The 122,690-nt window shown below is 45.1% G+C and overlaps 3 protein-coding genes and 2 pseudogenes across 10 annotated transcripts; 3 read left to right on the top strand and 2 right to left on the bottom strand.

The window, feature by feature from the left end:
- Positions 1 to 8,527: 8,527 nt before the first annotated feature.
- DOK2 (docking protein 2) lies at positions 8,528 to 13,525 on the bottom strand. 2 transcript variants are annotated; one of them, XM_016141645.2, is made up of 5 exons: positions 12,959 to 13,525; positions 11,693 to 11,974; positions 11,363 to 11,450; positions 10,288 to 10,472; positions 8,528 to 9,691 (listed from the first exon to the last, which is right to left on the bottom strand). In XM_016141645.2, exons 1-5 carry the CDS (start codon positions 13,019 to 13,021, stop codon positions 9,071 to 9,073), a joined length of 1,239 nt encoding a protein of 412 aa, XP_015997131.2. In that variant the 5' UTR covers positions 13,022 to 13,525; the 3' UTR covers positions 8,528 to 9,070. The 2 variants fall into 2 exon arrangements, with proteins under 2 accessions (XP_015997131.2, XP_036089835.1); XM_036233942.1 differs by lacking the exons at positions 11,363 to 11,450; positions 11,693 to 11,974; positions 12,959 to 13,525 and adding an exon at positions 11,021 to 11,294.
- A 4,612-nt stretch (positions 13,526 to 18,137) lies between these two features.
- XPO7 (exportin 7) lies at positions 18,138 to 96,223 on the top strand. 4 transcript variants are annotated; one of them, XM_036233943.1, is made up of 28 exons: positions 18,138 to 18,248; positions 62,075 to 62,221; positions 64,044 to 64,137; positions 64,688 to 64,854; positions 65,857 to 65,949; positions 68,281 to 68,385; positions 69,979 to 70,144; positions 70,706 to 70,779; positions 72,394 to 72,513; positions 73,721 to 73,867; positions 74,665 to 74,837; positions 77,051 to 77,244; positions 77,684 to 77,789; positions 79,844 to 79,979; positions 80,451 to 80,524; positions 81,669 to 81,749; positions 82,688 to 82,751; positions 83,141 to 83,249; positions 84,158 to 84,264; positions 86,199 to 86,287; positions 87,024 to 87,131; positions 89,327 to 89,409; positions 89,599 to 89,813; positions 89,969 to 90,107; positions 91,798 to 91,958; positions 92,835 to 92,933; positions 93,510 to 93,637; positions 94,626 to 96,223. In XM_036233943.1, the coding sequence occupies exons 1-28, from the start codon at positions 18,231 to 18,233 to the stop codon at positions 94,717 to 94,719; spliced, it is 3,291 nt and encodes a 1,096-aa protein (XP_036089836.1). In that variant the 5' UTR covers positions 18,138 to 18,230; the 3' UTR covers positions 94,720 to 96,223. The 4 variants fall into 4 exon arrangements, with proteins under 4 accessions (XP_036089836.1, XP_015997130.1, XP_015997129.1 ...); XM_016141644.2 differs by having other exon boundaries at positions 65,857 to 65,922; XM_016141643.2 differs by lacking the exon at positions 18,138 to 18,248 and adding an exon at positions 61,076 to 61,543.
- On the bottom strand, positions 50,712 to 51,080 carry LOC107509194 (annotated as a pseudogene).
- On the top strand, positions 88,462 to 88,577 carry LOC118612729 (annotated as a pseudogene).
- Positions 96,224 to 104,457: 8,234 nt separating the features above from the next.
- On the top strand, positions 104,458 to 118,354 carry NPM2 (nucleophosmin/nucleoplasmin 2). 4 transcript variants are annotated; one of them, XM_016141636.2, is made up of 8 exons: positions 104,462 to 104,742; positions 104,828 to 104,913; positions 105,027 to 105,152; positions 115,867 to 115,957; positions 116,752 to 116,954; positions 117,085 to 117,119; positions 117,939 to 117,969; positions 118,065 to 118,354. In XM_016141636.2, exons 1-8 carry the CDS (start codon positions 104,688 to 104,690, stop codon positions 118,107 to 118,109), a joined length of 672 nt encoding a protein of 223 aa, XP_015997122.1. In that variant the 5' UTR covers positions 104,462 to 104,687; the 3' UTR covers positions 118,110 to 118,354. The 4 variants fall into 4 exon arrangements, with proteins under 4 accessions (XP_015997125.1, XP_015997124.1, XP_015997123.2 ...); XM_016141639.2 differs by lacking the exon at positions 117,085 to 117,119 and having other exon boundaries at positions 104,458 to 104,742; XM_016141637.2 differs by lacking the exon at positions 117,939 to 117,969 and having other exon boundaries at positions 104,459 to 104,742.
- Positions 118,355 to 122,690: the final 4,336 nt, after the last annotated feature.

Genomic DNA, 122,690 nt, shown 5'->3' on the forward strand with positions numbered 1-122,690 from the left:
ACCGTGCACCTGCCTCGAGGGGGTTCTGCGAAGACAGGCGAGTTAGTTCATAGACGGCCCTCCGGGCCTGGCGCCAGGAAAGGCTCGGCGAGGGTGGCTGGCATCCTCCTTCACTACGGTACGAGGCAAGCGTGCAGGAGCAACGTCCGGGGAGGAACACGTCCCCCGGTGGAGCTGTGGGCCCCCGAACAGCTCTCGTGGCCCCCTGGAGCCTCTTTCCACTTCTGTAAGGAGAAGCTTGAACCCACAATCACTAGGACCCCTCAGCCCCACCCCACGCCAGTGCCTCTTGACCCCGCTGGGGTCTGCAGAGCCCTCGGGACTGCCCGCTCCCGGCCTCCTGCTTGCCCTGCCCGCTGCAGCCACCATGTCCTCCCCAGGGGCCCTCTTGACGGGGTAGTCCATCTGGTTCTGACCAGCCCTCCCTTCCTTCCCTCACTGCACTCACAGGGCATTCCATCCAAAGCAGGGGTCCCCAACCCCCCGACTGCAGACCAGCTGTCTGTGGGCTGTTAGAAACCAGGCCCCACAGCAGGAGGTGAGCCCTGGGCTAGGGAGAGAAGCTTCATCTGTATCTGCAGCTGCTCCCCGGCTAGCATCACTGCCTCAGCTCCACCTCAGATCATCAGGCATGAGATTCTCATAAGCGCACTGGACTCCGGCACCAAAAATGTTGGGGACCACTGATCTAGAGCGACCAAGCCCTCCATCCCTCAGTTTTGGGTGCTGCACTGTGTCACCTCTGAGAAGCCTTCCCCGAGGCCTGGGTGGAGTGGAGCCTCCTTCCTAGAGCTGGGCACCCACACTCTACACTGTGTCTGCAGACCCCCAGCACGGAGCACACCACGCCTGGAGCATCTCCTGCCTCCCCAATAGACCCCTTGAGGTGGGAATTTGTCATTTTCTTCTCTACTTCCTTGCCTCGCCAGAGAAGATCCCACGGCGAAATGATGGAATGAGGAAGGGAGGGATGCAGAGAGGGAGAAATGGATGGAGAAATGAACAGAGAGAGGGAAGGAAGGAGGGGAAGAAACCAGACACCTCCTGCAACAAGCCCTTGTTCACCTGCCCTATGCCTTCTCCACCCCCATGCCCGCCCCCCCCCACACCCTCCACTCTCTCCACAACACCATCCCAAGCCTTGACTTTTTGCTGCAGAGTGACCCCTGACACTCCACATGGCTGCACAGCTGCCTGCAAATCTTGGTGTGAAAAAAGAGAGAAATGGCCCAGATTAGGGCTGGGTAATGAGCCATGCGAGGTGAGCAAGCACCATGCTCCTCACTAATCTCGGCTGGTCCGGAGCTTGCCAGCTCCACACACTCCCTCCTCCTGGCGCCCAAGGAACATTTCCGGATCGCCGTCTCCGGGGGGGGGGGGGGGGGCTGGCCCCCCACGTTTCCTCCACGAGGACACAAGGGCTCCTAGCTCAGGGGTGTCGGGTGCAGGAAGAGGCGAGGAAGGACAGGGGGCGGGTCCCAGGGCACTTACTCGCCCCCCCTAAGAGCGAGTGCCTTTTTCTAGTCCTGGTACTTGCAAGAGGTCAAAGGTTATTCCTTACCTCCGAACCAAGGCCCCACCAAGAGGTCTGCCCCCCCTCCAGCCACGATCCCGTCCCAGGCCCTGTTTTATTCTTTCCCATAGCAGGGGCTGCTCTCTGACGTCCCAGAAATTGTATTTGTTTTTTTGTTTATTGCTTTATTTCTCCTCTCTCTCTCTCTCTCCGCCGCAAAAGTGTAAACTGCACAAGGGCAGAGATTTTTGTGTCTTTTGTTCACTCTGCATCCCCAGAACCAAAAACTCTGTCTGGCACTCCACGGACGCTTGGTCAAGGTTTGTCAAATAAGTGGAAAAATGTTCCCTCCCTCAACCCGAACACACGAACATCACACGCGTGTGCACACCTCTTTCCAGACAGCATCTCTGGCTCTTCTATGTCCTGCTAAAATGATACTACATGAACGGTTAGCTGGTGACGGCCTCAAGGCAGGACCACTTTATGGAGGTATCCGCATGTTACAAGGGAAGCCTTTAGACATGATAAAATCTTTCGTGAGCAGGTAGAGTGAAGTTATAATGGGTGAGTTATATGAGGGAGATATTTGGGCGCTCCTCCCTGCCCCCATTTCAAAGTGCCTCAAGGCAGACAAGCAAATAGAGGAGAGTCGGGACCCCAAGTCACACGGCCACCAGCTGTGGCCTCCTCCGAAGCCGTCTCCCCGATTTCTGAGGAGGGTGTATCACCCTCTGACCTCTCCTCTTCCCCCATCAGCCCCTCCACGTGAGGCCTCATGTTGTCTGCGTCCAGCCCACCGGGGCCTGGAGTTGGAGTAGAGGGGAACGGGCTCTCTAGGTCAGCGTCTTCCAGCCAGGGCCATGGGGTGGTCCAGTCCACAGCTCCTGGAGGCTTCCTAGGATTTCAGGAGCCTCAGGTGCCAAGAGCCGGCATGCAGGCAGATCCCACAGCAAAGGCCAGAGTGAGACGAAGGAGGGGGGGACCCCAGGAGTGGAAAGGTCAGTGAGTCGATCATTGAGCCGCTCACGTTGCATCTCGTGTGTGCAAAGCATGTGCCTGGGGCCCAGGGAGAGGACCGTCCCACGTCCCAGGTCACTGTCTCCACCCCAGGGCCCCCGTCAGCCCTGAGCTGGCCTGGCCTCAGGCTGCCTTAGAGGAGCCGACCCAGCTCCTTGGAGGACCCCTGATCTTCCACTTAGAGAGATCACCTGTGTGCGACAGGGGACCCCAGCCTACTGAGCCAATTTGATTGCCCCTCCTGGGGCCACTCTGAATGGGGGCCCATCTTGGGTGCAGATCTCCTGGAAGATGAGCCGATAGCATAATAGGACTACCCCACCTTCTGGAGGCAAGAGGAGGCCCCAAAGGTCCAAGTCAGCAGTGACCTAAGGGTTTTCACGGACATCAACAATGACAAGCCTGAGATGTTAAGAATGTGACTACGTCCAGAGGCTGCAATAGAAGTACACCCCTCACCCCACTTGCTCAGCGTTCTCAGGGCACCCCTTGAACTGCCAGCACACTCACTCATGGAGACCACACCTACACCCTCCCCCCAAGACTTGGACAGAGGGGCAGGGTCAGCAGGGAGGGCTTCTGGGCTGTCCCAGAGTGGGGGCGGGCGGGAAAGGGCCCTGGGACTCCAGCCAGGACTGTGCCCTTCTCGGGGGGTGGAGCAGCATGTAACAGGCGCTCACTGCCAGGCCCCTGAGTGCAGCTTCCCCCCAGATGGTCTCCCATGAGCTGCTCAAGATTTTGTCAGTTCTCCAACCCGGTTCTTCTTGAAGCTCCAGTCCCACCCTCCTCAGGCCGTCCATCATCCGGCTACCTGCCTGGATCAGCAGAAAGGGGCGGCCTCTATGAGGAACCGGGCCCGACCCCCACGTGCCCTGTCAGCTGCCCACAGGCACCAAAGCCTCCCTCTGCCCCTTTACGCTGGTCTGACCCTTTGCGCAGCCTCTGGGGAACTAACTTCAAGGGAGCCAGCCAAGCCAGATCTATGAGCTCTCTATCCCCACCCCTTCCCTGTGCCCTCTTCCCATTGCTCTCAGCCCCAATGCCCTCTGGGAGCTCAGCTGACCCCTGAGACATGAGCCAATAAGAGTTTTTAGGCATTCGTTTGCCACGGGGGGCTCTGGAAGGTGACTATGACTTATGATTGTAAAGAGGCGCACGGCTTCCACTCGCCTTCCCGTGATCTCATTTGAGCCACACGACAAGCCCGTGAGGGTGATGGGTGTTACTCACCCTACCTTACAGATGACAAGACCGAGGCCCAGGGAAGGACAGTGACCTGCCCAGGCAGCGCAGCTGTCAGGGGCGAGTCCTGGAGCCAGTTCTTCTTCTGCTCTGTCACGCCACCTCCTGGGCATCTTCAAGCCACAAACGGATGACCCTCCCGTAGGGACCGTACTGGGCAGCACTGGCAGGCAGCTGCCTGGTGCTCTGGAGTGCTGGCGAGGGCTTGGCTGAGCCCAACATGGCCATGTAGGAGAACGGCCACTTTGGGCAAGCCGCCCAGTCTCTCTGAACTTCAGTTTCCTCGTCAGGAAAATACGAATAACACCCACTGTTCCGAAAGGAACAAGAAGAACATTCAGGATGCTCTGGATTCTAGAAACCCCACGCCCAGCAGAGGGGCCATGGTCGGCACACCCAAGTGTTCACGACAGTGCGATACACCGTGACAAATCAGCCTCCGCCGCCGACCGTGACTTCCATAAACAAAAGCCGTTGTCTCCCTTGCATGACCTCGTTTTTGAAGGGAACGAGGGGACCAAGACTGTGGCCGGGGAGAAGCCAGGAAGGAGGCTACATGGAGCAGGGAGGGGGTCAGATCGAGGAAGATCCAGATCTGGAGACGGGCATTCCTCGGAGCCGAAAGAGGGGGTGCGCCCAGCCGGGACCACGGCAGGGAGGGGCGGCAGCTGGGCTGAGCGAGGCACGGCTCTGAGGCCAGTTTCCAGGAAGGCGAGGCGGGGTTTCACACCCCCGAGCAGGCGCCTGCTAATGAAGGACCTCGGTCCATGAAAGCGCCTTTCCCAGTCGGGGCCTTCTCCCTCCACAAAGCCTAAGTTCGCCCAAAGCCGAGGGCCTCCGCTTTTCCGTGCCTCCATTCCCTTGCGGTTGAAACAGGGACACCTTGCACTACTGACCCCGAGATGACACCGCAGCTCTGCGTGTGCCAGGCACGGTCCTAGCGGCTGCGTGTTGATTCACTCGGTCTTCGCAACGGGCCCCTGAGAAACATATTACCTCCGTCTCGCAGATGTGGAAACTTGCAGAGAGCAGATGCCCAAAGACACCCAGCCCACAGGCGGCAGAGCCAGGATGTGAATGCGGGTCGTCAGGCTGCAGTCTGTGCCTAACCAACGGACGGACGGACGCACTAACCTGCCCCGGAGCGGCCCACAGGTGAGAAAACGCTGTAGGAACTCAAGAACATTGTTGTTATCCCAAACACTATTCCCCCCAGGCACACGTTCACTCCAGCCTCCACCTCACCCTCTGATCAGACTCCTGAAAGCACAAGGCTGACCCTGCCCTGGGGTGCAGGTCCCAGAATTACTTAACCAGCTCTGGGACTCCAGCATCCCCACAAATCCCTCAGAACTCTGTGCTTCCCCCCGTACTCCTGCTCCCAAATACACCGGCCACCTCTGGCCCAGGAATCGAGGAGCCGAGGTCAAAAGGGCTCCAGAGTCGGGAGGAGACAAGGAGGAGGGAGGCAGGCCGGCCAGGGCCTGGAGAGGGATGGGCCCCGCTCCGCGCTGGCTAGCATCAGCTGGCCTGAGAGCTGAGGCTGGGAGCCGGGCAGTGATGTGCAGCCGCCTGCCAGGGGAAGCCAGGCTGATGGCTAATCAGATCAGATGTCCCTCCCAGGCCGCCCCATTCCTCTGCCTCCCCCACCTAGCTCACCAACCTCCCCCCCTCCCAACACACACACACCCTGCTTTCCAGCCCCACCCTCCCTGAGGGCTCCAGCGGCCCCGTTGATTTTATATAAATGGCCCTGGCAGGAGGTGGGCGCCTTGGCTAATTGAATCAGCGCCCATGAGGCAGGAGGCGGAGGCTGGTCAGCATCACAGCTGAGAGGTGGTGGTGGCAATGGTGTGAGTGCGGCCGTGGGGGGTGGGGGGAGCCGGCCCGGGCGATCGGTGCCTTGGTTATTCTGAAGCCCCGAGGAGGGAACTCACAAGGGGGCCCCGGCCGCCCCGCCCCCCCCCAAGCCTGGGAGCAGTATTGTGGGATGGACCACAGTCTGACACACACTCGTCCGCTCTGGAAAAATGAAATGCAAGGGGGAGGCAACGGAGAAGAAAGGAAGGAGGAAGGACGGCATCGCACGTTAACGAGTGCACGCACGCGGTTCCGTGACTCAGTGTCCATAGCTCTATGCCGGGCGCCAGTCACGAAGACATTCCTACCTGCCCTGATAGCACCTCTCCAAAATAATTAGCAAGTGAAAGCAGTTTCTCAGTGGCCTGGGCACAGCGAAGCCCCTTGCGGTATCAGCAGCTGCTTGCTGGGCGGCAGAGCCTGGAGCCGATGACCCTGTCCGGGCAGGACTGCCCCTTGGCCTCACGTTGCCCATCCCCCGAGAGACCGGCGGCCTCCTGATGAATTTGCCCCTTGACAGCCAGGGGAACACAGAAACACTCCAAGGAGGGCTTTGCCTCTGGGTTTCTGTTTGAGGACGAGGCCTCCCCCACCCCCCGAAGGCTCACGCCTTCATGAATCCATCCCGCCAACGCTTCTGCAGGCCTCCGCTGCCTGTGGGCTCCACGCGGGTGGGGACAGGTCTGCGCCCTTTCCCTCGGGCCGCCGCAGCCCCGCGTGGAGCTCACGCGAGGCAGGTGCGTGTGTCACAGGCGGCGGTGCAGCGAGGGGTGGCCGCTCTGGCGCTGACACATGCCGCAGTTCCCTGCAGATGACCCACCCGCCGGGTGACGCCTCCTGAGGAGGACCCTGACAGTATGGTCAGCATCCCCAGCGACCGTTTCAAGGACTTTCATTACCCCTCCCAAGTTCCCCAAATGCTCCACTTCCCCTGCCCCAGCAGCCCTCACCCGCCTTTCCCTAGGGCCCCAATCACCACTTCCTCCTTTTGAGCAAAGCCGGCATCAGAACGAAGAACTTAGAAGTTCCAGGATCTTGAGGTAAAAAAGGAGAGAAGGAAGGAGGGAGCAACTTTCAGCTCCGAGTCCCACACCTCTGGGAGCCAGGGTCCACACATCTCCAAGTAGGAGTCTGAGGACCCGAAGGAACAAGCTCTGAAATGCAGATTCCTCGAATTATCTTCCATTCTTTTGGGTCCTAAATATTAAGGTCGCCTCCTGGGCCACGCTGGAGTGCCCGGCAGCAGGTTAGCCCCCAGTGGCCTTTTCCACAGGCTAACACTGCCCCCTGCTGGGCTTAGCTGGGATGTCCGCCTTAAGTGCAATTAACTGAAATTAGAAATTGGGCATCCTTGCCTAAGAGCCCTCCGAGTCCCACCTCTGGCCTGGAGAGGGGAACAACTGAAACCCTTAGGGGCATTAGGAACTTCCTGCCTCCAAAGTATTAGCAGCAAGGCTCCCGGAAGGCCTCCCCTGTCTCCAGCCAGCTCATCCACTGACTCGACTTCCTTTAATAAGGGTGAAAGTGCTGAGGGATACGACTTAGGTCACAACACACCTGGGAGGCTGCGGGCAACCAGAAGCGAAGGTGGCATTTAGGTTGCACGCTCAAGGGTGTGGAGGGATCTGATGAAGACGGAGGCGGGGGAGTGTGAAGAGAGACCCCCGGGTAGAAAAGCCAGCATGAAGTGGAGGCGGAGGATACATTTGGATACATCCGTGTATCCAAATGGTACCCGAAGGTCTCCATCTCTTTTCCCCTCCAGTGAGAACCCCTTTCCAGCTGCTTTTAGAACTCTCCTGGCTGGATAGGGTAAAGCCAGCTTAACCGGAACACATCAGAAACTAAGTTCTCCTTCCTGAACCTCTCTAGAAACCCTATTTCTCTGCGTTCCACATCCAGTACCACTCCGAGATCTGCAGGCCCTGTCTCTGCTCGAGACTGAATCCACGGTCTTTCCTGAATTTTTCTCGCAAGTCGTTCAGCCCCAGCCAATCCTATTTCCACAGGGCTATCAGGGTTATTGTCCTAACATGTAGCTCTTAGGGTTTCTGCCCAGAAGCTTTGTCATTCTTCTCTCTTATCTAAACAGGTACAAATTCCTCCGGCTCCACTTCGTGCTGGCTTTTCCACCCAGGGTTCTCTCTCCGCCCTCCCCCTTGCCTCCATCTCCTTCAAATCCCTTCACGCCCTTGAGGGTCCAACGTAAATGCCACTTTCGCCATGAAGCCTTTCACGACCCTCCAATGAACAGGTATACCCTCTGACCTCAGGGCCCTGAGTCGCCTCCTGTGATAGGCATCCGCGCCCTTTGCCTTAGCCCCGTCTGGACTGTGAGCGTCTCGAGCCCAGGGAAGTCGAGCGCCTACAAATGGTGCTGCTTAATACTGGCTGGTCGGCTGGCAGCAGCAATGTACTGACCCGCCTTTCTAGGAAAGCAGGTTTGGATGAGGAGAGAGCAGGGGGAAATGGTACGCAAGGGCCTACGCAGAATCGAAGGGCAGGAAGGGCTCTCGGGGCCCACGTGGCAGAACCCCCTCATTTTACAAAGAGAGGGCGAGTCTCAAGAAAGGCGAGGGATGGAATGGGATCTGTCCTGTTTCTACTGTTTCTAGTGCTTAAAAGGCTCAAAACTGCCAACCCTTTCCTGTTTTCCAATCCAGTTCCTCACACACACTCCCTGTGTCCTGGCTGTTTTTCTGGTGCTGGCCGCACACTAGCAAAGGATTAGAGATGCTCGAACATCTCTCCCCAGGTACCCTGACTTCCACAGATCTCGGGACCCAGCCTAGGCCCAGAAAGGACGTGCCCGTGGTGGCCAATTGGAACATTCGTCCCCCACGGGGCCGTAGCTATCACATCCCCGCCCACAACACTCACGCCAAACAAAACCACTTCAGAAATGTTTAATGCCACAGAGCAGTCCAAAGCCTGCAGAAGCCTGCGGCCACCCTCCGGAGTGCCTGGAGCCAGGGCTGTCCCCCCCCCCCAAGGGGACAGCAGGAGGCAGGAGGCCCACACGCCTCGAAGAAGTGGGGCGAGGTGCTGACATCGTTTTGTCCTTTGCCCTAAATGCCCGAGGTTCTGCTAGGCCCCCGGGAAGGAAAGAAGAGGAAGTGCGATGGAGTAGGCGGAGGGTGGGTCTCTTTGGGGCACTTTTCCTGCTTTGGGATGGTGACTCACGCAGCAGGCCCCACCCAGGAGGGGCAGTTGCTCGGACCAGACTAGGGCAGGCCAAGACGAGGGTTCTGGAAGGAGCAGAAGGAAGCTCCTAGGATGCAGTGGGCAGGAGGAGTCACCAGCAGAAAGGGGGCGGGAGGCGCGCCTTCCCCCACCCTCTCCGAGACCAGCCTCTCAGCCCTTCCACGGCACAGACCCCCCCCCCGCCCCCCCAGGGCTGGCATTCGCCGGGGTCTACATCTCCTCCGCCCCTCATCACTTTGGGCCTTTTTTAAGTACAACATTGTCATATTCAGTTCCCTGTGGCCAGCCAGAGGCAGGGAAGTCCTGCCCCAATGGGCAGAGGTGCTGGAGGCCGCTGAGGTCCCTGTCAGCCGCGGCCTGCCTCCTCCAGGCCTCGCCCCGGGGCTCCTGGGGGCTGTCATACAAGGACAAGGCAGCCACTCCCTCAGGCTCATCATATATGTGGTCAGGCCTCGGGGTCGGCTTATCCTCAATGCTGTCATACAGCGGGTCTACCGGAGGCTGCGGAGGGCCGGCCAGGATGCTCCTCAAGCTCTTCCCCAGGGAACGGGCCACCGCGTCGAATGGCACCGCATACTCCCCCTCCAGGCCCCTTGGCCGGGGCGTGGGCACCGAGGTAGTGGGTGAAGGTGGTGGCAGCGAGTCATGGGGCTGGGAGTAGGGGCTGTCTGGCCGGGGCAGCACCGTGGGGACTGTGGCTGGCTGGGTTTGGGGCCCAGGAGGCATCGAATTCTTCTGGGCAGAGATGGCCTCTTCCAGGGCCAAAAAGATCTCGTTGCCTTGACGGGTTTCAAACTCGAAGTTGCCCTCTCCAGAGACACAGCGCCGGCCGGCCTCGAAGGAAAAGGTGACCTGGGTCGAGGGGGGAGAGGGCGGTGAGTGGCCAGGCTGAGGCATGGGGCTGCTGCTCCAGGCCCCCGCTCCCGAATGCAAACCCGCCCGCCAGCTCCTGAAGAATGCCCGCCAGCTTCCCTCCACGAGGACGAGGACGAGGACGAGGACAGGACGTGTCTGAGCATCCTCCCCAAGGTGTTCCTTTCTCCCTCCCTCCGCGTTGTTCCTCACAAGCAGAGGACCACCTCTCACCTCCCACTCCTCTCCCTTCATCTTTCCTCCCGTCCATCCCCGTGTGGAGCTGGGCGCATACTTCATCCTCCACAACGCCTGCCACTACTTGCCCTCTGATCCCTCCACCTCTTCCTGGTCCCCTTTTCCTCTCCCCCCTCCACTACCTTCTCTCTCACCCTTCTCAGGCCCGAGCCTCCTTTTTGCTTTCCCTCCCCCTCCCCCGGTTCCCTCCCCATCCCCCCTTTCAGGCCTTTATCTTCTCTTTCCTTCCTCCTCCCACTCTCTCTTCTTTTCAAAGCTCCTCGCCCTCTCTCGGAAAAGTCTCTCTTCTCCCATCACTCATCCTTTCCTTCCACCCACCTGCGGCGGCCCCTGCTCACCTTGTCCCGCCCAAAGCGGCGCAGGAACCTGTAGGGCCAGCTGTACAGCTGGGCGCGTGGCTCGGGGCCACCCCACAGCTCCAAAGAGCTCTTGCCAGTCCGGAGGGTATAGGATCCCCGCAGCCGGCACCTCTCGCTGGCTTCTGTGGGTCTCATGGTCACAGCAAACTCCTTGCAGGGGGCCACTGGGGAGGAGAGGGGAGGGAAGGCGGTTCGTGGGAAATGGCCGGCCTGCCTCGACTCCGCCCCACCCTAAATGAGTGGGCCAGAAAAAGTCTCGAGAAGAAGGTGTCCTCCATGTATCCACGACCCCACGGCCGGTGTCTTGCCGGCTGAGCTGCTCCGTGCCGGGTCATGCTCCCCCACAGGCCAGGTACCTCCCCCTCACCCCGAATAGGCATCGTGCCCTAGCCACACGCACCCCGACCTTGTGCCCACATCCTTCCTGCCCTGTCGCCAGAGCCACAGCCCCATCTTTTCCATCTCATCTCTCCGCCCCGACCCGGCCGCCTCCCCAATCCCTGCTGTCTCGGGTGCAGGTGCGGCCAACTCAGCCCTCTCAGCTGACAGCTTCCCCACCCGCTGCTGATGCAGCCGTGGCGCGCCCTCCGTGGGGTGGAGCTCGGACGCCCCATATCCTCCTCCTCCCCGCTACGCACACCCACCCAGAGGGCCAGACAGACTGCAAGAGGGTGACTGCCTCGTCAGCAAAACCTCCCTTGCCACAAGACACCTTCGATCCACGGAAACCGTTCTTTTTTCAGAAGCTGCTCAGATCCCGACGACAAGAGGGTTCAAGAGCAGCACCTCCCCTGGAGCCCTCAGCCCTGCCCTCTCCCGCCAGCACGCAGGGCCTGGGCCAAGGGCCACGGACTGACAATCTGAGGCAGGCCAGGCTCCTTTGCCTCGGGCCACACCGGAAGCGATGCAGAGAGGCTGATAAGGGGCCTCTCTGGCCAGGGCTGGGGTCAACCACAAGGCAGGAAGAGTCAGCAGCCGGCTGGCCCACGCCTCCTCCCCACCACGCCCTGGGGAAGGCAGCCGGGAGAGAGGCAGCCCCCCTGAACCCCCTCACCTGCGGTCGCGCTGCTGTACAGCTCATTCTCTTCCATGCAGGGCCGGCTGCCCTTCCCCTCTGACCCCGGCAGCTCCTTCCTCTGGTCCTAGGGAGGAAGCCAGGTTCTCACCGCCGTCACCAAGCCCAAGCCCCACCTCTGAACCCGGCTTTCCTTCAGGGCACACTCAGCCTGCTGCCCCTGTCTGCATCTGGTTTGGGGTTATCCCCGACCAAGGAATCGCCCCCAGCATCCTGGCCTTGGCCCTTGTAACACCTGCCCACAGCCAGTATCGGCTGCCCCCACTCCTGCACGCCTCCGTGCCCTTTCCGCGTCCCTGGACAACTCACGGGGAAGGCCAGGAGGCAGATGGCCTGCAGCCAGTCCCCACGCTCGGCAGTGGGGGCCGCCAGCAGGTACAGGCGATCCTTGGTCTCCACGAAGAAGGCGCCGGTGTCCCGGGGGCTGCTGGCCTCCCCGCTGGCGTCGGCCACCCGCACACAGTCGCTGAGGCGGATCACCTTCCGGGCCGCCTCTCCCCGGCGCGACTTCTCCAGGCCCTCATGGAGCTCCAGCCGGGCCAAGGCACAGCCCGACTGCTTATACAGCACAGCCCCAAACCGGCGCCATTTCTGAACTCGGATGGGGGCGGGGGCCGAGATGGAGAGACGGTGACCAAAAGGGAGTGGGGGGATCACGGGCGAGGGACTGAGGCGGGGACGCGGGGATGGGGACAGAAATAAAGCTCCCGGGAGGCCCGAGGAAGCAGAGAAAACACGTGGGGCCTGAGGAATTAGAGGACGTTGGCGATCCACCACGAGCAGCGAAGGAAGAGGCCGACAGTGACAGCAGAGGCGATGCCAAGGGCAGAGCAGGCCCAGCCCACGAGCTCTCTCTAGAGGTGGACAGCCCGTGAGTCCCTGGAGCCCGGGGAAGGAATGAGGTGGGCGGCCTGAGGGCCCGGCCTGGGGACCATCATTCTCGTTCCACAGAAGACCCGATCTCCGGGAACTTCAGTCTACCCTCCTGAACCTTCCCACCTCATACCTCGACAAGATAGCGAGAGAGACAGACAGACAGACAGACAGAGACAGAGACGCCCTGGTGTGGGTCAGCGGAGGGAAAGAGGACTTCCTCATTCGAGGAGTCCGAGGAGGGAGAAGGGGGTCGGACACGCCTGGCTCCCAGAGACCCCAGCTCACGCTCAATACCAGCCGAATGCACCCCGCTAGAGCCAGAAAGGGGGAAGAAACCTCCCCCGGAACCCTGCAGTATCCCCTCTGCTGCTCCTTCCACCCCGTTCCGTCGTGTCCCCATGAGAACAAGTCACCACCACAGATCGAGAGAGGCAAGAGAGGTGTCAGGACTCTCCACTGCCCCTGCCCCCGCAGGGAGCAGCACCAGGAACGGGCACAGCCTGGGGCCCCGCTCGGGCCGCAGGCAGCTGCTGAGGAACGAGCCCTCCCAAGCCTGAGCTCTGGGTCTAACGTGGTGCGTGGCCCGGCTCCCGCCAACCCGTAAGTGTTTGGGGACTTTTAGGGGACCCCTCTCCTCCCCGGGAATTCCTAGCGGCCCGAGCCCCTCTGCTCAGCCCCGGGCAGCCTGGTCCCTCCTACCTTCCCGAAAGTCTGCTGCTGCTGAAGGTACAGGAAGCCCTGCTTCACGGCCACGTCTTCCATCCTCCCACCATCGCGGTGCCCGGCGCGGCCTCTCGCTGCTCCGACTCCCGCCTCCTCCTCTCCTCTCGGCCCTGTGTGTTCCCCCTTCTCTCAAGTTCATTTCCTCTCTGCCTAGAGTTTTCTGCACTATTCTAGTCGGCTCGATGACGACAGGCTGATAGGCTCTGCGGTTTCTTGCTCTGCGTGTGTGAGTTTTTTTTTGTTTTTTTTTTTCCTCTTTGATGAGTGAGTTTCACACCCCAGCTTCCTGCATTTTCAAGTCGCTGAGGGACGATTTCCAAAAAGCCCAATCCCAGCTCTTCGGTGAGCAACGACTCAGGTACAGAAGCTGGTGTGGGGAGTCGGCCAACGAAGAGCGGCCGACTCGCGCCAACAGAGACCCAGACACCAAATTCGACGGTCAAGGCAACAGCAAAAGGCCCCGACGCTCAAGCTGGTGCTTGGCATGACAGAGCTGGAAAAGAACTTAGAAATCAAGAGCCCGACTCCCTCGTTTAAAAATGAGGAGTCAGGCTCAGGGAGGTCTGTGGGTTGTGTTCGAGGCCACCAAACCGGAACTCAGGCCTCTCCACTCAGTAAGAGCTGAGCCACACACACCACCAGCCCACCGAGCACATGAGAGTTCACCACTTTCACACACAGCTCTGTTTCGCTCCACGGGGAGTGCGCCCTGCCCCCCGACATCGGCACACACTTCCACCGCCTCCTTACAGGAACGTCCCCACACTGAAACATGTCACCTATCCTCCCAATGCACATTCAAGCCGGTGGAGTTCACCATCTTTCCAGACTTTGTAAGCATCGTAGTAGATACTTGAGTTTCATCTAGAGATGATCTTTTTAACTCACAGTAGCAAGCTTATGTATTTTTTAAAAATTGCTTCATAATCACTGAAACGAAAGTGCTTCATAGTTACCAAAAGCTCCCGGCCACACTACCTGTCCCTGGAAGAAGGAAGGGCAGGTCTGAACGCACCTGTTTGCGACTCTCTCGAGGTCACAGGGCTGCTGGGGCAGAGGAGGAAGTACCAGGGCTCCTGATCTTTAACTCAAATATCCTTTGATTACTGGCCCCTAGGTGGCACTAGACTCAATGCAAGAATACACACCATTTGGGGGGATCTAAGCTCCCCTGAGAATATATAACGTAGAGCCAGATGGTTTATTTAGAGAAGCAATCTGATGGAGGCATGGTGCAGAAATGTTGGGGGAACTGGAGCATTAGGCCAGCACTCTTGGGGTAACCCCATAATGGGGGCTTATGTAACTGCCATTTCCTCTACCTGGGGCTCAGCCCTGCCGCCTTCACCTGAACAGGTTGATCCAGAGACCAAGGAAGGACCAAGGATGCTGATGTGGGGAAAGCTCCTTGGGAAGTGGTTAGGAGTAGGGAAATGGGGTGTGGCCTATTCCATCTCTCCAGCCCCTAAGGAGAGACATTATCTGGGAGCTAGGTGGTCTTCCGCTCACATCAGCATCTCCTCGTAACGTGAGAAGGGCTTTTAGGGCCAGCCCAGGGGCTGATGGAGCAGTGCCTTTCAGAGGCGAAGGCGCAGACCTTGTTAAGGTGCCGATTCTGAAACAGTGGGTCTGGAGTGAGCCCTGAGTTGCTGATGCTGCTCGTGGGTGGGCCAGACCTCACTTGGAGTAGCAAGACAATAGAGGGTGTTTCCCTTCCACCACCACTCTGATCTCCTGCCCCTCAGGTAAGTGGGGCACTTTCCACTCAGAACCACAGGGGGGCACCCGAGCTTACCAGATGACTGGAAAGCTGTTTAAACGTGGAGGCCTAAGCCCCAGGCATTGTAGCCACCTCCACACCCTTCCTTGACTGTGGTAACTGGAGAAGTTCTCCCGTGGCCGTCTCCTGCAGAAGGTAGGGCAGCAGGAGTGTACTAAGAGTTTTACCCCCTCAAGGCCCCTCCCACTTTCCCTGGAAGGACTCGTCTTGTGGGCACTCTGCAGTGGAAGTACTAACCCCAGTACCTTCTTTCTGGCCACAGGCAAGTTCTGTGATCAGGGACCCAGAAGACATATAGCTCCAGAGGGCAGAGAATTGGAGGCCCTTAGGTTACCCAGGCACCAGTGATGGGAAGAGAAAGTGTCACAAAGGAGAGGGTCTCAGTGGTTTATACGGAGGCACAGGTGGGGTTCTTGGCTTCTTTACTTTTATTGGAGAGGAAGGGACACCCCACATCTCACCTGTGCCTCCATATAAGCCACCAGGATCCTTTCCTTCACAATGGCTTCTCTCAGCAGGCATTAGGAACCATACTAACAAGAGACCTCAGCTCAGAGAACTTTGCAACTTTTTGTTATTAATCTCACCAATAATTAGCAAATGGAATCCTTAACACAAAAGGGCTGGTGAGTTTGTCTTTGGGGACAACAAGGAGCAGAAGAGACAGTGTCTGATTCCTCGGGCTGGCTTGGAGATTAGGTAACCCCCAAATGATGAACAGGTGGGGGCAGCTACTGAAGGGGTAGCTCTGGGAAACAGGAAACATGGTCTAGAATGGGCAGGGAGCTGGCATGGACCTGAGAAGGATGGAGGGCTGAGCAAAGAAATAAGTGAGCGAGGGCCATGAAAGAGCCATCCCTGCCTTCCCCCACTCCCAGCGTTTTCTGACTGTGGGAAAAGAAGGATAATACCAGTCTCTTGCGTTTCATTCCTAGTCCTCACCCTTTCTCCACTGAGTATATCCTTTCTCTCACAACTAAGAGAACTCAGTTCTGGAAACTCTGAAAGGAAGGGCTGATAATGTAACATAATAATTATGCTATTTAATACAGACATAACATTTTAAATGCTTTATGTTTTTCTCTGAGCCCCACATGCCCCTAGAATGAGACTGGGCTATAAAGAAGTTAATTAACTCAAAAATTATTTATTGAGCATGTGTTCTGTACAGAGGTACTAGGGACATAGCATAAACAAGACAGACAGAATCTCTGCTTTCACCATTGTTACTTTCTAATTGAAGACTCTAGCGTAAATATGTAAGTAAATAGTTTTGGATGGACAGTGATCAATGCCATAAGTATGATAGTGATGGGATCAGGAGGACAAGTTTCAAAGAGTGGTGAGAAAAGCCTCTCTGAGGAGATATCAGTTGAACTAAGAAGTCCATGACAAGTGCAAAAATATTCCAGGCAGAAGTTACTTCAAGTTCCCTGAGGCAGGAACACCTGGATGTGAGGAACCACAAGAAGACCAGACTGGCCGGAGCCAGAGGGGGCACAGTAGACATGAGGTCAGATCACGTGGTCTCTTGAAGGGCTACAACGAAGATTTGGAATGTATTCTAAATGTACTGTGGGCCGCTTAAGGATTTTAAAGGAGGGGCGTACATAATCTTATTCATGATTTTAGAAGAATGTTCTGCAGCTCTATGGAAAATGGCTTATCGAAGGACAAGACAGGAGCAGGGAAACTAGTTTGTAATCTAATACCACAGCCCAGGAGAAATCTGATGGTCTGGACCACAACGGTACTAGCAGTGGAGAGGAAGAGAAGTAGCCAAATTTGAATATGTACTGGATATCAACTCAACAAGGCTTGCAAGTGGATTGGATTTAGGGGACTATTAAGACCCTGGGGATCAAGATGACACCTGGGTTTTTAGTTTGAGCAACTAGGTGAATGATGGTACCATTTACTGAGAAAGGTGAGGGATGGATTTGGGTCTGACCCACAGAGAGCAGTAACTCCTACCTAATCAGGCAGGTAGGGTATTGGAAGGTTGCCATTGCAATTATGACACCAAGAATATACCATTATAGCTGTGATGCCAAGGTCAGGTAGAACCTGACCCACCACTCCTGCTCTCTGTACTCGGGGAGCTTCCAACACTGTAAGGTCGTTGGAAAACAAAACAAAACAAAAAATCCACTACATCTCAGGGGCTGTGCTTGCCAGAAGCAGCAGTCCAAAGCTCTGCCTCTGAAAAATCTTCACTGAGTGAATCTAATTGGCAGAGCCAATCTTACATACAAGGAAGTCTGGGTAATGTAGTTTTTAGGTGACCTACCTCCGCAAACCAGGAAGACACCACCAAGAGGAAGGCTGAAATGAACGCTGAGCACCAGTCTGCTCTGTCCACACAGAGCATGTTATTCATTACCAGCATCGTTTCCATCGCACGTGGTAGCCCCCGGTCAACACAAACTTCAAACAATCAGTACTCTCAGAATGCAGCTAAAATCTAATCTGGAGGCCTTGATTGGAAGCCTGAGTGGAATCCAAAGGAAAACAGGGATCCGCATTATCTAACACAGATAATTCCTAGTGGGAAAGCCTGGAATTGGTCTCAGCAGGAAGGGACTGACCTGATCTGACCCGGGATAGCTTTCCCACTCAGAGTCCAGGTTTATCTCCCCTCCCGCCCCGCACTTCCCACCATCTGATCCCTCTCAGGAGAAAGCCTAGCGTTACTGGTTAAGATAACGATCTATTTGGGAAGATTTGCGCTGTGCCTTCTGCATGTTTCTATCGTCACCATTATTTTGGCGGTTATGTCCAAGAATGTTTAGGCAGAGGACAGAAACGAAAACGAGGAGATCATTATTTGGGTTGCTGGTAAAATCCGGGATCGGAGAGCAATGGCCCTTGCCCACTGGTGCAGAAGGACCAGAGAGCAATGGCCCTTGCCCACTGGTGCAGAAGGCTAGGAAGACGCGAACATGAACTCGGCCGCCGGACTGGAAAGTCGAGGATAACGCAGGCATCCTCGGCGGTGTCACGGGCGGCGCGGGGCGTCCGGGGCCGAGTGGAGAGGAGTCCGCCAGGTGCGGGGCTGCGGGCGCGCACAGGTCCCGGCCTCGCGCGGGGCCCTCGCTGCGCCGAGCAGCTCGCGCAGCGCCGGCGGCCGGCGGCCCGAGCGCGCGGCCCCTTTAAGCCCATGTAAACAAAGCTTTGTTCCCGGCCCCCGCCCTCCGCGCCGCCCGGCCCGCGCCGCCGCCGCCGCCCCCACCCGCGGCGGCTCCGGCCGCTGACGTTGCCCGCGCCTTTACGGCGTCCCGGCGGCGCTGCGCATTCTCCAAGCGCGGCCCGGCCGCCGGGGCCTGCGCAGCCGGGCGCGCTACGCCGCCAGCGCAGCGCCGGGCCCCAACGCGCAGGCGCGGCGGCGACGGCGGCGGCGGCGGCGGCGGCCGGGCCGAGGTGCGCGCTGGGGGGGAGGGGGCCGGCGAGGAGCATGAATGGAGCAAAATGGCGGATCATGTGCAGGTGAGAGGAGCGGCGGGGGAGGGGGCGGCCGCGCAGAGTGGGGAGCGGGGCGGCCGTGGGGAGCGGGGCGGCCGCGGCCCCCGCGGCGCGGCCGGCTCGGGGCTCGCCGGGCCCGCGCCGCCGCCGCCCGGAGCCCGAGCCGCCGCCCGCCCCGGGGCGCCGGGGCCTTTCCCGCCTCCCGGGCCGGGGGCCTCCTCCATCCCCTCCCACCCGGTCCCGTGCCTCCGGCGCGGGGCCGGGGCTGCGGGAAGCAGCGCCCCGGCGCGCACAACCGACAGCGCCCGGCGGCCACTGCCTTCCCGCCCGAGGGAGGCCTCCGCGAGTCCTCAGTGCCCCCCGCGGCGGGAGGCGGAGGGAGACCCCCACGCCGATCCCGAGGGGACTTCCCCATCACACCCGCCGGCCGCGAACGAATAACAAAAAGAGACCCGCGCACTGTTAAACCTCGCTCTCCCGAGTCTTTCCCGCCGCCTCCCTCCTCACGCCCCCGAATACAAGAGGACCCCCCCTCCCCCCCCCCCACGACCTCCCCTCTCGTGGACGTGCCCTTCACTCCCACACTCCTAATTGCACAACCTATAAGGCCGAGCTCCTCGGTCCTCCAAAATGGGTGCTCAGGCCTGGGCCCGCCCTCCCTCCAGTACCCCTATCAACAGTGAAGGAGTTGAGTGCCCACACCTCCTATGAAACGCGGGGTGGAGGGGGGTGTGTCTGACATGAGAGATGCGATGTTGGGTGCAGACGTTGCTCTGGAGGGGTTCGATCGGGCTCAAGAGCTGCCAGGGGCGAGCTCGGGGCCCAGGCCACTTGTCTTCAAAGACGGCACAGGCCCTAAGAAGGGACAGCCCGTATCAAAGCTAATGGTACCCGGAGGAGTGCAAGGTTATTTCTCGCAATCTAGATAAAGTTCTTCTCTGTGCCTTAGATTTTATATTTTTATGACAGTTACGGACACAGATCTGTTATCAGAAACCTTCGGATTTTCTAGGTAACCGTAAAGGTGTTGAGCAAAGAGTAAAGAGCGCAACAAAATGTTGCTGTATTTTGCATATTAATTAGCATCATTCCTCAAGTGAAAGGAATGATTTTATTCCTGATGCGACGTCCACAAGAAGCGGGAGTGGTGTGACTTCTACCAGTTTCTTTGATTGGGAGAGAGGGACTAAATAAGAATTCAGGCCAGGGATCGGTGGAGTAAATCCTTAGAGTGTGAGGGACAAGTTATTAGGACAGAGTTATATCAAAAATTGTACAGATGGAAGACCACAAGATTTGTGTTTTAAAGCCAGTATTATGGCTTATTCAGAAGTAGCAGTAAAACAAAGTGATAATAATAATAGTGTAGCACCTTGAATTTTATAGCAGCCATTTCTGAGAAGCGTGAAAGATTTTATGTGATTAAAAAATATATATATCTTCCATCCTAAAAGAGTAGGTAGGCAAGAATTACTTCTGTCATTTTAAAGGAACAAACCAAAGCACTGAACTGATAGGAGATTTACTTAAGGGGGCTTTCGACTTTGGGGCCAGCGCTCTTATCTACTGGGGGGGGGAAATAGTGTCCATGAGCATTCCAGAACATGATTTGAATAGATAGCCTTTCTGAATGATGCTTTGGAAAGCAGAAGTCCATATACTTTGATGTATATATATCTCTTCTGTCTCTTGTAAAGAAGTTATCTACTAATGTGATCTCTCCCACATTTTGAACTAAAAAGGTCATTCCTCACCAAGGAAAGTCAAGATGCAATCAAAACAATCTTCATAGCGTTTTGATCTCAAAGGAGGGCCTACCTTATTTTTAGTAAGGTGATGTTTTTTCTCCCACCCACCCCCAAATAAAAATCTACCAAGTAAGTAAGAATTTATTAACTTTCAAAACGGAGAACAGTTTGCTTGTAAGAGCTGTAGTATGTTACTCTCTAAATGAGTGATCTTTATATCAACAGGATAAGTTTGAGAGTTTTTTTTCTCTTTAAATAAAATAAGGGTGTGTTGCTTTTTTTAGACCACTAAATTACTGTTATTGGATACTCAGACTTTAACATGGCATGTTAACATTGTAGCAGAAAACCTTCCCAAGAAAACGATACACTTTTCCTGTATGGAATGAGTAAATAAATAAAAGGATTAAAGACAAATCCGAAGTGCATTGAGGGGGCATACTTTTCTCAAAACACTGTTCAAACACAAAGTTTAAAAAGGAATCTGTTCCAAATTCAAGACAGTGTTGATTTGTAAGTTTCATATGTAGTATTAAATAGTTGAGTCATTATGTATCTAGTACTTTCTTGAACCACCAGGGTGAGCAATTTTTTTTTAATTGACACCAAGCAAGTGTCATATGATTCTCAGGCTCAAGTCCTGAGCATCTCTTGCTATATGTTTTATGGAAGATTTAAGTATCACAAAATACTAGTAATGGATTGTAATCTTTGATTTGTCTTTTGGCTGTGTTGTCATAGTCAAGCATCTTACAGGAGTGGCTGTAAGCAACTCCTTATTGTGATGGGTTTCCTATTCTTGATTTTAGGTCTTATCTAACACCCACTAAGGAGGTAGTGGTTACAGAGCATTGACTATTTTTTTAAAAAATTGTATTTATCTTCATAAAATAAATGTCTCCTTTTAAAAAATACTTTATATCTAACATTAGATGAAGATAGTGGGGATTCAGTATCTTTGCTTGCTGGCTAGTTGCAAAAAGGTAAAAGCAACTCTTAGAATACAGTGGTAATGAAAAAGATGAAGGATTGGATGTTAGCTTTAATAGTGCTAGCTGGTGATCAGGATCTTAAAAGGAAAAAGAAGACTATATAGTATTATATATTTAATATATTATTTAATATATAAGTGTCTATGAAGATATTAAATATATACTAGTTATATTATAAATGAAGGATAATTCTGAGGTTTTGTTTGTTTAGTATGTTGTAATGCTGGGCCTTACACAGAATCTTAAAGTATTTACTGGGCTCTGCATTATGACTATGTAATGGAAAATGCTATTTTCAAATGGTCACATTTTGTTTTAAATTTAAAGTACAGTAATTAAATATTGACCACCAATGTAACTCTAGGGAGCTGTGAAGAATCGTTAAAACTAGCAGGTTAAAATTTAACAGAGTGCAAAAGTTTAGCCTGATTATAGCAAAATTGATAGCTGTCTTTTCAGCTTTTTCAGCTTTTAAAAATATACAAAGAAATGATAGCTGTGGTTAGTCCATTTTGAGAAGAGGGTTCTGTACAACTTTTGAGAACTTTAAATGGGAAAAAACTAACTTTTCTGATTTTTTTTTGACTCTTTTTTTTCCAGTTAAACTAATAATGTTTAATGTGTGCAAGGCCCTTTGCTGTGCTGGGCACAGCAGCACCAACTGACAGCTCGACTGCACATGTAAGGATTCAGAGCTCAGACAGACACTGGAGCCAGACTGCCGAAGTGTCAGATTCTGGTGCTCTCCCTGCGCAGGCTTCAGAAGTCCAAACAGATACCAGAACTCATACATTGATTTTGAAACATGCAGTATTTGTATTGGATGACAGGGGAATACCTCCTCTGTGGATTTATACAAGTGATATGTCTGGAGCATATTTATATTTGTTTGTTAACTCTGTCTTTAGTATATTTCCTCTTGTGAGCAAAGCCTTCAGAAAAGTTAAGCAATGCGTACTGCATATGGTATCATTCAAACATTTACGCAGTGAAACACAAAGCATATTACTCTAATGGAATCTCTAAGTGGAAGTGGAATGAAGCATCGAGAAGCTCCCTGTCTGTATCTTACAGAGAAATTAACTTCCATTTGATCCAGAAATTAATATTCATAATCACCAGCTGTATTTTCTTTTTTCTCTGTTGGGTTTTGAAAGCAACATTGCACCGCAGCCTTTCAGGAAGGGAAAGTTGCCAATTTAAACCAATAAGCCAATGTTACTGCAGGTACAGCTACTGAGATTACTGTGCTCACTTCAATACATGTTAAGGAAGATAGTGTTTAGAAATTGCAACTTTTTTTTTTTTTTCTAGCACCAGACATGTATTATCTCACAGATTTCTCAGTCAGGAATCTGGGAGTGGCTTATCTAGAGAGTTCTAGCTCGGGATCTTTCATTTACAGTCAAGCTGTTGGCTGGGGCTGCAGTCAATCTCAAGGCTTAGCCCAAGAAGGAGAATCTTCCCAGTTTACGGGGTCATTGGCAGGCCTCCTTTAGTTACCTGCAGGCTGTTGGCCTGAGGGCCTCAGCATCTCACTGGCTGCTCCCCAGCTGTTTCAGGTCTTCACCATGTGGACCTCTCCTAGTACGTATTTTTTAAGGATTTCTTTTTTACATCTCAAATGATGTCTCCTTTGTATGTGACCCATCATTGTTAACTGTTTAATCTCTTATTGAAATATACCTTCAAATGTAAAAATCTTAAATGTTCCGCTTAATGAATTTGCACGAAGTGAACACGCTTTTGTAACCACATCCAAAACCACAATGTTATCAGTGCCTCACAAGTACCTCTGATGCCCCTCTCAAGAACTAACAATACACTCTTCCTCCTGAGGGTGACTGCTGTCCTGTATTTGATTTTCAGTATGCTAGAAGTCAAGCTGAGTAAGACTTGAACATAAGAGCTTGAACTTCAGAGCCTGGGGAAGAAGCAGTACAGGGCAGTGGTTCTTCAGCTTTTGGGGGATTTGGTTTGGTGTTTGTTTATTTGTTTAGAATGCAATGGAAGCCATATGCTCTCCCAGAAGGAAAAGTGTACCTACACAAAGATTTGCCAAGAATTTCAGGCCATTCAGAGACTTTAGAACTAGAGTTTAAAGATTTATTCCTTTTTAGATGGAAATGCTCACTACGTTTTATTCAGAAACTGATTTACAAGTGTTTGTCTTTTGACCCATGTGAAAGGCTAGTTTAGGGTCACCCTGGAGAGTTATATGCAGACTGAATTTTTGAATATTTAATTCTTAAGGATGAATAATAGTGACTATTGAGCATCTACTAATCCTGTTCATGGAAGTACAAGATGTGATGTGTTATTTTCAGGGGCTTTGCCATTTAATTGGGAAGATAATGACAAGCCTGGGTTATTGAGTCGTAAATTCGTAATGAGACTACAGTTTTGTCAGCATGTTCCTCCCCTTGCCCTTTCCCCCTATTCCAGTACATCTGAGTTCATGCCTCACATTTACAGTGACTCGTGTCAGCAGGGTATTCTCGGTGGAGTGAGATTGGTACCCAGGGGGCATGTCAAAATCTTGGAGGAAAGAGGGGAATTGTCAAAAACTAGGTCTTGAGCATGTCCGATATTTGCATCCTTGGCTTTTTACTTCTTCATACACATTCGTGTGTACACACGCACGTGCGCATATACATTCTTGCTACCGTAAATGGGAAGGATGTGTTTGAGAGAAGGCAGAATTAGAAACTTCATGCTCACATTTATGGAACTTTCGGCTGCTTGCCATGTTACATAATCTCATTTAATGCTCACAGCAACTCTAGAAGGTTGGTATTATTGAGATAATAGTAATGAAATTTTCTTTGAAATAGGCTGATGAAAGGCCTTCATGTTTCTAGAAGACTGGAAGATTTAAGTGACAATCGTGGTGGTGGTTATTGTAAAACTTACTGGCATGGGGCATAGTCAGGACGTAGCTGGGAGTAGGGGAAAGAAAGATACCAACATAAATTGAGCAACTGTTAGCCAGATGCTGGGCGAAGCCATTTAATTAGGCAATTTACTTGGTCCCTGAACCTGAATTAGGTGATCTGTTGAGTCCCTTACACTTCCAGCGTTCTGGTTGGCATTTCCAGTCATCATCCTTACCACTTCCCAATAAGCCTCTGTGTTCTCAATTCACATATATGGTATCATAAAATTTCCTAAAATATTTATGCTCATGCTAATATTTCTATTTTATCTCTCCTAAATACACCTGCCTCTACCCCACCTCCCAATTTCTTAAGCTCCCAGAGTTTTGAGATTTTGTTTGTTTGGTTGGTTGGTTTTTTGTTTTTTGGTTTTTTTTTAGGATCTAGTAATCTGTAGCACTTCTCACAAACTGAGTTCCGTATACCCCCCAAAATAAGTAGAGGTCTCTTATTTGGACAATATGCAGTGAAAGACATTTCTTGTAGGACAAGAAATCAATGTTATATTAGTCAGATGTTGATGTTAGTAGACTGAAAAAATGATTCTCACTTAAAAGTCCCTGGAAACCAAAAAAAAATCTTTTCTTTAGATACCCCCCTGAAGACAATCAAATTAATAAAATAACCCTTGTGCTTCTCAGAAAGTTGTGATCCTATAGCTATGGCGGCATTTAATTTGTAAGTACTTAAACTTATGTTAGACACAAATGCTGATTTTGTCTGTATTTTGAATGATAAATTATATTTAAAGTGTGTATAGTCTCAGAAGTTATGCTAGACATTTGCCGTAAAGTTTTAGTCAATTGCATGGTTAAAAGGGATATATTTAAGGTTAGAAAAGGAAAAGCAAGGTTTTTTTAAAAAAAGGAAAAAGAAAAAAGAAACCTCCCACTACCACCCAATTCTATTAAAAATTGCTTGCAGAGTTTTGAAAGCATGTGTCATAAGTTTGGCAAAAATCATTTCAGAGCTCAGTATTTTAACTCCATTTACCTCCACTGATTCCTGAATGTTAGTGTTTTATTTCTCTCTTCCAAAAGGACATTGTCTAAAGTCAAGCGTGATATTTAATTGGACTCCAGGAACTTGTAATATATAGTTTCCTCTGAAAAGAATCTGGGAAGCCAGATGCGTATTTCACATAACTGTACCTGGTGGGAAAAAATTCATCACCTTTTTGCCCAATGTATAGCCATAAATTATTTATACTACTACTTGTTTCATGTTAGTAGGTGATTTTTATCATCAGCTTGTCCTTTACCCATCTGAGAAATTTCTGTAAGGTTTTTGTCAAAAATTCTTGCACAGGATTTAGAAGAATAATTAAAACTGTCTGGAAAATGGGACCTTGTTTTCCTTACTCCTAATATTTTGAACTGATGATGTTATTCCAGAACTGAGCAACTTTCTCCAAGAGTTCATGAGACCTATAATCAAACGTTTTAAACAAATTGAACCTGAGCAACAGGGTGTGTTTAAAATAATGACATTATCCCAGAGGTGTTAACAAATGAAAACTCACTGTAATGTGAAGGATTATTTACTAATTCTTGGAATTCTGCATTGCAGTCTAACTTAAAATCTGCGTTCCAAACAGGGGGATCACAATGCTGTGAACAGGAAGGGTTTCAGTTCACAGAATTCCTACAACCTGTCTATTCCAAGCTCTGTGATCTGGTCCTAGAGGTCCCAGAAGCTCGCTTCCTTCCCATCAGCAATGCTAGTGTGAGACTTCAAACCAACTTCTTTTCTATCCCTCCTTACCCAGCTCCTCAAATTTAAACACTTGTAAAAGTAAATTCATAGGAATAGCTGTGGGTAAATCTGATGCCCAGCGGAATCATCTTTGAGTGTACAGTAAACTGCATCCATTTAAAGTGTACAGTTGGACAAGTATATACACCTGTGACTCCTTCACAATTGTCAGAATACATTTCCTCCTGACTCTGCAGTCTGTCCCTCCCTCTGCCCCAGGCAACCCCAGCGTGCTTTATGTTACCCTGCATTTGCTTTTCCTGGCATTTTACATAATGGACTTACTGTATACTTTTTTGTTTTTGACTTCTTTCCCACAACACAGTGATTTTGAGATTTGTTCAGTATTCATAGAGATTCATTCTCTATAACTTGGGGACTCGAGGAAGGTATTAAAACCATGAAATCAGTTAAGGTGCTAAGTCTCTAATTCATATGAGGTTCATTCATTGTATCCATAGTGGGTTGTTCTTTACTGATGAGTAGTATTCCATTGTATGAATGTACCACATTTTTTATGTCTCCATTCACCCCTTGGGGGTATCTGGGTCATTTCTAGTTTTTAGTCATTTTAAATAAAGGGGCTGTAGATATTCATATGCAACTGTGTGTGTGGACATAATTTTAATTTTTCTTGAGTTAAGGGCCTAGAAATAGAATGGTTGGGTCCTGTGGTATGTTTAAATTGTTAAAGAAACCGTCAATTTTCCAAAGTGATTTTGCCATTTTGCTTTCTCACTAGCAGTGTGTACGAGTTCCAGGTGTCCAGTCTTCACCAGCCTTTGGTGTTGCCATTGTTGTGGGATCTTATTACGCTTTTAGATTGCATTTCCTTTATGACTAGCGGTGTTAAGTATCTGCGTGTGTTCACTGACCTTTTATGTATTCCAGAGGTTTGCAAACCAGGCTGACAGTTTGGCTCCACAGTCTGTCTTTTTGTGTGGCCTGGGAACTAAAAACAATTTTCACATTTTTAAATGGTGGAGAAAAATTAAGGGAGTAATATTCCATGACACATGATGCTTATACGAAATTCTGATTTCATTGTTTGTAAATAAAAGTTTTATTGGAATACAGCCACACGAGTTCCCTTTACAGATCATCTTCGACTACTTTTATGCTACAGCGTTAGTGTCGAATAGTTAACAACAGAGACCTTTTGGCCTACTGCCCCACAAAGCGTAAAATGCTTACTATCTGACCCTTTACAGAAGAAGAGTTTGCAGGACCTTGTGGGTGTGCCCCTTCAGATCTCGCCTGGCTTTTGGGTAGGGAAAGGGCTGGCCCAGTATGTCTCTAACTCAAGCCCAGTTGAACAGGAACCAGGTCAGACTTGATATATTTTGTCAGTAGTGGCTTTCTGGGATCTCCACTGCCCTGTCCACAATGGTAACCACTAGCCACATGCCACTATTTAAGTTTAATATAAGTTAAATTAAAAATTAAGTTCTTCAATCACAACGACACCATTTAAAGTGTTCAGTAGTGACATGTGGCTAGTGACCACCATATTGCACAGTGCAAATATAAAATATTTCCATTAACATGGAAATTTCTATTGGACAGTGCTACTCTAGAACAAGAAAAACTTGCCATTAAACTGAAGGGATTGGAAGTAGAAGTGGAACTTAGGTTATAGAATTGCTTTCCTGTGTGCCTAGAAAAATAAGCTGATCCTCACTCTCCCAGGTGTGTGAATGCAAATTAACATATTAAAATATTTAAGATGACTTACTGTTCACTCTGTGAACCTCTGATATGTTCTGTCCTCTTAGCCAAGCAGGTGAGAAGAAGCAGTTAACTCCTAAAGGAAATTCAGAGTTTAAATGTTTTAAAGACTTTCTTAAAATACCCTAAATGTGTTTTTCCCCAAAGCATTTTGCAAAAACATTCTAAAATCCCCAAGTATTGGTCACCATTTCGCAGATAAGATGGGGACTTGACGAAGGTATTAAAACCATGCAGTCAGTTAAGGTGCTAAGTCGTGATATATGAGCAACCTGGTTCCCTTCAGCTCCTAACTTAAAAATATTGCTCTCAAAGTTTTTCATAATGATAGCATTAGCTTTGAAAATAACCCAGAAATGTTCTAAGGTAACGTGGTTAAACTGGCTTAGTTTAAGATTGAATTTAAAGACTCCCCTTCACATCACTGACCATCGTCCTGTGTGCGCTTCTACTTTGTGGGGACGGGCGTAGCTGTTCTAAATACCGTCGTGTACCACGTAGTGACGCTTCAGTCAGTGACCACATACACGACAGCGGTCCCGCGAGATAACAGCGGAGCTGAAACACCCCTGCTGCCGCGTGGCCCCACAGCCGCCATGCCCTCACGGCACCGCGCGCCGCACACTCGTGGCGCGTGGACGGGCCTGCCGAGCTGCCGGTCGTAGGAGAGCGCGGCACGCGCAGTTCCGTGCAGTGCGGGATGCGCAGCAGTGCACGACTGTCGTTAGTTTACGTGTGTTCCACTTCCCTTCATTTTAGGGCGCGCTTTGTCTACTTGTCTTTTTAAGGTGCTGTAAAACCATGTGCCGGGTTGCACTGGCAGCTTTAGACATCTCGTGCTTACCGCACCTCTTACCTACATCGTTTTCTCTTGCACTTGGTTTACTCTCATGTTGGTTTGTTCATCGTGGCCCCTCAGTGTATAAAATCCATTGCTAATGTTGCCAGTAAAAGGCCACCTCGAGTGATAGACCCGGAAACAAAATCGGAAGTGACCAAGGACTACAGGAGTGGAAAGTCAGTGGTGGTGGCTGCTCGGCAGCCTGGCACGGCCCGTTCCACCGCAGGTGCGGCCTTGAAGAACAAGAACAAAACGACGGAAGCCGCTAAAGGATCTGTCCCACCGAAGGCAGCAAGACTTAACAAAAACAGGGAGAAACACCTGACGACCTGGACCGAAACCCAGACGCAGAAGCGTGTCCCTCTCAGCGCCATGATGATCATAGCCGAGACAGAAAGTTTGTTTGCAATTTTAAAAGTAAAAGGCTGGACCTGACTATGGTGTTGGATTTACTGCTAGCTCTGGAAGGTGTAAATGATTCGAGATTGTTAATCATTATATAATGTGAAAGTGAGTGGTGAGTTTAAGAGTACTGATGTGTAGGCAGATGAAGAATTTTTGGAAGCTCTAGATAAGCTGATCGTGGAGGAAAACTACTTGCCAGAGCGAAGATCCAATATGGATGAAACCTCTTTATTTGGAAATGGATGCCTCGAAGGACTCTTATCCGTAGGGAGGCCAAGTCAGTGCTGGCCTTCCAGACTTTTAAGGACAAGATAGCAGTCTTGGTTGAGGGCTGCAAACTGAAATCCTTTGTGATCTAGCACAGTGAGAGCGCAAGAGCATTCAGGCACGTCAGTAAGTGCATGCAGCCAGGGTCCTACAGCAGCTATAAGAAGCCATGATGACACAGGTCTTCTCCCAAGGTCCTCCCAATTGCTCTGTCAGTGAAACAGAGAAATGTTATTCTTCAAACTGCACACCTTTCAAGGTTTTGCTTGTCGGTAATGCTCCTGGACATCTTTCTTTCATTGGTCATCTTCATCACAGCATCAAAGTGGTGTTTCTCCCTCCAAACACCAACTCTTTATTCCAGCCGTTGGGTCAGAGAGTTACAGCAGCTCTTAAGGCCTACTCCCCGAAGAGGACTTTCGTCCAGGCTGTCGCTGCAACTGAAGAAGACACCGAGGAGACACTGGTGCAGCTCCGGGAGGCTTAGGGTGGATTGCAACATCTGTGGCTGCATCAAGGACCTTGTCTGGGTTTAGGGTGATGTCATCAAGGAGTGAGTGTGTGAACAGCATCTGAAAAGAGGCATCCACGAGGTTCATCCGTGACTTCAAAGGATTCTCCAAGGATGAGGAGGCTGCGGTAGTTAACGAGGCTGTGGTTGAGATGGCAAACAACTTCAAACAGGGTGTGGGTGAGGATGACAGAGAGGAGAGGTGGTTCCTGAGGAGTTGAATAAAGAGGAGGCGTTGAAGCTAGAGCAGGAACACAGCTGAAGAAGAGGCAAGAGAAGAGGACACTGCAGGAGAAGACCGAGGACCCCCAAGGAAATTCAGCGAAAGGTTTAGCGGAGACTCGGAGACCTCGGCAAGGCCCCTGACGCTGAAAGGTTTTCATTAATAGGACTCCTCATGGTGCATCGTCTGCTACCAGCAAGTCTAGGATGGGAAAAACCAAGCAAACCACCGTGGGCATGTTTCTAAAACACGTGGCCCCTCTTCAGAAGAGCCTCGGGCCAGCCCTTCAGGAGGCGTTCCAGAGGAAGCCCTTGTTACCCCAGGAGGTGGCAGCTCTGTGTGTGTCGTTGGCCCGAGCACCTTCCAATGGGGCGAGACGCGGAGGCGGAAGACGGTGGCACCGATGGCCCTGACCCTGTTTGTGCGTAGGCTGATGCGCGTGTTTGTGTTTTAAGCTAAGTGTTAATACAGAAAAGTCGAGAAGTTTTTTAAAAATTAGAAAGTTGATAAGGTCACAGTAGGCTGAGGCTGGTATGTTATTGCAGAGAGAAATATTTTCATAAATCTAGTGTAGCCGGAGTGTACAGGACGCGCAAAGCCTGCAGCAGAGTCCAGTAACGTCCTCGGCCTTCGCACTCACTCTCCGCTCACGCGCCAACTCACGCAGAGCAGCGTCCAGTCCGGCAAGCTCCGTTCATGGTGAATGTCGTATGCAGGTGAACGGCTTTCTATCTTTCATTACAGTATTCTTACTGTAGCTTGTTTATATTTTAGATCCACAGATACCATTGTGCTACAGGCGTCAAGTATTCAGTACAGTGCCGTGTCGTCCGGGTTTGTCACCCAGGAGCGACAGGCTGCCACGTAACCAAGATGTGTAATAAGCTGCACCGCTAGGTTTGTGTAAGTCTGCTCGGAAGCTTGCACAACAATAAACATCATCCTACGACCCATTTCTTAGACCGTAGTGAAGGGGGGGGGTCAATAAATATGATGTAAAATAGTTGTCCTCTTTGGCCAAAAAAATAAAGGCGATTATTATACATCATAAATTAGCTCGTTCTCATGTAGAGCTGTTTATAAGTTTTTCATAATTGATTAGCCATGTCAGTATAATCCATGCCAGAAAGAAATGTTTTGCTGAAATAGGAATCTAAATGCACCAGCTAACACTGAGAAAGTGGAATATGAGTGTGCTATTGATGTTCTTGTACGTGGATATAAAGAAATGTACAATAAATGAGTATTTTAGAGGCGTCCAGAAAAGTACATCTTTAAACAACTTCCGTCTTTCTGGTTTCAAACATAGTCTTGTCACATTCTTGATTTGACCTGATATACCTCAAATGCACCCTGAATATATCACCTCTTTGCTTATTTGACAGGATAGTATTGTTTAGTATCATTCTCTTGATGATTTGGTAAGGTAGGAGAATGACAACTAAATGCACATCTTAGTACGTGTCCTTTCATGCAGCTGATAGTTGTTCATTGTGTGCGGTATGCCAGATTGCTATGCAATGGAAATATAAAGGTGAATAGGTACAGCACCTGTGCTCAAGGACTTCAGTAGCTAGAAATGTACACTAATAAGGGATACAGAAATATACCTGATAATGACACATGTATGCATAAACACAATAAGACATGAATGCCTGTTTTCCCTTGGGGAGCAGCAAAGGCATAAAGTGGTAAATGCATAAGCCAGACCTTAAGAGATGTGGTGGTGGCCTCTCTTTACCTGGTAAAGAGAGCCCCGTAAGCAAAACTGTTTGTGTTTATGGAACATTCCAGGAAAGTAAAAGCAATTAAACATCACTGTATACGAGCAAGAGGAGAAAAGAGATCGTAGTAGCAGGAAGGGACCAGAACATGAAGAGCCTGTTATATCTTAATAAAGAATTTGTACTGTAGATGTGTTGTTGAAGGTTTTTAAGTAGAAGTGACAGAATAATCACATCACTGTGGCGATGGTACAGAAAATTGATTAGACGTGGACAAATGTAGGAGATGAAGCAGCAGTCTGGACAAGAACTGATTGGTACTTGAACCAAAGCGATAGCTGTGAGGATAGAGAACAGCAGAGTGCTGTTGAGGTTACACGTGGTGGGCTTTGGTTGACAGTCGAATGTGTGAAGTGAGAAGGTGGGCTCCCATGTTTCTGGGCAGCTAAGTGGAGAGTGAGTGAATGACGAGGATGTTAAAAAAAGATAATAAGATTTTGAAGTGCTTGTATACATTTGAGTGGAGGTGTCCAGTAGGCAATTGTTTACCTGTTATTGGCCTGGGTTAGAACTCACATTTTCCTAGTGAAAGCCTAATTCAGTAGGCTTCAGATGATGTAAATATGTACAATGTAAGCTGCTCACATTATGTACCTATCCTATCTCTTAAGTCTTACAACAGCTGCAAAGCTTGAGAGAAAATCTGATATTGTAACTTCTTTTACCAGCAGCAGTAGTAAAATGCTCTTGACAATCAGTAATGAAATAGTCATGCATTTGATGCAAAAAAAGAAGATTCTATTCTCAGGAGTCTGAGTAAACCTTACAGTGTTGACTGCTGTAGCCGCCAATACCTCTTAATGGTTGTTTTTTATTTTTAAGGCATTTAAAACTAAATCTGTACTCGACGTGCCTTTGGTCTGTTTTGTCTCCCCATTCTTCTTTTAACTTTTGGAAAACCGGGTTAGTTTTTCTCTATCCCCATCATAACTTGTGTTTGAGGGGGTATCCAGGAAATTTTTTTTCGAACTTCCCATTTCCTCTATTAGAATGTTCTTCTCGGTCTTGTATCTCGCCGCTTGCCTGGTCCTCCTTATTTGCTGACTTGACGAGTTCCTGGAAAGCATTTTCATAGATTGTATAGTAGTATAAATTTGAAAGGCAAATTGATATTTTCCAAAATTGTTAAGGCAAAAATTATTTAGAATTCCAGAAAATCAGAAAACCAGCATGAACGGGGCATGTATGCCAAAACTTCTTAAACATGTACTAAATACTCTTTTTTTACTTGTTTTGTCAGAGGGTAAATATGGAACTCTCAATTCTTTGCGTCTCTGAATCAAAGTTCAAGGTTCAAAGATTTAGTATTTGTGATTGCTTTTCTCTTTTTTGTTTTCATGTTCTCTTTTGAGTTTCGTGTGCTTTTTGTTGAATCTAAAGGAATACATACAGTGTTTGGGGTTTTCTTGTGGGAAAGGAGATAAGGAGAGCTGAGAAGCTTTCTTCCAAATTTTCAGGCCAGTTAAAAACTCACTGTCCTCCTTATTCCTTTATTTCTTAAATTTTCTTTCATTCTTACTAACTTTTAAACGTTTGTTATCAATAGACTGTAAGTCAGTAGGCCAGAGGATATGCTAGCTTTATATCTCAGAATATTAAATCTAAGCTAGACTCATTCTTTGATACCTGTGATATACAGGTGTATACAAGCATAAAGAACATACAAAATGGGAATATTCAGAAAGTTGGCTATAATGTGTATTTAATAAGCACATTAGCTTCTTTTAGAGAATCAGAAATGCATTTCAGTAGGGCGAGAGACTATCGATTGGCCTGAGGTGTACTCTGCTGCTTGACTGTCATGTAGGCGCACATCGCACTCGGAGGTTTTAGAAAACAACCGCAGTACCTTCCGCCCTTCGCTGGATTTTATGATGTTACCATTGTCACTGTTATTTAATAGATGATGTTCCACCTTTTGAAAACTCTAATTCAAGGCTCTGGGGTATATTCTAGTTCTCAGTCACATATACATGTTTGTTTAAAATTGAGATGCTGCCCTGAGCCCTCTCTGTAAGCAGACGACTATTCCAGAGATCTGTAATGGTAGCTTCTTCCTGTCCAGTATTGCACTTTATTTATGTGGCTATATTAAGAAAACGTTTAAAGCCGGTTAACATCTCTCCACCAAATGCACTGTTTTTGTTTACCCACAACTGAATATGCAGAATATTTCATTTATGAATGCAATAATTGTATTACATGTCCATGGTAATCAAAATAATACTGTTTTCAGGTTAATGAAATAGGATTAGAGTCACATAATTTTCAAACTAGAAAGAATTTTAGAGTGTGATGATGCAATTTAAAAAATTAATATGCCCTCTTTTTGGAGGATAGCTGGCTGTATATTTGTTTTTCAGAGATAACGTAAGGATTTTAACTTCTCCAGCCATTAAAGTCTTAATTTTATTACACAGTCAGCACAATCAAAGAAAAAATACAAGTAAACATGCTTACGGAAAGTTAGACAAGAATAGGTTTAGACAAGAAAATGGTTTTTTTAATTGTATATTTCACTTCTATGGGGCAGACACTGCTAAATACTAGAGATAAGGCAGAGAACAAAATATACATGATCCTCGCTTACAGGTATACAGGAAATTGTACCAATAAATATATATATACAAGTTGTGATAAGCGATATGAATGAAAGGGGTGTATTAAAATGTTTTGAGAGTGCCAGGCTTTCCTTTTTCTTATTGAGTGGGCATATGGAGGGAAGGAAGGGGACGGTGTACCAGACAGAAAGAAATGGCATGTTGAAAGGCCCAGGAGTGAGGAAGACCTCGCCTCACAGGGCTGGAAGAGACTGTCTTGGCTGAAGCCTAGTGAGCCACAGGAGATGAGACTGGAGATTAGCAAGTACTGGAATATGATGAGTGGCTCTGCAGGCAGGCATTCAGACTAGATTTTCAGAGATTTGCATGATTTATTAAAATTCTCATTCCTCACATTAAACAGGAAAAAAACAAGGAGCGAAACTGTGGTATCAGTTGTGGGGGCAGAGGTCGTGATACCGAAGAGATAGAAGTGCGCCACAAAGCAGATCGCGATCATCTGTGTGGTTTTTTGTTTTTTGTTTTTTGTTTTTTAATTTCCTCTGCTTTCATTGTGGCTGTTTGGTAGAATTATGTCATGAGAAATGATATGACCAAAGTAAGGGCATTTGTATTAATAAGTAGAGACCGTCTTTTGAATAAAATAACCTTTTCCCCAAGGTAATTTATTATCGGTAAGGACAGAATACTTCTGTATGCATTTAATTTGTGTTTGGTCTATCATGCACGTGTGTATAGATGGATATGCTTTATCGTATTATATATAACCTTGTAATTTTAGTTCCACCTAGCCGGAACATTAATCTCGTATTTATAGAAAATCTATTTTCTGAAAGAATATTTACTCCATTGGTTAAATCATTCTATTCTAAATATGTTGCTATTTATGTGGAAAAGTAAACGCTTAGATTGCATCTTACTTTCATCTACTGAAATTCATTTCGGGGTACAGATCTCACATCACTTTCCCACGTGGATTCTCCTAACCCTGTTTACTGTGTAGTCCACTCAGCCTTTCTCCACTCGTCTGTACCGCCGTATCTGTGGTGTAAAAGTTGTGGGTGCTCTCTCCGTTCTGTTGGTCTGTTTCTGTATCCCTGTGCCTGTATCATACTGTCTAAATTGATGGAGCTTTAGAAGCTTTAGTCTCTTGTAAGGCACATGCTCCCAAACTTGTTCTTCAAAATGGTCTCCGTTATTCTTGGCCCTTTTCCTCTTCCATATGAATTTTAGGATCAGCTCATCAAATTTATTGTAATGGATTTGAGTTGCTAATATTGTATTTAGGATTTTTTTAAACGGTTCATAAATAAATATTGGCCTGTAATTTTCCTTTGCCATCATGTGCTTTCTCCTTGTCTCGTTTTGGTATGAGATTATACTAGCCTCAGACTGGGGTAAGGAGCTTTCCTAAGTTTTCTTCTTTCCTTCCTTCCTTTCTTTTCTGGAATCATTAGATGTTTGTGTTAGGGAGGTTTAAAGCTAACTAGTTTGCCATATTGCTGGAACTAGAAGTCTAAATTTGGTTTACATATAGGTTCAAACATCTTATTTTCAAGTACAGTATTTCTTTTGGTTTTTATTTAAAGGTTCAAGCTTCTTCCAGGTGAACAGACTAATTGGAAATTAAGCTTTTTGCCCAAAGTCACACTGTCAGTGAGAGGCAGGATTAAAATTCTAGTGTTAAGCTCTTAAACAGGTCTCTTGCCAATATTCCCTGTTTTCCACTTAACTAGACTTAACTAGTATATTTGTTGGTATATATTTTTATTTTCACTAAATAGCTTGGCCTTTTCCTAATAGATAGGACTTTAAGAAAATTTTATTTTTTCAGACAGTTTGGTTTAGTGGAAGGTGCATTGAATTTGAAGCAAAATCTAAATTTAAATCCATTTAGTAGCGGTGTGACCTTGGGCAAATAACTTTAACTGCCAAAGCTTTAGTTTTCTTATTAGTAACATGTTGTCTAGGGTATTGGGACTTCCTCCTAATTAAATCATGGCTTCTGTCATGCCCATGCAGAGTTCCTGTGAGGACTATGTGTGGGCAGGATCTTTCTTTCTCTCCAATTTCTGAAGATCCCAAGAGCTCGGCCTGCTTTCCTTATTTTCGTTAGTTGTCCCATCTCTCCTGTCCCTTGAGATTTTCTTTTCCAAAACATTTTTATGGATTGTTTCCCCCTGAAACAAGGTCATAAGTCCTTTTTTTCCTCCTTGACAGTTTTACTTCTAACCCCTCATAGAAGACTGACCAGGAATAACAAGAGTGTATATTGAGCTCTAATCACATACCAGACACTTTGCTAAGTACTTTATATGTATTATCTAATTTAAATCTCACAACAGCATAGTCAGGTATATGTTATTATTTTCATGTCATAGGTGAGGAAACTGAGGCACAGAGAGGTCAAAAATTTGCCCAATTTCACACAGATAGTAAGTTATGGAGTAGGAATTTAAACCCAAATCTGACCTATTCCAATCATACTATCCTGCATTATACACCAAAAATCCACAGGTTACCAAATTCTTATGGTCATGATCCATGACTTACTGTTTCTTGACTTCCTTCTGAGATGGCATCTGGAGGCATCTGCCCTGCCGTTTAGCCTCTTGAAAGCCAAATTCCTAGGCTCTTCCCTCTGTCTTCTAACCGCTGCCTCTCTTAGAATCACCTGGGACCACACCTCCACCTACTGAATCAGAATCTTGTTTGCGGCAATTCGATTATTTTTAGAGAGCACTGTCAAGTGATTCAGACGAGCTGTCATTTAGGGATCACTGGTAATTATTTCTTTAACCTGACCTTTGTCTATGTCCAGAAGGTGTAATCAACAGAATAATTTTGTCCTTTGTTTCACAGAGACCATTTGAATCTCAGACCCTACAGTCCTTCATAAGATCCAGGTCTCGAGAGTTTTGCCCTATAGAGAATGATTATGTGCGACGCCTGCCCTAACCAGTGGCCTGTTGTGATTAAATCACATTTATTCAAAGATTAATCCCCAAACATCCGTGAATCTTCACGTTTTGTGAGGCTGCAGTGGCAGCATTTCCTAAGCATTTCATGGCTCGTTGGTCTGTCAGCCGTTCCATACACGCAAAAGAATTATTTGTTGTTAGAAATTGGGAAACTGCTTATTGTATCTCTCTCTCAGAAATTAATGGTGTGTGTTAGCATATTGAAGGACTCTGACAAGTTCTTCAGTATAAAAATGACTTTTGCTTTGTTTAAATTGGCAGTTCCCAATCTGGAATGTCTTTTATTCATGTAATTCTATTAGCCAATGTGAAACACTCACTGCTCTATAGATAGAATTTTTGTTTTGTTTTGTTTTGTTTTGTTTTTCATTTGAAAAAAAAGGAATAATATCTACTTTATATTGGGTGTTTTTGAGGTTGAAATGAGAGCCGAGAGGTCAATATTGAGTATATAACTAGGCTAATCACTGCCTGTATAAACGTCTTGCCAACCTCAGCAAAATAATAACTTATTTTTTCATTAACCTTTGAGACGCTGTTGACAGACTCAGATTTTGACTAACCAAATCTCTGAGTTCCAAAATTGTACTACATTTTCAAATGTCTAATATAATAATAGTTGAAAAAATTTCAAATCAGCATTTCTTCTGGAATTTTCAACATGGCTAGAAAAATTTTAGAGTAACATCTATAATTTACATAATCATTGATAAATTATAAAATACCACCATAAATATACACAGACTGAGTGAATGATGAATGAATGAATGAATGAATCTTATTTGGGCTTATTAAATGTATTTTCAAAACATGCTTGAGTTCAATCATTAAACTACTCATTTGCTTTTTTTACTTTATAGATATATTTGCTCTTTAAAACATCTTGATATTTGGTGTTTCTGACAGAAGCACTTTTGATCTCTCCACACTCAAGAGTAAACCTCTTAGTACTGAAACGTAAGCAAAGACTGCCCCGTAGCTTTGCCGGTAGACTCGGTGCTTTGCCGGTAGACTCCACGGGAGCTGAGCTTGGTATTCTTTCCAAACCATGCTTGTCTAGTTTCTTAAAGTTCAGAAGTGGCTCTTAGCTGTTTCCTGCCTGTTCCCATCACTGTTCCGTCAATAACCAATTGTCAGATCAGGAAGGTATTCCTTTTTTGAGGTTATTGATTGCTAAAAGGCTCACTAAAATCACTGCAAGTTATTGACTGGTAACTGTTTAATTGTAGAGGATCTAGCAGAAACTGAAGTATCCTGGAGCAATGTGGAAACCTTCATTTCTGTTTCTTAGTGCCTGATTCTTGGTGTCTTTGTTCATCTCTTGTAAAGCAACGTATATTTGTTGAGCAGCTGTGTTCAAATTGGTATACAATTTTAGCAGGTAGAAATGTTTATGGGTAAATGAGAATCTTGAGAGGTTTTGGAGTAATTTATAAAGAAGATACAAAATTTCTATTAAGTTCTCATTTTTTATTAAACTCTTATTATTATAGCTTCAGAAAAATAAGATGTGGGCAGCGTTTATGAGTCTTTCGTATCAGTTTTTCTCAAGTTTAATGTATAGCCCTTTTTAAAGGGGCAAACGTTGTCTCAGAGATCCCCAGTATTGATTTAAATTATTTTGATTTTAATGGAACAGATATTAACAAACAGAAAACTTGGCATAAATTCCACAGGGCTGTCTCTCTCATGCAACTATCAACAAATTCACAAATTTAAAACAAACCACAAAGCTAATTACATTCACACTGGCACCACCCACTTACTATCCTAGGTGGTGGTATCTGTAATGCTGACTGCGGTGCTCCAAGTGCTTTTCTTTTTTATTGAGGTGAAATTCACATAACATAAAATTCACTATTTTAAAGTATATAATTCAGTGGCTTTCAGTATATTTACAGTGTTGTGCAGCCATTAGCAGTATCTACTTCCGGAATACTTTCATCACCCAAAAAGAACCCCTGTACCCATTAAGAAGTTTGTGTCCATTCTTTTTTGAGTTCAGCATGCCAGTACGACTGCGTGCCATGTGATGACCCAATTCTCCATTTTGCATTTAAAGGACTGGGAAACAGTCATTCACACTGTAACTTGGCCTTCACTTGATAGAATGCATCATTTACATATTAACTCCACCTCTGCTTCCTTTTTTATTAGCCCTCAATTATTAAAGTATGCTTGGCACTAGTATATCCCTAAACCGGCATGTGAGCACCAAAATCATGAGGCAGTACTCGATATTAGATGACCAACCAAAGTATGATGTATGATTGGTTTGAAGTCATTAAATGAAAATGTATCATTATAGAATTCTCATAGAGAACTCATGGAACACCGAGACTGTATCTGAGGATCCCAGATTGAGAAACACCGTTATTTATAATTGTTGGGATCTTATGTGTACTTAATGAGGACGAGGAGCATGAGCATTTGAATCTTATTATACTATAAAAATTTTAGGATAATTGCCCTGCAATGTAGACAATTATCTTTTTGAGAAAATCTTATTCCTCTCTCAATTTGGTAGAAACAAGATTTTTATCTAAATAATTTTTTTCAGTGGGGACACAAAAAATACTTCTCTGTTTTAGAAACTTGAAATTGATAATAAAATGAAATTTCATTTTTAGCCTTTTTATTTTCATTTTTATTTTCTTTGTATATTCTTTGTAACTTAAAAATAGGTATATATAGGCTTTGCCTATAGAACATGCCCATGATTTTCAAACAGTAACTTATTTGGGGATTTTTTTAAGTTACTTTAGCATAATTATTTCCAACAAGTATGTCATTTTTATTTATGCCAAAGTTGAGTCAAACTCTTATATTGGCACTTACCTTAACATAGATATTAAGAAAATCACATTTTTTAAATCTACCCTGAATTTTGTTGTATGTTTTAGAACTAATTAGTTATCCACCTTTTCCAAAACTAAAATATCTTTGCTTATGGAGATATAGCTTTTCAGGTATATAGGTGATCTTTACACACCTAAATCTAAAGTAGTTAAATCTAGCCCTTGGTGGCCAAAATGTGCTGTTTGAAAATTTGGCAGTTAATCAAATGTTTAAATCAATTAACTTTTAATAATATTTAAAAAATAAGAAGAATGATTGGTCACCTTCAGAGGATGGTAGGAAGCCGGTTAATTATCTTGAAAACTAGTAAAGGAAAGTAATCAATTATTTCCCTTCCCCTTCTTTGTGAATTGAACCAATAGATAACCAGATAGCACATGAGAGGTGGAATCGCTTTATTTATTCCAACAAATAAATGAAAAAGAAATTATAGAATTAAAGTATCACCATTTTACAATCTCCACTGGCTTAATAGATTCTAGCAATGAGCATTAGTGGCTCCTAAGATCACAGAAAGAGGCAACTGGGTATTTTGTGCCTTCTGTAGTCTTGCCAAAGCTGGGGAGACAGAACCTGAGTCTAACCCAGTCTGGGTCCATCTGTCAGGGGAATACCAAAAGCAGGAACATGCCAAGCCGGTAACAAGAATATGCAGTCCATAAACCCTCAACCTGGGGAACTCTATCGGTCAAACACCCTGGGTTCCTCAGTGGATAAACCATAGGGAAATGAAAAGGATTCTGGAGAATCCCATTAAAAGAGACCTAAAAGACACCAGATTTTTTACGTAGGCAAAACTAAACCGTAATGTCTAAGGAGGCACACCGTAAAGAAAATGGCGCAGAAGTGATGAACGTAAAAGTCAGGATAAAGGTTGCAGCACGAGCGGGAAGGTGTGATGATTAGGATGTTATGATTAGGGCACCTGGAACGGGCTTCTGGGGGAGCCGGCAGAGGCGTTTCTGGACTTGACTGCTGTTCGCCGTATAATTTGTTAGTGTTACATTGCAATACTGGAGAAGATGTAGAGGTAGCAAATTCTGTTCTTGAGTGTTTTTTGCTAAATAAGATGAATTACGTACTTTGTAAGTCCTGTTGTGTGTAGAGTGGAGCAGGGCTCCCTGAAGTGATGTTTTTAATCAACTACAGCAGCAGTTGTCAAACTTTTTGGTTTCAGGACCCTTTACACTCTTTAATATTATTGAGGATACCAAAGAACTTTTATTTATGTGACTTATATCTACAGTATTTACTATTACCAATTAAAGCAAAAATTTTTAGAATACGTTTAATGCATTCAAAATAACAGTTGTAACCCATTTTAAACATTTTTACAAAAAAGTGTTCCAAAACAAAACACAAAATTTAGTAAATTAGCATTGTTTTATGTTTTTCTGTAATCTCTTTAATGTTTATGTTCGGCTTAGATAGAGTACAGCTGGATTCTTTAGTATTTGTGAGGGATTGGTTCCAGGACACACCCCCACCCCCCACGAATACCAAAATCTGTGAATGTTCAAGTTTCTTTTATAAAATGGCATAGTATTGGCATGTAACCTATGCACGTCCTGTGGAATGTTTTAAATTATGTCTAGATTACTTAATACAATGTAAATGCTAAATAATAATTGTTATATTATTTAGGGAATAATGACAAGAAAAAATGTCCGTATGTGTTCATTACAGTCACAACTATCATAGGCTTAACTACATAGTACGTGTGAGCAACACCGAAACGTTTGTTGTCTGAATGTTTTTGATCCTCCGTAGTAGTTTCCTGAAGGTTAGTTGCAATGTGGAATCCGAAACCACATCTGAACCCCCCTGCCTCTGTTCCCTGAAAACCCGTCGGCGTGCAGCAGAAGTGTCCCGCGCGTACGTCCCACTCGTCACCTAGAATATTAAAAAGATGCGTCCTCGGGGTTGACATTTAACAATAATGATTTTTCATTTCCTGTAGCAAAGACGTTCTCAAGTGAAGCTAGTTCTGTTTCTTATATTTGAAAGTCTTTAAAATTTTTATTTTAGTTTATATTAGTTTCAGGTGGACCACACAATGGTTAGACATTTTTTTAACTAAGTATGCGGCAGCGAAGACCGTAATGACTGCCAGTACGTTTCAGATGCCACTGCCTTGGGTTGTGTTAAGGCACCAGCAGTTCTCTTCACCATGGCCTTTGTGCCATTGACGCACCATTCGTGCTAACATCAATACACTGGAAAAGGTAAATAATGTCCTAGTATTATCATGAAAATAGCTTGGATTTTATAGACCTTGAAAGAGTCTCAATAACCCCCTAGGGGTCCGTTGGCCATACTTTGAGAACCATTGAACTAGAGAACTTTTTGGAGTCTCACCGACTGTTGCATTCAGCACTCATCTTGATTACTGTTAACTTATGGAAGTTCCACGTGGATGTCACTGATTAAAATATTTAGGACTGGTTCGTTAGTATGCTCACAGTGATTGACAGTAAAATACTTTTTCACATCTGAGAAGTGAATAGGCTTCTTCACTCCTTGGATTGCTGTAACTGAATACATTTCTCTCACAAGTATTTGTTGCTCTATTTTGTTTGAAGAAATAATATTTAAGGATATGAAAGCAGATTTTGGTAATATTAAAGGATGAATAATTTTATTAAACACAACATTCTTTTATTTCCTTCCTTTAAGTTTAACTAAATACAGAAGCCTGTTTTCCCCATTTTCCCTCCAGTGAAGATGGGATTAGAGATGAGAGTTCTCATTTTTTTTCCAGTTATGTTTGAAAGGTATTCTGCTATAATAAAGCAGGCATTTATTGATGATTTACTATATCTTTCAACACTATGTTAAATGTCATGGGAAGATAAGTTATAAACTCATTCAGAAAGGCAGTGTGTAGTTAAAGTGTAAAAATGTGTATTCCTGAGTTCAAAGTTGTGCTAAAGAAATCACTATGATTTGAATGTTCAGAAAGGTTTCTTGAAGGGTTTAAGATGAGCCAACAAGGCCAGTAGAAAAGAAAAGTGCTGTAGATAGATTTCAGCAAAGCATCTGATGACATCTCTCAGAATATCCTCATATACTTTAGGTAGTGGGCTGAAATGTAAAATTGATTATGGTCTCAAATATATGTTGAATCACTGAATAGTTGAATGACCCAAGAGTGCTAATCAATGGATCATTGATGGCTAGGAACAAGTTCTCTGTTATGGCTCAGGCCCCTGACTGTGGACTTACCCTATTCAATATTTTTATCGGCAGCTTAGATAAGGACATTTATTCAATATTATTCCTACATGCCCTCAAAAATCAAAAAGTAAGATATATCGTGGCCTCTAATTTCACAGGGTAACAAGAAACACGATCATATAAACAAGTAACTGCTAGAATGTAAGTTTAAAATGCTGCTCATATGCAGGGTAGGGGTGGATTGTTTGACAATAGGAGCTAAAAAGATCCTAATAGACTAGGAAAGTTCTCTAAATCTGACAGGTAAAAGTTTATACAGACAAATGCAAGATCCTACCTGTAGGTGTAGAAAAACTACATAGATGTAAAATGGGAGAGATCTAATTTAACAACATGTTAATAAGAGAACTTCTCAAATTTCAAGCAGTATAGCAGAGTAGAAAACTTGAAAATCCTTCTATACAGCACTCAGAAATGCTTAGTAAAGCGTTAAAATAATTCCCTATAAATACATCATCAACCTTATCCAGGAAAAGTAAGGAAAATCTCTTGAGAGAAAAATGAGTAGGAAGATAGTTGTTTCCTACTGTGTGGCAAACTACTTTTCTGAAGTACCTTGTCACTAGAATAAGTAGATCCTGTTAAAATTTGAATAAGCATTGACAAGCTTGCAAGAAATAAGGGAAATCTCCAAGCCTTCCACCCCCATTAATTAATACAAACGAACCCACTCCAACTGGGGTATGGGGAGTGAGTACTGAAGCAAAAGTCGCCCTAGGGCCAAATGTCAAGACTGAACTTGTGCCTGCTGCAAAATGAGGAAACTAAAGCTGGAATTTCGACATTAATCCAGGATCCTAGAAAGCATTGGAGTTCTGAACGCTTTCTGGCCACTAGCAGAAACAGGAAAGATACAGGTATTGTGGATTTCCACAGATTTATATCAACCAATTATGAGTTTATATTACCCCACACAGAAAAAGGTCCCCATAAACGATATTGAGCAGAAACTATGAGCAGCAGATGTAGATTACCTCATTCTCCGTGCCGCTGCCCCCCCCCCCACACACACACACACATACACAGCCCAGATAATTCAGATCCAGGAACATCATTAAGTACAGAATGAAAAATTAAAGTATGTATGAAAGGCTCAACAAAGGAATACATTTTTGAAAGAAAAAATGAGCAAGCAAAAAGCAATTGTCAAAAATGACAAGTCACATTTGAAAAAAATGAAATAGAACATATTTCAAATATCAAAATTTTAAACCCAATAGATAGGTTCGCATATTAGACACAGAGGAAGAGGGAGACATTTAGAAGTTCTGAAGATATTGTTCAGAATACCACACAGGGAGACAAGAACTGGAAAAGTGCGCAAGGTTAAGAGACATGGAGGACAGAATGTGTAACACCTAGAAAGAAAGGAGGAGAGACAAATGTTTGAAGAATATCGGCTGAGAATTTTCTAGGACTGAAGAAATGTGAATATAAATTAAAGGTACAAAATTAGATAACTTTTTAAAAATCACATCTAGACACATTGTAGTAAAGCAAAATATAAAGAAAAGGTCTTAAAATCAGAAAGAAGCGCGTTACCTACAAATAAAACACAGGCTAGTACAGACAAGAGAAATTTGGAAGCCAAAAGATAGTGCAGAAAAAATGTCAGCTTAGAGTAGTGTACCCAACAAAAATAATCTTTCAAGAAGGAAGGCACCGTTAGTCGCATTATTAGATATTTTTAGATAAAAACTGATTTTACCTTCTGCAAATCTTAAGTATAAAGGATATACTACTTAAAGAAGAAAGTACTGTAGAAGAAGGATTTGGTTATGTGAGAAGTAAAGGTGAGCAAAGAAATTGATACACATAAGTAAACCTAAATAAACATTATATTAAATAATAGTAATGCATGACTTTTAGAGCTAAAAAGATAAAACCAAAATAATGGACAATGACATTGTAACAGGAGAGAACTGATCATTTATGTTCTAAGGCCATTGTGTTATTCAGGAGGGGAGATAAAATATTACCTCATTTTAGACTTATTAAGACTGGTAAATAGTATTGGAGAGAAAAATGGAATTCAAAACCTAGCAAACAAAAGTTTTAAAAATAAGGAGAGAAAAAGAAGAATGAAAAGTAGAACACATATAGCACAAAGGAGTATGGGCGAATAAGTCCAGGGTATAGTAGTAATTACAGATGCTAAGCAACCTCAAAGTTAGAAAACCAATTTGAGTAGATTAAAAATAATAATATAGAGGAAGTGAAGCTGGACCGCTCCCACCCCCACATACACACACACACCATACAAACTTGTCTCTTTTAAGTGGCTTTTAGATCTGAAGGTGAAAGTAAAAGAAACAAAACTTTTAAAAGATAATACAGAAGAAATATGACCTTAGGAAGAGATTTTTTAAACAGGACAAGCAAAATACTAATCATAAAGGAAAATAATGACCTATTGCGCTGTATTAAAATCAGGAACTCCATCAGAAGACACCATTAACAGAAAGGCTATCTACAAAGTGAGAGGAGAAATTTATAACACATAATTGGCGGAAGCTTTTAGAGACCAAGAGTCACTAAAAAACAGAAGACTCCAATCTTGGGTGTATTTCATGAAGTAGCTTGAGAATATATAAAGTAAAGGCTGATAAAAGTATAGGACAAAACCGCAACTCCACTGTCATAGTCAAAACTCGGTCATGGACAGGGCAAGGAGCCCAAAGGATGAAACTACAGGAGATGTGAACACAGCGGGTTGAATTGGATAGACATACACATTTTCTCAAGCACACATGGACCATCTACAGAAATGAACAAGAAACCAAAAACTGGAGTGGGAAGCAGAGCTTGTCACAAGCCCAGAAGAACGAGTCCAATGGATCTGAAAACCAGAGACCAGAGGTTTTGTACTGAGGAGGAAGGAAAAGCACATTTAGAATAGGTAGATTTGAATTCAGATTGTTTACCTAACTTGTAATGGGTCTCACTGTAATATATGGATCTAAAAATGAAATCTTAATTAGAAGCAGGACACAAATTTCCAAGTACTTTTGGAGGAATTTTAAAATGTCATTTTTATATACTGAGTTGAACCACATCAAATTTCCATTTTTATAGGACAAGAATGATTGGATATTTGGCACTTTCATATGGCTCAACCTAATACAGAGTGAGGTATTGAGCTTTTCTGGTTTCTTTGAAGGTGTTTTGGTTTTTGTTTTTTATTCACCTCCTCCAGAAAAACAAGTATTAGTAGGCCAGACTTTAACATCCTACCAAAAGCATCTGTGCCAGAATCTTCCTGAATTCATTTAACATTTTAGACGCCAGAAGACATTGTAAGATTTGGTAATGACACATCCTCAGACTAGAAGTAGACATGGAATTATTTGAAAGAAACCGTTTGGCTCCTCCAAGGATCCTTAAGAAGCTAGTTAGTACTCTAGAGAGTGTAGGTAGGTATTGAATGTGTGGCTTTATCCATAGGTATTTAAGTCATTACTAGGAAATACTGCCCGGGGCCTGGGGACTCCTGGCAGCATACGGATCCTGAACAGATGCCGGTCCCCACGGCTCAGTGTCCTAAAGCTTCGCTGATCTCGGTCCAGAGCTCTAGATGCCCTCTGCTTCTGGTTTCTGTTTCACTGCTGACTTGCACTTTTCAGAAAATCTCATGAACTGACACAGTTCCAGAAATTAACATTGTAGGCAAAATTAGTTTATTATTCTCACCCTGTGAAATTTAATTAAGTGGCTCTTGTTTCTTGTGTAGCGCAGATCATCCTGGCTTCACCAACTTCTGCTCTTTGGGGTTTAGTTGTTTCTCCAGCAACCAGCAAAGCCGACCCCGACGTCACGGGTAGCTTGGTGCCTGCCCAGAGCTAACTGCTGGCATATAGCTGCCTTTCCCCAGAGCCTACGTGTTAAACAATGTGAAACTGACAATAACTACTCCCATCATCACCACTCAAGTAAAAGTTACTGTTATGCATCGATTATGCCATAATTGGTTAAAAGAAGTATGACTAGATGGGAGCAGGCGAGAAAGTAGTGTGGCGGAAAAGGTAGTGATAACCCGCTTTAAGGACTAAGTGCTTCCTTCATGACTTTCCCCCTTGTAACGACTGAGGTGTTGAGGCTGCTGCTCATAACTCCGCCAGGAGCAGGGAAAGCTTAGTCAGGCCAGGGCATCGTTTATAAAAGCATTCTGCCTCAGTCGTCAAGCTTCGCTTTCATTGATTATTCGGTTCTAAAGTTTACTGAGCACTGTTGATTATTTTTGGTAGGGAGATTCAGATAGAACTTTAGTTTATTGCAGTTTGAGAGGTACATTTCTGAATAAAATGTAGATAGTTATGAACTCTCTGCTTTAAACCTAATCACCAAAGTAGGAACAAAAATTTAACTTCCAGAATGTTTTTTTAAGGTCATTCTTACTGGGATCTAGGTTTGGTTTGAGGTTTTAAAACAAAATAGCATACGTATTAGGTGAGTTTGTTTTTGACTTTACTGACAGCCATACCCCGAAATATATCAGTATCCAGTTGGGCTGAGTGGATCTTAAGTTATTTTATGTCCTTAGAAGTAGTTTCTTTAATCTCATTTGTTTCACAGGCTTTTAAGGACATTTTCAGGGGAACACTTGCCTAAAAACTTATTGTCATTAGTATCATTCATTGAAAGACTATTTTGCGTTCCTAAGCTTCAGGCGCTGTTTTTTGTGCCCCTAAAGAGAAAACTAAATTCTTCCCTCCATCAAATAAGATTTGTTAGGTTATGTTGAGAGGTGTAGTAGGTCACATCATGTCTGTTTCTGGAATTATTCCTGTTTCCATTTTAGCTGCTAGATTGTCGATATAGTTTCAAGTTATCTTTATCAGCTTGCAAATGTTACTGGATTCTTTGGATGAATTCAAATTGAAATATCTTGTAATAAACCACCATCGATTTCAAAAAACAGCATTAGTTCAATGAATTAAACATATTACATGTGTAGTATGTATACATATATTCTTATTTCTTTTTCAGTAGCCTTTAGATAAACTCATGTAAAATTTATATTTGCCTTTTACATTTTAAAAATGAGAATAACTACCAATGGGATTTTAGTATTCTGTCTTAAATAAGTGTGTAGCACGTGATTAACACACAGTCGGTTCCCACCAAAGTGGTGGTCTTTCTCTCGTGAGGACCGTGCGAGTGCCGTCTTAGCCATAGAGCGTCCGTGCTCGGAGTCATAAGTAGATGTGCTTACCTCTTTGGTTAACGCCCTCGCTTTCTGAACATTTGGCTCCCTTTTTTTTCCGCTCTCTGTGAAGCCCACCTTAACTACCCTATCGAATACCACACCTCTTCCTACCCCCATTGCCACGTATACTCATTCCTTCTTACCGTGCTCTGTTATTTCCATAGTATTCATCGCCTTCTAACATACCTTATAATTCATTTATGTATTTTGTGATGTGTCTTTCCTCACTACAATGTCAGCTCCAAGATGTGTCACTGATATATCTCAAGCATGTAGAATGGTGCTTGGCACATAGTAGTAGGCACTCAGATATGTGTTGTTAAATGAATGACTCTTGTTTCCTATATGATATAAACATCTCGTTCAAGAGTTGGAACTTCCAGTGTCACATAAATAGTCTAAAGCAGATCTGCACATAAAAATCACCAGTTAAAACCCTTCTTTCCTAACTTTCAAATTCATTGTTTTTTTTTTCCCCCCCCCCATTGGCCTGCCCTTCTGCCCATTGATGCAGCCTGTCACAGTCGGTCACACTCGGAGATGCCCAAAGCCATAAAAGTGTATCAACCGTTTTGTTATCGAGAGTCTCCAAATGCTGCTGTTTTTTCAGAGCCTCATGTCAGCCCAGTATTTTCAGAAAACTGCTTTTGAAGAGTATATAGTATTTATGGTACTGGAACTTAAATTAAGGTCCTATGTGAATTATGAGTGTATAAAGTGTATGTTACTTGAGTCTTACGGCTATGTTGACTGTGGAAGAGAAGATCCGGATACTGTCTGAGCAGTGAGAGTCCCTTGAGGTGATGGCGACACGGCAGTTAATCAGGAGGGCGGAGCGCGGCAGAGCCCGGGTGGGGGAATCTGAACGCAAACCGCCCCGGTCCCGCCCTGCATGTCGAGACGTCCCCCCCAGCGTTAGCTGCCCCTTGAGCACTGTCACTCGTCTTTGCTAAAATATCTGTTGGGTTTGCCCTATTTCTTTTGTGAGAACTCAGCTCAAAAAATACCAGTTTAGGATGTGAGAAAGGGTAGAACACCTACAGTCATTTCCTGCAGCACGTTTGTAAATGAAAACATTAAAGCCGTTCAGAAATCAGTTTTATTGGTATGTGGTACACCTTGTTTTAGTTGTACTTTTTGTTGCATATGCGGCAACAAATCTGCTAAAATTTACTGTAAACTCTGTTCTTTAGTTGATGTTTTGTGCTTTTTTTTCCCCAAGGGAGACATACATCATTAAGATGCAGAAACTTATAAAGTATTTTCAGTTGTCAAAATGCACCAGAATTATATCATAATTTTGAAAGGAGGGCAGAACACCAGAGATGTTATGTAAAAGACCAGTGAGGCAAATAAGTAACACCAGTTTTTCTGTAGACATAAGACTTCAGCTCATTTGGATAAATACCAAGGGATTTATCCAATCCCTTGCTGGACACATGGTAAGGGCACGTTTAGTTTTGTAAACCGCCAAACTGTCTTCCAGTTTGTCCCTACTGTTTTTCTTTTCCACCAGCAACGAATGAGAGTTCCTATTGCTCCACATCCTTGCCAACATTTGGTGTTTTCAGTATTTTAGATTTCAGCCATTCTAATAGGTATGTAGTAGTATTTTACAGTTGTAATATGCATTTCCCTGATAACATACAACATTAAGCATCTTTTCATAAGCTTATCTGCCATCTGCACATCATCTTTGGTGAGGTATCTGTCCGGATCTTTTGCCAACTTGTTAATTGGGTTGTTATCGTTGAGTTTTAAGAGTTCTTTTTATGTTTTGGATACCAGTCTTTTCTCAGATATATGTTTTGCAAAAATTTCTCTCCCAGTCTGTGCCTGTTCTTTCGTTCTTATAAGCAAATTAGTTGCTTTTTGTAAATGCAGTTTCTATCAGCAGTGGAAATTGTAAGAACTAGTAACATAAAAAGAAGGGGGGAACCCTAAGATTCCTGAAGTTTCTTGAATACTCACCAGGCCAGTTGTATTTACTTGGCTAGCCTGTTAATAAAACTATAATATAAGTACTTGAATCTGAGATCTTTTTTAGTCATTGTAAAACATGATAAAAAAGCTTGTGTAATAATTGGTGGCCTCATAGAATTGGTGCTGTGTGTTTGAGAACTTCTTTCACTCTCATATACAAATCACCGTTTAAATGGCACTTTTAATATTTTGATATGATTCTACGCAGAATACCTCCAACATTCTAAAGTTTGAATCTTGACCCAAATCAGTATTAAGAATATAAAATTAAGATGATAAATGCACACTGGCCCAACAGTATGGCATAATTTAAATAATAAAGAACTCAAAAAAAATAGTTCTTGGAAACTGGGGCTAAATTAAATGAAAGTCTGTATAACTCACACATTTTGGCTCCTTTAATACTTAACCAATAGGCTGTCGCTTTCTGACCTTTATTTTATTTGCAGTTTTATAACTTTATTTGACAGTCAGCAGTTCTCATCCACAATAACTATTTGTAGAGTTTTGAAAGTGGTAACAGGTATGTAGGTAACCAATGTAGAGAGCTCATTCGGTGAATCTTCATCCTCATGATTTCTGGACCAGCTGCACTCAGTGCAGTGTGGGATATTCCTTATTCCTTCGGGCCAGACAGCTTTGTTGAGTCTGGTGCCAGTGCCCATCTGGGGTGCCCATCTCCTTCATGGCAGATTTCCAGATCTCGAGTGCCCGAGGGCCATGCTTCCTGAAGCCTACTCCATGGATGTGCTCGTGAATGTCGATGGTGTATATTCTCTGGTTGCTGCCTTGTTAATTGCAGAGTGGCCCTTCTTCGCACCACCCTTTGAGGGAGCCATCCCGCCAGGCCCAGGTTGGAAAGAAAGCACTTTCTGACCTGTAGAAGTCACTCGTTTGAGCACACGTGCTATGTGGTAAAAATCATTAAATTTGTAAGGAAAAAATCTGGTTAATATCAGTAGACAGTATATTTGAATTTACATTGTTAGAGATGTGGTTTAACACTTTCAACAAGATTATCGAACAATTTACAGGATTGTTCTCCCTGTATAGACCTGCTTTGAAAGATAAGGTTATTAGGGAAGTGGTAATACAGCAGAAAAGTTCATGTGATTGTTTCAGACTGCAAATTTGGGTTCCCAAATGTCTAGATGTTGGCTTCCTTTCCTAAGGTGATCTGCTTGGCCTACATTATCTACTCCCTGACTTAGCCAATTTGTTTTGGTCTTTTAATACTGTCAGCATGGCCGAATCAAGTTTCATAAAAGGCATTTGAGTGGCAACCTTTCTTATAAAGAAAGTGAAGTGGCAAAAACCAAGTGTATCGTTTTTTTTCTTCTTATTGGCACTCCATTTATAAATCATAGAGTACAAAATTTTATACCTGAAGCCTATTATAGCTTTTAAGTGCAGTAAGTAACTATACCATGCAGTATTAAGTTCACGGCCATCCTTTAATGTTGTACAACTGCCTTTGTCCTTGGAATGTTAGTTTAAAACGATTACACAGCTCTATAGTAAACTTTCTAAAGTTTCATGGAGAGTGGTTATTTTGTCAGTCGAGGGCTTGTCTGTGAACTAAAATTCAACACAGGTTAAGATGAAATCAGCGTAAGAACGCTCACGCAGGTATCCGTCCTGGACGGCAGCAGGGCTCTCGGCGACGGCTGCCTGAACGTGACTGTGCCCTCGAGCCGCTTTGCCTAGCTGGGGCCTGGTTGCTCTGTGGGCCGCGCACAGTGTCAGGCTAGGATCTCCCTTCTCTGCCCGGGAAGCCCAGGAGCGCGCAGTGACCGCCACGGCGCTCCGCCCCTCGCTCAGCGGCAGCCACACGCAGGCCCCGCCCTCCCGTCGCGGGTCTGTGCCCTGGCTGGCCGCTCTGCGTGCAGTGCGCTTCCCCCCATAATGGCATGGCTAGAACTTAATTCGCTTCACTTGTCAAACGCCACTTTCTCAAAGAGAGCTGCCCCTCCCACTCCACATCTTCCTGACGTTGCTTCATTTATTTATTTTTTTCTTGCAGCACTTATCACCTACAATTCTGCTATATTAGGAGTCTGTTTATCACAAATACTGCTCATGGTCTGTCTCTCTGTTAGAGTGTAACCCCGGGGACCCCTTGGTGTCCCGGTCCGGGTTACAGTGCCGGTCTCCCTGCATTCCACGCTCCCCTTTCCGTGGGCTTGCTCCTGTTTGGGCGGGAAGCTCAGCCTTCACCAGAAGCATTCTTGCGGCCTTCCATGCCTGCGGAAGCTTTTTTCTACCCTCACGCTGGATTACTTGCTGGCCTGTGTATAGTGTTCTGTGTCGATCATTTGCCTTCAGAACCTTGCAGGCATTTTTCTGTTGGCTTGTTTCCAGTTTTGCTTTTGTGATGTCCAGAGCCATCTGATACCTGCTCGTTCGTGCGTTACCTGGGTTGGGTTTTTTTGTTCTTTGTCCCCGACCTCAGAGCAGCTTATAGAATCTTCTTGTCGTCGCTCAGGTTTCTGAGGTTTCACAGCAAGGAGCCTTGGGTATGACTTGATTTTCGTCTCTAATGCTGGGCATCGGGTAGACCCGTTCATTCTGGTAACCGATCAGCTTCACTTCTAGGAAATTTTCTTGAATTATTTCGTTGGTAATTTCCTCTCCTTCCCTGTTCTCTGCTCTGTCTGGACCTCCTGTGAGTTAGATGTGGGACCTCTGGAACTCGGTCTCTGACTTTATCTTTGCGCTCCTATTTCCCGTCTCCGTCCTTTTCTCTGCTTTCTGAGAGACTTGTTTTCCAACCCTCTGATAGAATATTTTGTCTCTGCTAATGTAGTTTTAATTTCTAAGACCTCTTTTTATGTTTTTGGAATGTTTCTTTTTTTTAAACTACCTTGTTTTTATTCCACAGTTTCAGTATATTTTCTCATTTCTTTGATGAGCTTAATTTGTTCCCCCTCCCCACCTTGATTTCATTATTAATTTTTTTTTAAGTTTCCTTCTTTCTGCACAGTTTCTGTTTGTTCCAGGTTGCTCTTTATGTTTTGGTTTAGATCGATATTGTTAAAAGGTAAACTGAGGCACGTTAAAAAATTTTTTAGGAGTATTTGAGCAAAAATCTATTTGAATTGGGCCTCCAACCAAGCAGACAGAAAGGAGCTCCAAGGAGCTGTTCAAAATGAAAGGCTTTTACAGGCAGAAGGGAGCAGGAACAAGAAATGTATACTAGGCACACCAGGTTGGTTATTGCAGAGTTACTATCCTTCAGAGAATGACAGGGTCTGTGAGGTGGATTACCTAACTAGTGCCGATCGGGCAATTCCTGATTGACTGGGTTAAGATTCCACTTCTGGGAGAGCTGAAACTAATTAAACCTCAGTTTGGTGACATGGGGCTTAGCACAAGCGACTCCATTTTGGGTCTTTTGTCTTCCATGTTAAAGGCTTTCTTCACATTTCTGGTAATCCTTAATGAGCTGCTCAGAATCAAGGTTAAGAGACTACAAAGCCGATTGGAAGCTCTTAGTGTGGAGGTGAGGCTTGTCTGCTTGAGCCATCACAGTAGGGTGATCTGCGCCTTTTATTGGGTGACCCCTGTATCAGTGCTTCTTCAGGTATTTCCTTTGTGACTAAGAATCCCGGGGAAATCTTTCAACTCCTGCCTACAGAGTATGGTTTAGACACTGGCATTTCTGGGTAGAAGGAACCCAATAAGGGAAGACGCAGAAGCATTTAATGTGCATGTGGCCACTTAATTGACCTGTTAACTATATGATACCCACATCCTCAAATGTGCTTTTGACTGGCACGGTGACTCCCGGTTCAGAGAAAGAGGGACAGTCATTCAGAGGCATAGAGCAGGGGAAGACATCTGGGAATCTGGCTTCTCACAGACACTTTCCCCTTGTCCTTCCTTGCTTTGGCCACTCCGCTCCACCCTGGTAGCCGAGCACGGAGCGTGGATCAGGCTGGTGTGCAGCTTTCCTCAACCCTGGCAAGGCAGTTGACTTTCCTGCGTCAAGTCAGCTATCACCGATTTTTCTGGATTCCAAAATTTTCTTGCTGTTGTCCCCTCTCGTCATAATTTTTGTGGGATTATGACTTTTTATTTTGAAAAAATCCCTTTAGTGTTGTTTCAGTTAGATTTGGGGTGGGAACAAAATTAGGTGTGTGGTCAGTCTGCCATTTTAACACAAAGTCCTTTCAGAAGGTTTGGAAAAATTAGACTTACTCATTTTTGTAAGGCATCTTTATGAAGCTCCTACTGTGTGCCAGACACCGAGGTGCATGAAGTGTGTGCATTAGTGCTCATTAACTAAAATCACAATGCCTAATTATTATAAACGGCCATTTAAGCAAACACTTGAGTCAGTGTGCAAGACTTTGAGTATTACAGACATTAATATGGAAGTTACATAAATTAATAAATACCTCTGAACAAATGCCTGTAACAGTGACAGTGTAATCATTTCCGTGGGGAAATAAGTGCTGAATTCCACCCGGCAATGCCAGAGATACAATCGGTCCTCATCACTCCTGGTAGTTATTCTGTCGAGTTGCCAAGAACACTGATTTGGCGAATACTAAGGCATCGCTCCTAGAGGGAATACAGGCTCAGGTCCCTGCCGGCCTCCGGCCGCAGCGTTTCCACCAGCCAGTAGCCTGCACCCTGGTTTCATTTGCGCCTCTGTGTAAGAACACCTTGTGTACTGGGCCCAAATGCAGCTTACCTAACACGCGTTTTCTCACAGCCTTCTTGCACTTAGGAACACTGGACGGCACTTCAGCACTGTGCTTGGGGGTCGTTTTAAACAGCAAAATCGTCAACAAAAAGCACAAAACTGTAAGAACCATGGCACTAACCAAGACGCAAATCGCGTGCCCTGGTTTATGGTGCGAGAGCCGAAACAAGGGGCGCCACGTCCCTGCCCTCCGCCGCAGCTGGGAACGCGGACGTCAGGCTTTGGCCGTGCCAGGCGTATCCCCACATGACCACACAATTGCTGTGAGTGCCGATTTGGGCTTACAAATAAGTGTCAGCAAGCAGATAGATCACATGCGTGGAATTCGCGCAGCGCGAGGATCGCTCGTCTGTCGTGTCCCCGTCCCTCTAGCCCTGTGGGGAAAGGCATTTATGACCCTCTGTGAGAAACATTTCAGGCTTTACATGCATGTATGCGTGTGCTTGTAAAAGCTCTCCTCCAGAGGTTTTAGTAGCCAGTGTAATCGACAGTAGCTAGTAATAAACTCAGTAATTAACGATTCACAGAGATTGTATTACCTCATTGATTTTACAACCTTATGAAGGAGATGTTATTTCTATTTAAAAGAAATGAAAACTAGTTTGAAAGATTGGAGTAACTTATTCATACTCTCACAGTTAGTAAATGGAGGAGCAAGGATTTGTCTGACATCCTAGGTCTTAACTGTTACTGACCCTGTGCTCCAAAAGTGTCCTTGTCCCTGCCGCCGGGTCACTGGGTGGTGAGGAAGCTCCTGTGCTACAGTGAGCAGGGTGCGTGGGAGTGGTGCCTGATTCATTTTTTAAGTATAATTCTCTCATAAAAAATTTGCCTTGACTATTGTTTTCATGATCATTTTAATTTTAATGTTTGCTTACTTTTAAAGCTAATTTAGTTATCTAATTAAAATAGGAAAAACAGCATTTGACAGTCTTAGAATTTTAGAATTCTACGGGAGTGTTTTAAAAACAATATAGTAAAATCACTTATTTTACGTATTAGAAAATTAAAGTTCCAGGAAATTAACTTACCAAAGTTAATTACTAAGACAAGTATCCAAACTTTGCTTACCTCTCAATCTAACTCTTTTAACTCTCTGCCTAAGTTTTATTTAGCCCCTTATACTTCAAAGATTGTTTTAACCAAATTTGGCAAAAAGTTAGTACCCAAAGTTAAGCCAAAATTAGTACCCAAAATTAAACCATATGCTCTCTGCTTTTTAACTTTGACATCCTGGAGTGAACCACTGATAGAGGACAAAATTGTATTAAAGCTGGAGGAGAAAACTCAGGTGTCTGCAGGGGCCAGGTGCCTCGGAACCACGGTGGCTGGAAGGGAGCCTGCCCGGAGCACCCTCTTGGTGCCTGATTACTGACACTCAAAGATGCAGGTCCAGTGTTACCAGCTCTTCTAATTTTTAATGGGAAGCTTTTCTATTGGCAGCTGTGTCAGACTTTAAAACCAAAATTTTAAGAACCAGATGCAAAACAAAAATGTCTGGGATAGTTTAAGGCTGCCAGTTAGAAACCCCGCACGTTAGAAGATTCAGCTTACATTGCAGTTTTCATTCCTCTGCACCATGAGTGACTATGAGAAGGAACCAGTACCAGTTTCTAGTGACGTGTTAAATAAAAACTCTTGAGTTAAATTTTTAAGTCAGTAAACCATTTAGTAACCAGGCATAGTTAGTCTGGCTGTTTATGTCATGAAATAATTTGTTTACATGCATTTTGGCTGCATATTACCCACAACGCAAAATCATACGTGTTTATTACGAGTTAGAATGATTAGTATTTTGAAGTTAAGTGTAGAATTTTGCAGTCTCACATCACATGTTAGCAGACGTGCCATCCTTATCTAATGCATGCAGGGCTCTGGTGTAGAGTTATCACTTGCAAAAATACATATTTTATCTTGTTTTATGGCAATAGACATTACACAGCATCTGCAACCAGAAAGTTTTACTCTCCCTCTTAGTATTCTCTGAAATAAAATGTCCCTAAATGCGTCCAAAAGTCTTTATTTATCTGCTGAGAAAATAATGTGAGTTACAGTTTTAAAAGCATGAATTGATGTAAAACTAAAACATTCTAAATCTAAAGTGCAGTTTGTTGGTTCTCGATGAACTTGTTTTCCATTACTATCAGAAATAGAGGAAAGTAAATACCTGAAGAATTTGGGGAGAACTGGCATTCATCCATCTTTTTTAAGAGCTTGTTGAAGCATAACATACAGAGAAATACACAAATTATAAATGTACAATTAAGTGGATTTTCTCAAAATGAATGTGCCTGTGTAACTAGGATGCAGGTTAAAAAATGAAACATTTATTTATATACTACTGTTGATGGACATTTGGCTTTTGGTTTGGGAACTATACATTTATTGCTACCATGAACAATCTTGGACATGCATTCTTGGTGAGTTTAGTACATGTCTTTGCTGGGTATGCTCTAGGAGTGGAATAGCTAGGTCGTAGGGTATCATATGTTTACTTTTCATGGGTACTGCCAGTTTCCCAGTGTGTTTGAACCAACTCAGACTGCACGTGTTTCGCATCCATACCGACACCCAATGCCTGATCTTGGCCTTTTCTTTTTAGTCATTCTAATGGATATCTTGTTGTTGAGATGAAGCACCTTTCATCTGCTTGTTTACTGTTTGGATGTCCTCTGATAAAGTACAGATTCATCTTTTGCCCTGACTTTGTAAACTTTTTCTTGAACTTTAAAAAATAAAGTTTGCATATGTAAACATTCTCACCCAGAGACCCAGCTACTTCCCCACTACTGACTCCGCTGCAGTAGGTGCCATCATGTGTGTATAAGACCAAAATGGCTTTGGCCTACAGAAATGCCTTCTGCTTAACTTCGTAAGCAAGAAACCTTGCGTGTAATGTTCTTTTCAGGCCATTTAAAATACCAAAATTCATTACTGGTAAGAAAGGACGAAATAAAAGTGGTAATAAATACAGACATACTTTTTCAGAGTTTAGCCTTTGAAATAGCCTTTGCCTTTTTGGTTTTAGAATCTGTTTGTGAATTCTGATTGAAAACAGAATCAGCTGTCAATAGTAATATGTTACTAATTAGAATTAATTTAGAAAAGAATGTGGCTTAAATTTGCCTTATCCGTACAGTTGTTGGGGTTTATTTTCCTGTTTACAAGTAATATATGATTGTGGTTATAGAAATATGTATAACATAGAAATTCAAAGTCTCCCATAATCTCACCTCCAGAGGTAATTGGTTTGTATTCATCCAGATTTTCTTATATGAATTTTCCGACATACAGCACAAACGATATACTCTACGTACTGTTTTGCCGCTTGTTTTTTTAAATCTCACAGTAATTATTGTCACTAAATTTTTAGTTTAAAAAAAATCTATGATAATTGGAATATTTATTGACAATAAGAATGCCTATTGAATACATAAAAAATGTAATTAGTATATCAATTTTATTAACCTTATAGGTCTTTAAAATTGTTCATTTTCTAGCAGGTTTAATATGCTTCTTTCAATTTATTTAACAAATGTTTTCCTAGTACACAGAAAAATTCCAACTAAGAAAGATCTAAATTAATGGAGTGTATGAACAAGTTGAAAGTGGCTCGATTTTTCAGCAATTCTTTTTATATTTAAGTCATCCTAATCATGAAAACTCAGCTACTAAGTTGATATTTCTACTCTATACTCTTCATGAGAACTTCTCTGGGTTGAGCCAGCCTTTACACTTGTAACGGGATGGTGGCTTCTGATCATGTCGTGGTACAGTGGCTGTCGGATTAAGGATGTGCTCCTCGGAGCACCTGCAGATCTGACTAGTCATCCAAGGGGTATGCTTGTTTTCTGGTTCAGTACTTGGCATTATTGGGAATGTCATCAAACCCTCCCTAAAAGCGAGTCTCTCAGTCTGTGGTTGGGAAACTCCAGGTGGATTTTTTTTAAAATAGTGAGTCTAATTTAAAACTCTGTACTGTTAGATTTTTTTAAAAAGCATATTTTACAAATTAATAGAAATAAATTTCAAGGTATTTTGCTTTGTGGAGTAGCATAACATCTAATATACAAACAAAATCTTCACTTCCCTCTAAACCAGAGGCAACTCTTCAGATGGATTGTTATATCCTGAGGTCCATAGTCTCACCTGGTGGCACCTTATATTGAAAAGAAAATACTTGAACTACATTCTTCTCTATCTAGGTTTAAAAAACTATAAAATGATGTTGTTGCTAAACATTAAAGAAGATACATTTTTTAATGCCTTCATTGTAACTGTTGATGAAATCAGTGTGGTCTAGGTGTGGGGGTTTGATTGCCTTGAGTTTCTTGTACTAAAGCAGTGTATGGTTAGTTGAACATCACCCTCTAGTTCTGTGAAGTATTTCACCCAGATGCGCTTTTCTGTTGCAGTGGGACCAGGTGGAAGCTCCTCTGTGGATTGTAGGTTTGGCAGTCTCAGGAATAGAAGATAGACATTCTTCTCTGGAGGCTTCTGTGTGACTGACCTGGCATCGTGTGGTAGATACCCTGAATGAGAACTGGTGAATGGGAGGAGGTTTCATACAGGTGTAACCGAGCAAAGGGGGAAGATGCCGGGGTGTGGCGTTGCTAGTAACAACAGTGTGAAGTACTAGTTTTAATAGGTAATCAAATAATTGTTGGATAAATATTTTATTCTGGGCCCAAAAGGGATTCAAGATAATCTAACTATTAGATTTGCTTTGGGAACATGAGGATCCAAAAGAATATAGTGTAAATGTCTCCGCCTCTCTCCCTCCTTGGGAGGGCATGGGCAGCCCAAGTGAAGTGGCTCTAACTCCGTGGTTTTCAGATGCTTCTACTAATCGTTTGGGAAAACAAAATTATTTCCCATTTGTTCTTCTAGAAACAAAGAAATAGAGCTCTAGTTGTTTAAACTGTTGGTGTAAATGGATTACTTTTTTTTTTTTTTAACAGTTTTGTTTCCTGAGCTGAGAACTCATTACTGTGCTTACCCTGCAGTATGTTTTTGTCTGCTAAATTAAAGCAAATCAGAACAAAACAACAAAAAAAAGCTTACCATAACCTGCTTATTGGTTTTTAGCAGTAAAGAGCTACTGGTGACAGATGCTTCGCCATTGTCATGTGAACAACTTTGTCGTAATAAACATAAACAAGAGTTGCACTAGAGGTGCTGCGGGGAACTGACTGATCGGATTTGAAGGAGAGTCATCATAACGTACGCAGAGTGACTGTTCAGGGAGTGTCTGTTCAGGATATTGGGAAGCTCAAAAGTACGCGGTGGCTGTGAGGTTATGAGGTGGCGGCTGCTCCTCAGTACCCAACACAGGTTTTACAGCTGCCTTTCCCTTCACGTGGGGTGGCTTTCTGTCGATGTCTTCTGTGTTACCTATTTTTTAAATAATTTATATTCTTTCTTTTAAGTGAAGGGGGAAAAAAACTTACCTGCTAGGTTGAAACAAAACCTTGTGAAGGAGGTTTAATCTCTTGCTTAAGAAAGAATGTGGGGATTTATAATTAGGTTGATTCATTTGTCAGTAGTGTCTTGGGCCAATATTGGCAAGCAAATCACTGACTTTCACATGTATTTTGTGGAATATATGTAAGTAATTAGCCTTACTCTATTTTTTATGTTTATAAGCTATGTGAAAAAATCCAGGTACAGCTTATAGAAACCTTCATTACTTGAGACCAGCTTTGCAAGTGCGGTCTCTCTCTGCTTTAATTGAAGGTCTTAAGTGGAAGTCAAAGAGGAACCAATTAAACATAAGCCTCATCAGACTCTAGGATGCTGTGAAGGGTGGCTTGCTTGTTTGTTTTGTAGTGGGGGGGTGGTGTTTGCTCTTGGGGGGCTCTCTGAAGTGAGACTGACGATCTTAGAGTGTCAGTATTCGTCTTTCGTGTTTCCTTTGGGTTAATGTTGGAAATTGATTAATCGAGTTGAGTAAACTAGGTATCCTGCCTTAAGGGCTTTCCTGCTTAGTGGAAAAGCTGTGATTTATAAAGTCACAGCGTAACGAAATAAAGCGATAATAAAAGCTTTGGGCGGACTGGCGGTGTAATATATTTTAGGCTATTTACCCATGTTGGTTTGTTTGTTATTATTTTTTTCATTCTTGTCAGAAATCTCGTTTCTAAAAGTAGGAGCCCTCAACCCACTTAAACCAAATCTTGCTGCTACTGCGGAAAATAGGCGCAGGTTCCTTCTTAAAGTCCAAACCACCCCTTTAAAGGCTAACCGGTGTTCGCCCTCCTCCCCAGCCAGTGCGAGGTGGTAGTTAAGTCAGCCCTTACTAGTTCTCTCCTCTCGGCTTTGCAGCACCGCATTGAGTGGAAGTAGATTTGCGGCCCTTTGGGTTTTCGACTAAAGCACACGCCCATCCCCTTCCTGCCTGCCTGGAACTGGTTCAAGATTTGGAGAGAAGGGTTTGTTTGGGGGTGTTTCCCTTGCCTTATCTCTGTGTGAGCATATGCTAGGGTTGAATTTATTTTGACCCTTCCATTTTAAATTTGGGACCGAAGCAAGAGTTTAAAGTACAACAGAAGAGTCTGCTGAACTTTAGCCATGAGGGACCCAGGGAGGAAGGTGGGTACATGCATTTTGAAGCTTTCTTGTGGAGGTTGACCATCTTCATGCATACACATAAGTGTAAGCTAATAACTACTGGGCAAAGGGAAAATATTTAAAACTGTGTAAAGGTGTCTGTGACACTTACAGTGTGTGGTTATGTGCTTAGTTTTACAGCAATGCCTCTAGTATTTATAATTTTGAGGAATAAATAAGTTCTGAATTTTTATTTGAAAACCTTTTGGAAAAGCTTGGGAAGATGGGTATTTCCAAGGGAAAAATGTATCATTTGTGATTGATCCTTAAGGGAATGACTGACTGAAAAAGTATATAGATATTTTAGGCATTCTATCATTTTGTCTTCTAAAGCATAAATAAAGAGAGCTATAAATGGAATTTATTATCTAAGGGTCACCCTGCTTCTCCTGAGAGTTAAGAAGCAAGTCTCTCTTCATTGATTATTTTTCATCTTTGTCTAGTAATTTCAAGCATAGTATCCAGTGCATAAACTAGACTGGACTGATTTCTTTCTTGCCTGATCTTTTCCAGAGCCTGGCTCAGCTAGAGAATCTGTGCAAACAGCTGTATGAAACCACAGACACAACCACTCGACTCCAGGCAGAAAAAGCCTTGGTTGAATTCACCAACAGCCCTGATTGCCTGAGCAAGTGCCAGCTACTCCTTGAAAGAGGAAGTGTACGTAAGATTTGAAAGGATAAGGGATAACAGGGGTTAAGGAACTATGTTCTGAGGGGTGGGTTGGGATAGCTTCCCTTCCTTGATCTTTCTAGGTGCTTCTGCTGTCTTAATTTCACTTTGAAAAAGCACCATACCTGCCACATTGGCAAAAAAAAAAAAAAAAAGTCCATCCAGCCTCATTAGGAAAATCTCATTCAATATATATTTCGTCCTGTCCTTTTTCATCTCGAATCAAATTTCTGGGACTCCTCTTCTGTCGTTTACTTTTAAGTACTAACCTCATATCCTCTACCAAGAAGTCAAGGCTGAGGGTAGAATTCTAGACGACTACATATTTAAATTTTCATTAGTTGTGTTATAGGATTATGCAGTAAATCCAACAAATTACAGTTGTCTAAAAATTATCCTTTGGTAGCTGGTGAAGCTGACTCTTTCCAAGTGTCTGAAAGTGACAGAGTCATGGTCAGAGATTACACAGTGCCCTGTTTTCCCAAGCAGTATTTTGTATGTTTCTTTTCAATCACTCCACCTCAGGATCGATGCGCCTGGATGTGCGCTGTGGGAGAGGCGCACAGCCAGCCGTTCCAGCTGACTCCCACCGGAGCCCCACAGTGTCCTCTCCGACACGGCTTTAACTGCAGATCCTCAGGCTGACAGTCAGCAGCAGGCTGGCATAAGATAGGATTTGTGCAATAGTGAAAACAAGTATAGTGGATTCTTCCTTTTTAATCTCTGCTGACTTCTTAGTGACTTAGCAGATTTACTGGAAATGTGTGTAAAGACCATTTACACGTTACGTAGTGTACAGTTGTAGTTGCACACTTTGTCCTATAGTTACAGTAGCCTCTCGCATTATTAGTGATTCGACATACCCACTCCAATCAGTTTAACCCATGTTCAGGGGTGTCGAATAGAAAACACATGTCAGAGTCACTTTTATAGATTTTTTTTCTTAAGCTTAAACTTTTTTATAACTGTCGTAATACCTGCAGATAGCCAGTTGTCTTAAGGACTTTTAGTTTCATAGAAAATTATCCTTGACCCTCGATTAAATTATTTTAGTGGTACTGAGTCTGTCCTTGTTATATGGGGTTATAAATATACACATGGAAGAATTTGTACATGGCCCCTTCTTACATATTATGATCAGGTAAATCTAATTCTCCATAAGGTTAAAATTTATTAAAATCCACATTTAAGAATATAATGCTTTTCCATTGCTGTGGGCATAATTTTTCTTTCTCATAATTATGAAATTGCTTTAAAACATATACATTTCCCAAAGCTGTAGCTGATTGATAGCTGTGCTGATATAAAGATATAATTTGGGAATTAACAGCATAATGTGGTAGTTTCCTCTAATACTTTTTTCTTTCTTTCTAATACCATACAATAATAATATTTCGAAGTGACTGTGGGAATATTTCGAGGTGAAACTTTGAAACATCACTGTAACCAGGCTATTGATGGGAGAATATTTCTGGGCTTAAAAGAAAGATTTGTCTTTTAAAGATCCTAATATTTTTCTGAAAAAATCACTTCGAGCGTGTGCCCCCTTGAGTGAGGCAGATATCCGTATCAGATTCAGGCCAGTCCCTTTACCTGCCCCTTGTCCATGATTGAGGTCAGCTAAATGTACACACATGCCGATGAGCCTCTTTTCCTTAGAGTGATAGACCCTCTAAAATCCGGCGGAGCGAATATAGCAAAACTAATTTTTTTTAAATCCGAGCAGAGCTCTCCAAATAAAAACCTTTATGACCGATCAGCTCAATAAAATCGAATTCTAAGCCCTCTCCCCCTCCCGCTCTTTTCACAGTCGTCGTATTCCCAGTTGCTGGCAGCTACATGCCTTACAAAGCTTGTGTCACGCACCAACAACCCTCTACCATTGGAACAGCGAATAGATATTCGTAAGTAAAGAATTATCTGTTCTCTCTTAAAGAAATTAGTTTGTTTAATGATGTGCTAATGACAGTTAAATTTATGTTGTTTGTCTAATAATGTTCCGAAATTGCTAAGCATACAGAATATATTGAATTCAGGGTTTTTCCAGAATTTAGGCTTATTATGAAAGTGAAAAGGGCCCAAAATAATTACTGCTAGGTAAAGCCTAAGTAACCCCTTTTATTGTCAGGTTTCTTTCATTCAGTCTTCACTGCCACTAATAACTAAGAAAACATTTTTAAAGGGTTTTGAATTCTGTGCAGACCGTGTTATTCAGCCATCTAGGTAGGAGTAGATTCAGGGCTGCCATGCTTCAGATTTTTCATTGTGACAACTGTAAAATTCACAGTGGGAAAACCTACTCAAGTTCAGAGTCCCATTTCTTAGTAGCATGAAGAATTAAGAGAGTTTAGTGTTAACTGTAAATTTACCATTTCTTGAACATTTGGTACTTTTAAAGGTATACGCCCTTCTTTGGCAGAACTTTCTGTTATGTGGATTGTTTTTGTTTTATAGGAAACTATGTGCTCAACTACCTTGCCACTCGGCCAAAGTTGGCTACTTTTGTGACACAAGCACTAATTCAGTTATATGCCAGAATCACAAAACTGGGCTGGTTTGACTGTCAGAAGGATGACTATGTCTTCAGAAATGCAATCACAGATGTCACAAGGTTTTTACAGGTATATATATACATATATATACATATATTTGATGTAATAGGGATGGGAGAAGCAGCATGTTCAGACTTCCTTATAGATATTCTGAAAATTACACAAAATAGAAATATTTGGGATATTCTCTTCTGCGTCTTCTTCACCCTTACTATGTCTTGGCTTTGCATGTTTATGTGTCAGCACAAACAAACCCTACTACATTCTTTCTAATGCCTGCACACTATCCCAATCTAAAACACCATAATTTAATCTCTTATGGGTGGGCATTTCGTTTATTTCTGTATTTTGACTGTTAAATAAATACTTAAGTGAATATCCTAGTATATATATCTTGTCATACTTTTAATAAGTATGTTTGTAGGAATTTTGGAATTATTCAAAGGGATATGTGTATTTTAGCTTTCAAAGAGATTTCTCAATCGCCCTCAAAAAAAGTTGCTTCTTCCAACAATTACGAGTGCCTACTTCCCTGTGCCGTCACCCCAGGAGCGAAACTTTGTTTTTCCAATTTAATAAGTAAAAGAATTGATATCTCAGCGTTTGAGTTCTGAAAGAGACAAAACAAATTTTCATGTTTTCTACTTATTATTGTTTTTCTGTGAATTTCCTATTTATGTCTTATGTACATTTTTTGTAGGATTCTTTACCTTTTTCTTGTATACTTTTTTTTTGTAAATTATGTTACCTATTCATTTGTCTTTATCTTAAATGTGTTTTGTCACTTTTTCTCTTTTTATAATGTGTATGGTATAATGCTTATGGATATTTTAAAAATACTAAAGGTTTAAATTCTGATGGAGTTAGATTTAGCAATCTTCCTTTATGGCAGTTAGGTTTTATGTCCTGCAAAGCAGCAGCTTTAAACTATAATTTCTTGCTACCTTGCCTAGGCAGTTTTAATAGCAACACATGATTCTGTCATTTCAAAAGTATGACTGCATTCCCAATGCTGAAATTAAGCTGCACACACCACCTCTCTCTTCCTTGCTTTTTTTTTTTTTTTACCAGGATAGTGTTGAATACTGCATCATTGGCGTCACCATTTTATCTCAGCTAACCAATGAAATTAATCAAGTAAGTGCTACAGCCTTCCTCATTGAAGTAAGTGCCATATTTTTTCTTAGTATTGGTGTTTTCTGCTCTGTGTGGGATGATCTTTTTTGGCAGTTGTGTGCTTTTGCGGTAAGTGATTAATGCCTTTTTGAAACAAAACCCTTCCATTGAGCTTTCCTCTGTAAGTGCAGCCTACCTCACTCGTTTTGTCCTTGCCCCCATCTGTCTCCAGAATATTTTATCCTCCCATCTCAGTTTTCCTTATTGGTATTAAGGTTCATTATCAGAGATGAGAGCAGTGGTCCTAAGTGAAAACCTTAAGAAAATAATTGCTTTGCTAACGAAAAAGAATGAGTCCCAAAAAAAGGATCACACAGGTGAAGCCAGCATCATTAGTGTGCCCCTTCTGCTGTATGCAGTAATATGTATTTATAACCACTTAACAATCAATCCCGTATCCTGTTTAGTTAAAGATTTTGCTGGCAGTCTTTTCAGAGTGCATAAAACATTCCGATAAATACGAAATTAGTTTTTAAATAGTCATTGATGATACAGATCACTACAGAGGAAACACCAGTGGCTTCCTTTTGCTCTGGCGATTATTTTCTCAGTCTTTTACTTTTGTATCCAGCTCAAAGTTTATAATTATTGAACAGGCCAGTATATTAGTGGTAACATCTCACCCTTCAGTTGTCAGCTAATAATTACATTGGCATTACTGTTGCTATTGCTCATATTTATGCAGATATTTTTATTAACCCTTAGAAATTTTAACTGAATTAGTACTATTTTAAATGCACTTGCTTATAGTCTATTAAAATCTAGAATCCATACTGTGTTCTCTGTCAAATGCAATCCCCATTGTGGTTGGTAATTATTAAGATATTTTGAGTTATTACTTAGTGACAGGCACTGTTCTAAGCACTTTATTTGAGTTAACTAATTCTATTCTCACAGTAGTTCTACATAGGTACTGTGGTTATGCCATTTTCTGGGTAAGGACCCTGAGGCACATAAAGGTTGAATAATTTGTCTACGGTGTCACAGTTAGCAAACCACAGTATCTGAACTGAAACCCATGTAGCCTTGCACCAGAGCCTGTGCTCTTAATAACTAACTTCTTACTTAGCTACTGTTACCTTTGTAGTAGAAGAGCACGCATTAACTAAGTGCAGAGATTGTGGGGTTCATGTTCTCCCCTTTGAAATTTGGACCCACAAAATACATCAGTGTTGGTATAAAGAAAAAACTTTAAAATTTTACTCGTCTTTCTTAAGAAAACAATAGAAATGTGTGTAACAGTTAACATGTGATTCTTCTCTGTATTATGATCAGCAGAACAGATTATATGTGGTATATGATGTATAATCTAGCAATAGCTAATTTACCTAGGACATTTATGATAACGCAGTGACACTAAAGTTAGAATTGAGGAATATTTTGAACTTCTACATAATTCAGATTTCAAGGGGTTAGGAGATGAGGGCGTCAGATTTAAGTCAGAAAGTGTATTTCTGTTACCATTCCAATTTGAATTTAGAAATAAAATCAAAGAGGGTCCATAACTTGATTGTCAGAAATCTTGCTGCCAAAAGCAAAATGAGCTTCCTCTTGGATGAATTAGTCAGTATATAGAAGAGATTTAAGCTTTCATTTGGACTAAAAATACTCTTGGGAACCTTGAAATTCCTTTATTCTACTTATTGAGAGCCTACTTTGTGTCAGAAATAGAGGCATACTTAAAGAAGTAAAAAATTTAGTCCATAACCACAGAATCCTTTAAAATGTGGCTGAAAAGACAAGAAGACAAGAACCATTTAATTGAAGTGTTCACTTCTGTGGTATAGACTCCATGTGGAAATAGGTTAGAGAAGGGAAAGAGAGAGTATTACAGGCTGTTGTCGTTTATCTTAAGTTCGTGGCAGTTGGTTAAGGAGTGTTTTGGAAATTTTTTAGTATCCCTGAGAGGGTTGTTTACCAAAACCCAAGGCTCGATACTATCTCTTTTTGAAACTAAGCCACAATGCAACATAATATAGTAATTATTGGCAGATATTGCTAATAATTACTTAACTTTAACAATTTTTTAAATTTTACCTAAATGCAAAAGAAATTAAAACTTTGCAGTGGAGCTATTCGTCCCTTTTTCTCTTTTCCCACTGTAAGCTCTAGAGACCTGATATTCTGGCTAGCTGTTAGCAGCTTATTGTCCTTTGCATTATCTTACTTTATATGATTTAACAATTTAAATGTTAAATATGTATTTTGTATTTCTATTGCTTTTATTGGAAATCATTCTAGTTTATTAGAAACCTGCATGAAAAATTTTTCCTTTGAAAGTTAACTCTAAAACTCGCGTTGGTTTATTTTTCTGCACAGGCAGACACCACCCATCCTTTAACCAAGCACAGAAAAATAGCCTCCTCTTTCCGAGATTCATCATTATTTGACATCTTCACACTTTCCTGCAATTTACTAAAACAGGTGAGATTGTCATTTGGATCCTGCTTTCCAGTTCCTTTTGAAAGGATGAGACTGAGTGGACACTTGCTAGGTGTCAGCTCTTAACGGGCCCGACGAGCACTTATGCATCTCTTTAATCATCATCCTCTCTCACGTAATACCTGTCTCCAAGATGTTGAAGGAACTAGCCAGACTGACCACTGGCATTACAGAAAAGATCGTGATTTCCCTACTTTAGATCTGTTCCCCTAGGCAACAGCAGTAAGTGAATATTTATGCCATGCTCCTATTTGAAAGAATCTAGTTTACCACACAGTTTGAGATTTTGTTGTTTGCTCTTTTAATACTCACATAAAATCTTCCTATACAGAGGGAAAGCATGTTAGCTTTATGGCATGTGGATCCGTGGTGCTCCAAATGCCGGCTCCGACAGCACTGTTAGCTCACTAAAACTAGGCTGGGCCCCGCGTCCCCTGCTGAGCTAAAAGCAGCAAATAAACAAGCAGCATCTGTAAGGAAGAGCAGGTTTTGAATTTTTAACATCCATTTGGATTTCATAACCTGAAGGGGTAGAAAGTACCACATAAGGAAATTACCTATTTTAAAATAGAAAAGTTGGTGTTTCAGTTCATTTATTGGCAGAGTTGGACTAAGAAAGAAACATTAACCAAGGGGCGCTGCGCACGTACGGCCGTGTGGGGCCGTCAGTCCCTGCGGAGAGCGAAGTGGGATTGGCCTCTGGCTCCTCATTCATTCGGGGAATTTGGGGTTTTTTGTTCTTGTTCTCATTTTCCAGTATGTCCCAGTTTTAGTTTTAGAAACAAGTTTGGATTCTTTCTGTCGTTCCACTTAATGATGTCCATCTTTTTCCTCAGTTACCTAGTCTTATCTCAGAACTCCCAGGTAGTCCTCGGGTTGGCCACCTGCCTTAGAAAAGCTATTTTACCCCCTGGAGGGGGAAAGCATTTGAGAAAAAAAGAATTGAATCCTCCTCACTGTACTCTCAAAAACAATTAGCCAGCGAGTCACCAAGGTCATAGCTAGTGTGAACTTGCAGTCTGAGAGTCCTGGTAGCTGTGGACCAGGACCAAGCTACAGGCGGGGAAACTGCCAGTGAGCACATAAAATTCAGTGCTGATCTTGTTTTACTTTTGGTTTGAAAGATTTCGATGATGCTGGTGACAGTAATGTTGAAAGAGGAAGGACAGTAGGTCAGCACATAAAACTTCCTAGAACTCCCTCCCAGAGTTTAATCCTAGCCCTGTCTAGGAACAGCTAGGATCTCACATGCAAGTGAAGTAACCACTCACACTGGTTCAGGAGTCCCTGTGGCCACTGTGTCTACATGGGAAGAATAAGTGTCAAAAGCGGAGTTCCTGGAAGGCCAGCTTCATGTTCTATGAGAAGTACGTTGTGATAGTACATAAGGAGCTAGGATTTTCATGACGACATGAAGGTAATAGAAGTGCAGCATCTTGTAGCAGCGCAAACTTCACTTTGCAGTGTTGAAATGTAGCCTTCCTTTTCTGGCTCTGCAGCCTGCTCTTGAGACTGGTAGCAAGCTTGGAAGAAAAGAGTGATTGTTTGGGGCTCATTATGTGGTAATTTTTACAGGCTTCGGGAAAGAATCTAAACTTGAATGATGAAAGCCAGCATGGTTTACTCATGCAACTGCTCAAACTCACTCATAACTGCCTAAACTTTGATTTCATCGGCACGTCTACTGATGAGTCCTCGGATGACCTGTGCACAGTACAGATCCCCACCAGCTGGAGATCAGGTGAGAGAGTCAGACCACCTGAAATGGGCTGCTGCCCAACTCTACATAGTGTCTAAAGGATGATCTGAAGGACTCCTGGCCATCCCTTTGCTTGCTGTTAGAGAACATTTAGAATTTCAGCATCTATCTTTATAAAGTGAGGGAGAGGTTCTTGAAGGATATTATAGATCCCCCATCCTGGGAGAACTTTTAATTACTGACTAATGTGACTTTGACCTTCTTGACCTTTGAGGTAGTGTCTTGCTCCAAAAAAAAAAAATCAAACAAGAGAACATGTGCGTGCGTTTTTGTGTTCCTGAGGATAAAAATTCTTGCAATGAACAGAGCCCTGATTGTCTTAAGTTCTCTGAGAATCAAAAACAAATCCGTTTCTTAGAGGAGCTAAACACTAGTGCTTAAAAAGCAGGGGGCACAAAAAGTCCCTATTAGTTTATCACTTTCAAAGGGAATAAGCGTTCTGTGAGATGCGGGGAAGGAGCCGCTCCCCGACGCAGCGCCCGCAGTCTGCCGGCGGCAGTGCGCGCACACACTCAGTCACGTGCTCTTCTGTCTGTCTTTCAGCATTCTTAGATTCTTCAACTCTGCAGCTGTTTTTTGACCTGTATCATTCCATCCCTCCTTCATTTTCACCCCTGGTAAGTCAGTTTCCAAAGCAAACCTATTTCTGTAAAGTGGCAATAGTGAATGTGTCTTACGTTCATTTCGTTATACAAAATCATAGGAGTAAAGCATAGAACTACGAAGGTTAGTTAGTTATCTAGTCTTTTGAGATTAGGCTTATAGCTTAAAAGTTCTTACAATAAAGTCTTAACTTAATTCTTTTTAATTTATTCCTGTCTGGTGACAAATTGCTGCAGATATCAAGCTTTTGGTGTCATCTCGACTTTATACTATACCTCAGATTGTCACAGGCTAGAGTGTGGGGATTCACCTTATATTGTCTAGCTGATGATTGTCCTGACTGAGAAAAGTTTTGACAATCCCTCAGGGACATGTTACATTAGTGATAAATCGGGAGCTGTGATGGGAAGGTATATTTGCATAGTTATTTCCAAAAAACATTTGAAAGCTCTTGGGAATGATGCATTTCTCCTTTAAAGCAATATTTAACCTCAAATCTCAGATCCTAAAAGACACTGGTCTGGTATTTCAGATTGTTGTAAAATGCTATTATACAAAACATACAAAGAAAACACAGGAAAGTAATGAGTGTTTTGCACAGTGTTTTTGCAGTGAACTGCTTTCCTGGTCATCGTAATACTTTTCCAAATCAATACAGACCTTTGCTTTAGCAGAAACATGGGTTCAGGGTTGTTGTATCAGGTTTACTGTAGGAAAAGGTAATGTGCTCAAGAAGAGTAATTAACAAAAACACTATTTATAAAGGTGTGAGCAAAATTAAGGGGCTCCAACAAAAGGTGGTGACTGTACCCCATGGGGCTGGCTATTGGGGGAGCTTCGAGGGGCAAGGCAGGGAGCCCTGCAGAGAGCCGAAGCTGTGGCCTAGGGAAGGGCCGTAGCGCTGAGGTGGAGAGACGGCCAGCCGTGGCCCAGCCAGGAGTGGCACCTCTTTCCTCCGTCCTGACCTCCTGCTGGTACTTTCCAGTGGTCGAAGCCAACGAGAAGCAAGAGGGCAAGGGAGCCCGGCTGTGGTCAGTCGGCAGAGGTCAGCCTCCCAGGGAAAGCAGGGTGGAGAGGGGCAGAAAATAGATCTGGTCAGGGAGAGAATATAAATATCTAGCACAGTGGGGACAGGGTAAAACGTTTTCGGCATCAAACTGTGTTTTTCACAGCTCACATCTAACTTGGTTTTTTTATTATAGCACTACCTAGCAAAGCCCGATTAGCCGAAAGGCCTTAATAAAACAGGGAAGAAAAAATGAATCTAAAGCTTTATTTAAATTATCGCTTGGTATTTTTAAGCCTTAATATGTGTCTTAACAAGAATCAAGTCATTGGGCGGTCAAAGAATAATACCTAAGTGAATTTCCAAAGCGTGTATTTAACTAGTTGTTACGATCAACTTGAATGTGATGCTCTCTTTTTTCTCTTAATAAAGCTGTTTCAGATGCCCTAAGCTGTGCCCTCCTTGATCCTTCTCTGTCATTGTCATGATAGCAGGGGCTGAAAGAACAGAATTAGGGGCATGGGTAAAGAAGGGTGTTGTAGGAGGGGAAAGGATCATGAAAAGAAAATCGCCGTGCGGCCTTTTTTTACATCTGTTCTCTTTCGGCCGTGCCCTTCGTCAGGTGTTATCCTGCTTAGTACAGATCGCCTCAGTCAGAAGATCCCTGTTTAACAATGCAGAGCGAGCCAAGTTTCTCTCCCATCTCGTCGATGGTGTTAAACGAATACTGGAAAATCCGCAGGTAAGATTTGAGGACTTGTTTTTATTTGTACATATACATCTATATGAGATATATATATAATCACGTGTGTGCCTGTCTGATATGAATCAGAAGGAAATCCATCTAGAAGCCACACGGCAGAAACCCCAGAAAAAACAGCTCATTCTGTTATTCTTCAGAAGATTTAAGTGAATCTGTATTTGTAGAAAATTCTCGAGAATGTTTGCCCAAAAGAGGAGCTTGCATCCTCAGGAATGCAATAGTGGGAAGGATCACTTTGTACAGAAAAATAAAGATAGAGCCATGGTCATTTTTCTCCAAGAAACTAAGAGTTTGAATTTGTTTTTTCTTTTTGTTTTTGTTTCCATTTTTTTGAATGTACACTGTTTACCTAAGTGTAAAGGGCTGCTTTTAGGTCAGTAGGAGAGATTTCTCATTTTTCATTCCGTAAACTTGATTGCCCTTTTTGTCTTTTTCAGTCTCAAAGATTCAGCAACGCCTACCTTTTTTTTTAAAGTTAGCTTCACTACACGAGGAAATGGAAACTTAGTTCACTTTAAAATATACTCAGCTCTGTTCCTCTTTTAAAAATTCATTTATTCAACAGATTTTATGAAACACCTACCATGTGCCAGGGACACGGTAGTGAACAAAACAAAGTCTGCCCCCCTGTGCTAGTAGAGGAAGATATAGATGAGGAAACAGTTAAATATGCTGGTATAATATACAGACAAATCAAAAGCGTGATGAGTGTATGATGTATAAACATAATAGAGAAATAGATACGTTTATGGCAATGATGATATAAATATGTAAAACATTTGCATAACTTTGCCAACTTAGTTGTGCCTAAGAAATCTGATAGGTGTAAAAAAGAAAATTTCATTACCTTTCCTTTAATTGATGGAAAGCACAAGACCAGTTACATCGTGAGGTCATGCCCCTTTTCTGCCATCTGTCAGCTTTGGAGCCTGAGTCATGTATTGTGACTCTCGATTGAAGCTAATAATCCCATCTCACGGAATGATTATTATGAACAGACAAGATGTTAGGTGTGACCATCTTTTTCAAAAAACTATTTTTAAACATTATACAGACGTGTGATTCTGAATGATGATCTGCCTCTCAGAAGTGAGAGTAGATCTTCCCCCCCAAGCCATCCCAGACGTCACTCAGAGGTACAGTCAATCACATCTTACATTTTATTTTCCTCCCGTGTTGTCACCAGAGTTTATCAGACCCAAACAATTACCATGAGTTTTGCAGACTCCTGGCCCGACTGAAGAGTAACTATCAACTGGGAGAATTAGTAAAGGTGGAAAACTACCCTGAGGTCATCCGATTGATAGCCAACTTCACAGTGACCAGTCTACAGGTTTGTCCTTGATTGCTTGGCTCTTTCCTCCTAAACACTAAGACCTCTTCTCTTGCTCATTGGTTTTAACCTTACAAGAATATTTCTTTTCTTTTTTTTTTTTTTTTTTTTTTGACAAGGGCGAATATAAGTACATACAGGGTAACCCTGCAGAGTGGTTTCCATTGTAGCCCACTTGTGTGTAGTACAGAAGTGCAAGGAGTATTGTGAGAGGAACACGTGGGAAGCGCAAGGGTATTTATATTCGAGGCAGAGAAAATCCCCTGAGAATCACCCCCCAAAAAGGCAAGATTGGAACAGAATGGTAGACAGGGAGTAAAGAGTTAATACCCTCCCTTTCTTAGTCATGTAATTTAGGGCTGTGGTTCTCAAATTTTATGGCTTACATCAAAATCATCTTGAGAGCTTGATGAAAAAGACAGGTGCTTGGGTCTCACCCCCATAAATTCCAGTTCACTGGGTCCAGGGTGGAGCCCTGGCGTCTCTCTCTCTCTAAAAAGTTCTCTAGGTGATGCTCATGCACACTGTTTGAGAACCACTTACACAAGGTTTTCCTTCTGGGAAGGCTTACTCATCAAGCATAGAACAGTTCTTTTCATTAGGTGCTTAATCTGTAAAATACTAATAAACACATTAGGCCAGTCGCCATACACAGAACAAAGCCCATAAAAATTGATCATCTTTTTTGGGGGGAGGGGGGAGGGAAGGCTCTTTATCCTTTGTGTCGAGTGACATGGGACTAGTATATTGCATACAAAAATGAGAAATATGCGTCCTGCTCTTTTGGTTTTCCCTAGCACTGGGAATTTGCCCCAAATAGTGTGCACTATCTCCTGAGCCTGTGGCAGCGGCTGGCTGCCTCTGTGCCGTACGTGAAAGCCACAGAGCCCCACATGCTGGAGACTTACACTCCTGAGGTCACCAAAGCCTACATCACGTCCCGTTTGGAATCCGTGCATATCATATTAAGGTAAGGACGCTGGGACAGCCTCCGTCGTTCACCCGCCCGTAGCCTGGTGTCAGACTTGCCAGAGATCAGACACCCCGTTGGCGAAAGAGTCTTCCTGGAGCTAATACTGTGAATTATCATTTTTTACACAACAGCAGAATAGCATAGTCTTTCTCTTTAACGTCCTGTTTGCATCCCCGTCTTACCATACCACCATCAGTAGCAATATCTTTAAATAACAAAGCACGTCAGTATAATGTTTGTCCTTGCCACTGACTTTCTTTAAACAACCAACATTTATAGGCTGTAGAATTGTACTGCGTAAGTTACAGGTGCTTAATGTGAACTCCTAAGTATAAAGTAGATGAATAAGATTACACAATCCAGAGCTTACTAGAAGCTGTGAGAATTCTAGGCAGCTGATCGCTGATTGCATCACATTAACACGTGGTTTCTGTCTACCATGGTTATTAACTGGACCAGAAACCTATAGCTAAAGAAATGTCAAGACACTTTCAAAAATGACGTGTAAAGTAAAGTTTGTTTGTTCATTTGTTTGAGAGACCTTTCTCATTTGTGTTTTTTGGAGGGTGAGGGGCTTGACTTAAACAACAGACATTTATTTTCTCACAGTCGTGGAGGCTTTTAAGGCCAAGATCAAGGTGCAAACAAGGTTGGTTTCTAGTGTGGTGTTTCTCCTTGGCTTTCCGATGGCCACTTTCTCACTGTGTCCTCACATGGCCTTTCCCGTGAGTGCACGCAGAGATATATCTCTCTCGTTTTTTCTCCTTGTAAGGACACCAGTCCTATTGGATTAGGGCCCAGTCTCGAGACTTCATTGAATCTTTTTTTTAATTGAGATATAATTGACATATAACCTTATGTTAGTTTCAGATGTACAACTTAATGATTCAATATTTGTATATATTGCAAGGTAATCACCACAATAAATCTGGTTAACATCCATCACCATACATCGTTACAGATTTTTTTTTCTTGTATGAGAACTTGTAAGACTACTCTTGTATATATTTTTATTGCCTGTTTTTCAGGGGAATTTACTTGAACTCTGAAGGTCAGGGGTTTTTTTTTTTAAGTTGGATTCTTAATTTTCTCAGAGTCGAGTGCATTTAATTGTCATAAAAATTATAGTCTCAACTGTTTATGACTTGCATCATTTCAAAATCTGTACTCACGAAGCCCACTAGGAGGCATTGTTTTGTTAGCGGCACAGTGTCTGTTGCTGAGGATTCAGCTGGTTTCAGTGAGACTGTGTGGGGTGGGGAGTGGTCACGTGCATGGGCTCCGGGCCCAGGTAGTCAGCTAATAGCTGCGTACTCTTCAGCAGGGTTGTCATGGGGATTAAGTTACTGTGTCCCAGCCCAGCGTGTGGATCGTGGTAAACACACAGCTCTGAACTGCTGGTTGCGTAGGTGTTGGTGGGGGTGCCGTGGCTGCTGCTCGAGTGTCGTGCTGTGACGTGATAATAGAGAGCTTGTAATACGACAGGATTTTTAAACCGAGGAACCAGTAGGCAAGGCGAGACCTGGCCTAGATGCACAGTGCCTCACTGGCAGTTCTGAAATCCGAGGTAGGAAAACTAAATTTTTTTGTAAGTTTGGCACCAAAATGTATTTGGTGGCAAAACTTGACATGCGCTGGTATGAGACCATTTATAGTCTTTAAAAAAATTCTACTGCGTATGACTTCATAATATTTATACATTTCGCTATAGGAATATTATATTTGACATACCACAGAGCCCATTGAGGATTCATGTTACATGGCAAAAGCATCATATTGCCTCCCTAAATCTGAATATTTCTGAACTGCGAAACACATCTGATCACCGTGGCCTCACTCAAGAAATGGGATGCCTGTCTTTCCAAAGTTTAGTACAGTCGAGAATAAGCGAGAAGCTAAGAGCCCAGAGCGCCCAGGGGCGAGAAGCATAGGTATGACAGGATCTAGGCAGACAGATGTTAGGGACTGGAGATCCAAATTGAAAGATTAAACACCAAAGAGCAGACTGTTCCTAAGGAAGACTGATGCTAGGGTGAAGACATCTGCCTTCTAACTTTTTTGACATTCTTTCCTTGGTTAAAAATAGTGTTGGGATGTAGGCCTCTGCTCTCAGAAGTAGTGGCTAAATGAGGAAGAAAGCTAGCTGCTGCAGTGGTGAGATCAGTAGGCACGTTTTCAGAGAGGTGCCCTCTTTCTTCCCTTGGGAGCAGAGATGGACTGGAAGATCCTCTGGACGATGCAGGTCTGGTCCAGCAGCAGCTGGACCAGCTGTCTACCATTGGACGTTGTGAATACGAGAAGACGTGTGCGCTCCTCGTGCAGCTGTTCGACCAGTCGGCCCAGTCCTACCAGGAGCTGCTGCAGAGTGCCAGCGCGAGCCCGATGGACATCGCAGTGCAGGAAGGTAAGTGCACCCTGGACCAGGCCTGCAGCGAGGGGCGCTCAGCACCCTTCCCCTCATCGCCACCTCGTTCCCACCTTCCCTCCAAAGGGAGACTTCCATCATCAGTTACCTCCACATACACAAAATATTATTGGTTAAATGCCACAGAGGACTAGGAGGAGTAACTGAAATCCTATCTGCCATAGGCGTGTTTAACTTTAAGAAAGCACTACACTCTAAAAATAATGGCCTTGTCTGACAGGGGAACCTTGGTTAGCTAATGAATTTCCCCCTTGGCATCACAGAGAGGTAGCTATACTCCATAGGGAAAGTAGGACTTTATGGCTTCTCCGTAGTGAAGATTAAGGAAGCTCCTAGTAAGAAATGAACCTCACAGCGAGGGATTTCTTCATAAAATTATCACTGGAGGTGGCACTAATGGGTCTTCTTCCTGTCGCAGGAAGGCTGACGTGGCTGGTTTACATCATCGGTGCGGTGATAGGCGGCCGGGTCTCTTTCGCCAGCACCGACGAGCAGGATGCGATGGACGGCGAGCTGGTGTGTCGGTAAGCGCCCCCACAGGCTCCCCGTCTGCCGCCGCAGCCCTGCCGCCCCCATCGCCGCTGGGACCGCAGGAGCTCGACCCGCTTCTGCTAGCACTTCCCTCCCCGTTGATAGGACATGATCGCGTGAAGCCGATTGCCCGTGAAAATGAAGGACTGTTACGGGTCCAACTTCAGACCTTTTATAAGTACAGTGAGAACTCCGCCTGCAGGCCTTACTAAAAAACAAAAAAACGGTCGCAGTACTTTAACAGGGAATTGATGGATACAGAATTGGAAAAACCAAAGTGTGGAGTAGCTTTTATTCCGATTAAGAGCAGCACCTCAGAGTTAAGGAAAGGTGGACTGCTTTTGCAGATCAGAGTAAGTCTAATAGGAAACCGTGGTTCTTCAAATGTCCCCCAAAGACAGAATTATAGTTTCAGCAGCCTTTCAGATCTCTTGACCACACACACTTTTCCACCTACAGGATTTCAAGTTTTTTGTATCTGGGTGATTCTCATGTTATTAAAAACCTATAAATGCACATTCAGTGATTTCTAAAAATATTTACCTAACATACAAATAAAAAGGTGGGATTTTTTTTTTTTTAATGACCTGCAGCAGTTCTCAGACCTTTTCATCAGGACTATTTACTCTCTTAAAAGTATTGAGGATCTCAGAGAGCCTGTTTAATGTGAGATACAGTGCTTATTGTATTAGAAAGTAAAACATTTATTAATTCGTCTTAAAATAACAGTAAGCCCCATTACATGTCAATATAAATGATATTTTTTTAAATAACTATTTCCAAAAAAAATGAGAAAAATGGGTTTGTTTTAATGTCTGGGGTAGTAGAAGTCAGCTGGGCTCTCGCACCTGCTGCTCCATTCTGTCTGTCGTGCTGGCACATGTCTCATAGCCTCTGGAAAACCCCGCTGCGCCCTCATGTGAGAATGCAAGTGACAGGGTAAATGATGTTTTAGTTTTTTTGTGAAAAAATGGTTTTGTGGCCTTTCAGAGACCTGCTACCCTTAAGAGTTCTAAACTTTCCCATGCCCTCCTGAGAAACGAACATATTTTAATATGATGCCTTGGAATTTATGGGTCCCCCGACATTTCAGTCCACAGTCCTTATTCTGAAAAACCCCGTTTGTCTCTTTCCACCCCCATTTTGTTTAGTTCATCAGATGCCTGTCTGCCCTCATGTGCCTTAATCCTGACAAAAGTTTCCGCAGCATGTTACACTGGCATTTTTCGAAGAGTCGAGCGAAGCTTTACTGAGGATGACGTCTCGTACCTCTCTGACTCCACAGCCTGGTGTGATGCTGTGTGTGTCAGGATATCCGTTGAGCTTGGACAGTGTCTTGTACACCAGCCCTCAACCTGAGCGTTGCAGCACAGCTGCTGAGTCTGATTCACTGACGATACGTCACAAATAGTTTGTTACCTCTTGTCACAATATCACAATGTCAGATGGCTCAGTCGTTAGTCACAACGTTATTCTCGTTCGTCCAGCACTCACTCCCTTGCATGCCAGTGTTTCCGTTTGGAGGGGTGGGTGCAGGGGAAGAGGGGGAAGTCGGCGGGTAGCACATCCGCCCTTGCTCCCTGGAAGCGCCCCCAGCCGTGAACGTCGTCCTCCGTGCGTCTCCGCTCCTTTCATGGCTCTGCGAGAAGATCGAGAATCACTGGCTTAGTTTAGGCGCCTTCATTTTACAGATGAGGAGCTGGGATTCCGAAAGTAAATTGCTTTTACTCAGGGTTTCACAGAAATATCAAGGACGACCATTTTTATCGTGTCTGTATTTTTTCCACTCTTTCTAAGCAAATTACAAGTTCTTCAGCATACAGTTTCATTGAATGGAAGTTTCAAACACCTAACTAGTCATTCGTATTCATTCCTCAGCTGTGGTTCCTGTGGGGCAGAACGGGAGAATTTTGTTTTCTCCACAGAGCTTAGAGCCTGCAGAGGATGCCTTTCAGATAGGAGGGGAGGGAGAAGAGACATGGGTGACTGTTTCTAGCGCGGCCGGGATATCCTGCTGTTGAGAGAATCATTGCTCTTCTCCCTCTAGGGTGCTCCAGCTGATGAACCTAACAGATTCTCGCTTGGCTCAGGCAGGCAACGAGAAGCTAGAGCTGGCCATGCTGAGCTTTTTTGAGCAGTTTCGTAAGATCTACATTGGGGACCAGGTGCAAAAATCCTCTAAGGTAACAGACTCCGTCGGCTCCATCGGTTCTCCCTCCTGCTTGTGGAATTGCTGATTGAGGGAAATGCCTGGTGACAGTCACATGCAGCCTCCAGGTTTACGTATCAGGACCTTAGTCTGTAGAATCTGGGGAGACTCCTCGGAGAATCGGGTCCACGTCTGTAGTATGCCATGTATTTAACAAACGGCCAGTCAGGACATCGGTTGGTGTCCTCAGAATTGGCACTCCTCAGTCTCTGTACCCGAAGTGATGTTCAGAACAGCAGAGGTTTTGGCAGCCTTTTTGTAAATTCCGGGTTGGAGGGCACTGGTTAGATGGGTCGGCATCTCTCCACGGTTTAGCAACACTTAGAAACCGTTATCCATTTTCTTCCTGCATCTTACCCCCAAATGAGGACAAAAACAGTACCAGGATGTGATTTTTCTAATCTGTATTTTCTGGTTACTTTCTCTTCCCTTAACACAACGCCAGCTGTACCGCCGACTCTCAGAAGTTCTGGGCTTAAATGACGAGACCATGGTCCTGAGTGTCTTCATTGGAAAAATGTAAGTGTTCTGGCTTGCCATCAGCAAGAGTCCCTTGCAATCCTGTTGCAACTGTAAAATGTGATCTTGGCATTTTGCTGCCAGTGCCTTGGTATTCCAGCATTGATCGTTTGCGTCAGAAAATTGTGCATTTGAGTGTGTGACAAGCTGTGCTTAGAGATATGGCCCGGCCCCAGAGCATTCCAGGCTTCTACAGGCAAGGATTTAATTCTGTTCACGTGAAATCTCATCCATAGCCTCTGGAGTCATGGGTGAAATCCTGTCATGGCATTAGTGAAATGGCCCTTCCACCCCAGTGATTGGTGCTCAGCCTGTCACCCAGTCAGTCACCCTGCCGCCAGGGTGCCCAGAGTGGGCATTCGCTTTCCACGGCTTCCCTCTGGGTGTGCCTCCCAGGAGGAGAGCCCCGCTTTCAAACAGGCTTACTCCTTTCAAGTAGCATCACGCTCTTCGAGAGTCTTTAATCTCCAAAATGTAGTGCTATTGTTTGACCTGTCTTCAAAGTTGGAGCTCCTAATTGGCCCTTTTTTCTGTTGTTGTTTTTTTTTTTAAGTTGTGCCCCTTTATTTACATTTTTCCCTTTTTAGGAGTTCAATTTATCAAAGCGCACACTAGGAGCCAAATTACCCAGGGCTGTGTGCAAAGTGACATTTTGCCTCCTTCCAGCCATCTCAATCCTAAACACTCATATCCGTGAGCTGGTTAATAATTTAATATAAAAAAGCAAAGGGGGTCTAAAGGACTCTGCCAGCCAAGAACCCAGAAGCAAGGGCTACTAGAATTCTGCAGCTGACAGTGGATGGTGCAGGTGCAGAATTGCATACGTCTGCATGTTATCACTGCCGCAGAAATCTCTTACCCTTGCTGCAGAAATCAGCCCTGGAGTGCCCCAGAATTCCAAGGGCCTGGGTATGGGCCAGTGTAGCTTTGGAACCAAGTAGTGAAGATTATCTGAAGGCTAATTTTTCTAGTCAACCAAATGTAAGTACGGAGATTTTATACCCATTTTTTGTGGTTGTGATGTCTGTGAATTGGTGATGCAGATGTGTGGTGATTCTTGATGGATGCTTTTCTTCTCCTGACCCTCGAGGAAACCAGGCAAATCAAAAGTGTCTTCTCCTTTTTTTTTTTTTTTGTCCTCCAGCATCACCAACCTGAAGTACTGGGGCCGCTGCGAGCCAATCACCTCCAAGACGCTACAGCTTCTCAACGACCTCTCCATTGGATATCCTTTCCTAAGCCAGCTTCTGTGCCCGACAGGGGCTGCGACGTGCCTCCCACCATCCTAGAAATCATGGCCGCCTGCTGTTTCCCCTTTAATTTAGCTTATATGTACTTAAGTATCTTCCCTTCTCCTAGGAGCCAAAGGCAGTGCCCACACAGAATTCAGGAATAATGCCACGCCCCAAAAATGGGCCAACCCACAAGCTAATAGCTTACTACAGGTTTATCCCTGGTTATCTCTAAGATCCAGAAACACCCACTAGGTCTGTCCGATATGTACACACTTTTTGTAGCCAAGATTTTAGCATCCTCGGTGGTGGCAAAATCCATCTTGATTAACTGTTGGCCTGTTGGCAACAGCAACCTAATTACAAACTTTGCAATGAAAGTGGCTCTATACTTCCTCTTGGCTTGGACTAGATCTGCTCTAAAGTTTGAATTATTCTAAGACAGCCTTTCACAACTAGTGGTTTGTAAGAGAAGTAAACCCTAAAAATATTTAAGTGACTTTTCTCAATTCTCCCAAAGACTGTACATAGCTAGTACTATTCTAAATGCACAGGCGAGAAAGTTAATTCCACACACAGTGGATGCCTTAGGCGGGGCTTTAGGGCTTAGTTTTCTCTTAGAAGTCCTGTTGAGAAAAGTTACTCTAGGATAGTCATCGTTCTTGGAGGAAACAGCTGGGTTTTTATCTGTTTTCTTACAGATAGGCGTTTGGTCTGGATAGTCTTGCATGGATCAGTTAAATACTGCTTAGAAGAGAACACAGTTTTTCCTTTTCGGCAGTGTTCATTCTCAGGTGGTTAAGAAAAGTAAGATTACCTGGGTATGGAATTCATAGTGAAGAAGCTATACCTTATCCCAGAAGGTTTCGTGCTGCGTTAAAGATTCCTGGCTTGCATCGCGCTTTCCTTGACCACTTCCCTTTGCCTTCACGTACAGTAGTGTAAGGAAACTAGTGAAGCTTAGTGCGGTACAGTTCATGCTGAACAATCACACGGTGAGTGGTTTTAGCAGCTCTTCGTGCTCCTCCTGTCTAGCCGCCCTCCCACACACTTTCTCAGCACGCAAAGGTTAAGTCGAGGTCCATGGTCCCCTGACTCTCCCATCACACTGCCAGGTTACACTGCCTGTCATCAGAGCTGCTCCTAAGGGACCCAGAGGGTCCGAGTTATGATGAAGTCGCCTACTCATTCATACTAAGATCAATTAGTTATACGTAACAATAACAATAATCCAAAAAAATTTTTTTAGATATCCCTTATACCCTTTAAGAATGATGATGTAGCCATTAGCTTGAAAGGGCTTAGAAATTCTAAAATTACTGGCTTGCATTCTGCCTCTAACCCATATTTTTATCGTTTTAACGTGTGTTCTTTTTTTCTATAGAGCGAGCACTTTTCATTTTTGGGTATTAACAATCAGTCCAACCTGACAGACATGCGGTGTCGTACGACCTTCTACACAGCACTTGGGCGTCTCCTCATGGTGGATTTAGGTACTGCATCAAGTCCTAGAGGCTCATGAAGTAACCTGGTGCTGTTCTAGATTTTTACTTGAGGACAGAAAATTAGATGTGGGGGAGGTCTTTTCTGTTGTTTCAACAGTAACAAAACTATCTAAAATAACAGTCTGACTTCACCAAGAACAGGTCACACTATCGTGGTCCCTGTAACTGGAAGAGAATTAAATATGTGCCTAAAGTTTTCAGCTAATGTGCCTTGGTTTTGAAAATCTGTTCATACTTCTCATCTGTAAAATAAGAGAATTTGGCATTGAGTTTCCTAAATGCGTCTTGCTGGCCACATAACCCCTCCACCCTACAGAGGTGCGGCCCACCTGAGACGGTCAGCACGGCTTCTGGTCTCCCAGTTCAGTGAGCCGGAGGGCGTAGCTCCGTGTGGCTCTGGTTGCGATATTAGCAGTTCGGAGTGAACTAATAAATGAAGCAGAATGGCTTCATCATAATTTTGAGCTATTTAAATTTAATCCTACTAAAATGACTTTATAAAACCCAGGTTTACGAAAGATTACTGGAAAAGTATGAATAAAGCCTCCACACACACCCGATTCAAGTTCACGTCTCGTCTAGTTTGCATGTAGCAGACTCAGTCCTTTCTCAGCTGACTGTAGTTCTCACCTAAGGAAAAATAAATGCATAACATAGTACCTTATATACATATAAATTGCTAATATTTTAGCTCGGTATCGAAAAAATTTGAACATCTTCAGAGGAGATGTTATCTAGTTTAAAAATTGTTTCTGTAGATTTTATTTTGAAATTTCTAATACCCGTTTGGGTGATAAGGAGCCCTTTGAGTTACCCTTGGATCTGCTCACCTTTCCATGCACACACAACTTTGAACGTGGTATATTGGGGTCACACCCTGGTTGTTTCCCTTACAGGAGAGGATGAAGATCAGTATGAACAATTCATGCTGCCACTCACAGCAGCGTTTGAGGCTGTAGCCCAGATGTTTAGCACGAATAGCTTCAATGAGCAAGAGGCGAAGGTGAGTCCTTCACCCACTGATTGGTCAGCTTCTGGGTGAGGGCAGGTCCTGGTGGAGCCTGGCTTAGCCAGCAGTGCAGAAAATGGTGCTTGCCCAGAAACTTTCCGCTGCTTTAGCCTTTTCTGTGATCCCATAGACTTTTGGGCTTTTGAAATAGAAGAGCTAGTATAGATTTGTAAACTCTGCTTTTATGATCAAGTGCGTTCTTAAGCAGCCCCTAGAATTTTTTTTGTCCGAATTTCCAAATGTATTAACAAAGTTGTTTTCAGTTTTCGCATTGCTCTTTTAATCTCCGTTGTATCTTTATTTTATGTCCTTATTAGGGTCGCCTCTCTTTTTTCTAGATGTCTTCCCAGAGATTTCTCAGTTTTACTAGTCTTTGCAAATGGAAAAAAAAATTTTTTTACTTTGTTTTAACCCTGTTTTATCTATATTTTCTATTTTGTTAGTCTCTGCTCTTAATCTTTATTTTCGATATATTTTCCTTGGGGTTATTCTGTTGTTCTAACTTAACTTTTCAGCCCTTCTTTCTTGATGTAATCATTTAAAACGATAAATGTCCCTTTAGGTATATTATTCCCGAAGTTGGATTTTTTTAATTCTGGTTAAAAAAAAAAAAAAAGTTACCATCTTAACCATATTTAAGTGTTCAGTTCAGTAGCATTAAGTATATTCACATTGTGGTGAAACAGGTTTCCAGAATCCATAAGTTTTGATATGTAACATTTTTATTATCATTCAACTCTTTGTATTTTCTAATTTTCATTTAGATTTCTTCTTTGACACATGAGTCATTTGCAAGAGCTTATGCATTTCCATATATATGGAATTTTAAAGTTACCTTTAGTTATTGATTTCTGACTCTCAGAATTGTCATTTTTAGATTTTTGCTTTCCTCATCTTTTTACTTCATGCATACTTGCTTTCCTTACCTCTAGCTCTCTGTCCCAAAACCAGAAGACACTATGCTGTTAATATTTATAGGACATTTTTGCAGTGTTAATAATGACACAGCCTGAATTCTTAGAGCCACCAAATAGTTGGGGATAGCGCCCCTCCAAAATGCAAGGTTGTATCCGACACTAAAATTCTTTTTCATCTTTAGAAAGAAAGCCTCTTAGTTTTCTGTCTCCAAGTCAGCAGGGAACTCAGAACTATTTACTTAAAGCAGGCTGTTAGCGGAAATGTGGTCATTTTTGACAAATGAGTCAGGATCCCAAATGTGATATCTCCTTGAGCCCACTAGTGATTATTAGCTTTTGAGAGCAGTCTTATACTATTCAGAGCCCACGAGTAAAAGTTCTGCTGAGAAAGAGAGCATTGGATTTGGAGTCCTGGTGCTGTTGGTGCTAACCCTGGCCCTCCCGCCACCCAGCAGCGTGACCGTAGGCACATTCCGTGCCCTCTCCTGGCTTCAGTCTCTTTTTCTGTACGAGCATAGCGCAGACTGCATAACCCCGAGATCGAGCACATCCATCTGATTTCCAGGCACCGTGTGGTCTCCATCGCCTTCCTCCGGCAGGGTCCACCTCTGAGGCCCGGCGGTGCCGCCGCCGCCTTCCTGTCGTTAGGCATCTTGCTGGACCTTCAGCATATGTGGCTCTTCTGCCTCTTCTTGTATGGACTTTTTTTTTTCTTGTTTTTCTACCTCTTAAAAAGGTTTTTTCTTTTTCACTTTTTACATATGACTCCTCACATTAATATCTTAAAACTTTATCAGCCTCTCTTTTTTCTGAGATGAGCCATTTGGAAACTAACTTTCCAAATGAAAAGATGTCGTTCTAGTATGGAAGAGATCAATTCCGAATATTTGGAAAGGAGCATTTGTTGAACAATGGGAGGAAGAGTTTTATTACACATATGTGAAGTCCCCACCGGGTGGTTATAGGTTTGCTTTTTCTCCTATTTTAACATACTTTTGCCTTCTACTACAGCGAACTCTAGTTGGCCTAGTAAGAGACCTGAGAGGAATAGCTTTCGCCTTCAATGCCAAGACCAGCTTCATGATGCTGTTTGAATGGATGTATCCTAACACGGGTCACAGCAAGCCTTAACCGAAGTGTGAATGGGTGATGGAGTCATCAGGAAGGAGGGGTTGGGCGGCAGGGAGAAATGAGGCTTCAGAGGAGATGAAGGGTTACCCAGAATGCCCGCCACGTGTCTTATAAGCTGCCGTTCCGTGGTGGTCTGAGGACACAGTGCTGTCTGCTCTGGTCATTAAGATCAGAAACGAACGCGGTGGTTTCCCAGCTTCTCTTTGTGTCCCAGGCGTAAACGCCTGTGGAACCGTTTGTGTTGCACACACATTTTGCTACATTTGGAAAATAGAGGCATTTCCACCCACTAAAAAAAAAGACAGCTTTACTAGGAATGAGAAAGTCTGTCCTTCCTGGCTTTATGACCCTGAACAGATCATTTCGAATCCGAGTGCTCGTTTCTCCAGTCGTCATATGACAAATAGCTGCTTCGCTGTCGTCCCATAGAAGTGATAAGAGGATAAATAACAACATGAGATACGTTGTGCTCTGCAGAAAGAAGGCGTTATGTAAATTATAACGTATTATAAGACGCCTGTTAGAAGTCAAAGGACACACAATCACTTTAGCGCCTTCTGGTAGAAAGACTCTACCATCAGCAAGCAAGAGACAGGAAATTAGAAAACTGTAATTTGACAGTTTGTGCCTGGCCAGTGCTGAGAAGTTATTTTAAATTCTGTACCTCTGTGGATTTAGAATTCGTCCTTAGCTTTTCATTTACAGATACCCATCCTACATGCCAATTCTCCAGCGGGCAATTGAGCTATGGTACCATGATCCAGCCTGTACCACACCTGTGCTCAAGCTGATGGCTGAATTAGTTCATAATAGGTAAGCAGGAGGATGATTTCCAGAGGGCATAATTGCCCTTTTATCTGAGACAGCCCTAAGAGAATTTGCTTTATCTAGTGTTTTAGGTAGATTGCGGAAGATAGATAATAAGGTTCACTGCTATCAAAATTTGAAAAACTCTAAAAGTTTGTTTTTGTTTATTTGAAAGAAAAGTGTCCGAGCTATACAAAGCCAAAGCTGCTTACAGGAAATAAGTCACTTTAAAAAGAGTCTCAAGCTACACATTCTTAAGAGGAGTGAATTTGGCAACCAAGATTCTGATTTCCATGCCCACACATGTAAAAGTCATCATTTGGTAATGATGCCATGTCCTTCAGATTTCATAGAGACAATTGAAAGGATACAATACGCAGTAGAATACCCTTTATTAAGCAGGGTGTTTGTTAGGCAAATTACAGCAAGATCAGTAAAGATTTACTTAAAAAGAAAACAGTTTCCAAAATATCAAATTTTAGATTTGCCCAACAATTTAGGGATGGAGAAAAAGAAAACTAATTTAGGATGTAGAAGTCCAGCACTTTGACTTCATTAGAATTTCAAGTACGTGTATCTGCCTCTCGCGGCACTCCTGAGAGAGTGATTTTGAAAACTACCTCAGTGAGGGAGTAGGTAACGTTCAAAGAGTCTGTTGTCTCCCATGAGGCTTATAGTCAAGAGTTACTCGTTTATGAAATAGATGTCTGAGAGCCTCTCCTAAGAAACAGGCAGTTTCTCAGCTATTGTTCTAGACAAACCTCTGCCCTCTTAGATGTTACATTCTGGGGAGACGACAGACAGTAAAACAAGTGTGGACAATCACTTCAGACTGTGGTAAGGGCTGCGAAAAAAGTAAGGCAGTCGAGAGGGGAATTGAAGGAGGAGAGGGTCAGAGACAGCCTCCCAGAATGTGATATTTAAGCTGGGACACGAATGGCAGGAGCGAGTCTGGTGGCCCTGCAGAGAGAAGGGGAAAGAGCATTCGAAACAGGAAACAGTTGCAAAAGTCCTGATATGGGATGAGCTTGCTGGGACTTGAGAAAGAAAAATGCCACTGGCGGGAGCGTGGTGAGAGGGGCGGCCGTGGCAGGCAGAGTCAGCAGGTGGGCAGAGGCCCGAGGGACCGGACATGGCGCTGCAGCAGCGGAGGGCGGGCGCTCACTCTCACCATGCTGGGAAGCGGCCGAAGTGTTCTAGGCAAGGTGTTAACGTGGTCTCATTTACGTTACTAAAAGGTATCGTTTTAGGACATGGTTCCATGGTGTGGCAGTCTAGCACTCTGCTTTACATGCAGAAGTCCTGGGTTTACATCCCAGTGGAGCCGCAATCCATGGTCTACGGCCATGCCACCCTGAACAAGCCCAGTGTCTGATCTCGGAAGCTAAGCAGGGTCGGGCCTGGTTAGTACTTGGATGAGAGACCCCCTAGGAAGACCAGGTGCTGTAGGCATAAGTAATAATAAATAATTTAAAAATATATATGTCCTTTTGGCTACTACATGAAGAATGGGACTGTGAGGGGGAAGAGTAGACCACAGAGGAAGTAGGTGGATTCAGGGCATATCACAGAGCTAGATCTGGATGGAATCAGCGTGGAGAGGGAAGGAAAGAGGAATCGAGGACTCTTGGGTGCGAGGCCTCACAACTAGAGCTCGTTAAAAGGTACAGCTAACCAAAGAAGAGGTGCCCTGGTCTAGAGAAATCAGGAACTCAAAACGCAGGTGGTTTAAAACGTCCCCCATCCCTGCCCGATGTGTGTGGCCGCCCCGGCCCTCGGCGGCGTCTCTTCTGGTACGGTGGTATCCCTCCCTCCGTCGCCACTGAAGCTGTAAAGGTCAATGCACGTTAATGTCTGACGGCTACACATCAGCACGACCAAGAAGTGATGGTGATAGAAGCTCTGCTTTCGTCAAATAAAATGGAAAATTTTAGGATAGTTTTATTTGCTGCCTCCTTTTTTGTTTCCTTTAAATAGTTTCAATTCGAGCAGCAGAACTTGAATCTTAACATGTTGGGTCTTCAAGATAAAAGCTGTGTCACTATTTCTATATTTTCGATTAACCTGGTTATTTCACATTAGGACAAGTACTCTGCACGTTAGTGCCAAAAGAATCACCCAAGGTACCCAGATGAGAGCCTGAAGTACCGCGGTCTCAGCAGCGGACCTCTGACTTCTCTCCTTCTGTGTTTTCTGCTCAGATCCCAGCGGCTCCAGTTTGATGTCTCTTCCCCCAATGGCATCTTACTCTTCAGAGAAACCAGCAAGATGATAACAATGTATGGTAAGTGCTTTAGGGGAACGTGCCCCTCGAAGTGAATTCTCGGTCTGTCGCTGCACTCTACGCAGTGTGGGCTTCATGCAGGAGCCAGGACGGCACTGGCACCGAGGACCTTTGGAGGAGGAGGGTTGAACTGGCATATAAACTGGCACTTACAGCGTGGTTGAATGTATTTATCACATGTCTACTCAGGCAATCGCATCCTGACACTAGGAGAGGTCCCAAAGGACCAGGTCTATGCACTGAAGCTCAAGGGCATCTCCATCTGCTTCTCTATGCTGAAGGCTGCTCTCAGTGGGAGTTACGTCAACTTTGGAGTCTTCCGTCTCTATGGAGACGATGCCCTGGACAATGCTCTCCAGACCTTCATCAAGCTGCTCCTCTCCATTCCCCACAGCGACCTCCTGGTAAGCCTTGAGCTTCACCGACAGGCTCTGAGGCCATGATTGAATGTTTCCCTGGAAAACTATAAGCTAGCTCCAACTGAGTCTTATTTAAGACCTCGCTCACTTCGTGCTGGATGGACAGTGCCGAAGCTGACTTTCGCCCTCTTCCCCCGCAGGACTACCCCAAGCTCAGCCAGTCTTACTACTCGCTGCTGGAAGTCCTCACCCAGGACCACATGAACTTTATCGCGAGCCTGGAACCTCACGTCATCATGTACATTCTCTCTTCCATATCCGAAGGACTCACTGCCCTTGGTAAGCACCTGGGTTTGTTGGTTGGTTTTTACCACGTAACTAAACAGAAAGGGAGACTCCTGGCCCAGTATCTGAAAGGATACTGCTTTGAGGAGCTGGTCCTACCAACAGAGTGTATAATCATGGGTACATTCTCATCCAGCAAATACTGACCCCGCCTAAGGACCAGGCACGTGCTAGGCACTGAGGATACAGCGATTAATAACACACAGTCCTGTCCATTAGGGGCTTTCTCTCTGGTGGATGAAACAGACGTGTAAACAGACAACTGCCTGTTTACTTACCCAGTACAGTTGGGGGGTATGACGAGCTCTTAGGAAGCACCCCTAAACTGGTTTTGAGGAGAGGTAGGGTCAAGGAAGGCTGGCCGAGAGCTGGCATCAACGCGTAAACATAAAAGCTGAACAGGCCTTACCAGGTTAGTGGGGGAGGCTCCTCAGTGTCAGGAACAGCAAGTTCTAGCACCTAGAGGCAAGAAAGAACTGGAAATCCAGATGGCTGCACAGAAGGGGAATGAAGCTGGACAGAGAGGTAGGCAGACCTGGAGATCAGGGGGCCCTTCAGTCATGCCTGCTCGTTTGGGTTCTATCCTGAGGCAGTGGAAGCTGTGGAAGAGGTTTCTAGCTCCATAAGTGTTTCATCCTTCTCCAGCTGGTTCCTGTCAACCATTTTGTCCCCAGGCTGCCTTCCAGAATCTTAGTAGGTGTGTATGTGTTCAGAGAATAAAATACATCTGTACATTAGGCTAAGCAAAACATAAAATAGGAAGATTAAGTAAACTGCAAAGTATTCATGATACATTGCAAACGCATAGAACAACGTGGGTTGTCCACTGTGGTGAGTTCCCCACCATCTGCATTTATAAATCTCCAGCTGGATGCACAGCCAGGTCGGGGGCAGCCCAGCCAGGCTGGCAGACCCTGCTTTGGAAAACTCTTTTATAGCTTGAAATTGGATGACTTCTGCACAAATAGAGACAGAATGGTTTATTCTCTTGAGGGCTGGTTCATCCATCAGTCTTCTGGCCTGAGCCTCACCTGGTCAGAGCTCTGTCCACAGGCTGCGTTGTAACGTCACCTTTGTGAGATGCGTTGAGTCTGCAGCCCCACTGCCATACGCCGAGGTGCTTCAGAGAGAAAGAATACAGTAACCCACTCTAACAAACTGTAGATGTTGACAGGCCATACCAAGCTGGGCTTAGTAACATCTCCCACCTTAGACTTCTTGAATTCTAGTCACAGCCCTTCCAGTTACTAGCAGTGTGATCTTGAGGCAAGTCAGACAACCTGTCCAAAATTTGTTTTACTCATTTGTAAAATGGAACACCTGTCTCCTGGAGTTTTCAAGAGGATAAATTAGGTATGATATCTATATTGTCCTTAGCACAAAAGAAGTACTTGCTATATGTGAACTGTTATTTTTTGTGAAGCAGACATGCACAGCACATTGAGTCAATAATTTCGATAGTATTTATTTGCATTATCCCCACACAGTCGCTTTCAGACTTAGACTTTGACTTATGATGAAGGTGAGAGGTTAACAGGAAGCATCCTGAGCAGTGGCTCACCTGGCCACAGCTCCCAGTCCGACTGGCTGTGGGACCTGAGCCAAGGGCGGCCCGCGTTTGCCCGGCTCACCAGCAGCAGCTCAGTCTCCCTGCTTCGTCCCACCCTCGCCCTCTTGCTTCCAGACACCATGGTATGTACAGGCTGCTGCTCCTGCCTGGACCACATCGTGACATACCTCTTCAAGCAGCTGTCACGTAGCACCAAGAAGAGGACGACACCCCTGAACCAGGAGAGTGACCGCTTTCTGCATATCATGCAGCAGCATCCAGAGATGATCCAGCAGGTAAGGAGCGTGAGTGCTGGGAGGCAGTGCGGGCTGTCCCACGGCGGAGGAGCCGCTCCAGGAAAGAGGGGGAGCCGAGCAAATAATAAGTCTGACTAGCACCTCACCATATTAATATGCTGCCCGCATGAAATTTGTATCTTAAAATTGCAATAGATTTTGAATGTGCTGAGTAATCATTAGATGTAGGAAATCTGAAAAATCAGATTCTGAATGATCGTGTCACACCAGCCCCGGTGCTTTGGGCCTATCCCATGAGCGTTATCCCCCTTCCATGACAATGACTTTCCTCCCCCACGGCTGTAAATGGAGCATGAGTTGGCAGTATTCAGCCGTAAAGCCTGTATTCGCACTTGCAAAATAGGAACAAAAATGCAGGACAAAGGGAAATAACCAGGGATCAAACCACGTGCTTGCCGTCATTTCATTTGCATGCGTTACCTTTTCAAAAATAAGATGTGCAGAAATATACTAGATAAAAATAGATAAGGAAATGGAATCAATGGAATCTAAGGAAGGGTGAAATAATTTACATTCCCATCACGTCCTCAAAATGCTATAAAGCTAGGTCCTCTGGGAAAAGTGCAAGGTGATTCTGCACCGTAATCATTGGCTTGACCCATCCCATTCCCCACAAATCTGGGTGAACTGGGGAAGTGTGAATTATCAAACCAATTTAAAGAATAGGAAAAGAAATGTCTTAGAAAAAAAACTTACCTTGTAATAGAAAATTAAAATGAAGCTGCATAAAATATTTGTCTAGTTTACCCTAGACACAAAAGGCCCTTCACCCCAGTAAACTCCTCTCTTGGGAATCTAGAATTCTCTCTTGGGTGGCCACACACTAGGTCACTGCCCCCGATTCTCCATTTCCAGATGCTGTCAACGGTGCTGAACATCATCATCTTCGAAGACTGTAGGAACCAGTGGTCTATGTCCCGTCCGCTACTGGGCTTGATACTACTTAATGAAAAGGTGAGAGAGCCCAGCTCCCTGGTGGCCAGAGCCAGAAGCAGGGCTAGGCGTGCATTTTTCAAGGCACTAGAAACGCCCCATGATGGGGAAAGAGAGGGAACACGCACCATTTTTCTAAACGCATCTTATTCACACTTTAACACGTCATCACTTAGCTGTTAGAAGTCAGCACAGGTGGCAGTGCAGAGGAAAAGGATGAGGACGTGTCACCAGGGGAGAACGCACCTGGAGACCAGAGCGCCTGCGACCCAGGTTCGAGTCCAGCGCTGCCGTAAAAAACATGTCCGTCTAGAGATTCCTATAAAAGAATCTGGATCAGGTGGTCATGGCAGTGTTTACAAAATTTAAATTTTTGACATTTAAGTAAGATAAAAATACATTACCCTACAAGTACTTGCTTGAATTTAAAAAAAAAAAGAAAAGGCCTTCTAATTTTAGTAATATTCCATTTTTTTCTTGGAGAAGAATGCTCCTTCAACCCTACAGATAGATGATCGAAGGCTAATCCGGAGGGTGAATCCGCCTTTCCCCTTTCCCATCTTCTCTCCTGACCCTGTCTCTCTCCTGGCCCCACAGTATTTTTCTGACCTAAGGAACAGTATCGTGAACAGCCAGCCACCGGAGAAGCAGCAGGCTATGCATCTGTGTTTCGAAAACCTGATGGAAGGCATAGAGCGAAATCTTCTCACAAAGAACAGAGACAGGTGAGTGTAGACGGCCCTGCGAAGAAAGGCTAGGCAGTTGATTTCCAGATCATTGAAACAGGAGATTCCTCGTCTCTTAGAGACCATGTAAGCTGTGCTGTCCAATAGAAAAGTAAGCCACAGAAGTAATTTTCAACTTTTGAGTAGCCACGCTAAGAAAGTAAAAAGAAACAGACAAAATTCATTTTCATATATTTTATTTAACATATTAGATCCAAAATACCATGCCAATGTGTAGTTAATATTTAAAATTAAGAATTAACATTTTTGTTATTATGGTTAAGTCTTCAAGATCCTATGTATTTTATACTCATCAATTCAGATACTGAATTTTTATCAGAAATAATTTTCTATTTAAATTTCATAAAATTTACAGCTGACAAAGTAGACTCCCCATACCGAAGTTGTTCCGAACATACTTTAGAAGTTCTTCAATAACTGAACTGAATGTCACATTTTCTAAATTACTTTATTAATTTTAATTAATTTAAAATTTGGCAGTGTATAATTAATTAAGGTGCAATTAGGGAACTGCATTTTAAATTCCATGTAGTTTGATTTAGCTCCTAAATTGCACTGGGCACAGTTCAAGTGCTCGATACCACATACCACACCAGAGGGCACAGCTCTGTACTGCCAGTCTCCGGGCATCCAGAAATGGGAGCACTTCATCCTCTTCCTTTGTGTGGATTACTTCCTGCCTCTGTCCGTGAGATCCCTTCTGTGCTGCCGTGAACCCAAGGTGGCCCTTAGACCTCCAGATGTGACCAGATCTCGAGGCCCACCACAGAGTTGTCAAGTAGAAAGGGGCACAAAACTAGCCAGACTGTCCCTGAAAGTCTTAAGACTGACATTTACTGACCTTGTAACCGGAACCCATCAATCGATGCATTCTGTCTCTCAGCAGCCACTTGTCTGCTCGAAACATTTTAGGCAAAGACCTTTCCCTTCTGCCACACTCCCCCAACTTACATGCATCCTCTCTTAGGTTCACCCAGAACCTGTCAGCATTCCGTCGAGAAGTCAACGACTCGATGAAGAACTCCACGTACGGCGTGAATAGCAACGACATGATGAGCTGACACCTCCTTGGAAGCTACCTGTACAGAGCAGCGTCCCTTCGGTCTGGCCTAGAGGGGCGAACAATTACAAGGGAGAGGGCCTGGCTGACCCTGGCGCCCTTCTCCAGGGGTGTGGAGAAAATGGCAAGAGTCAACTAGCTGTTTCCCCAGGGAATAGGGGTGTGCGTGCACTCACTAGGGGGCAGGGCGCTGCTGGTTCTCGGGGGATGGGGTGGGAAGGGTGGTGGGAGATAGAGACACAAATCCGTGAGACTCCAGCCCCCTCTCCTGGGGCCACCCAAAGGGGGAGAACCCCCAGCGTCCTGCCACAACCTGCCTTGTATAAACATGTACATTTTTTCATAACATTTTGAACAAGGTTTATATTGACTCAAGTTTAAAAACAAAGTGTGACTGAAAAATTTTTACAGAGTCTAGTGCACCAATGCTGATGTGAGGGGTTGTGTATGCAAGTGAGGAAGAAATGTGTATTCTGGTGGCCTGAAGCTTTACTGGACGAGGATGTGTGAACGTGCAGAGATATATTTAGTGACACAGTGTAGAGAGGCAAAAAAAAAAAAAGTAAAAATTCCAAATGTATATTTTTTCTTATTGCCCTTTCCTTGCCCCCAAAATTATCACTTCCTGTTACTGTACTACCCTTGTTATTAGGAACTCTAAGCCATGCGGGGCGCCGTCCCTCCCCTTCGACCGTAGATGCTGCCCAAGGTCCCTCGGCCCCTTACGGTGACAGACAACTCCAGCCAGAAGTGTGTGTTTGGTGTTCTTAGCTTCACCCTTTTTCCCACGTTGCTCACCCTCATCCTCAGACAGATGCCTCTTGCTTCTAAAAGTCAGATGTACCTCTGTGACTTGGGGTTCTTGGTCTCTGTAACGGCAGAGACGAGAGAAGGGGTCGAGCCAGTTGCTCTCCTGTGGAGTGATTTGGACGAGTCCAGCAGAGGCCCAGCTGTGTGTGGCCAATAACTTTTAGTCTTCCCCAGCCCTTGAGGCAGTGCGTGTGGATGTGTGCGTGTGGATATTTATATATGTACCCTGCACTCATGAATGTATGAACTGGAGGAAGTTACTACAGCGGAGGGGTTCTTAATAACAAGGTCTGCCTAGCATGAAGTATTTAACATTCTCCCACCCCCTTAAAAATATACATTTTTATAAAATGAAAACCATAATAAATGTTTTGAATATTTAAAAAAAAAATAACCTACAGAGGAAAATTAATGGAGAAAGCTATTTGCCTTGTACTTTTTCCACAATTGTTGCTGCTAGTTGTACGCATCTCTAGTTCAGCTCTTGCCCATGGGACACTCATCAATTAGGTTTTGTTTTTATTTCTCTCCTCTACCCCCAGAAACAAGCCTGTTAATTTTTTCTTCCTTCTCCTCTGGCGACTGTGTGGTGAATCCTTTCTTGCGCGATCAGGTTGCGGATAGACTTGTAAGGGTGTTTGCTGCATACAGTGTAAGCATTGTGACCGCCAATAAACGTCAATGGTTTCTACTGACCCGGTTTCAGCAGTCGAGTCTAGTGTGTCTGCAAGGACATGTCTCATTCGAAACACATGAAGGTATCTGACACGTGCATTCTTAAAAGCCAGTGGGTGACAGGGACCCCTCAACTTTGCAAAATTATCTTGTTTCTCATTGGACTCAGTCTGATTCACTTTCTTTTAAAAGTATGATTGGTTAGTTAATACATATACACGCAGCCTTTAGTAATCTGCAGTAAAGACTGTATGTACATTTGTCATAATATTTGGGACAAACTTTATATTGGCTCAAGCTTTAAAAACAAAAAGTGACTGAAAAATGTTACAGAGTCTGGTGCACCAATACCGATGTGAGGGGCTGTGTACGTAAGGAAACTGTGCATATTTACACATACATGCTGCTGTCCACAGCTACAAAAGAGAAGCCACTCGACCTCTTGACTAGCTTCCAGGTGATAACACGGCAGCCAGCAGCGAAGTATTAATGGCACAAAGCCCAGTTTTGTTGATGTTCTGACATCTCCTCTAAGGCGGGTTAGACCCTGACACATTCATGGGTAAAATACTAGCTTCTAAAACATTTTGCAGACCTCATGGGCCTTAATTATCAAATGAAGAGCACTACCGTTAACGGACCACTTCTTATCCCCATACTACGTAGTACCCAGGTATGAGGGAGCATAATTGCCGGAAAGACTGATAAGTATTAGGATACAGACAGGAATTGTACCGTGATAGAATGAATAACAGGCTCTAAGAGGGCTGATCTTGTCCACCTTGTCTAGATGTACTGGTACCTTTGCTCTCTGTCTTCTGGGTACCTTCTGGGTCCTAAATTCTTTCAAAGGGCAAAAAAATTGTATCCTGACGGCTGGAGGGCACATGGGAGTGATTCACCTTAGCCAAGTCTTCCTCTAAGCCTAACAAACAAAATGGGCGGGCTTCATTAATATACAAAACACTCCAGCCGCGTTACCCATCACACTCCTCAGAGGTGCCTGAAGACCACCCCACTGTCCCAGCTATCCCAACACGCTGACTGACCAGCAAACCGGAGCCTGCCCTTTCCACAAAAGCTATTTCACAAGCAGGAACCCCACCCCCACCCACCCGAGGTGGTGGTCTCCTAAGCGCAGCCCAGGCTTGACAAAGCGCCTTGTTAAAGTTTCCAACAACAAATTTTTTAAACAGTGGAGCCATTTCTTCTTTGACAAATGGGGGCACCCCAAAAAGTAGCCTTTTTTTATGGTCAGAGATCAGGTTCAGATGATTCAACCTAATGTGAAAGCCAGTTACCTTGAAGCTAGTTTATCCAAGAAATTATGTGGGTTTGTTCTATTAAAACAGGAAATTCTTAGTTTCTAGGCTATCCTGGGCACCATGGTCACCTCATCAAGTCCTTCAGACAGTGCTCCCTGACACAAATTGTACCTTTTAATGACAAAATACCTAAAATCTTTACTGCAGATTATTATAGTATGTATGTATTTGTTTTGTTGGCTCTACCCAAATAAGGCAGCGGTCCCCAACCTTTTTGGCACCAGGGACCGGTGCACCTAGGGGAATCTCATGTGTGATGACCTGAGGTGGAGCTGAGGCGGTGATGCTAGTGCTGGGGAGCGGCTGCAAATACAGATGAAGCTTCGCTCACTCACCCACTGCTCACCTCCTGCTGTGTGGCCCGGCTCTTACCAGGAATTAGGAACCCCTGAAATAAGGGTTATCTACTCCCACTAAAGTAAGTCAAAGGGAGAGGAGAGTTAGTCCATGGTCAGATATGAGTGACAACGTCCTAAAAAATAATAGTTTTATATTCTGCAAACATGAGCTCATTCTTAAGAACTATTTTTTTCTCCCCAAGTGGAAAAATGTCCTAACTGTATGAAATGTCAGCAAAGTGCAGAAACAGATCATCTTGCAAAATAATTTGTGGTTGCTGGGAACATAAATTGAATCAAGAATGCCAAAACACCTCTCTGTCCTATTTGCCACCAGCCAATTCTCCCCTTCACCCAAGATTTTTGGCTAAATCTTTAAACCTATGTTGCCATCTAATAGTGCCCAAATGGCGAAGCAAAAAAGGAAAGCATAGATAAGCCAGCAAAAATAAATCCGATGACAAGGCCTTGAAAAATATAAATTTTTATCACTATTTAAAAGGGTAAAAATGTATTCACCAACCATGATACGACTGCCAGTTAGGTGCTAAATAATGTCTAAGGGGATTCTTGGCCTCTGTAGCTTATTTTTGAGCTTATTACACCTAGCTTGGGCTGCTTAGATACCCTGGAATTCACTGGTCGGCCACTTTGGTGTATTTCAGGAGCGGTGGGTCAACTAAAGAAATCAGCTGCCAGACAGTGGGACATTAGATGATCAGAATGTGGAGGACAGAATCAAGCTTGTAATATTCTCCCCCTTCTTCAGAAAACCCTTATGGTTTCAGGACAGGCTGGCTGCTGCTGTCTGTTCATTCGTTAAGTACCTGGCATCCACTACAGGCCAAATGTTTTTTGGCAATAAGTAACAAAAGAAAAACAAAACAAACAAAAAAAAATCATTTGCAAGACAGATTCATTGCTATTGTGTTAAGATCCCTCACCAGTATAATCTTACTCCAAAACAGTAAACAGTACTTAACAAGCACCATATACAATTATATTTTAAATTCTGCTTGATAACCATGAAAACAAACATGGTAGACTTCAGCATATCATCTGTATGGCCCAAACCATCCATTTTTAGGTTGCAAAGGAATAGTGACAAATGGGGAATCTCAATCCCTGCTAGCCAATAAAATGTCTGGATTCAAGGTCTGGAGGACACCCAAACTCAGAATAAGAACTGATTAACTGGACAACAGAGCTGGCCTTATGTAAAGCTCAGAGAGGCCACTGTACAGAGTCTGATAGTAAAAGCGCAGGCAAATGTAAAAGCAGTATCATCTCAAAGTCAGAAAACCCAAGCCAGGTGCCCTCTGCCCTTAAAGACTGGATGATTATACTGTGCAATAAAGGTAAAGCATCCTCTATTTAGGAATATAGCAGGAAATTATTTATCAGAGAACCAATTCCCCAGCTTGCAGTCTGAGACTCGTCAAAAAGCAAATCCAGTTATAAACTACCAAGCAAGCTACAAAGGCTGCAGCGGAACCCTTCCATTCAACTAGACAGGCGCCACCGCCATCTCTGCCTCCACATCCTTCCTCGTGCCTTTTCCCAGTCTGCAAAACCATCTCTTCTCGGTCTAGACTTCAGTGCCTTTTGCCCACTTACCCTTTTCAAGACCCAGGGTGGAGCCCCACTCCCTCTGAAGTCTACCCCCTACTGACCCGTCCCTCGGTCTTCCTGCCTACTCTATTTGAGGTAGTCCGTACCCCACTCTCCCCCCGTCTCAGCAACCAAAACGTGCTCCTTACAAGCTGGGGCCTGACGAAGAAGAGAAGCAATGAAAAGTATATGCATCTGGGGCAAGGGTAGAGTGTGCAGAGATGGTTGCTGAAGGTGAAGAGTGGTTGGACCTAATCTGGGTGAAGGCCCTGCAGAGAGCGCCCCAGCAGCCTGGATTGGGCAGCTTAAATTCACAACGTGGCCATAGCCCTCTACCGAAAGGAAAAGAGGAAACATCCCATCCCAACCCCTCAACCCCACGCAGGAAGGAGGGAAGGTGGCCACCCCTGCCCCAGCACGGCTTTCCGGCCAGCCGTGGCGCCCCGGAAGTAGTTCCGCGCCGTCCTGCAGGCCCTGCCCCGGGCGCGTCCTGACCGCGCGTCGCGTGCCCCGCCTCCGCCTCCCTGCGCAGGCGCAGTCCTGACTCCCGGCGCCCACCGGCTGCTGCTGTTGCACCTGCGAAGAGGGCTCGACTGCTAGGTGGCTGCGGGAGCGCCCTTCTTGGGGAGGGTCCGCGTGGGGCTCCCGCGGCCGTCGGACCCCCACCGAGCCGTGTGCCGGGTAGCGGTTCGAGTTCGCACGCACCGTGGCCTCACAGCCAGTATCCGCGCTGGTTAGAGAGGCACTGCCCCTGGCTGCGAAGAATCCATTGAAGCTGAAAAGGATCATCCATGGCGGTTCAGTGTGTTCTGGGAGAAAGACGGAGAAGCCCCCAGGCGGAGTCCTAGCAGAACGGAGTCATTCGAAAGCAGGCAGGAGAGAACACTCTGGCAGTGCAAAAACACTGAAGAATGAAACCTCTTGTATGTCTAGGAGACCAAATCAAAATAAAACATGCCTGAAGGGAGAGTGCTTTTCACGTGTCTGGCTGAGGAGTGGGGCACAAGAGGTTGGGATTTGAACCCAAAATCCGTAAGTTTCCACCAAAGGCCATTTTGCAAAGCAGCCCAGTGACGAATCTTTGTTAATCTTTCAGCCTCTGAGTAATAACGATTTGGACCTGTAGGGAGGGGGAGAGCTGAGAAATATTGGGGGTTAGGGTTGGAATCAACGGAGCTTTGTGACTAATTGCATGTGGAGAGTAAAGGGAAGAGGCTTCTGGAATGATTCCCAGGTTCCAGACTAGAGCAGCAACCTAGTCAAGGCAGAGGAATCACGGACCAGTATGGAGATGAGGGCAGAGCACTCTACTCCAAGGAGATGCCCCTACTCCTGCAGGCAGAGCACCCTAAATCTCACCCAAAAACCAGAAAAAAGGAGGGAACACTTCTCAGTCGTCTTATGAAACAAGCATTTCCCTGATACAAGAACGCTGATAGACAAAGATATTAAAAGAAAGAAAAAAAACTTTATCCTAATACCCCTCGTGAACACGAATGCAAAAATCCTTAACAAAATACAGGCAAATGAGACTATCATGACTAAGTGGGATTGATCCTAGGAATGCAAGTCTGGTTTAACTTTCAAAAATCAACAAATGCAATCCAACACATAAAAGAGAAAAAGTTAGTCCTCTCAAGATACAGCACATGACAAAATTCAATACCCATTTATGATAAAAATTCTCAGCAAACTAGGAATAGAAAGAAATATTCTTAACCTATTAAAACATCTAGAAAAGGCTACCAAAAACATACTTAAAGGTGAAAGACTGAATGTTTCCCCTTAGATCAAGAACAAAGAAAAGATGCCCACTCTTAACTACTTCTATTCAACGTTGTGCCCAAGGTCCTTACCAGAGCAAATAGGCACAAAAAAAGAAAGAAAAGACACAGATCAAAAAGGAAGAAATAAAACTGTCTTTATTCCAAGAAATCATGGTTTGGGATACCAAAAAAAAAAAGTTACTGGAACTAACTGAATTTAGTAAGAGCAGAGAATAGAAGGACAATATACAAAAACTATTTCTCGAAAATAAAAATAAACCATTAGAAGATGAAATTTTAAAACATAGTATTTACTATAGCATCCAAAAACACGAAATACTTAGGAATAAATTTAACAAGATATGTACACTCAAATCTATAAAACATTGCAGGGGAAAATAAAGATCTAAATAAATGGAGAGATTATAGCATGTTCTTGGATCGAATGACTCAAAATTGTGATTTCAGTTCTCCCCAAATTGAACTATGTATTCAACAAAACCCCAATAAAAATCGCAAAAAGCTTTTTTGTAAAAACTGACAAGCTGACTCCAAAATGTATATTAAAAATGTAAATATTCTGGAATAGCAAAACATTTTTTTTAAAAGAACAGAGTTGGAAGACTCAACCGTCTGATTTCAAGATTTACTACAATGCTACAATAATCAAGACAGCATGGGATTGACATTAGGGTAAGACAGATCCATGGGATAGTATAAAGTCCAGAAATAGACTGACATATATGGTTAATTGATTTTTGACAAAAATGCCAAGATAATTCGATAGAAAGAAGATAGGGCTTTTTTTCCAAAAATGGTGCTAGAGAAACTGGATATCCACTTGGGGGCAGAGGGATGAACCCCAACTCCTAACTAACACCATTGCAAAAATTAACTTCAAATGGATTACCGATGCAAAAGTATAAGTTAAAATTACAAGACTACTAGAAGAAAACTTGGGTCAAAACTTTCACCACCTTAGATTAAGCAAAAAGTTCTTAAAACATCAAAAGCATGAGCCATAAAGGAAAAAAAGTCATTGGACTTTATCAAAAATTTAAATTTCCGATCTTTCAAAAGATGCCATTTTTAAAAAATGAAAAGATAAGCTATAGCAGGAGTGAAAAATCTTTGGAATACATATATTTGACACAAAACAGGTATCCAAGATATATGAAGAGTCCCTACAACTCATAGAAAGAATAACCGAAAATGACCCAATTTAAAAATGTACAAACTGTTTGAACAGGTATTTTGCAAAATAAGATATGTAAATGACAAACTCACTCGAAAAGATGCTCAACAGAACTTGTCATCGATACAAATAAAAACCACAAGAGATGTCACCATACACATCTACCAGAACAACTAAAATTAGGAAGACTGACAACTCCAAGTGTTGATGAAGATGGAGAGCAATGAGAATTCTCATACATTGCTGGTAGAGATGGAAAATATATAGGAATTTGGAAAATAGTTTCATAATTTCACGTAAGTTTAATATATGCTTACCAAATGATCCAGCAATTCCACTCCTAGATATTTATCCAAGTAACACTTGCTCTCAGATGTTCACAGCATTCGTATTTATAGTAGTCTAAAACTGTAAATTATCCAAATGCCCATCAACAGGTATATCAGGGATGTATTACAAGGAATTGGCTTATGCAATTATGGGGACTGGCTAGGCAAGTCAAATCTGTAGGGCAGATTGTCAGGAAGAGCAGGATGGAAGCTTTATGGCAGGAGCTGAAGCTGTAGTCCAGAGACAGGACTTCTTCAGGGAAGTCTCAGTCTGCTCTTAAGGCTTTTGAACTGATTGGATGGAGCCCACCCGCATTATTGATGGTAATCTTACATAAAAGGAATTGGTTGTAGATGTTAACCACATCTACAAAATACCTTCACAGGCACACCTACGTTAGTGTTTGAATAACTGGGTACAAGAGGCTAGTCAAGTCGATACAAGTTGACAACTAACCAGCAGGTGAGCAGATATACAAATCGTGAAATACTACTCAACAATAAACAGAAACAAACTACTGATACAAGCAACGAACTGGACAAATAAATCCCAAACACATTTTGTTCCGCAAAGGAGGGTAGACAAAAAGACCTTGTATTGTTCTACTTACAATGTAAAATTCCAGAATAATCAATAATCTGTAGTGTCAGAAAGCAGGTAGGCATTTGCCTATAGCCACTTACACGTTAAGCAGAGGAGATTGACAGCAAAGGGAAACAAGAAAATTTGGGAGAGTCATGGAAATTATAACTTGACCAAGCCGATGGCTACGCAGGTGTATATATTTGTCAAAATTCATCAAATGATACACTTTAAATAAGTGCAATTATATATATAAATTATTTTCTATAAAGCTGATATTTTAAAAAAGAAAAAAAAAAGTTAATTCCTGCACAGCAGGAATTCAGGGTCCCAGTTCTGTTCTGCAACGCCATTTTTGGAAAAGATCCCTTTCCCTGCTGAACGCCTTGGCGCCCTCGTGGAAACTCAGGGAGCCTTACATGGAGGTGAGACGTTTCCGGGATGGGAGCGAAGGACGAGAATGCAGTGGTGGCGATCCTCGATCCTCGGTCGTTTCTGACTCCCAAACAGAGGTGCCTCAAGAGTGGGGTGGGGGAAAACAGGGGTCAGCTGAAAAGCCTCCTCCTACTACCCTCACCCAAACAGACGCTTAAGAGCATCGCTGTGCCCTGTGAACTGCTGTTCGTTAAACGACGGGCATTAGTCAGCTCACTGTGCAGTCCTCGCCAGTTACTGACACGGCTGCCTCTTGGGTCACCTTCCTCATGCCCACCCCTTCCCAGCCATGGGACCAATCATCCTTCTGGAAACAGGGCTCTGGGGCCCACAGTCCTGGGGGCCCACGCTCAGAGGGAGGGAAAGGCGGGAACGAAGGTGGCGGCGCAGCCCCTCGGAGCCGGGCGGCCCGCGGCGGCCGCAGACCCCGGTACGCCAGGCCACAGTGTGGCCCCCGCCCCGCCGCGCCCACTCCAGCTGGGAACGGTTAGAAATGCAGATGCGCCACGCAGGCCTGCCGGGCGGGAAAGCCGCGGCGGCCCCGCGCCACGTGCGCGTTAACAGGCCCCGCAGGTGCTTCTGCGGCGCGGCCGACAGGAAGGCGGAGGCGGGCGGGGCAGAAGGGCCCGTGCGCCGGGGCCGACCCGGCACCAGCCGCGCCCCCCGCGGGCCTCATAACAGCTGCGCGCGGCGGCCGCGGGGGCCGGCGAGAGAGCCGCGGGCAGCGCTGCGAGCACGGTGAGCGCGGCGGGCCCGAGGGCTGCGGACGGGCACCGACGCGCGCTCCCCCGGGTGCGGGGCGGGCGCGGTGACCCCGCGAGGCCCCCGCCCGGCTCCGGGCCGCGTGTCCGGCCTCGCCTCACCCGGCCCTTGCGCAGCGCGCGGGCGGCTCCCGCCGCGCCATGAACCGCAGCCGCAGCCGCAGCGCCGCCAAGGCCGCGACAGCCACGCTCTGGGGTGAGTGGGCGCCGGGGGCGCGTCCCCCGGGGCGAGGGCCGCCGGGAGGAAGGGGCGCCTCCCCTGAGCCCGCCCGCCCTTCCAGGCTGCGAGCTGAACCAGGAGAAGCGGACCTGGACCTTCAAGCCGCAGAAGGAGGGGGAGCAGGACTGCAAGGTGCTGCTCAGCACGGTGGGTGTCCGCGCACGGCGGGGCGGGCGGCGCGCGGGGCCCAGCGGGGGCGCCAGGGCTCCCTCCTCTGCCCTCGGGTGACGCGGCGCCCCGCCCGGTGTCTGCCCGCTCAGATTTGCTTGGGGGAAAAGGCCAAAGAGGAGATGAACCTCGTGGAGATCCTGCCCCGCGCAAACCAGGACGACAAGAGGACGAAGCCCATCACCATCGCCTCGCTGCAGGCCTCCGCCCTGCCCATGGTGAGCCTTTCCCTGCGGGCTTAGCAGCACTGCGCGGCCGGGCCGAGGACACCCTGCCGGCCTCGCCTCCCGGCTGGGCCTGGAGCCGCAGGGACAGCCCCGTCCTCAGCAGTGTAGCCATGCCAGAGAGGAGGGACAGCCCGTGACTCAAAGCCCGGCCTCAGCAGGCAGAGAGCCCCGCTGCCACCCCAGCCCACCCTGTGCTAGCCGTGTGACCTTGGGCGAGCTAAAGAACCTCTCTTCAAGATCACGTTTTTAACCCGTGTACTGCTAGTGACAGCAGACTGCTGGTGACTTACGTATTGATTGTGGATCCAGATCGTGGATCCAGAAATTCTCTTCTTCCTAATAATTTATCTTGAGTGTTTATCTTGAGAAAATGGCAGTTTCATGTTTTTGGTTTGTTTGTTTTAATCCTACTATACAGTCTAGGACGTCCAGTATACTAGTGGATAAAATGATAATGATAGATGTCTTTGTTTCATCCTTGATTGTTTTTCAAAAGGTATGCTTCTGCTGCTTCTCCGTTAAGTATGATGGGTTGGTAGAGACCCTTTGTCTGCTTAAGAAAATCCCCATCTGGTCCTACTCCGCTTTTAAAATTGGGTTTTCTCTTTAATCATGAATAATCATCAAGTGCTTCTTCATTCAAATCTTGGGTTCTTCTTTAATCTGTTAATATAGTAAGTTATATTAATAGAATAATACTCAACCAACTTTGCATTCCTAAAATAAACACTCCTCCATCATAGTATAAACCAGATTTGCTTCGTTAATATATTAAGACTTGTTTTTAAACTTATATACTCATGAGTGAGTTTGGCCTATATGTTCCTCTTATTTGGGCATCAAATCCTACTGGCCTCATGAACGGAGGGGTGGAGCCGTCTTTCCTTCCATGTGCTGGAACTGGGACTATAAGACTAGGCTTAGCTGTCCTTGAAGACCTGGCAAACAGGTCTTGTAAAACTTGCCCTCAAACCCATTTTTTTCTCTATCCATGAGATCTCCCTAGATCTCATTCATTCCCATGGTTTTAAAGATCTTCTATACAAATACTCTGACATTTATTTCTGTACATCCAGCCTCTTTCTTGTGCTCCAGACCCTCTATCCAAGTGAATGTAGTTAATAGATAACCCAAATTTAACAAATCTAAGTCCGAATTCTTGATTTATATCTATAATCTCTTTTCGTACCCCCAAACTTCATCCTTTCCTAGTAGTTTCTCTTCCAATTAAGCAAAAAACAAACAAATGAACAAAAAAACAACAACACACACACACGCACACGCTCTAACACCTTATATCTGAAACACCAGCAAATCCTGTTGGCTCTACCTTCACAATATACCAAAATCTGACCACATCTCACACCTGCCTGCTACACCCTGGTCCAGGTGACCATCACTTCTTGCTCAGTTTTATTGCAGGGCCTCCTAACTGGTCTACCTGCCTTCACTCTTGGTCCCCTATTGAATATTCCAAGGATCTTCCGATGGCAGAATTAAATCCAGCCCGCTGCCTGTTTCTGTAAATAAAGTTTTATTGAAACACAGCTATACGCCTGCATTTCTATGTTGCCCATGGTTGCTTTCACTCGGTAACAGAGATAGTAGTCTTCAGAGACCACATGGTTTACAAGCCTAGAATACTTACCATCTGGCCCTTTACAGAAAAGGTTTTCAAACCTCCAGTCTATTCTATACACAGCTGCCAGAAAGATTCTTTTGAACAAAATTCAGTGTTGCTTCTGTGCTAGAACGCCCACTCGATTGAGAATGATCTTTCATGTACTGACCTTCGACACCCTCTTTGACCTCAGCCTTTGCTACTTTTCCCGCTTGACCCTGCTCAAACCACACTGGCTTCCCTGACTGCACCTTGAAAACTCTCCACACAACCCCTCCTCGGAGTCCTCGCATTTACTGTTCCCCACGCCAGGGACACACCTGCCCCTTACTTTCATCCATTCTGTTCAGAGGTCAACTCACTGACGTGGTCTCCCCTGACCGCACACAGCATCCCCTCTTCCTTCCACACCCACGCTCACTTTCCCCCCGTTGGACCCAGCAATGGCATCAGTTTTCATTTGCACGTTCTTTCTCCCCAGCCAGAATATAAGCTCCAAGAGAGCAAGGACTTGGCCTGTTTTGTTTGCTGCATTATCCGCAATTGCCTGTATAACAGTGCCTGGTGTACTGTAAGAGCTCAATATATGATGAAGTGAGTAAATAAGCAAATAAACTATGTGGGACTGGTTTGGTTTTAAGTTATTGTGATGTATTTAATAGTTTTTGATCTACTCAGATATTTCTATTTCTCTGAGTCAGTTTCTTTTACTAGATTCATTGAGATATAATTGAGAACAATGAGATTCATCAATGTTAAGTACACAGTTTGATGCGTTTGACAAATGTATGTATCACCACTTTGCAGTCACTGCCTCTGGCATCCATTGGTCTACATTCTCTCACTATAATTTTGCCTTTTCTAGAATTTCATTTAAATGGAATCATGCAATGCGTAGTAGTTTGTGCCCAACTTTTTTCACTTAGTGTACTCTTTTGAGATTTATTCATATTGTTGGTGAGACAGTAATGTGCTTATCTGTCTGAGTAATGTTCCACTCTACAAATACATACATGCATGCATACACACACATATGTATGTATACATGTATGTATGTATATGTGTGTGTACACACACACACACATAAAGTTTTGTTCATTCACCTTTTAATGGAGATCATTGGGGTAGTTTCCAGTTTTCACTATTATGGATAAAGCTGCTGTGAACATTTAAGTGTGAGTATTTGGACATCTGATCTCTTTCCTCTTGCATAAACACCTAGGAGTGAACTTTCCGAGTCATATAGTAAGTTTGTGTTAAACTTAACACAGAACTGTCAAACTGCTTTACCGTTTTGCATTCATACCAGCAATTATGAGGATTCCAGTTTCTCCACATCCTCCCCAACACTTGTTATGGTCTAATTTTGCACAATCATCTTAGTGGATGTGAACTAATAGCTCAACGTGCTTTTGATTTGCATTTCCCTAATGACTAATGATGCTGAGCATCTCTTCATATGCTTACTGGGCACTTTTGGAGAACTATCTATTCAAGTCTTTATTCATCCCTCAAATTTTGAAAAGTACTTTTTTCACTTATATTCATTTCAAATTGTTTTATAGTTTCTTTCTTCAGCCACTGGGGTATTTTGAAGAGATTTTCTAAGATTCTTTAATTCATTTCTAGTTTTTTGATTCTTTTGGGGTCAAAGAACATGCTCTATATTATTTCAGTCTAAACTGTGTTGTGACTTGTTTTATGACCCATAACTTGTTCTTTCTGGGTGACTATTTCATTTACAATTGAGGAAAGTGTGTTCTCTGTTGTCGGGTGTATTTCTCTATAAATGTCAATTATAACAAGTTGGTTGGTAGTTTTGTTCAAGTCTTTTACATCTTTACTGATTTTCTGTCTACTGGATCTATTAATTACCGAGAGAGGAATGTTGAAGTCTCCAATAATAATTGCGGCTTTGTCTATTTCTCCTTTCAATTCTTGGTTTTTACTTCATGTGTTTTTTTATTAGGCACATACACTTTTAGGATGGCTCTATCCTCTTTGTTAATTGATCCCTTTATCATTATGAAATGTCCCTCTTTATCCTTGTAAATATTCTGAAGCCTACCTAGTCTGATTAAGATGGTCAGTCTAGCTCTCTTTTGACTAGTGTTTGTATGGTATGTTTTTCCAGTTCCTTTGTTATTTCATGTTTAATCTTCGTTACCATTTTATGTCTAATCTTTATATATAAAATGGATTTCTTTTAGATACAGCGTAATTGAGCCTCGTATCCAACCTGCAGATCCCTGGCATTCTGTCCGCCGCTCCCTCCTGTCCTCTGCTCTGTGAACTCTGAGCGCCTTGGCTTCCCTGCGTTCCCAGTTCTACTTCCTCAACTCACGGAGATCACTGGGCTCTGCCCGAGTTCCGCCTCGCTGCACTGTCCAGGAAGGAAGCTTGGACAACCATTGGGCTCATTTCATATCTGTCCCATCTCTCAAGGATTACGGTTCTTCCCTGATTGACGTCCAGTGTTTTGAGAGCCATTATTTCCTATGTTATGTTTGGGTTTTTTAAGTTATTTCACATCGGAACATAAATCCAGCCCCTGTTACTGTCTTGGCTCGAACCAAATATCTCCCAAGTAAGTTTCGATCATTTATATTTTTCTAAATGTTGTTCATGCTATTTGCTGATAATATTTTTAATTATGACTACATCTGTCTTTAGATCTGATTTTTAAATTCTCAGTAATATTTATCATCCTTCATTTTTTCCCTTCATTTTAATCACTAGCGATTAGTCTTTTTTCTTTTCAGAGAACCAGCTTTTGGTTACGTTGATGTTTCTATTAATTTCTCTGGTTTTCTGATATCTGCTTTCTCTGTTCTTTTACTTATTTCCCGAGTTAGGTTTTTATCCCATTTGTATTCTAGCTTATTTTTTTCTGAATAAGTTTTATTTATTCATTTTGAATGCTATAAATTTCTTTTTAAGGATGTTTTTAGCTGCATCCCTCAATATGTTTTACAGTAATTTCACTCTATTTTAAGTATTTTCTAATTTCGTTATGATTTCTTATTTGATTTATGAGTTACTTAGAATTTTTTAATTCCCAAAGGTATGAATGGGTTGGGTTATCACACTTTTTCTCAATATAATTGCAGAAGAAAATGTGGTCCACATATATATCAATTCTTTTGGTATTTGTTGGAAATCGAATCGTGGCCTAATACATAGCAGTATATAGGAATCCATATGTGTCCATTAAATCAAGCTTATTAATTGTATTCAAATCTACATATTTTTTTTTGTCTCCCTGATCCATCAATTGCCATAAGAAATGTGTTAAAATTTCTCCTTATGATGGCGGATTTTCAGTGGATTCATAATGTTATTGTTTGCTTTACATATGTTTATTTTTTAACGGGCATTTTTTAGATAATTATAGATTCACATTCAGCTGTAAGAAATAACACAGAGCGATCCCCGTGCATTTTGCTCAGTTTTCTCCAATGGTAACATCTTGTAAAACTGTAATATGGGAACCAGGACGTTGACAGTGTAGGGGTTTCGTTCTGTACAATTTTATCACCTGTGTTCGTGTATCCACCACCACAGCAAAATACTAAACAGTTCAAACACCACCTGCTGCCTTTTCATACACACCGCCTCCCTCCTACGCTCTCCCCGACCCCACACCCCTGGCAGCCACCAATCTGTCCTCCATTTCTAAAATTTGGTCGTAGAAACAGACTCATATATATGTAACCTTTTTGGAACTGGCTTTCTCCCACTTAGCATAATTCCTTGGAGATTCATTCAAGTCGCGTGTATTCTTTTTATTGCCGGATAGTAAGTAGTCTGTGATATAGATGTACCGCAGTTCACGTATCCGTCTGTGGGAAAATCAGATTGATTCCAGTTTGGGGCTATTAAGAATAAAGCTGCTGTGAGCATTCGTGTATAGACTTTTGTGTAAGCTTAAGTTTTCATTCCTCTGGGATGAATGCCCAGGGGCGCAGTTGCTGGGTCACGTGGTGGTCGCATGTTAAGTTCTTAGACCGCCACACCATTTTTTAAAGCGGCTGCACCATTTTACGTTTCCGCCAGCAGTGCATGAGCGATGAAGTTTCTCCGCATCCTCAGACATTTCATGTTGTCATTGTTTCTTACTTTAGCCATTCCAATAGGCATGTAGTGATATGTCACTGTACTTTTAATTTGCATTTTCTAGTGGCTAATGAGGTTGAACATCTTTTTATGTGTTTATTTGCCATCTGTATATTCAGTAAAATGTCTGTTCATGGCTTTTGTCCATTTCCTAATGGATCGTTTGTTTTGCTACTTCTTTATATGTTCTAGACACTAGCCTTTTGTCAAAAATATGGTTTGTGAATATTCTCATTCTATAACTTGTTTTTCATTCTCTTCACATGAGCTTTTGCAGAGCAAAAGTTTTTCATTTTGACGAAGTCTATTTTATCAATGTCTCCTTTTATAACTTTTGGTGTTAAGTCTAAGAACTCTTTGCCTAGTTTCAGATCACAAAAATTTTCTGTTTTTGTTTTTTTGGGGTTTATTGTTATCTGACAGTCTTGTGGTTTTATGTTTTACATTTAAGTCCAGGATCCATTTTGAGTTCATTGTTGTATAAGGTGCAAGGTTTAGGTTAAGGTTCTTTTCTTTGTCTCTGGATGTGCAGTTGCTCCAGCACTTCGTTGAATAAGCTGTCTTTCCTCCATTTAGCCGATTTTGCAACCTTGTCAAAAATCAGTTGCACATATCTGTGTGGGTCCATTTCTTGGTTTTCTGTCCCATCGATCTATATTTGTCTATCCCTCCAATACCATACTGTCTTGATGACTGAAGCTAGAGTTTTATATATGTTTATACTATGTTGTTGGTGCATATAATTTACAGAATTAGTTTCCTTATAAATTAATTTTTTTTTATGTGTGGTGACTTTCTTTTTACCTAAAATGCTTATTGAATTAAAGCCTATATCATCTGATATTAGTTTCCTAATCGCCCTTCCGTATTATTCCTTTATTCTTTAGTAGTAGAATTCATAACTTTAACTGGCCACAATGCCTCTGAGATTAACAACTATAGTCCCTCTGAATTAGGCATGGCCTTGAAGTTCTGGCCAATGGAAAGTAAACAGAAATGGTATCTACAACGTGTTCAGTGTCCTTAAAGAGAGATCTTTGTGCTCTCCTTCCTGCTGGCTGGAATGTGGATGCGATAGCTAGAATCTGAGCAGCCATCCTGGGCCAGAAGGGAGAAGCCACGTATTGAGGATGGCGAAGCAACACGTTACAAAGAGCCTGAATCCCTGGTGATTGCGGAGCAGTATACCTGCAGCTGACTGCTTATATCGGGACTTAGTTCATGTGACAAACAAGCTTCACTATTGGCTTACATGTCACTCGTTAGCAAACCTAATTTTAACAAATACAACTCGCTTCATTTTTTAAGGACTTTATTTTTTTTATTTTTAGAGCAGCTTTAGGTTTACAATAATATTGAGAGGAAGATCCAGAGGTTTCCGACATACCGCCTGGCCCCCACCCCATGTGCATGCATGCACACACATGTGCGCACGCGCACACACACACACACACAGCCGCCTTATTAACATCGCTCACTAGACAGTACAACGAGCTTCATTTTCATTTTAATTAGGTAGGGTAGCAGTAACAGAGACCCCACCACATTTGAGATTTATTTCTGTCTTGCATAGAAGTCTAGAGATGGGCAGTTGAGGGCTGGTGAGGCAGCTCTGTGGTCACCACAGACCAAGTCTCCTGTTCTTTTGCTCCAGTTCTTAGTGCAGAGCTGCCCTCCTCAGGATCACCTTACAGTCCAGGAAGGCTGCCACAGCTCCAGCCCTCGCTTCTGCATTTAAGGTAACAGGAAAGAAGCAGCAAGGGAAGGGCTTTCCTCAGTTCTCTGTCTACCTTCTAAGGAGTCGTCACACAAGTGCCACCCACTAAATTCCTCTTACAACTCACTGGTCCAGAAATTAGTAACATGGTCACAGCTAGCTGCAAAGGAAACTGGGGAATGCAGTCTTCAGCTGAGTACAATATCTGAGTAATACCAGGGCACCGTTACGATAAAACAAGGGAAGGATGGATATTACGTGAGCAACAGGAAGCCTCTGCGACGTCTGGATATATGCTTCCGTCACTTTATCTCAGCGTTTCTGTCCTTACGTTTTGATGTGTATCTTATAAGCAGTGCGTAGCTAGGCTTTGTTTTCGTCCACCTAATCAGTATAGTCTGTTTATATTAATTGCGATCGCTAGCGTATTTGAATTTCTTTGTAACATGTACTTTGTGCTTCTACCTTCCTCGCTCTTTTTTATTTTTTTTCTCGTTTTCTTTTATTAGATTGATTAAAGTCTCTTTTCCCTTTTCCCACTGGTTTGGAAGCCCTAGAATCTCCTTCTCATTTTTATCGGTTATCTTTAATTTTATTTTTAACAATCACGCATGATCAGAGTCTAAAATTAACGTTTTTATTTCTCCGAAACAATCCAGGGAGCTCCTGTGATTACCGTCTTCTTGACTTACATGTTGTTATCATGTAGTTGTAGCATCAACTTGTTTTAAAACCCACTCAGCACTAGTCATTACTGGTGCTATCTTATTTTACAGGAATGCTTACAAGTTTTTCCTTGTTTACCAATTTGCTTATTCACCACCGTTTCTTATATCCATGTCTTCCTTCTCGATTTAATTGCCATCCTCTTGAAACAGTCTTTAGTAGGTCTGGGAGTAGCAAACTTGCTTGAGCTTTGCTTGGAAATACCTGTCTTTTCCCCTTATCCCTTTATGATAGTTTGACCATATAATTCTAGGTACAGAGGCAGTTTCCCTCGGAGCTTCGGAGATGTTATCATGTTCTCCTGATTTCTGATGTCGCTGTCGAAATCCTCAGTCTGTCTGGTTCCCATACCTTCTTCAGGAAATCTGTCTCTCCTCCTGGTTTATCTTAAGATAAACTCTTTGTTTTTGTTATCTACTATTTTACCTTGCATGTTCTAGTGTAGAATCATTTTTTTTTTTTTTTATCTGTTCAGGGTTTAGGTTTCCTGAATATGAAGATACGGGTCTTTGATCATTTCTGGAAAACGTTTGTTTTTTCTCACTTTGAATACTGGCTCCATTCTTGCCAGTCCCTTAGGCTGACTAGTCGGGACCTCTCATCTTGACCTCAGCATCTCAGCTCCTCCTCCATATTTTGTTGATGTTTCTGCTATGCATGCCATGCAAGTTCTTCACAGCACTATTTCAGTTTACTGATTCTCGCTTCAGCTGGCTTATTCTGCTTTTTAACCATTTGTTCCATTTATTTCAAGGCTAATATTTTTCACGTCCAGGAGCTGCATTTGGTCCTTTAATTTTCCATAGTGTCGTCTTCTTAGGGTTCTGACTCCTACTTTTATATATATTTGGTCTTCGTCATCCTTACTTCCTAATAATCCAAATTGTCATTCTCTCACCTCAGGTGTTGGCCGCGCTCGTCGGCAGTCATTTGTCTCCTCCGCTGACTCTGCGGGATTGTTTCGAGCACGTCGTGTAGTTTTAGAGGGCGAGTTATCTTCAGGGTTTTGTTTTCCCCGAGAGAGTTTCATGTACAGAGAATGGAGAGGATCCTAGGAGAGTGGTTTTGTGTTTGCGTCTGCCATTTGCCCCAGGAATATCACAAGCCTGGGATTCAACACAGGTTCCTCGGCATGGCCGTCCCCACCAGGTAAATCGGAGGTCACGCGAGCGACAGGTGCAGCGCGGGAGCTCAGGCTCCCTCGGGAGACTCCCATTCCACTCTTCCTCGCCGCCTTTCTGTGATGCCGTGCGGTGTCTAGTTGTTGGTTTGAGGCTCTTTAGTCCCCTCTCCTCACCCTTCACCTTGGGGCTTCTCACCGAGCTGCGGTCCTTCGGGGCTCCTGGCCTCATAACCGCCCTCCTGCTCTGGGCCCGGGCCTGGTCTCCTGTCTGCGCATGCGTGCGCAAACCCGCTGCCCTCGCTCCTGTCGAGTGCGGTTCCCTTTAGCGGCTGCAGCTCCCGCCCCTGCAGCTCTTCATGTCTGAGGTTTGGAGACTCTCCCTTTTCTCTCGCTCTTCAGCCACGAGTAAAAACATGGGATTACATTTTATCCACGCTCTCTAAGTATCTGCGGCTGCAGTTTGTTTTCACTTATTTGCTTCCAGTCTAAACGAGAAACTCTAAGTTAATCTCTCTAAGCCCCAGTTTCCTCTTCTGTAAAGTAATAGCACCTCCTCCGTGAGCAAGGTGTTAAATGAGGCAAAGCAGATAAAACGCTTAGCACGTGGCCTGGCACATGGGAGGAACTCAGTAAACATGAGTATCATTATTGTAACTCTAAAAAAATTTGGAAAGTCCGGAAAAATATAAAGTAAATAAAATGCAGTACTATCCACTGCAAATTATGGTTAGCACTTTAATATCTTTCTAACCTTTATTCATATGCGTATGCGCACCTATAAGACCAAAATCGCGCTGTACATACGACTTCGCGTCTGCTTGTCTCATCTGATCCGAGATCAGTGAGCGGCATGTTCAGGTTACGGTAAGGGCCCTCTTCCTGGCTTGCAGATGGCCGCCGCCTCACTGTGTCTTCTCATGGAGAGAGACAGACAGACAGACAGACAAAGAGCTCCCTGGTCTCATTTTATACGCACACCAATCCCATCACGAGGGCCTGACTCCCATGACCCCATCTGATTCTAATTACCTCCCAAACGCCTCATCTCCAGATACCATCACATTGGGGGTTAGGGCTTCGACATGAAATCTGGGGGACACAATTTAGTCTGTAGCAATCAGACTTCCCTATGTAACAGTGGCCCCTCAGCTTGGAAGCCTGTCCGTGACCGTAGCAAGAACGAGATGGTCAGATTTACATTCTTCTCTGACGAAGTCCGCCTTGGCGGGAAAGTCCGGGGGGCTGAGAGCACAGTGAGGTCCAGAGAACCCATGAAATGCGTGTGGTCGGGGTTTGGGGAATGAGCTCTGAGTGTGTCTGCAGAACGCCAGCGTCCAGCCTGGTGGTGCGCCTGAGTGACCCCATCTTCTCTGCTCCCGCCCACGCACCCTGCCCCCTGCAGATCATGATGGGATTGGAGCTTTCTCCTCCAGTCACTTTCCAGCTCCGGGCTGGCTCTGGACCCGTGTTCCTCAGTGGCCAGGAATGTCACGGTGAGTCCGAGCTTGGGCCCGGGGAAGGTGTGAGAGTGCAGTGCCCAGCACAGAGCCAAGGGCATAATAGGTACTTGAGCACTTGAGGGATTCTTGAATTATTAGAGAAAAATCCCCAAAGGCAACATGGTTGCCAGTAGCCTGGACTGGAAGGCCATGGGCACGGTTCCTAAGCCCAGTAGCCACCTCCTGGCCACGCCCTCTGTGGGCCGCAGCCCCCTCACCTGTAACTTGAGGCTCGGTGTACACCTGGGCTCATCTTCAAAGAGCAGTTATGAGGAATAAATGGGGTATTCAGAAAGAGCGGTGGGCACAATGCCTAGTCCTGGCACGCACTGACAATGTTGTCTGCTGTGAAGTTCGCAGCTGTAGGGTCGCATGGGCCCTAGCAGGTCACTGTGCTGTTGACTCTCCTCACATCCCGTTAACCTGCCCTCTTCTGTGGCTGGTCGTGCTTCTTTCATCGGGGTGCTCTCCTGCCCCAAACCCCGGCAGGGTCCACCTCCCTTAGGAGAAGGTCTGAATCCCTACTCCGGGTCCCTCTGCACCCACCCCGTCCTTCCCAGAGTGAATCCCCCTCCTCCCCAGCCAGGCCGGCCTGCCCCTTCCCCTGCATCCTCCTACAGCCGCCCTCTGGAGCGGTCTCAAATCCCTCACTTTGTCAGGGAGGCCAGGGGGGCTGCAGGTGAGCAGCTGGACACTTCCAGCTCCTGCTGGGCCGCCCCCAGGGCGACTCTGGAGCCAGGTAGAGACCCTGTGCTCAGAGGCCCCGCCCCACCCCGCATACCCTGCAGAGAGTGCAGACCTCTCCTGGGAAGAAGAGGAGGAGGAAGAGGAAGAGGAGGAAGAAGAGGAGGAGGAGGAAGAACAGGAAGAAGAGCAGCAGCCAGAGGAGGAGGAGGACCAGGAGGAAGACGAGATCACTTTGACCCTGGAGGAGACTCCGGTCAAACAAGGCAAGAGGCCGGCGCCTGGGAAGCACACCGGCATTGCCAAGGTGAGGTGGGGCCCGCGAGGTGAGTGCTCAGGGGGGCTGCGGCGCGCACCGGGGCGGGGGGCAGGGGCGGCAGGGGTCTGCTCAGCCCCTCGCCCCAGTTCCCCCAATGATGCCTGTGTTTGGTCCCCAGAAAAAAAAGGTGGAAAAAGAAGAGGAGGCAGCGAGGTAACTCTCTCCGTCTGTTAACGTGGCCAGACCCTTGCAGCTGAGGCACATAGTGTTAGAGTGGGGTGTGCCCAGTGTGTGCGTGTTTGTGTGCACGTGTGCGCGTACAAGGGCAGGTGGGCACGGCCTTTATGAAAAGCGTGAAGCCGCTATCTTGTGGCGACTCCCTCCAAAGGATCCCATTCGACGCATGGGGGAAATGATGTGCGCTAAGAAACTCATCACTGCGTTATTCAAATAACAGTGACAAATGGGAACATTCTAAATCTCCACCAATATAATAGTCGATTAACACAAGTCACATTCTCTCAGTGGACGTTACAGATGCCTACGAAGAGTATATAGCAACCTGAAAAGTGTTTATAGAATTAGAAAGAACACGATATTAAATCGTTTTCATTTTATCTCACGATTTTAGAAGAAAACAAAACCCTGAAAGGAAATACGCCAAAACGTTAATAGCATTAAGTGGGAGGTAAATAACATTAAGTAATTTATTCTGCTCTCTCTTCGCTATATTTGGTGCAACGCGATTAACATTATTCTCGTAATGAAAAATACATGCTTGTGACAAAAGCAGATGGAAGCCTAAAAAGGAAAAACAAAAAACAAACAAACAAAAATACATCTCGTTTAACGAGAGCGAGTCCGAGCAGACCCTGGCAGGCGACGGGTGAATTCCGCGGCTTCCCCGCACAGCCCCTGCCCCCCGGAAGTGCCCAGGGCCCTGCTCTCCAGCGTGGGCACTGGAGGGCCCGGGCGTCAGGCTGAGCTCTCTCTCCCCTCCACCCCACAACTCTCCGCCCATCCCCGTTCCAGATCCAGTAAAGAAAAGAGCCCTGTGAGGAAGGTGAGCGCTGACGAGGAGGGGCTGGTCCTTCCCGGGGGCCGGGGTGCCAGGACCCAGCAGAAGTGGGACTCGGGAGCCCTCCCTTCTCTCCATAGGCCAGATCCACACCCAGACCTAAAAAGCTGGGATCCAAGAAATGAGGGGCCCAGAGGGGCCTGGCCACAGTGACCAAGAGAGGACCTGCCAGACTGCCACGCAGAAGGGGCCTTCCTGCCTGGGGTGTACTGTGGGCCCAGGGCGCCCCACCCCGGCCCTCTCCATCTGAGTCTGAATGATGGTGTTGGAGGGCAACACGAGAGCCCCTCAACCCAACCATTCAGATTCGGCAGGACCTGGAGGGAAGAACGCCATCCTCAGGGCCACAATAAAGTTTGCTTTGCCAGGACTGGGTTTCAGCATCTCTTCTCGGGAGCCTTACTCATTGCCGGCTGCAGTGAGCCCTTGTGCCCAGCAGAGGGCGGCCGCATCCCTGGTCGCCGGGCCCTGCGTGGTTCTGCCTGGTTCTTTCCATCTCCCTGTCTTCTCCGGGCACCCACCCACCCAGCTTTGGAGTGAGAACCAAGTGTCTCAGCCCCTTGCCCAGCTTCGACCTTCTGCCCAGGCCTAAAGGAGGGAGCTAGAGCCGCTGTGGGTCTTCCTGTCTCCACACCCCATCCCGGCAGGGCCTGGTTTTCTATGCACAGAACTGAAGGGCTACGGCCAGCAGGGAGGGCCTGCACCTGGGGGACCAGCCAGCAGGGCACAGCACTAGCTCCGCTTCCTGGGCGCTTGCCCTGCTCAGGCCGAGCTCCTGCTCACAGGGGCCCCACCCACACAACGATCTGAGTGGAGCAGGAGCCCAGAGGCCTGAGCCCTCAAGGAATCCCTCCCAGGTGGGGCAGACAAGGCAGGCTTAGGGGGGCTGTAAAGGGTCTCTTACAGGAGCTGGACGGGTGAACACTTTCAACTCCTGTGCTCGGGTTCCCCTGGAGCGACTCACGGGGCCGCTCCACGGGGACTCAGAGCCACTTGGGAGCCAGTTCACCCATGGTGACACACAGATGGCCCCCGCTTTGGTTACACTTGCTGGGCTTCTCCCTGCCGCTCCCCAGCACCCCTGCTGGTCAGGCCCATGGTGGGCCGGTGGGGAGCTGGCGCTGCCCTCTCTCCCAGGACCCCCCGGCACAGGTCCAAGAAGGAGGTCCGCACCTAGGCTTCGGGCTCCCGCTCCTCTCCATCACCCTCTTAGCGGCAGACGAGGTGGCGGAGGGCAGGCCTGGCATTCCTGCTGCCTGCTCTCTGCACCCCACGAGACGAGGTGGGCACCGTCCTACCCTCTACCAGATGAGAACCGGGCCACTGACCTCGGGTCCCCCGGAGAGTGAAAAGGCGCGTCGGTTCGGGTCGGGCAGCTGGCATGGACCGCAGCTTCGTGCCCCGGGGACGTGAGCCCCTCCTCGCCTTCGAGTCCCCCACAGCCAGACACACAAAGCCGACGGCACAACTCCAGTTCCTTCCGAGCGTTTTGAAAGAAGTAAAACAGGCTCATTTCCAGGCCGAGAAAGTGCCGCTTCGTTAGGAGACCTGCGGTCCCTCAGAGGAAGCGGTTAGCCAGAGGGGGGCAGCCAGCTGAGTGAGGAGCTGGCAGGGCGTTTCTGGGAGCAGGGGCGGAGTGCAAAGGGCCTGGGGCAGAACGAGCTTGGCGGTGTGGACAGAAAGAAGGCCGGCATGTCTGAATGCAGTGATAACGCACTGAGCCGGCGCCGCTCGAAGTGGCTTTCTTGGACTCATCCCTTCAGTCCTCACCGCCATGCCTTGGGGGTGGGTGTGATTAGCCCCATTTCTCAGATGTGGAGAGTGAGGCACAGAGAGGTTTGACACCTCGCCCCCAAGGTCACGCAGCTAGCGCAGGGGCCAGGAGTCACGCCCCAGGTAGCCCTGCCACTGAGCCCTTGCTTCTACCCGCTTCACGGATGAGAGGGAAGAAGAGACGGAAGGCAGGTAAACTGAGGGCAGGAGTCAGCGCGGAGTCCAGAACGCCTGCGTAGCCGGAGGCCTGGCCTGGGAGCGGCAGCGCCAGAGCCCGTCTCAGCCAGCGAGGCGCACAGGGCGCTCAACAGCTACACTGTTGCTAATTTGATTTCCCTGTGCCGCCGGCAACAAGGATCAAGTAGCAAAGGCCTGAGACGGTCCGCATTGCTGAGGCGCCCTTTGCCCTTCCCCTCCCTCAGCCGCAACAGGAAACGGGTGGGCTGGGGTCGAAGCAGGTGGGGACAAGCGGCTGGTCTGCAGGTGGGCTCCTCCGGCTCCACGGTCTGCACCAGCGGAGCTGCTAAGGGGAGCAGGTGTGAGACGCCCCCGTCGGAGGGAATCAAACTCGGCACTAGGGGGCGGGGACTCACCGCTGACGCCTGGGCTGCTTCTCCCTTATCACCTCCTCCCGCCGCCCGCGCCCCACGAACGTTCATGAACCCTACGCGTCTCCCCTCCTTGCAGCTTTCTCTAGTCCAGGGAGAAAGTCAAAGTTTAGGTGAACTGAGGCTGGACCACATGAGAGGGTCTCCGTCCCCTTCCCCCACTCTTGTGGCACTGGACATTTTTCAAGGAGTGTCCTTCACCTCTGTTGACACGGTGGTAGTTTTGACAGCATCTGGAGTAGCCATTTCCTCTTCATAACTTGGGAAGCAGAGACCAGAGAAGTGAAAGGACTTGCCACAGGTCGCACAGCCTGTGACGGCCAAGGCCAGGGGACGGGGACAAAGTCTAGAGCCCAGGACTGGAACACTCCATGCTGCCTCCCCACCGGGGGTCCACCCCCGGCCTTTTCAGGGGGGTAAAGGAGCAAGCCGAGTCGAAAAGCCAAGACCGTAGGTGTGCGATGGGAAGGGACAAGAAGCAGAAGATGTCGCACCATGAAACAACCTGCCCAGCCCTGCCCCAGCGCCCCCTGGCACCAGCCCCCTGGCCGAACCCCAAGGCCAAGTTGACTGCTGGCATCTGTTACCACGGAGACAGGCTGGGCTGGGGGCTGGCCAGTGACGGCAGGCGCTTCTCCCACTGATAGGAACCAGGCACTCAGGCTTAGAGGCCTTGAGCCCAGACAGCTCTGGGTGCAATGCCCCACACCTGCCTCTCCTTATGGCCCTCTGTCCCCCTGCTGACACCCCCATCCCAGAACCAAGACCTGAGCTAGCTCCTCCAAAGTGTCTCTGCTCTTACCTGTGACCCCAGGATGGAGGTCAGGAGGAGGTAGCCTTTCACACCCTACCTGGAAGCTGGGGGCTGGTGGGGATGTGGGCGCGAGGTCACAGGTCGGCAGAGAACAGACCCCGAGACGCGCCCAGCACAGCAGACAGGCAGCTCCTCGGCTCCGGCTCCGGGGAAGGTTCTTCGGAAGGGGCAGAGCTTAAATCAGGCCCCCAAATGGTGGGATGAGTTTGGAACACGGACATCCCCGGGAGGGGCCGCCTGGGCAAAGGCAATGGGGTGGACGGGCTGGCTGCGTTCCAGGAAGAGCGAGCGTCGGGCTGGGAGTCTGCGCACCTGGACCCTGGTCCCCACCTTGCCACTAACTAGCCGTGAGCCCCTCACGGGTGAATGAGGGGGAATCTCTAAGATTCCTTCCAGTTCTGACATTCTTTCCATTTGATTCCAACCCTGGCCTCTCCCAGTTATGCGGGGTGGGGGGCTGATACCGCCCTCTGTCCACTGGCAGAGGGGGAGGCGCGGGGTGGGAGCCAGGTGCTGGAGCTGGAGGGGCGGAGGTCACCTCCTCTGTGTGTGGGGGAAGGGGTGGCAGACAACTTTGTGGATTGACCTGGCTCAGGGAGGTGAGAAGCAGGCCTGGAGGTGAGAGCTTTGCCCCTCCCACTCATCTCTTTAGGTGAATAAATCCACATCCAGTGGCCCCCCTGCTCCTCCCGCGTGGAGGGCACTGGGACCCCTAGAGAGGACAGCGGAGCTCCGCTAGCTTCCCTGGAGGGGCGGGCCTTGTTCCCGCCGACGCCCCCCAGCACCAGCCCCCAGTCACCGTCGCCCACCTCCTGTAGGGAGGGGACCCCTTCCAGGAAGGCCCCGGCCCCCCGGGGTGTCCAGCGGTGCTGGGCCCAGGGGGCGTGCACACGGCTCCACACACAGCCCACCGGAACAGAAGGAGCTCGGCCTTCGGAAACCCGGCTCGCCGACCCCGAGCTGGGCAATTCGGGTCGCCTCAGTTTCCTCATCTGCAGAATGGGGTGCTAACTGGCCTGGAACAGAGCAGTGTGGGGCCCGAGGTCACGTGAAGAGGCCGGTGGGCGCTGTGCCCCAGGGGGACGGTGAGCGAGGCCCGGAACACAGACCTTCTGCCGTCTGCCAAGTGCAGTCGCCTCGGGGTCCCCCATCGTCCTGGGGCCTCACCGTGCCCTTCTCTCAGAGGAAGCTGCAGAGGCCCAGAGAAAGGTGCCCAGCGCCAGGGCAGTGCGCCCAGCTCCTCCGTCCCCGGCCCAGGCCAGCTTTGGGGACTCCACAGCGACCTTCCACAGTCCCTGACCCCCAAGCCGTTGCACCCACTATTCGCTGCCAGTTGGGGCACACTTAACCCCTCTTTCCAGTGGCCAGATAGCAGATCCGGGGAGCCGGGGAGCCGGGGAGCCGGGGGCAGTGGAGGCTGCAGCTCCCGGCCAAGCCCACCTCCTGGCCCCCACAGAGAGGCTCCTCCTTTTCGGGCTGCCTCTGGGAATTTCTACCCCTGAGCCAGACCC

This window comes from Rousettus aegyptiacus, unplaced genomic scaffold (assembly GCF_014176215.1).
Source record: "Rousettus aegyptiacus isolate mRouAeg1 unplaced genomic scaffold, mRouAeg1.p scaffold_m13_p_16, whole genome shotgun sequence".
NCBI lineage: Eukaryota > Metazoa > Chordata > Mammalia > Chiroptera > Pteropodidae > Rousettus > Rousettus aegyptiacus.

Bases quoted from the DNA above. Each gene is read 5' to 3' on its own strand.
- DOK2 (XM_016141645.2), bottom strand. From the start codon at position 13,021: ATGGAAGACGTGGCCGTGAAGCAGGGCTTCCTGTACCTTCAGCAGCAG. The intron at 11,975-12,958 runs GTAGGAGGGACC...ATCCGAGTTCAG, and splicing joins AGCAGCAGACTTTCGGGAAG to AAATGGCGCCGGTTTGGGGC. The intron at 10,473-11,362 runs GTGAGGGGGTTC...TCTCCTCCCCAG, and splicing joins GTACAGCAGCGCGACCGCAG to TGGCCCCCTGCAAGGAGTTT.
- XPO7 (XM_016141643.2), top strand. From the start codon at position 61,523: ATGAGGGACCCAGGGAGGAAG. The intron at 72,514-73,720 runs GTAAGATTTGAG...TGTTGTCACCAG, and splicing joins GAATACTGGAAAATCCGCAG to AGTTTATCAGACCCAAACAA. The intron at 74,838-77,050 runs GTAAGGACGCTG...CCTTGGGAGCAG, and splicing joins TCCGTGCATATCATATTAAG to AGATGGACTGGAAGATCCTC.
- NPM2 (XM_016141636.2), top strand. From the start codon at position 104,688: ATGAACCGCAGCCGCAGCCGCAGCGCCGCCAAGGCCGCGACAGCCACG. The intron at 115,958-116,751 runs GTGAGTCCGAGC...CATACCCTGCAG, and splicing joins CAGTGGCCAGGAATGTCACG to AGAGTGCAGACCTCTCCTGG. The intron at 117,970-118,064 runs GTGAGCGCTGAC...TTCTCTCCATAG, and splicing joins AAAAGAGCCCTGTGAGGAAG to GCCAGATCCACACCCAGACC.